General features: G+C 44.1%; 1 protein-coding gene across 4 annotated transcripts; it reads right to left on the reverse strand.

Moving 5' to 3' along the window:
- Nucleotides 1-8,071: 8,071 nt before the first annotated feature.
- Nucleotides 8,072-114,958, reverse strand: LOC129851114 (semaphorin-3F-like). Of its 4 annotated transcripts, none has more exons than XM_055917385.1 (19): nt 114,542-114,958; nt 110,466-110,621; nt 51,956-52,116; nt 51,463-51,525; nt 50,858-50,977; nt 49,199-49,288; nt 47,116-47,209; nt 44,846-44,962; nt 44,540-44,679; nt 39,554-39,668; nt 27,926-27,995; nt 27,632-27,776; nt 27,154-27,376; nt 25,914-26,002; nt 19,044-19,085; nt 18,297-18,454; nt 14,691-14,758; nt 13,374-13,507; nt 8,072-10,701 (listed from the first exon to the last, which is right to left on the reverse strand). In XM_055917385.1, exons 2-19 carry the CDS (start codon nt 110,581-110,583, stop codon nt 10,294-10,296), a joined length of 2,355 nt encoding a protein of 784 aa, XP_055773360.1. In that variant the 5' UTR covers nt 110,584-110,621; nt 114,542-114,958; the 3' UTR covers nt 8,072-10,293. The 4 variants fall into 4 exon arrangements, with proteins under 4 accessions (XP_055773360.1, XP_055773359.1, XP_055773362.1 ...); XM_055917384.1 differs by having other exon boundaries at nt 14,691-14,771; nt 18,295-18,454; XM_055917387.1 differs by lacking the exon at nt 49,199-49,288 and having other exon boundaries at nt 8,073-10,701.
- Between the last annotated feature and the right edge of the window lie 29,221 nt (nt 114,959-144,179).

Raw genomic sequence — 144,179 nt, forward strand, 5'->3', positions numbered from 1 at the left:
TCACTAATTTCCACCTGGAATGTCCCAGTAGCGAGGAATCACAGAGTGTACAGTAGGCTACTTGGACAGATACGGGTATGGCATGATTGCAGCGTGTCTTCCTTTCCAGACTAGGGGCTAAATCCGCGCACAAATCTAACAGAACATTTCCTGGGAGACGATAGCGATCATCAGGCAAAAAAAGTCATTCACGTCTCTGAAAACTCTCTCCCTTCTAAAAGCACGGTTTTCAATATCTTCCAATAACGCAAGAACAGCCATGGTTACTTGGTTACTAAAAAAATGACACTCTTATTATAGAACATGCACCCTTTTTTAAATTCCTCACACCTTTAAAACCTGTTGGGGATGGGGGCGCTGTTTAGACTATTTATGCTAATGTGGCTAATTTTTTAAACGGCTTCCCACAAAATCCTTGATCGTACAATATGCATATTATTATTATTATTGGATAGAAAACAGTCTATAGTTTCTATAGGAGTTGAAATTTTGTCTCTAAGTGGAACAGAGCCCATTCTACAGCAATTTCCCTGACATGGAGTCAGATTTGAGAAATGTTGGCCACTTTTCTGAAGTCAGTTAAAAGGGCACTGTCGTTGCTATGACTATACGGACACTTCTTACGTCTTCCCCTGGATGCCTTTACGTGATGACGATTCCAACGGGGTCGATTGCTCGTTCACAGGCCCTACAAATGAAAAAAACCTTTAGCTAGCAAGTCTTTTCTTGCTGCGTAACGCGCGTGGAAGACACCGACCCTCTCCTGTTCCAAGCGTTAGTTTAGCCTGTTATATTTCTCCGGTCATCTTTTCACTCGTTATAGGAGTTACAAACATCATGAAGTAGTTAATTTAAAGCGTTTTATAGCAATTTATATCCGTTTAGTGCGATTTTGGGACATTTATTTTTGCAACGATGTGAAAAGTTGGGCACGCTTTTCAGTTCATCCCGAACGCAGTTGACATTTCCACATGGCAAGAGGACAGCTTTCCACCAAAAGACGATTTCTCCCAAGAAAGGATCCTTTGCCCAAGATACTGATGGAAGAACAGCTCAAGGTAGGACATTTTTATTATGATAAATCGTGTTTCTGTCGAAACATTTTAGTGGCTTAGGACGCCATGTTTTTTGACGTAGCTTCGCTTGGCGCAAACTGTATTGAAAAGTAAGGATAAATTAAAAAATGTAATAACGCAATTGTATTAAGAATTAAATTGTCTATCAATCCCTGTCCACCCTATATTTTTTAGTCACGTTTATGAGTATTTATGTATAAGAGTAGATCACTGTCTAAGTGGCGCAAGGACAAATTCTGACCAGCTGAGTTACATTTCACATTGTCTAACCATGATTTTGGTGGCTAAATATAAACATTTTCGATCAAACTGTATATGCATGTTGTAATGTGATGTTACAGGAGTGTCATCGGAAGAATTCTGAGAAGGTTAGTGAAAAAATTAATATCTTTTGGCGATGTTGACTTTTATCGCTCACTTTGGCTAGAATCAATGCTGGGCTGCTAATTGCTATGTGCTAAGCTAATATAACGATTTATTGTGTTTTCGCTGTAAGACACTTAGAAAATCTGAAATATTGTCTGTATTCACAGGATCTGTGTCTTTCGATTCGTGTATGCTGTGTATTTTTACGAAATGTTTGATGATTAGTAGTTAGGTAAACACGTTGCTCATTGTAATTATTCTAGTCCATTTGTGATGGTGGGTGCAATTGTAAACTATGAAGTCTACCTGAAATATGCACTTTTTTCTAACAAAACCTATCCCATACCATAAATATGTTATCAGACTGTCATCTAATGAGTTTTTTTGTTGGTTAGGGGCTATAAATATCTTAGTTTAGCCGAATTGGTGATGGCTACTGGTGTTGGTGGACAAATAAAAGATGGTGGATTATGCTAATGTGTTTTTAGGTAATTAGATGTACATCTTTACATATTGTGTCTTCCCTGTAAAACATTTTAAAAATCGGAAATGTTGACTGGATTCACAAGATCTGTGTCTTTCATTAGCTGTATTGGACTTTAATGTGTGAAAGTTAAATATTTTAAAAATATATTTTTTTTGAATTTCGCGGCACTGGTTTTTCAGTGGGGGGGGGGGGGGGGTGCCGCTAGCGCCACGCTGATCCTAGACAGGTTAATTGATAATTTCTAAAAAATTGTTCATTAAGCTAATGCAAAGTTCACAACAGGCTTGGACGCATATGCTTCCCAAACGGCAACACCCCTACATAAGCAGCAGGAAAATCGCTTACGTTAAGTCTAGACTTTGCGTAGAGATAAGATCATGTCTATGTCAAGTAAGGTTTTATAAACAATGCGTGGTTTTCACATACGTGGTTTTCTACGTAAGTTATACTTAAGATCAAAAATTGTAAATCCGTTTTATAAATGAGGCCCCAGCTCTACAGATTGAATAGAGCCCTAAGTCTGAAGTTCATTCAAACCCGCCATAGCAATGTTTATGTAGTATCTGGTATCTACATCTGTTTATATTAATTACTATGCTGTTACTAAGGGGTGATGTATTACGACAGTGTTACGTTACTACACCTAATAGGAAATGCACATGCGCACGAGTGTGCCCAGGAACTGTAGAGCAGGAGAGGTTTTGACTAAACGAAAACTAACTGTACTCCCGTCTCCTGCCTGGTCATTTCTCCACAACACAAATATTACAGTGGCGACGAGGTGATTAAACTTCTTTAACGGACATTGCTTGAAGGGAAGAATGTTGCGTGAGTAATGAAACTCAAAATAATTATGTAATTCGTCAGTTATTTTTTTATTTTCTTTCGCCAGTAAAAAAAAGGCTAAGCACTGCTAGCAGGTACAGTGTTCAGGAGCTGCCAAGTAGCAAGACTATTGAGTCCAGAAAAGCGACACTGCCCTCTGGTGGTTGAATTAAAAAAACTCATTGAACCCATTGAAATTTGGCGATCTCAGTGGAGAAATATTGTCAAGAAGAAAAAAAAAAAAGGAAGAAGGAACGTAACACGGTGTGTACATTATTACAAATGAGTGCAGTGAACGAAGTAATTGCAGAAACTTCTGAAGTGAAGAATTAGATGAAAATTAAGGAATGCAAGGAATAAGGAAACTGAACAATTAAATGTGAAAATGGCCACCATTGGTCGAGTACCAGAGTTTGAGGCTACAAAAGAGGATTTTGATTCCTATTTGGAGCGTTTTGAGTGTTGGCTGGCTGCAAATGAAATCAAAGATGAAAAGAAAGCAGACATATTTCTCAGTGTTTTGGGTCCAACTGAGTATGGATTGCTGAAAGGTCTCATTGAACCAATAAACGCAGTGGAGTTGAACTATGCAGAACTGACTGAAACTCTTTCAAGGCATTTCAAGCCTAAGCCAATTCTCATTGCAGAACGTTTCAGATTTTACCAACGTCACCAGAGTCAAGGGGAAACCGTGGCTGACTACATCCTTGCTTTGAAAAGGCTGGCAAGTACATGTGAGTTTGCACAATTTCTTGATGATGCTCTTCGAGACAAGTTTGTATGTGGTCTCACAGGTGAAGCATATCACAGAAGGCTTCTGTCAGAGAAGGATCTGACTTTTCGGAAAGCCTGTGATATCGCACTTGGACTCGAGCTTGCCCACAGGGATACTATTGAGCTATCGGGATATGCAGAACGTCAGAAAGGTGTTCACAAGGTCAGTGATGCACATGGTGAAAAAGGCTCACAAAAGTCACACTCTTCTCAGTCCCGTCCTCAAGGTTACACAAGAACAAAGCAGCCCACATCTCAAAGGTCTAAGCCAAGTTGCTACAGATGTGGGGGAGATAATCATCAGCACAATGAATGTCGATTCCAAAATGTAAAGTGGCACAATTGTGGAAAGGTTGGACATTTACAGAAAGTGTGTAAAGCCTCAAAACGCACAGCAAGAGCGCACAAAGTGTCAGACGCAGCACAAGAAGAGGAAGGTACTACTGAAACAGTATTGGAACTGTCCACAGTGTACACAGCTCAACAACAAAAAGATGGAATCTATCTCAACATGGAGTTAGCGGGAAAACCGGTAAAAATGCAGCTGGACACCGGAGCGTCTGTATCTCTGGTTCCAGAGAGACTCTACAAAGAAAAACTGAAAGAGTGCCCTCTTCAGCCAGCGTCCATCCGCCTTTCTTCATACACTGGTGACACTATTCCTGTGTTAGAGCAGATCCAGGTACCAGTCCGGTATGAGGGGAAGGAGTGGACGCTACCGCTTGTCATTGTTAAAGGAGAAAAATCAGCCTTGCTAGGCAGAAACTGGCTACAAAAGATCAAGTTGAACTGGGGAGAAATCTTCAGTCTGAGAAAGGACAAACCAGTGAGTCAGGCTACACTCACTAACATGCTGGAGAAGCACAAAGAACTTTTCAAAGATGGCTACGGCGAAATACAAGACTTCACAGCAAAAGTCAGAGTGCAAGAAGGAACCAAGCCTACAGAAGAATAACATAATCACGAAAGTAGCGAGGAGCGACTGGGCCGCTCCGATTCTTGTAGTCCCAAAGAAAGATAAGACTGTCAGAATGTGCGGTGACTACAAGGTCACAGTAAATCGCTGCATACTAGCAGAGGAATATCCACTACCAAACGCTGAAGATCTGTTTGCCACTCTAGCTGGTGGGAAGGTTTTCAGTAAGCTGGACCTGGCATTCGCTTATCAGCAACTGAAGCTGGATCCGGAGTCAGAACAGTATCTGACCATCAATACACACAAGGGGCTATTCAGATTCAATCGCTTGGCCTATGGAATCTCGACAGCTCCAGCGATATTCCAACACACAATGGATCAGATCTTGGACGGTATAGACAACGTTGTGCGCTTCATGGACGACATCCTCGTGTCAGCACCAACCATTGGAGAGCACCTTATATCTCAGAGCTGAGGTCATTTTTGGGGCTCCTGAACTATTACGGAAAGTTTGTGGCAAACTTGTCCACATTGTTGCATCCGCTTCACCAACTGCTGCAGGCCGATACAAAGTGGAATTGGTCCCCACAATGCGAAGAAGCATTCAAGACATGCAAACAGCGTCTGCTAAGGAGCAAGTGGCTTGCCCACTACAACACAGAGATGAAGCTGAGACTCGCGTTTGATGCATCTCCATACGGAGTAAGAGCCGTCATCTCACATGTTCTATCGTCAGGTGAAGAACACCCTATTGCATTTGCATCACGGACTCTGTCACCAAGTAAGAAAAATTATACTCAAATTGAGAAGGAAGCCCTGAGCATAATATTCGGAGTGAAGAAGTTTCACAAATACCTGTACGGAAGGAAGTTCCAACTGCTGACAGATCACAAGCCTCTGTTGGCCATCCTTGGACCAAAATCAGCTATACCAACCCTTGCTGCACTTCGAATGCAACGTTGGGCTCTGATATTGTTAGCCTACGACTACGAGATTGAGTACAGACGATCCAGTGATCACGCAAATGCAGATGCACTATCAAGACTACCATGCAATAGTGACTCCGACAGTGAAGATGATAGAGCAGTCTTCCAGATCTCTCTCATTGACGAACTACCCATATCTGCTTCAGACATAGCAGAGGAAACAAGGAAAGATCCAGTGCCTTCCAAAGTCTTGGACTTAACATTAGGAGGTTGGCCAACCTTCGCAAATGACGATAACCTTCGTCCATTCATCGACAAGAAAGACCAGTTGTCCACTGATCAAGGATGTGTTCTGTGGGGATCAAGGGTGGTGGTACCTCACAAATTCCAGAGGAGACTGCTATCTGACCTGCATGAGGGACATCCAGGGATCACTCGAATGAAAGCACTCGCTCGCAGTTATCTGTGGTGGCCTGGACTGGATCAGGACATTCAACAGCATGTAGGCCACTGCTCACCTTGTGAAGCTGTTCGCAACAAGCCTGCTGCTGCAGCTCTTCATCCATGGTCCTGGGCTGCGACACCTTGGGAACGCATCCATGTGGATTACGCCGAGATTGACAAGCAACATTTCCTTGTTGTCGTCGATGTCCATTCCAAGTGGATGGAAGTGTTCCCTACTCAACTGACCACAGCTGAGAAGACCATCAATCTTCTCAGACACCTGTTCGCATCCTTTGGACTAGTCAAGGAGCTCGTATCGGACAATGGCCCTCCTTTCACGTCAAACAATTTTGAAATGTTTCTCAAGAACAATGGAGTAAGGCACATCCTGTCACCACCTTACCATCCGGCATCAAACGGAGCAGCGGAGAGAGCCGTGCAAACCTTTAAGAAGGCCTGGACTAGACTCGAGGTTCAGTCTGTGCCCACCCACCAAAGGCTTCCCCGGTTCCTGTTTACTTACCGTAACACACCACTCACAGTAACGGAATGTACACCAGCTGAACTGTTTCTGAGACGCCAACCACGTACCCGCCTGACATTGTTGAAACCAGACTTGTCAAGCACTGTGGCAAAGCACCAGCTACAGCAGAAGAAAGCTCATGACAGACACTCAAAGACTGTCAGAGAATTCAAAGAGGGAGAGAGGGTGATGGTATGTGATTTCAGACACCCCAAGAGCCTGTGGAACTCAGGTGTGATCTTGCAACGCAAAGGACCTTTGACTTACCAAGTCCAAATTGGTCATCGCCAGGTCAACGTTCATGTGGATCATCTGCTACGGTCCAACGCCCCAGCAGAGAAACGCCGAGAGAACAAGAACAATAACGACCCCCAGGACTATTCTCCTGACTGTGGACGTACGGGAGAGACAGAGCCTGACCTTCCACCCGAACCTGGCCCACCACCGGAAGCCCAGGAGGAGCGGAGATATCCTATTCGACAGCGAAGGGCACCTCAAAAGCTTGACCTTTGAGTTGAGCTGGTTAAGGTAACAGACAGTTAAACAAACAAACACTTTAATATGTCCTACATTTACATTACATTTAAGTCATTTAGCAGACGCTCTTATCCAGAGCGACTTACAGATAAAAGGAAAGAAAAAGGACATTACCTGGGTTAGTTATTAGGACACAAACTCCATCTTCGGGGCAGAATAATCCCCTGGATTTGTGCTGGGCTCTGAAAAGTCTGCTTCAACCCAGTAGTTGAAAATGTTAAGAATGCATTGTTCAGATATTGCATTAGTAGTTTCCTAACATATTTACCTTGTTCTCTGGGAGTTAAACACTATGGGGGAGGAGTGTAGTATCTGGTATCTACATCTGTTTATATTAGTTACTATGCTGTTACTAAGCGGTGATGTAATACGACAGTGTTACGTTACTACACCTAATAGGAAATGCACATGCACACTAGTGTGCCCGGGAACTGTAGAGCAGGAGAGGTTTTGACTAAACGAAAACTAACTGTACTCCCGTCTCCTGCCTGGTCATTTCTCCACAACACAAATATTACAGTTTACACCGTGTCTTTATTTACAATATTCATCCCGTGCCCACACACTTCTAATTCTGAAAAGGGAAAGCATACCTGTGATGGGGGACACCCTGGTAGTAGTTGCATGTTTTTATACAGTACCCAAGACAACTCTGAGTTAATTTGACCATTGGAAATCAGGCTACTGCGTAAATACTGCAATACGGGTTTGATTGAATAGAGCAGTAAGTGTGCATATTCAGGTAGCCACAGTAGGGGGCTCAGACTACTGTCGGGCTGATCCGAGAGGCACACAGCGAGCTGATGGTGGGAACAGCCTCAGTATTCATCTTACACTGTTAATCTCATCTCCCCCCTCCCCCATCTATTGGGTCCCATGTGGCTCAGTTGATAGAGCATGGCACTTGCAACACCAGGGTTCAATTGACATGGGGGACCAGTACAAAAATGTAAACACTCACTACTGTAAGGTGCCCTGGATAAGACCCTCTGCTAAATTACTACAATGTAAATGTATTTCCTCCGAGGGTTCTGTCTTAGAAAGTAATAGAGCATCACTGTCAGTCAAGCTGCCAGTGATGCCCTTGTCTGCCCCAAATGGCTAGTAGCTCATCATACTCTCTCTGAGGAAGCTTGGAACATTTAATCCCAAAAGGTCTGAGTGATATTTAAAATATAATATGGACACATCAGAATAAAAGTAGACCATTCCATTTTTATAAATATAGAGCTTTAATTTATTAGTCAGCAACAACAATGGAAAGGGAAGAGAAAGTCATTTACACAAGTCATTACAATAACGTCAACTCTGTCTGTGCATTTCATATTTTTTCAGAAAGTCTTAACCGAGCAAAACAAAAGAAAACCACTCCAAAACTAAAGACACATCTTAAAAAGACTTGTTCTTGTTGTTGCTGTAACACCCTGTTTTCAGCTGGAGGAGAGTAACAGTGGCTGTCTGCTTTTATTCTGGGAATGAATAGTATTCTATAGTGAAGAGTGGAAGGGCAAGCATGTCAATATCTGTAGGTACATTACACATAGTAGTTCTCATCCATTTTGTTTTTCTCTGAGGCTGTCCCTCAGACCTTGGCTGACATTGACCATACTGTACACTGGAAGAACAGAAAAACTACAACATAGTTTTTTGTTTGTTTTATAATTACAGTACAAATACATACTCATGCACACAATGAAAAGCCAGCTTCCCAAATATTTTGGTTAGTAAGTGTCACAACATTGTTCAATGCTCTGTTCTGTAAGGACGTTTTTATTTTTGTACATGTAAAGCCAAACTCACCAATAAATGAAAATAGATGGCTCCTAGTCAGAAACAAAATGGTTGCTTAAGTAAAAGGGATCTGGGCATCGCACCATCTCAAGCTGAATTGTGCTTTTGTTTTTGTCAACCAAAATAAAATGTATTTGGCCAAAGTTTGCTAGGTTTGGCCCTGGTCAATGTTTTGAATATCTAATACGTTCCATAAGATTCAAGTCAATCTCTTAAAGATAAGAGAATAATGCCCTTTGTTCCAAAACCTTGACCCTTTCTTTACTCCCTCACACTCAATCCCATTGGATGTTTAGATAAACCAAAGAAAGCCTTAGAATGTTTATTTGATACGTATCTATGGTGTTTGTTTCTTTTGATAAATTTTACTTGACCATTTTCACAACGTAGTTTACCACAATTGAGCGGCTCTAAAGTAAGATTTGAATCCTTTTTTCATCCTTTTGTTAACATATCTATTCGATTGACCTGGCCATTCAATAACAATCTTAGTTTCAACCTTCCCCCTCACACAAATATGAATTGCCTTGGAAACATTTGATATATTGATACCTTCCCTGATCCTGGCCATGTAGAACTGTTTTCATGCATACTGTAGGATACATAGCAACACAGCATTTAGAACAACTGGTTTGCCTGAGACAAAGGCATATACTGTACAGTGAGGAATAACCAATGAAGCCAGAAATAAAAACCATCAACCTATTTGGGGAGCCAATAAAATAGCAAGGGTATTCAACATACTCATTTAGACACCAGGTTCACAGGGATAGCTATCCAATGAGTGGAGGAATTTGTGCATCCTCTGCCATTGAACTTGCCCCCGAATCCCCCCTTCACTAAAACACGTGTAAACATTGGACAATAAATTGTGCCTTCCTGTATTATACTAATGCTAAAATGTTTATTCTATTCTACTGAGACATTTACTTTATGTTCGTATTCTTATCTTTAATATTTTCTTTATGTTGTTGCACTGTCGAGAAGGAACCTGCAAGTAAGCATTTTGTTGGATGGTGTATACCATGTGTATCCCGTACATACGACAAATAAAACTTGAAACTTAAAGTGAGGAGTCTTTGTCCTTATGCAGTGATGGTGATGTTACTCTATGTTCAAACAATTCCTGGCGAGCCCTTAATATGAGTATTGAATTTCTGTCAAAGCAAACAACAAGCAAGATAGATATATCTCCATCTACCCCAACCCTCAGTTCATTTCTCTGTTTACAATGACACCTTTCAGTTCACAATGAACAGCCTTTACATGCCAGTTTACACATTCCAAACAGAGCTGTCAATGTCTAAATATGGAAAGATGAAGAATGTTGTAATGACAGTAACAACAATAATACAATTAATAACAATAACATTTGCCCAAAAGGTACCTATACACAAAGAGCATTTTTCTATAAGTACAAAGAAATCCACAGACTGATTCTATATACAACCTACAATAAATACTGTGTATCATATACTGTATTGTTCAAAGGGATGTAGGGTGTTTGTATGCCTCTTGTTTTTTACCACTGTGTTTTTTGATTTTCTTTCACCTAGTCACTCTCTTAAGTTGAGTCTTTCCCAGTTTCCGTAGAGTGCCGTTGAGGTTTGGAAGAGTTAAGGGACCCCTCATGTCTCCACCTCCTCCTCTCCCTCGCTGTGATGTCGGCGGTTGCGTGGTTTCTTCTGCTCCTTGAGTTCTTCCGTGTCTTTGCCCTTGATGGCTCCCATCATTGCATCTCCCAGCTGCCAGTAGTCCTCACAGTACTGGTTGATCAGGCCCATCTCTGGCTGGCTCAGGATGGTCAGCAGGTCCTTGTACTGACCCGCGCTGGGCGGAGACGGCCCCAGGCCCCCACCCTCCACCAGGAGGTTGTTGACGGCTCGGCTGGACAGGACCACTAGCTGCAGCTTGACCAGCGTGTGTTTGAAGTTCTTCTCTGTGGCCGTGCACTGGTACACCCCGGAGTCTGAGGGCTGGAGAGAACGCAGCAGCAGACCCTGCTCTGTCTTCAGTACCCGCCCGTCAGAGCGCATCTGAGAGAATGATAGAGAGAGAATCTGAAGTCAAATGTCTACTGTTTGCTTCTCTCCCCAACCAAGGAGGGCCTACAGCAGCATCTTCTGCACAGATTCTGTCAGACCTGGGCCGTGACAGTAAATCTCAGAAAGACAAAAATAATAGTGTTCCAAAAAAAGTTACACTTGCCAGGACCACAAATACAAATTCCATCTAGACACCGTTTCCCTAGAGCACACAAAAAAACTATACATACCTCGGCCTAAACATCAGCGCCACAGGTAACTTCCACAAAGCTGTGAACGATCTGAGAGACAAGGCAAGAAGGGCCTTCTATTCCATCAAAAGAAACATAAAATTCCACATACCATTTAGGATCTGGCAAAAAATACTTGAATCGATTATGGAACCCATTGCCCTTTATGGTTGTGAGGTCTGGGGTCTGCTTACCAACCAAGAATTCAGAAAAGGAGACAAACACCAAATTGAGACTGCATGCAGAATTCTTCAAAAATATTCTGCGTACAACGTAAAACACCAAATAATGCATGCAAAGCGGAAATAGGCTGATAACCGCTAATAATCAAAATCCAGAAAAGAGATGTTAAATTCTACAACCACCTAAAAGGAAGCGATTCCCAAACCTTCCATAACAAAGCCATCACCTACAAAGAAATTAACCTGGAGAAGAGCCCCCTAAGCAAGTTGGTCCTGGGGCTCTATTCACAAACACAAACAGACCCCACAGAGCCCCAGGACAGCAACACAATTAGACCAAACCAAATCATGAGAAAACTAAAATATAATTACTTGACACATTGGAAAGTATTTACAAAAAAACTGAGCAAACTAGAATTCTATTTGGCCCTAAACAGAGAGTACACAGTGGCAGAATACCTGACCATCGTGACTGACCCAAAATTAAGGAAATCTTTGACTATGCACAGACAGTGAGCAGAGCCTTGATATTGAGAAAGGCTGCCGAAGGCAGACCTGGCTCTCAAGAGAAGACAGTCTATGTGCACACTACTCACAAAATGAGGTGGAAACCAAGCTGCACTTCCTAACCTCCTGCCCAATGTATGACCATATTAGAGACACATATTTCCCTCAGATTACTCAGACTCCCAAAGAATTTGAAAACAAATCCAACTTTGATAAACTCCCATATTTATTGGGTGAAATACCTCAGTGTGCAATCACAGCAGCAAGATTTGTGACCTGTTGCCACAAGAAAAGGGCAACCAGTGAAGAACAAACACCATTGTAAATATATTTTATATTTATGTAATTTTATTTGTACTTTAACTATTTGCACATCACTACAACACTGTATATATACATAATATGACATTTGAAATGTCTTTATTCTTTTCAAACTTTTGTAAGTGTAATGTTTATTTTGAATTTTTTATTATTTATTTCACTTTTGTTTATTATCTATTTCACTTGCTTTAGCAATGTAAACATGTTTCCCATGCCAATAAAGCCCTTAAATTGAATTGAAATTGAGTGAAAGAGAGAGAGCGATAGAGAGAGAGTTATGACTTCTGAGAGTTATGAAGAAATAAGGTATGATGTAAAGCCAGGGTAGAAACATCAGAGGAGAGGCCAAGCTGACAGCTAATTTCCTGCTCTTGTTGGCAGCACAGCATCATCACCAACCACCAACTATACCATTATATCAGTGTTATGACTACCTAAACATTCTTCGACTAACACAATCCACATTGACCTGCAGTTCAATAAGTGCTCTAGTGATGTTTTCCATTGTCTTTTGATGTTTACCCTGACACATATTCAAGAGTGTTATTAGCAGCTGACAGCTTTTCTACCCAGAATCAGATGTGCTGAGCAACAGCCCTGCCAACTGAGTCATGCCAATGGGGATAGGCAGAATCCAACAGAAAAGCCAATAAAACAGAAGTTACACCATAAAACTTTAACAAAAGCATCAGGGTGAGAAACCATGAGCTGGTCTTATGTTGTTTTATGTATGGGCCCATCCTTTGGGTAATGGGAAAGTTTGGGCTTTACCACGTCAGGTTGAAAACCAACCACCTGGTTGTCATGTCTGGATGGATGTTGTCTCTTTATCACAGTAATACATCAATAGACTGACAACAGTAATACATCAATAGACGGACAACAGTAATACAGCAATAGACTGACAACAGTAATACGTCAATAGACTGACAACAGTAATACATCAATAGACTGACAACAGTAATACATCAATAGACTGACAACAGTAATACATCAATAGACTGACAACAGTAATACGTCAATAGACTGACAACAGTAATACATCAATAGACTGACAACAGTAATACATCAATAGACTGACAACAGTAATACATCAATAGACTGACAACAGTAATACATCAATAGATTTCAGATATCAGATGCAGCAGCCTGACAAAGACTCTTCACCATCATTATGTAACAGAATGAGAAGTGCTGTCGACAGAGAGGAACATCACGTCCTTCTAGAGAGATTTACTCCTAAACCTATAAACTCCCTGTCAGAGAGGTGATGTATGGTTCAAGTTACCTTAGTTCATGGTATCCCTTAATATGTCTGAGTATAAAGTTCAATTGGGCATAGAGTATACCTGTAGATCTCAACAGTGTTTTGGGAAGAATACTAGTTTGAGTGATATTGTGTGCGTCATAGATGGCTGCTTACCTCTTTACGGCGGTCACTGTTGTCCCTTTGCAGGTGCCACTTGATGGCGGCGTGAGGAGAACGGGCCTGGCACTCCAGGAAGGTGCTGCTGCCCTCCACCCCATACTGCACCATCTCCAGGGTGCTCTTATTAGCTGAGATAGAAAGACACCATTTTTTTATTTTTTTATTTATTTTACTGTTATTTTACCAGGTAAGTTGACTGAGAACACGTTCTCATTTGCAGCAACGACCTGGGGAATAGTTACAGGGGAGAGGAGGGGGATGAAAGAGCCAATTGTAAAGTGGGGATTATTAGGTGACCATGATGGTTTGAGGGCCAGATTGGAAATTTAGCCAGGACACCGGGGTTAACACCCCTACTCTTACGATAAGTGCCATGGGATCTTTAATGACCTCAGAGAGTCAGGACACCCGTTTAACGTCCCATCCGAAAGACGGCACCCTACACAGGGCAGTGTCCCCAATCACTGCCCTGGGGCATTGGGATATTTTTTAGACCAGAGGAAAGAGTGCCTCCTACTGGCCCTCCAAAACCACTTCCAGCAGCATCTGGTCTCCCATCCAGAGCCTGACCAGGACCAACCCTGCTTAGCTTCAGAAGCAAGCCAGTAGTGGTATGCAGGGTGGTATGCTGCTGGCTCCATGGCAACCATAGATTCAGTATTAGGTCCCACAAAGACCAAAAATCCAAAAGAGCAATGTTTTATTTATATTTATTTGAAGAAAATGCTGGCATGTGGGACCTCCTGAGATTCGCAGCGGTCTAAGGCACTGCATCACAGTGCTTGAGGCATTCTACAGACCGAGGTTCGATCCCAGGCTGTGTCACAAACGGCCGTGACCGGGAGTCCCATAGGGCGGTGCACAATTGGCCCAGCATCATCCAGGATAGGGGAGGGTTTGGCCGGGGGGGCTTTACTTTGCTCATAGCGCTCTAGCGACACCTTGTGGCTGGCCGGGGACCTGCAGGCTGACTTAGGTCTTCAGTTGAACGGTGTTTCCTCCGACACATTTGTGCAGCTGGCTTCCGGGTTAAGTAGGCAGGTGTTAAGAAGCGAGGTTTGGCGGGTCATGTTTCGGAGGATGCATGACTCGACATTCACCTCTACCGAGCCCGTTGGGGAGTTGCAGCAATGAGACAAGATCGTAATTGGGTCGCAATTGGATATCACAAAATTGGGGAGAATTTTATTCAAATGCTGGCACATGATGGCATAAATTAAGTCAGTCCTCTCAAAATGAATGAGATGAATTCACCGCCACTGAAAATCTCTAACCCATCCATCCACTAGAACTGGCAAATACTGGTCTTACCATTGGAGTTGAAACCCCTGCACTGCCGGATGGGGTTCCCATACTTGACGTCCTGCCTCCGGCTGCGTCTAAAGGGGTCAGACCAGTATTCCCGAATAAGAGAAGAGAATAAATTACCAAGCAAATGCAAAGCCATTCAACATTCCACAGAGCCAGTCAACAATCCATACAGCCATAAAACTTTGCATATATTCATTCAACAACCTATAGAGCCATTCAATAACATATAGAGTCAGTCAACAATCTACAGAGCCATTCAACAATCTATAGAGTCAGTCAACGACCTACTGTAAAGAGTCTATACAGCCAGTCAACAATCTATACAGCCAGTCAATAATCCATGGAGCCATTCAACAATCTACACAGCCAGTCAACAATGCATAGAGCCAGTCAACAATGCATAGAGCTAGTCAACAATGTATAGAGCCTGTCAACAATCAATACAGCCATAAAACTTAGCAAATATCCATTCAAAAACCTATAGAGCCATTCAACAACCAATAGAGTCATTCAACGACATATAGAGTCTGTCAACAATCTATAGGGCCATTCAACAACCTATAGAGCCACTCAACGACCTACTGCATAGAGACATTCAACAACCTATAGAGCCAGTCAACGACCTACTGTATAGAGTCATTCAACAACGTATAGAGCCAGTCAACGACCTACTGTATAGGGTCATTCAACAATCTATACAGCCAGTCAACAATCTATAGAGCCAGTCAACAACCTATAGAGCCAGTCAACAACCTATAGAGCCTGTCAACAACCTATAGAGCCTGTCAACAATTTATAGAGCCAGTCAACAATCTATAGAGAAAGTCAACAATGCATAGAGCCAGCCAACAATGTTTAGAGAAAGTCAACAATGTATAGAGCCAGCCAACAATGTATAGAGAAAGTCAACAATGCATAGAGCCAGTCAACAATGAGCCAGTCAACAAGAGCCAGTCAACAATGTATAGAGCCAGTCAACAACCTATAGAGCCAGTCACCAATGAATAGAGCCAGTCAACAACCTATAGAGCCAGTCAACAATGTATAGAGCCAGTCAACAACCGATAGAGCCAGTCAACAATGTATAGAGCCAGTCACCAATGAATAGAGCCAGTCAACAACCTATAGAGCCAGTCAACAACCTATAGAGCCAGTCAACAATGTATAGAGCGAGTCAACAATGAATAGACCCAGTCAACAATGTATAGAGCCAGTCAACAATGAGCCAGTCAACAACCTAGAGAGCCAGTCAACAACCTATAGAGCCAGTCAACAATGTATAGAGCCAGTCACCAATGTATAGAGCCAGTCAACAATGTATAGAGCCAGTCAACAACTAGCCAGTCATCAACCTATAGAGCCAGTCAACAACCTATAGAGCCATTCAACAATGTATAGAGCCAGTCACCAATGAATAGAGCCAGTCAACAACCTATAGAGCCAGTCAACAATGAATAGAGCCAGTCACCAATGAATAGAGCCAGTCACCAATGAATAGAGCCAGTCAACAATGAATAGAGCCAGTCAACAATATATAGAGCCAGTCAACAATTTATAGAACCAATCAACAATCTATAGATCCAGTCAACAATCCATAGAGCCAGTCCACAAAATATAGAGCCAGTCAACAATGTTTAGAGCCATTCAACATCTATAGAGACAGTCAACAATCTATAGAGCCAGTCAACAAACCTATAGAGCCAGTAGGCAATCTATAGAGCCAGTCAACAATCTATAGAGCCACTCAACAACCTATGGAGCCAGTCAACAATCTATAGAGCCAGTCAGCAATCTATACAGCCAGTCAGTAATGTATAGAGCTATTCAACAATGTAAAGAGCCAGTCAACAATCTATATAGCCAGTCAACAATGTAAAGAGCCAGTCAACAATGTAAAGAGCCAGTCAACAATCTATATAGCCAGTCAACGATCTATACAGCCAGTCAGTAATGTATAGAGCTATTCAACAATGTATAGAGCCAGTCAACAATCTATGGAGACAGTCAACAACCTATGGAGCCAGTCAACAATCTATAGAGCCAGTCAATAATGTATAGAGCCATTCAACATCTATAGAGACAGTCAACAATCTAAAGAGCCAGTCAGCAATCTATACAGCCAGTCAGTAATGTATAGAGCTATTCAACAATGTATAGAGCCAGTCAACAATCTATGGAGACAGTCAACAACCTATGGAGCCAGTCAACAATCTATAGAGCTAGTCAATAATGTATAGAGCCATTCAACATCTATAGAGACAGTCAACAATCTATAGAGCCAGTCAGCAATCTATACAGCCAGTCAGTAATGTATAGAGCTATTCAACATCTATAGAGACAGTCAACAATCTATAGAGCCAGTCAGCAATCTATACAGCCAGTCAGTAATGTATAGAGCTATTCAACAATGCATAGAGCTAGTCAACAATCTATGGAGACAGTCAACAACCTATGGAGCCAGTCAACAATGTTTAGAGCCATTCAACATCTATAGAGACAGTCAACAACCTATAGAGACAGTCAACAATGTAAAGAGCCAGTCAGCAATCTATACAGCCAGTCAGTAATGTATAGAGCTATTCAACAATGTATAGAGCCAGTCAACAATATATAGAGCCAGTCCACAATATATAGAGCCATTTAACAATATATAGAGCCAGTCAACAACCTATGGAGCCAGTCAACAATCTATACAGCCAGTCAGCAATGTATAGAGCTATTCAACAATGTATAGAGCCAGTCAACAATCTATGGAGACAGCCAACAACCTATGGAGCCAGTCAACAATCTATAGAACCAGTCAATAATGTATAGAGCCAGTCAACAATATATAGAGCCATTTAACAATATATAGAGCCAGTCAACAACCTATAGAGCCAGTCAATAATGTATAGAGCCAGTCAACGATCTATACAGCCAGTCAGTAATGTATAGAGCTATTCAACAATGTATAGAGCCAGTCAACAATCTATGGAGACAGTCAGCAACCTATGGAGCCAGTCAACAATCTATAGAGCCAGTCAATAATGTATAGAGCCAGTCAACAATATATAGAGCCATTTAACAATATATAGATCCAGTCAACAACCTATAGAGCCAGTCAATAATGTATAGAGCCAGTCAACGATGTATAGAGCCAGTCAACAATGTATAGAGCCAGTCAACAATCTATGGAGCCAGTCAATAATGTATAGAGCCAGTCAACAATATATAGAGCCAGTTAACAACCTATAGAGCCAGTCAACAACCTATAGAGCCAGTCAATAATGTATAGAGCCAGTCAACAATGTATAGAGCCAGTCAACAATGTATAGAGCCAGTAAACAACCTATAGAGCCAGTCAACAATGTATAGAGCCAGTCAACAATGTATAGAGCCAGTCAACAATCTATGGAGCCAGTCAATAATGTATAGAGCCAGTCAACAATATATAGAGCCAGTTAACAACCTATAGAGCCAGTCAACAACCTATAGAGCCAGTCACCAACCTATAGAGCCAGTCACCAACCTATAGAGCCAGTCAACAACCTATAGAGCCAGTCAACAATGTATAGAGCCAGTCAACAATCCATAGAGCCATTCTGAGCAGCTCATGCTGATGCTCACCTCTTTTGCGAGGAGGAGTAGCGGGAGCAGGACTTTCCGTCCCAGGCGCAGTAGGGGTCCCGGGCCAGGCAGCAGTCAGCACATGCCTCCCCGTACACGTCACAGCGGTGGAGGGCCAGGTGGGTAACACCAAGCTCAGAAGACACGTAGAGCTGTTGCTGTGAGAAGAGGAAGCCATGGAGGATGTTAGATCACAGCTGGATAAAGTATGGGAATATCCAGCTAATACCACTGACACAGAGTATCAGTGATCAGAGGATGCAGAGTGGCTTCTATGAAGTCTCTCCATTTTTTCAGTGCAGAGGTTTACAGGGGATAAGAATCCATCAAAGCCATAACAATGTAATGTGATAATATAATTTGCTTATTGGAAGAGTTGTGAGCACATTGGGAGAGCTCACCCTTTCTGTATAACAAAGATTTTCATTGTTCTAAGACAATCTTCAGTTTTTACGATCAGCTGTTGTAAAATTGCAAGCCTTTCTAAGAATGATGTCATGTCATGTATCCATGGCCAACAATTTTAATCACAGTGAAAGACAAAACTAAAGTTGAATGCATTTTCCATATTTCTCTTTCATGCAGGCCTTCTATGAATTATGAAGGGACACATTAGTTCCACAGCTGTTTACATGTATTTCATGGCATTCCTAAATCATTTCCCTTCATTTAATTCAGCTCCTTGGCTCTTTATCCCAGGAAAGATATATAGGTCTATTAGGTAAGGTTTTATACAGACATGCTTACCCTTTTGGACGAGATCTTCATTGTTATAATCGGAGTAGCAACCTGGAATGGGAAGACAATGCATTGTTCAGTCTTATAAAGTTATTGAAAATATACATGGGTATAAGCAGAGAGAGAGAGAGAGAGAAAGGGAGAGAGAGGGAGAGAGAGAGGGAGAGAGCGAGAGAGGAGAGAGAAAAAGACAGAGAGAGCGAGACATAGAGAGAGTCATAGAGAGAGAGCGAGAGAAAGAGAAAGACAGTGACAGGGAGAGACAGAGAGAGAGACATAGAGAGAGACAGAGAGCGACATGGAGAGACAAAGAGAGAAACACGAGAAAGAAAGAGAAAGACATAGAGACAGAGAGAGAGACACAGAGAGACATAAAGAGAGACAGCGCGACAGGGAGAGACAGAGAGAGAGAGACAGAGAGAAAGACAGAGAGACATAGAGAAAGGCAGAGAGACAGAAAGAGACATAGAGAAAGACAGAGAGACATAGAGAGAGACAGAGAGAGAGCGAGCAGAGAGCAGAGGTCACGATCAGATGAGCTCCTCCATTTTTCAGCATTTTCTTTAAAAAAAGATAGATTTAGAGTTAGATAAACTTGGATTTTTTTGTCAGGAACACATACAGGATGCTACCCTACAAAATAACCCTCACTTCAAATCAAAACTCAAAACCTACAACCTGATTTTGGACGGAATTAAGGAATCACCTGAATGGTTCCCATCTACCAAGGATTACTATTCTATACAGCAAATTCTCTGGAAAACAACAGAAACCTGAAAACACCACCCAACCTGGAACTGAGTGAGTAATGTTTAGTCTGAAACTATATTCTATTTCCAAAAGCCAAGAAGAAAAATACATGACATTACTTTATAAGGACTGAATGCTAACATGATTCTGCCAAGCTTGATACAGCTTCAACTAGCACTGACGTGTCAAGTGAGAGGTGTCAAAGCCCATTAGCCCAACAATGGCAGGAGAGTCGAATAGTCTACCCCAACCAAATGGGGAGGCCTTAGAAGCTGCCTCCCGCTGTTCAGAGGCAATTAAAATACAGTACCCTGTGTATGTAAAGAATGATAAGGCAAGAAAAGATCACAAAATGAAGCTCCTTATGGAAAATCAAAAGACACTTTTTGCTGACTATTACAAAAATGGGAACATCAGCAACCTTATTTTCCACACAAACCATCCCCTGGCATGGCACAGTGCTATATTAGCACACTACCCCTCTGTTAAGAGAGGGGGGGTTAACGAGGGGTGGAAACTCAGGATACTTGACAACGAGGACTCTGAGTCAGCTAACATAAATCTCTATAAGTCTGGAACAGTATTGATACAGGGCAACCCCAAACAGTTTCAGCTGGACTTTCACCTAATCAAAGAATTAGCCCAGCAGGAGAAGCTCTCCCTTGATAAAGTTACCCCCACCCCAAGCGGGTCAGACCAGACCTCATCATCATATAACCCCACAGACGAGCAACCCTCAGCAGAAAGTCAACCTCCCAGCACAGAGTAATTCTCCCTCATTGAAATGAAGGATAAATTCACCCAGCTGGAGGTAAGGCAGGTGGAGCTAGAACAGCAGGTGATTACACTCCAGTCAGCACAGACCCAGACAACAGTCCAGCACAACAACAGCCCCTTAACCAGACCCGGAGTGCCGGAGGTGGAGAGAGACATATCTGCAATCTGGACAGTGGTGAGACAACTTCAACAGGAGAAAGAGCAGAAGCAGGAGCAGGAGCAGAACAGAGCACTAGAGGAGAGGATCAGACTGGTGGAGGAGAGGGAGAGGGGGGTGGAGGAGAGGATCAGACTGCTGGAGGAGAGGTTGAGGGGGACGGCGTGTGACAGAGAACAACCCACTAGAGAGGAGGCCATCCCCACAGAGAAGCCAGCAGAACAGCCCACCTCAGCACCCGACAAAAGTCTCGACACCACAGCAGAACAGTCCACACCAGACCCTGACCATAGAGTCGACATCACAGCAGAACAGACAAAAGAAAAATCCCAAGCCCAGCAGCTCTCACCCCCTCTGAGCACCCCCCCTGTCAGCCACCCTGATAGCCCTCCTGACAACCCCTCCACACCCACTGAGGACAAACACAAGACACAGATTGTTCTCCGTATGGACTCAAATGGGATATATATAGAAGAAAAAAAACTTTTTCCCAAACACAGTGTGTCTAAACTCTGGTGTCCAAACACCCAGATCGTCCTAGACCTTCTGTCTGAGGACAAACTAGGCTCACCTAGCCACATAATAATACACACAGGCACAAACAACCTGAGAGCACAGCAGGAAAGGGTGGCCACAGCACTGAAGGGAGTGATTGAAAAAGCTTCTTCTACTTTCCCCAACGCACAAGTGGTTATCTCCACCTTGCTACCACAAAAATACTTCCACCCTGCTACAATACAGCGGGTAAACGCAAGCATTTCCCGTGACTGTGCCTCAAAACCAAATGTTTTCCTGGCCCACCACTCCACCCTGGACTTGAACAGCCTCTATGACCAGGTCCACCTCTACAAGGCAGCAGTGCCCACCTTTGCCCGGACTCTAAAGGACATCGCTCTCAAACACAGCCCCAACACTTCACACAGGAGCAACAGATCAATAGACACCCCACCCAGACCAGCGAGACACCCTCCAAGACCTGCAGGACCCCCCCCCTGGACCTACACATAGAGGACCCACGCCAAGAGGACTTACATCTAGACCACAGCACCCCCAGACACATCCACACCCCCACCCCAACCAATCAACACCCCTCCACATCAACCATGCCCACACCCCATTTAGGCCCCCTCAGATCAGACCTATGCCACTCCTGCCCACCCCATGCACCCCACCCCCGCAAAGAGGGCATCAACATGGAAGTCACACATACGCCCAGGTAGTGAGCGGGCAAACAGGCCCAACCCCCACTCTTACACTAACCCAAGCCAATGGCATGTACCAGATGCTCAGCAGGCTCTGCTCACACTTACTGGCCTGAGGCCAAACCACGACCAACAACATTGGACACTTTATGGAACAAAAACCCTTCACTATATCATCCTGGAATATCCAAGGCCTGAGGTCATCTGCCTTTGGCCTAAAGAGCAGGAACCCGGACTTCACCAAAGAAATCGGTAATACAGACATTGTCATCCTGTAAGAAACATGGTATAGAGGAGACGGACTCACTGGTTGCCCTCTAGGTTACAGAGAGCTGGTAGTCCCATCCACCAAACTACCAGGTGTGAAAAAGGGAAGAGACTCAGGGGGTATGCTAATTTGGTATAGAGCAGACCTAACTCACTCCATTAAATTAATCAAAACAGGAACATTTTACATTTGGCTAGAAATTCAAAAGGAAATTATCTTAACAGAGAAAAATGTCTTCCTGTGTGCTACCTATATCACCCCACTAGAATCCCCATACTTTAATGAAGACAGCTTCTCCATCCTGGAGGGGGAAATCAATCATTTCCAGGCCCAGGGACATGTATTAGTCTGTGGCCACCTAAATGCCAGAACTGGACAAGAACCTGACACCCTCAGCACACAGGGGGACAAACACCTGCCTGCAGGTGACAGCATTCCCTCCCCCATATGCCCCCCTAGGCATAACTATGACAACATAACCAACAAAAACGGGTCACAACTCCTGCAGCTCTGTCGCACGCTGGGTATGTACATAGTCAATGGTAGGCTTTGAGGGGACTCCTATGGTAGGTACACCTATAGCTCATCTCTTGGCAGTAGCACTGTAGACTACTTTATCACTGACGTCAACCCAGAGTCTCTCAGAGCGTTTCACAGTCAGCCCACTGACACCCCTATCAGACCACAGCAAAATCACAGTCTACTTGAACAGAGCAATACTCAATCATGAGGCATCAAAGCCAAAGGAACTAAGTAACATTAAGAAATGCTATAGATGGAAGGAATGCAGTTTGGAAATCTACCAAAAAACAATTAGGCAACAACAAATTCAATCCCTTTTAGACAATTTCCTGGGTAAAACGTTCCACTGCAATAGTGAAGGTGTAAACTTGGCAGTAGAAAATCTTAACAGTATATTTGACCTCTCAGCTTCCCTATCAAATCTAAAAATCTCAAATAGAAAACCGAAGAAAATGAACAACAATGACAAATGGTTTGATGAAGAATGCAAAAATCTAAGAAAGACATTGAGAAACCTGTCCAACCAAAAACATAGAGACCCGGAAAACCTGAGTCTACGCCTTCACTATGGTGAATCACTAAAACAATACAGAAATACACTACGGAAAAAGAAGGAACAGCACATCAGAAATCAGCTCAATGTAATTGAAGAATCCATAGACTCTAACCAATTCTGGGAAAATTGGAAAACACTAAACAAACAACAACACGAAGAATTATCTATCCAAAATGGAGAGGTATGGGTAAAACACTTCTCCAATCTTTTTGGCTCTATAACAAAGAATAAAGAGCAAAAACATATACATGATGAAATACAAATCCTAGAATCAACTATTAAAGACTACCAGAACCCACTGGATTCTCCAATTACCTTGAATGAATTACATGACAAAATAAAAACCCTCCAACCCAAAAAGACCTGTGGTGTTGATGGTATCCTTAATGAAATGATCAAATATACAGACAACAAATTCCAATTGGCTATACTAAAACTCTTTAACATCGTCCTTAGCTCTGGCATCTTCCTCAATATTTGGAACCAAGGACTGATCACCCCAATCCACAAAAGTGGAGACAAATTTGACCCCAATAACTACCGTGGAATATGCGTCAACAGTAACCTTGGGAAAATACTCTGCATTATCATTAACAGCAGACTCGTACATTTCCTCAATGAAAACAATGTACTGAGCAAATGTCAAATTGGGTTTTTACCAAATTACCGTACAACAGACCATGTATTCACCCTACACACCCTAATTGACAACCAAACAAACCAAAACAAAGGAAAAGTCTTCTCATGCTTTGTTGATTTCAAAAAAGCCTTCGACTCAATTTGGCATGAGGGTCTGCTTTTCAAATTGATGGAAAGTGGTGTTGGGGGTAAAACATACGACATTATAAAATCCATGTACACAAACAACAAGTGTGCGGTTAAAATTGGCAAAAAACACACACATTTCTTCACACAGGGTCGTGGGGTGAGACAGGGATGCAGCTTAAGCCCCACCCTCTTCAACATATATATCAACGAATTGGCGCGGGCACTAGAACAGTCTGCAGCACCCGGCCTCACCCTACTAGAATCCGAAGTCAAATGTCTACTGTTTGCTGATGATCTGGTGCTTCTGTCACCAACCAAGGAGGGCCTACAGCAGCACCTAGATCTTCTGCACAGATTCTGTCAGACCTGGGCCCTGACAGTAAATCTCAGTAAGACCAAAATAATGGTGTTCCAAAAAAGGTCCAGTTGCCAAGACCACAAATTCCATCTAGACACTGTTGCGCTAGAGCACACAAAAAAACTATACATACACATCAGCTGATACACATCAGCCTAAACATCAGCGCCACAGGTAATTTCCACAAAGCTGTGAACAATCTGAGAGACAAGGCAAGAAGGGCATTCTATTCCATCAAAAGGAACATACATTTCAACATACCAATTAGGATCTGGCTAAAAACACTTGAATCAGTCATAGAGCCCATCGCCCTTTATGGTTGTGAGGTCTGGGGTCCGCTCACCAACCAAGACTTCACAAAATGGGACAAACACCAAATTGAGACTGCATGCAGAATTCTGCAAAAATATCCTCCGTGTACAACGTAGAACACCAAATAATGCATGCAGAGCAGAAATAGGCCGATACCCACTAATTATCAAAATCCAGAAAAGAGCCATTCAATTCTACAACCACCTAAAAGGAAGCGATTCCCAAACCTTCCATAACAAAGCCATCACCTACAGAGAGATGAACCTGGAGAAGAGTCCCCTAAGCAAGCTGGTCCTAGGGTTCCGTTCACAAACACAAACACACCCCACAGAGCCCCAGGACAATAGCACAATAACACCCAACCAAATCATGAGAAAACAAAAAGATAATTACTTGACACATTGGAAAGGATTAACAAAAAAACAGAGCAAACTAGAATGCTATTTGGCCCTAAACAGAGAGTACACAGTGGCAGAATACCTGACCACTGTGACTGACCCAAACTTAAGGAAAGCTTTGACTATGTACAGACTCAGTGAGCATAGCCTTGCTATTGAGAAAGGCCGCCGTAGGCAGACATGGCTCTCAAGAGAAGACAGGCTATGTGCACACTGCCCACAAAATGAGGTGGAAACTGAGCTGCACTTCCTAACCTCCTGCCCAATGTATGACCATATAAGAGAGACATATTTCCCTCAGATCACACAGATCCACAAAGAATTCGAAAACAAATCCAATTTTGATAAACTCCCATATCTACTGGGTGAAATTCCACAGTGTGCCATCACAGCAGCAAGATTTGTGACCTGTTGCCACAAGAAAAGGGCAACCAGTGAAGAACAAACACCATTGTAAATACAACCCATATTTATGCCTATTTATTTTCCCTTGTGTACTTTAACCATTTGTACATTGTTACAACACTGTATCTATATAATATGACATTTGTAATGTCTTAATGTTTTGAAACTTCTGTATGTGTAATGTTTACTGTTAATTTTTATTGTTTATTTCACTTTTGTATATTATCTACCTCACTTGCTTTGGCAATGTTAACACATGTTTCCCATGCCAATAAAGCCCCTTGAATTGAATTGAATTGAAAGCCAAAGAGAAACAGAGAAAGATAGATACGGAAAGAGAGAGACAGAGAGAGAAAATGAGAGAGAGAGAGAGAGAGGATAGAAAAATAAGAAAGACAGTGCTCACCTTGAACACCTCTACCTCCTCCAGGACCAGTTCTTCAGTCTGCAGGTCGTCTCTGGGCAACACAATCACCTTCTGAACCGTTCCCCTGTCTGTGGCCCAAGGAAACACCTGAGACTTGAAACTCCTACATACCTGTTGTAACCTAACCTTGTCCCCAGACTATTGCACATAAACGCCTGGTATGATTCAGTTTTGGTCTTAGTGGGAGTGATCATAGAATTATATAGGAGTGACCTTACTGAGTATTTGTCATCATTTAATTTTAGCGAACCACGCGACTACGAGGCGTGACTCAGTGCTTGTGTTGCGCTAGCGTGATTGGTTGGTAGATTAAGCCGATTAAGTCAATGCCTATGCGCTGGGAGTTTCGCCCAGTCTTTCTGTATTGGCTAAAGAAGGCCAAGTTTGACACATTGATCCATCAGACTCTTTGCACATTTGGGCGGAAGTGTCTGGGAAGGAGATTAGTTGTAACCCGACACTACCCTGCCTTGCTGCCAGTTAATCAAACTGCCCTCGCTACATTCCTCTGCTAATGTAAAGGTTAATCCTCACTCCTCATTCCATCAGGCCTTAGCACTACACTACAGTACTCTTCACCACTTTCAGACAGATCTCTCTGTGTTCACCTTTTGTCCTACACATTACAGTGACTCTGGGCATAGTGGAGCACGGTGTGCTCGTATAAAAAGCCATTAGTCTCCCAGAGACGCAGAGCAGAACAAAAACACACACAAGAGGGATAATGTGCTGCATGTATGGGCTGCATGCACTAGGGGAGTGATGTCACTTCAGCTTTTAAAAAGTTCAAAGAAAGGAGACAAACAGGAAAATCTCTACCGCTGCACCATACCGGTGGTGAGATTAGTGTGGTGTATTTCCTTACTTTAAACCCCCCCCCCCAACAACCCCCCCCCCCAACCTCCCCCCCTCCCAACCCCACCCCCCTTGCCGGTAGAGAACCCCAAAGCTTTTACTTAAAGTGAATGATGCGAAGAATGACCCTATTTATTGGTGACACATCCATTTTGACAAAAAGGCATTCAAAAGCTTTGCTCTTGGGATTAAATGATAGAGAGAAAGACAGCAGGTCCATCTGGCGGGACTGCCTTGGGATTATTTACACGTTTCTCCTTTGTTTTACTTTCAGAAGGAAATCTGTTTGGCATCCTTGGACATTGTACAAAGAGTGATGTAGGCCTGCTATATTTCACATGAATATAGACTAGTGAGGACTCACCAGTTCCCAGGAACAGCACTTCATAGTTCCCGTCTGCCGCGGCCACCTGGTCTACGGTGATGGTGGTGAACTCGTACTCCACGTTGGTCCGGACCACCAGGGGGCGCTTATGTATTGGGTACACGGCGTTGTACATATTGGGGTGGTTCCGCATGAAGTTGATCACCTCGTCTGGGTAGTCTTTGGTGGACTTCATGTTGGGGGTGAACGTACCACCGGGGCACTGTTGTTGAAAATGAAACTACCTTTAAAACATTTGCCTCTCACCACAGAAACATCAACAGCCACTTAAATTACTACTAGGGAGATTACAGAATAAAAATTTGAGATTTTAGGAGGAGGAGGACTGTGGGTGGGTATGAAGGCTGATGTTTGTGTTCTGCTTGAAAGACAAATGGTTTCTGTTTGATGTCTAAGTGTCTTTTATGCCAGCTTGGTTTGGTATTAACACTCAGGGTCATGGGAGGGTGAGGCTCACCGTCCCAGGCCGAGGGTAGGGGATCTTCCCAGTGTAGGCCACCCACTGGTAGTTGGGCCCCTCCTTGTGGGCGAAGGGTCCATTGAAGACCTGGCGGATGTCAGCCATGGAATAGACACAAACTGCTGAGCCCTTGAACACTGAACTGTATGGACAGGGGCGAGATAGACAGCTCAGTGGGTTAAGAACTGAAATAAACCAAAAAGGGACATAATATGACAATGAAAGTATATTTCAATAATTATTCTTAATATTTTCAAAAAGAAGTGTCTGAACATAAGTTTTGCCACTCACCCTGAGACAGAGAAGACTCCGTAGATAACAGGATTCTTGGTATCCTGTGTCGGCTGTATGTAAACATCTCCTAAAAGACAGATACACAGAGACAATCAAGTCAGTGCAAAGAGGACAGACTAAAGAAACGTCACATTCCACAGCACACTGTGGAACACAGCAGTGAGGATGGGGTCAAAGCCAAGATGAAAGGAGAAGATGTGGCTAGCCTCCTCCTCCAGGGTTGTACTACTGAATTCCAGTATCCTGCTGTCGGAAACAGGAGGTGTAAGCCCATGGCACATCTCTATAGAGCAACAGGAAATGAACTGAGAGACATCTCCACAGGAAGGACTAGCAGGCCAAGGTGAAGGATGCAGTACTGTATTATACATAATATACTAAAACACACAAAGAAAAGACTAAGAGCTTCAGAGACAACACCTTTGAAAAGTAACCATTCTATCCATGAGCGTATTCTAAGCCCAAGAGGAAGATGGAATCATACCTCACAAGCCTCTGGGGGTCCCAGCGAGAACTCTACCTAAGATTTGGGCAGTTTGTCTCTCCCCGCTGACCTGCTCTCTGACTGGCCCACATTCTCCTCTCAGGAGGCCCATCTACCTCACAGAACAGAATTCAAGAGTAAGTGGCCAGCCTGCCCGTGTGTAGTAGGGGAATGTCCATTGGCCAGAGGATAAAGACACTGCATGTTTACACATACCACGCTGTCAAGAACCTGTGAGAACTCTACAACTTGAATTGAAAGCAGTATATGGCATTTAATGGACAATGATCTGACGTATAATACATTCTGCAAGTCTTATAGTCACAAATTATTCCTTTTGCGTAGACTGGACGCATTTTTATTCACTAGTATTTGCAATGGGACATACTAAAAACAATAGTTGTCCGGTTGACATAGTTCTAACTGTATGTACACAACAGAATGACAGTAGAGGTGAGCAGGCCTGGTGAGTCCAGTTGAATGACAGTAGAGGTGAGCAGGCCTGGTGAGTCAAGTTGAATGACAGTAGAGGTGAGCAGGCCTGGTGAGTGCAGTTGAATGACAGTAGAGGTGAGCAGGCCTGGTGAGTCCAGTTGAATGACAGTAGAGGTGAGCAGGCCTGGTGAGTCCATTTGAATGACAGTAGAGTTGAGCAGGCCTGGTGAGTCCAGTTGTATGTGTACGCTCTGGGTGTCACTCAAGGCTCTCTCAGGGGAGAGTCTGAGGTTACGATTTCATTCCCATAGCAGAGGATAAGGAGAGGGACTGAAACAGAGCATATGGTCCTTATTCCTCCTTAACCTCCTTTTATCTCTAGACACACACATGCATACACATACGTATGCACAGACACACACACACAAGCACACACACACACCTCCTCCAGAGCCCACAGCTGCTCAAGGCAGAACAGCGGAACGGTCATGGGTTACTACAGACACAGAGAGAAGGGCTGTCAAGGTTGTCATACAACAGATGAGCCCCACCAAGGCACACAGCTGTTCCAGTACAGAAAGGGGTGAATCAGATAAACTACACGGCAGTCACAAACAGACAGACAAACAGGAGCTATCATTAGCTCAATACATGTACAGCAGTCGGTTGCCCCCCAAAATATTATAATTATAAAGGGGAAAAGCTACTTGATTGGAAATAGAAATATTCTGACAAGGCAGAGAAGAGTTGGCAACAGGAAGGCTTGTTAAAGGGATTCTCCGGTACATTTGTAAACTTTTGAAAGTAGTCCCTGAAAATTGCATACAACGTCACTACATGGCCAAAAGTATGTGGGCACCTTCTCATCAAACATCTCATTGCAAAATCAGGGCATTAATATGGAGTTGGTCCCCCCTTTGCTGATATAACAGCCTCCAATCTTCTGGGAAGGCTTTCCACTAGATGTTGGAACATTGCTACGGGGACTTGCTTCCATTCAGCAACAAGAGCATTAGTGACGTCGGGCACTGATATTGGGTGATTAGGCCTAGCTTGCAGATGGCGTTCCAATTCATCCCAAAGGTGTTTTCGATGGGGTTGAGGTCAGGGCTCCGTTGCAGGCCGATCTCCACATACCATTTCTGTATGGACCTTACTTTGTTCACAAGGGAATTGTCATGCTGAAACAGGAAAGGGCCTTCCCCAAACTGTTGCCACAAACTTGTAAGCACAGACTCGTCTAGAATGTCATTGTATGCTGTAGCATTAAGATTTCAATTCACTGGAACTAAGGGGCCTAACCCGAACAATGAAAAACAGCCCCAGACCATTATTTGTCTTCCACCAAACTTTACAGTTGGACCTATGCATTCGGGCAGGTAGCGTTCTTCTGCCATGCGCCAAACCCAGATTCGTGATTCATCACTCCAGAGAACGCGTTTCCACTGCTCCAGAGTCCAATGGCGGCACGCTTTACACCACTTTAGCCAACGCTTGGCATTGCACGGGGTGATCTTAGGCTTGTGTGCAGCTGTTGGGCCACAGACAACCATTTCATGAAGCTCCCGACAAAGAGTTATTGTGCTGACGTTGCTTCCAAAGGCAGTTTGGAACTCGGTAGTGAGAGTTGTAACCGAAGACAGATGATTTTTACTCACTACGCGCTTCAGCACACGTTCTGTGAGCTTGTGTGGCCTACCACTTCGCGGCTGAGCCGTTGTTGCCTAGACCTTTCCACTTCACAATAACAGCACTTATAGTGGAACGGGGCAGCTCTAGCAGGGCAGAAATTTGACAAAAACTGACTTGTTGGAAAGGTGACATCCTATGATGGTGCCACGTTGAAAGTCACTGAGCTCTTCAGACAATGTTTGTCTATGGAGATCGCATGGCTGTGTGCTCGATTTTATATACTTGTTAGCAGCGGGTGTGGCTGCAATAGCCAAATACACTAATTTGAAGGGGTGTCGGACTCCATCCTAGCTGGAGGGGTGCTCTCATCTTATCCACCAACATAGATAGGGCTCTAACTCCTCTAGCCCCACAATGAAATAGGGTGCAGGCCAGGCAGCAGGCTGTTAGCCAGCTTGCCAGCTTAGTGGAGTCTGCCAATAGCACAGTCAGTGTAGTCAGCTCTGCCATACCCATTGAGACCGTGTCTGTGCCTCGACCTAGGTTGGGCAAAACTAAACATGGCGGTGTTCGCCTTAGCAATCTTATTGGGATAAAGACCTCCTCCATTCCTGCCATTATTGAAAGAGATCGTGATACCTCACATCTCAAAATAGGGTTACTTAATGTTATATCCCTCACTTCAAAGGCAATCATAGTCAATGAACTAATCACTGATCATAATCTTGATGTGATTGGCCTGACTGAAACATGGCTTAAGCCTGATGAATTTACTGTGTTAAATGAGGCCTCACCTCCTGGTTACACTAGTGACCATATCCCCCGTGCATCCCGCAAAGGCGGAGGTGTTGCTAACATTTACGATAGCAAATTTCAATTTACAAAAAAAAAAATGGCGTTTTCGTCTTTTGAGCTTCTAGTCATGAAATCTATGCAGCCTACTCAATCACTTTTTATAGCTACTGTTTACAGGCCTCCTGGGCCATATACAGCGTTCCTCTCTGAGTTTCCTGAATTCCTATCAGACCTTGTAGTCATAGCAGATCATATTCTAATTTTTGGTGATTTTAATATTCACATGGAGAAGTCCACAGACCCACTCCAAAAGTCTTTTGGAGCCATCATCGACTCAGTGGGTTTTGTCCAACATGTCTCTGGACCTACTCACTGCCACAGTCATACTCTGGACCTAGTTTTGTCCCATGGAATAAATGTTGTAGATCTTAATGTTTTTCCACATAATCCTGGACTATCGGACCACCATTTTATTACGTTTGCAATCGCAACAAATAATCTGCTCAGACCCCAACCAAGGAGCATCAAAAGTCGTGCTATAAATTCTCAGACAACACAAAAATTCCTTGATGCCCTTCCAGACTCCTTCTGCCTACCCAAGGACGTCAGAGGACAAAAATCAGTTAACCACTTAACTGAGGAACTCAATTTAACCTTGCGCAATACCCTAGATGCAGTTGCACCCCTAAAAACGAAAAACATTTGTCATAAGAAACTAGCTCCCTGGTATACAGAAAATACCCGAGCTTTGAAGCAAGCTTCCAGGAAATTGGAACGGAAATGGCGCCACACCAAACTGGAAGTCTTCCGACTAGCTTGGAAAGACAGTACCGTGCAGTACCGAAGAGCCCTCACTGCTGCTCGATCATCCTACTTTTCCAACTTAATCGAGAAAAATAAGAACAATCCAAAATTTATTTTTGATACTGTTGCAAAGCTAACTAAAAAGCAGCATTCCCCAAGAGAGGATGGCTTTCACTTCAGCAGTAATAAATTCATGAACTTCTTTGAGGAAAAGATCATGACCATTAGAAAGCAAATTACGGACTCCTCTTTGAATCTGCGTATTCCTCCAGGGCTTAGCTGTCCTGGATCTGCACAGCTCTGCGAGGGCCTGGGATCGGGAGAGACACTTAAGTGTTTTAGTACTATATCTCTTGACACAATGATGAAAATAATCATGGCCTCTAAACCTTCGAGCTGCATACTGGATCCTATTCCTACTAAACTACTGAAGGAGCTGCTTCCTGTGCTTGGCCCTCCTATGTTGAACATAATAAACAGCTCTCTATCCACCGGATGTGTACCAAACTCACTAAAAGTGGCAGTGATAAAGCCTCTCTTGAAAAAGCCAAACCTTGACCCGGAAAATATAAAAAACTATCGGCCTATATCGAATCTTCCATTCCTCTCAAAAAATTTTGAAAAAGCTGTTGCGCAGCAACTCACTGCCTTTCTGAAGACAAACAATGTATACGAAATGCTTCAGTCTGGTTTTAGACCCCATCATAGCACTGAGACTGCACTTGTGAAGGTGGTAAATGACCTTTTAATGGCGTCAGACCGAGGCTCTGCATCTGTCCTCGTGCTACTAGACCTTAGTGCTGCCTTTGACACCATCGATCACCACATTCTTTTGGAGAGACTGGAAACCCAAATTGGTCTACACGGACAAGTTCTGGCCTGGTTTAGATCTTACCTGTCGGAAAGATATCCGTTTGTCTCTGTGAATGGTCTGTCCTCTGACAAATCAACTGTACATTTCGGTGTTCCTCAAGGTTCCGTTTTAGGACCACTATTGTTTTCACTATATATTTTACCTCTTGGGGATGTTATTCGAAAACATAATGTTAACTTTCACTGCTATGCGGATGACACACAGCTGTACATTTCAATGAAACATGGTGAAGCCCCAAAATTGCCCTCGCTAGAAGCCTGTGTTTCAGACATAAGGAAGTGGATGGCTGAAAACTTTCTACTTTTAAACTCGGACAAAACAGAGATGCTTGTTCTAGGTCCCAAGAAACAAAGAGATCTTCTGTTAAATCTGACAATTCATCTTGATGGTTGTAAAGTCGTCTCAAATAAAACTGTGAAGGACCTCGGCGTTACTCTTGACCCTGATCTCTCTTTTGACGAACATATCAAGACTGTTTCAAGGACAGCTTTTTTCCATCTACGTAACATTGCAAAAATCAGAAATTTTCTGTCCAAAAATGATGCAGAAAAATTAATCCATGCATTTGTTACTTCTAGGTTAGACTACTGCAATGCTCTACTTTCCGGCTACCCGGATAAAGCACTAAATAAACTTCAGTTAGTGCTAAATACGGCTGCTAGAATCCTGACTAGAACCAAGAAATTTGATCATATTACTCCAGTGCTAGCTTCCCTACACTGGCTTCCTGTTAAGGCAAGGGCTGATTTCAAGGTTTTACTGTTAACCTATAAAGCGTTACATGGGCTTGCTCCTACCTATCTGTCCGAGATGGTCCTGCCGTACATACCAATACGTACACTACGGTCACAAGACGCAGGCCTCCTAATTGTCCCTAGAATTTCTAAGCAAACAGCGGGAGGCAGGGCTTTCTCCTATAGATCTCCATTTTTATGGAACAGTCTGCCTACCCATGTGAGAGACGCAGACTCGGTCTCAACCTTTAAGTCTTTACTGAAGACTTATCTCTTCAGTAGGTCATATGATTGAGTGTAGTCTGGCCCAGGAGTGTGAAGGTGAACGGAAAGGCTCTGGAGCAACGAACCGCCCTTGCTGTCTCTGCCAGGCCGGTTCCCCTCTCTCCACTGGGATTCTCTGCCTCTAACCCTGTTACAGGGGCTGAGTCACTGGCTTGCTGGTGCTCTTTCATGCCGTCCCTAGGAGGGGTGCGTCACTTGAGTGGGTTGAGTTACTGACGTGATCTTCCTGTCTGGGTTGGCGCCCCCCCTTGGTTTGTGCTGTGGTGGAGACCTTTGTGGGCTATACTCGGCCTTGTCTCAGGATTGTAAGTTGGTGGTTGAGGATTTCCCTCTAGTGGTGCGGGGGCTGTGCTTTGGCAAAGTGGGTGGGGTTATATCCTTCCTGTTTGGCCCTGTCCGGGGGTTTCTTCGGATGGGGCCACAGTGTCTCCTGACCGCTCCTGTCTCAGCCTCCAGTATTTATGCTGCAGTAGTTTATGTGTCGGGGGGCTAGGGTCAGTTGGTTATACCTGGAGTACTTCTCCTGTCTTATCCAGTGTCCTGTGTGAATTTAAGTATGCTCTCTCTAATTCTCTCGTTCTCTCTTTCTCTCTGAGAACCTGAGCCCTAGGACCATACTTCAGGACTACCGGGCATGCTGACACCTTGCTGTCCCCAGTCCGCCTGGCCTTGCTGCTATTCCAGTTTCAACTGTTCTGCCTGCGGTTACGAAACCCCTACCTGTCCCAGACCTGCTGTTTTCAACTCTTAATGATCGGCTATGAAAAGCCAACTGAGATTTATTCCTGATTATTATTTGACCATGCTTGTCATTTATGAAAATTTTGAAAATCTTGGCTCTCTCTAATTTTCTCCTTCTCTCTTTCTTTCTCTCGGAGGACCTGGGCCCTGGGACCATGCGTCGGGACTGCCGCCCGTGGTGACTTCTTGCTGTCCCCAGTCCGCCTGGCCTTGCTGCTATTCCAGTTTCAGCTGTTCTGCCCGCAGTTATGGAACCGCCACCTGTCCCAGACCTGTTGTTTTTCAACTCTTAATGATCAGCTATGAAAAGCCAACTGAAAATTATTCATGATTATTATTTGACCATGCTTGTCACCTATGAACATTTTTGAACATCTTGGCATAGTTCTGTTATAATCTCCACCCGGCACAGCCAGAAGAGGACTGGCCACCCCTCATAGCCTGGTTCCTCTCTAGGTTTCTTCCTAGGTTTTGGCCTTTCTAGGGAGTTTTTCCTAGCCACCGTGCTTCTACACCTGCATTACTAGCTGTTTGGGGTTTTAGGCTGGGTTTCTGTACAGCACTTCGAGATATTAGCTGATGTACGAAGGGCTATATAAAATAAAATTGATTGATTGATTGATTGTCTACATAGTGTACTTGCAGATATGTGCACCACGTCATTGCTCTCTTTTCGGTCTGGTGTGGGTGCATGATGTGCCTCTTGCTAGTTGTCACTCATATGGCGAGAGGCTAAAGCTCATTGGCTGAACTCAAATTGCTAGGGGGCTAACCAACGTGGGGGAAAGTGTAGGGAAAATGGCGCAGCACAGGTTCTAGAAAAACAGTTGCTTTCAAACTCGGGATTCCGTGGCTAATTGAGGTAAGACAGTAATTCTGCTCATAGGTTATTTATGTATGAACTACACATTGACACATCAAGCCCAAATCAGGAGGTTTAAAAAATACTTAGTAGTAGCCACATTTCTGGAGCATGTCTTTGTCACGCCCTGACCTTAGAGATCCTTTTTATTTCACTATTTGGTTTGGTCAGGGTGTGATTTGGGGTGGGTATTCTATGTTCTTTCGTTCTAATATTTGTATTTCTATGTTTTGACCGGGTAGGGTTCTCAATCAGGGACAGCTGTCTATGGTTGTCTCTGATTGAGAACCATACTTAGGAATCCCTTTTTCCCACCTGTCTTTGTGGGAAGTTGACTTTGTTTGTGACACATAGCCTTAAGCTTCACGGTTTGTTTTGGATTGTTTATTGTCGGCGTCATAATAATAAAGTAATATGTACGCTCACTACGCTGCACCTTGGTCTACTTCATTCAACGGCCGTGACAGAACTTCCCACCACCAAGGGACAGAGCAGCGCTATCTGGAGAAATGGACATGGGAGGAGATACTGGACGGTAAGGGACCCTGGAGGCAGGCTGGGGAGTATCGCCGTCCACGGGAGGAACTGGAGGCAGCAAAAGCAGAGCAGCAGCGTTACGAGGGAACACGGCTAGCAAGGAAGCCCGAGAGGCAGCCCCCCAATTTTTTTTGGGGGGTGGCACACGGGGAGTTTGGCTGAGTCAGGTTGGAGACCTGAGCCAACTCCCCGTGCTTACCTTGATGAGCGTCGTACTGGTCAGGCATCGTGTTATGCGGTGGAGCGCACGGTGTCTCCAGTACGCATTCTTAGCCCGGTGCGCTACATTCCAGCTCCCCGCATCTGCCGGGCTAGGGTGAGCATCCAGCCAGGATGGGTTGTGCCAGCCCTGCTCTCCAGACCTCCAGTGCGCCTCCTCGGCCCAGTATATCCTGCGCCGGCTCTGCTCACTGTGTCTCCGGTACGTCTGCACAGCCCAGTGCGCCCTGTGCCAGCGCCCCGCATTTGCAGGGTGAAGATAACCACCCAGCCAGGACGGGTTGTGCAGGCTCTAAGCTCGAGACCTCCAGTGCGCCTCCACGGCCCAGTGTATCCGGTGCCTCTGCCAAGGACAAGGCCTCCTGTATGTCTCTCCAGCCTGGTAAGTCCTGTGCCTGCGCCCAGAACTAATCCTCCTGTATGTCTCCCCAGCCTGGTGAGCCCTGTGGCAGCTCCACGTACCAGACTGCACATACGTCTCCTCACTCCAGTGATGATCCATGGCACGAAGCCTCCAGCGACGGTGCCCAGTCCGGGGCCCCCAGCGACGGTGCCCAGTCCGGGGCACCCAGCGACGGTGCTCAGTCCGGGGCCCCCAGCGAGGGTGCCCAGTCCGGGGCCCGCAACGAGGGTCCCCGCAACAGAGGTGCCACCAAAGTGGGGTGAGCCAGTGGTGGAGTGTGGTCTGCGTCCCGCAACTGAGCCGCCACCGCGGATAGATGCCCATCCAGAACCTCCCCTATAGGTTCAGGTTTTGCGGCTGGAGTCCGCACCTTTGGGGGAGGGTACTGTCACGCCCTGACCTTAGAGATCCTTTTTATGTCTCGGTTTGATCAGTGTGTGATTTGGGGTGGGTATTCTATGTTCTTTCGTTCTAATATTTGTATTTCTATGTTTTGGCCGGGTAGGGTTCTCAATCAGGGACAGCTGGCTATCGTTGTCTCTGATTGAGAACCATACTTAGGTATCCCTTTTTCCCTCCTGTCTTTGTGGGAAGTTGACTTTGTTTGTGGCACATAGCCTTAAGCTTCATGGTTTGTTTTGGATTGTTTATTGTTTTTGTCGGCGTCATAATAATAATAAAGTAATATGTACGCTCACCACGCTGCATCTTGGTCTACTTCATTCAACAGCCGTGACAGTCTTTAATAAGAGCTATGAATGGAACCAAAACTGCCCTTTCCTCTTTTCTAAGGCAATAAAAACTCAGTCTACACATTTTTTGTTTCCTCAGAAAGAATGTATTTCTGCTGGAGCTTTGCCTGATATCACTCTCTCCCACTCCCCCCTTATCTTTCTCTTTCATTCTTTCTTTTTCTTTACCACTCTTGTTCATCTCTCATAAAGTCTTCTCTCTGAAGTCCATGAACCATATTGTTGATCAAGCTCAAGCTCATGCAATGTACCTCTTTATTTATATCAAACCATACAATCTAAACCTTTATAGCATCTCTATTGTATATCTACAACCTATTTGCTTTGGCTTCTTAATTTTGACATAGCATACAACCACATGTGCCTGGATAAGACCTCTACATTGTGTGTTTCAATTTACTGTGTGTAATTTGGATGCAAGTTCTCAGGAAGAGCCAAATCTTTTTCTCTTTCCAACTGTAAAAACTCTCTGGGTCTTTGGCGTCCCTCGCTAACAGCAGTCACACATAATACTGCTCACAAACAACAAGCTAAAGCTGGGCTGGAAGGCTCATCAACATTTTCAATAATGACCCCAATGTCCTCTTTACTTTACTACAACACATAGAGAGAGGGGAAATGTAAGTTCATCTGTTCTCTTTATCCAGGTACTTTTGCAACCAGTCCCGGCTTGCTGCAAAGTTCTTCTTACATCAAGGTAGGCTAAACCCAAATACTTTGGTGGCATGTACGTTTTAGAGATACTCAGAGCACATATTATCTAGAAGGCACATAGATCTTCTTGTCTTGTATTACTGGAGTAATACTACCATCCTTATTCTCCCCTGTCTACACCACAAACTGAGGACAAATTTAGACCAGCCATTATAACCCAGCAGTAAACTGGAACCTTGGCATGGAGCTCACCTATACCCAGTTAACAAATGCCCTTTCTGGGGGTACAGTACCTGCCAGGGGTGAGCTGTGCCCACTGGCATCAGGTTTGTCTGACGTATGGGATGTGTGGATGTACTGTAATGACAGCTGAGTTAAGTGTCTCCTGTTCATTGGGATGCTGCAGCAGCCTGTGCCTTTACACATACACCTTTATTAAAGCAATATCCTGAGCCATGCAGGTGAACCAGTGCCAGCTCTCCACTCTCCCCTAAACCCAGTGTGCACGGCATGTCTATGTCAACAATGAGCCGACTAATAAAGACACAAAGTAATTTATAACCGCAGAGTGAGTACGGTGCTTGCGGTTTTGATATCCTTTCATTTACTTGGGTGAAATGGTTACCATTAACAAAAAAAGCCTTACCATTGCGCCATAGTGTTCAGCTAAGTCCAAGACTAGTGCACACGCGAGCAGAATTACTCAACCATAACCTAAAAGTAGAGGTCAAATAGAAAGTCACACAAGCTTTTTATTGCTGAGGTTAGGGCTTGAGTAACTGTAGACTCCGTCACAGAACCATCAGAACCCTCATCATTCCAACGCTCTATTTGGAAGCAGTGAGACAGAGAGAAAGAAAGACATGGTAATGGACCTGACATTCCTGCCTGGCTACCTGATCTGTCTGCCACGAGGCAGCAAGCCCCTCATATCCAGTAAATTACAGGAGGGGAGAGCACCTCTTAATGCGCAGCCAGGAAAAAGAAGCATTTTGTTTGAGACATCTTGAAGGAAAATAATAAGTACACTACCAGAGTGTGTGCAATTCCCATTACAGCATGCCGTATGGGCCACAGGAGTATTGAGTGTAATGGAAGAGGCTGACATATGGGTCAGGGACTGGGCTGTGTGCAGTGCAGTCAGGCTCTGGACAGGTGGTGGTATGCAGAGATAAAACTGATCTGAGATCAGGCTGGGTGGATAGTGCAAGCAGGAATATAAAGGACAGGCAACACCAACTAGTTCCTCTAGCTGGTCTGGAGTCAGTTCCATCATAATTTGTGGTCTCTATTTGACACAGTATTAATACCAATGGGAAACCTCAAGACATGCCACAGGCTGTCTGGTTCCTCGCTCCTCACGTTAATGTGGATAACGGGTGACACCATATCAAGGGAAGGGAGGAGAACTCACGAAGCTCGTCGAAGTGTGTCTCGATCCCGTCGGCCCCCGGCACTGAACAGATGAGCCGAGCCTTCAGGAAAGTGCTCCACTTGTTGACCAGACAGCAGTGTCCACCGTCATCATTCTGCATGGAGAAGAAGAGGGAGAGGGAAAGGGAGCGAGAGGGGGAGGGAGACGGATAAGATGAGGGAGAGGGAAAGAGGGAGAGAGAGGGAGAAGCGGAGGGAGAGGGGGAGAGAGAGGGAGAAGCGGAGGGACAGGTATAGAGAGAGGGAGAAGCAGTGGGGGGGAGGGGAGAGAGAGGGAAAAGCGGGGGGAGAGAGAGGGAGAAGCGGAGGGACAGGGATAGAGAGAGGGAGAAGCAGCGGGAGATAGGGGGAGGGGAGAGAGAGGTAGGGAGAAGCGGAGAGAGAGGTAGGGAGAAGCGGAGAGAGAGGAAGAGGGGGAGAGAGAGGGAAGAGCGGAGGGAGAGAAAGAGGGGGAGAGAGGGAGGAGCAGAGGGGGAGAGAGAGGGAGAAGCAGAGGGACAGAGAAGTGGAGGGAGAGAGAGGGAGAGGCAGAGGGAGAGAATGAGGGAGAAGCGGAGGGAGAGGGAGAAGAGGAGAGAGAGGGAGAAGTGGAGGGAGAGAGAGAGGGAGAAGTGGAGGGAGAGAGAGAGGGAGGGAGGGAGAAGGGTAGAGAGTGGGAGAAGCAGAGGGAGAGATAGAGGGGGAGAGAGAGGCACAAAACATGGTCTTCGTCACACACACACTCACATCCTCCCACCAAAAATAAACACAGGTGGAGTCACCCACACACATTGTACATATTTAAAAAAGCAGCCCGGTTTGGAGAGCGAGCTGGCGAATCGTTGACAATTGGTTAGTTGTGAGGAGATGAGATGGTAAACACTGTCTCCTTTTATTTAGAGCCAAATTCTAAGCCAGTGAGGGAGAGCCAAACCCAGTAGATGTGATTTAGAGGGTTCCTCCTCCTTAACCAACACAATCTCCTTAAAGCACATTCCACTTTTATGGGGAAACTACACTGCCAGGTCATACATAAATAAATATTGCTCGAACAAATTGTTTTCACCACATACAGTGGGAAGAACAAGTATTTGATACACTGACGATTTTGCAGGTTTTCCTACTTACAAAGCATGTAGAGGTCTGTAATTTTTTATCATAGGTACACTTCAACTGTGAGAGACGGAATCTAAAACAAAAATCCAGAAAAGCACATTGATTTTTAAGTAATTAATTTGCATTTTATTGCATGACATAAGTATTTGATACATCAGAAAAGCAGAACTTAATATTTAGTACAGAAACCTTTGTTTGCAATTACAGAGATCATACGTTTCCTGTAGTTCTTGACCAGGTTTGCACACACTGCAGCAGGGATTTTGGCCCACTCCTCCATACAGACCTTCTCCAGATCCTTCAGGTTTCGTGGCTGTCGCTGGGCAATTTGGACTTTCAGCTCCCTCCAAAGATTTTCTATTGGGTTCACGTCTGGAGACTGGCTAGGCCACTCCAGGACCTTGAGATGCTTCTTACGGAGCCACTCCTTAGTTGCCCTGGCTGTGTGTTTCGGGTCGTTGTCATGCTGGAAGACCCAGCCACGACCCATCTTCAATGCTCTTACTGAGGGAAGGAGGTTGTTGGTCAAGATCTCGCGATACATGGCTCCATCCAACCTCCCCTCAATACGGTGCAGTCGTCCTGTCCCCTTTGCAGTAAAGCTTCCCCAAAGAATGATGTGTCCACCTCCATGCTTCACAGTTGGGATGGTGTTCTTGGGGTTGTACTCATCCTTCTTCTTCCTCCAAACACGGCGAGTGGAGTTTAGACCAAAAAGTTATATTTTTGTCTCATCAGACCAGGTCCTGCCGTGTAGTTCTGGGCTGATCCCTCAACTTCCTCATGATTATTGATGCCCCACGAGGTGAGATCTTGCATGGAGCCCAACCCGAGGGTGATTGACCGTCATCTTGAACTTCTTCCATTTTCTAATAATTGTGCCAACAGTTGTTGCCTTCTCACCAAGCTGCTTGCCTATTGTCCTGTAGCCCATCCCAGCCTTGTGCAGGTCTACAATTGTATCCCTGATGTCTTTACACAGCTCTCTGGTCTTGGCCATTGTGGAGAGGTTGGAGTCTGTTTGATTGAGTGTGTGGACAGGTGTCTTTTATACAGGTAACGAGTTCAAACAGGTGCAGTTAATACAGGTAATGAGTGGAGAACAGGAGGGCTTCTTGAAGAAAAACAGGTCTGTGAGAGCCGTAATTCTTACTGGTTGGTAGGTGATCAAATACTTATGTCATGCAATAAAATGCAAATTAATTACTTAAAAATCATACAATGTGATTTTCTGGATTTTTGTTTTGGATTCCGTCTCTCACAGTTGAAGTGTACCTATGATAAAAATTACAGACCTCTACATGCTTTGTAAGTAGGAAAACCTGCAAAATCGGCAGTGTATCAAATACTTGTTCTCCCCACTGTATATCATTGTAATGCCCACATGATGGTTGTAGGCCTGTACATACTGCACACGACAGTCTACACATACTTATATGTAATAAGTCCCTAACTGGGATTTGAAATTGTTTTCATATATTTTGTGTTACATTTTTTAAGCAATTGCGCTGTACATTTGTTCATATATTTGGGTAATAGGAGTGTGTAGAGACAATAAACCAAACAGCATTAAGAGCATCCAGATATGTATAGAAGTGAAAAAGAGAGAACAGCATACCTGGGGACCAGTGAATTATAGAACGTATCACTGGGGACCAGTGAATGATAGAACAGTATCACTGGGGACCAGTGAATGATAGAAGGGTATCACTGGGGACCAGTGAACTCTAGAACGTATCACCGGGGACCAGTGAATGATAGAAGAGTGTCACTGGGGACCAGTGAATGATAGAAGAGTGTCACTGGGGACCAGTGAATGATAGAAGAGTGTCACCGGGGACCAGTGAATGATAGAAGAGTGTCACCGGGGACCAGTGAATAGTAGAACAGTATCACTGGGGACCAGTGAATGATAGAAGGGTATCACTGGGGACCAGTGAATGATAGAAGAGTGTCACCGGGGACCAGTGAATAGTAGAACAGTATCACTGGGGACCAGTGAATGATAGAAGAGTATCACTGGGGACCAGTGAATGATAAAAGAGTATCACTGGGGACCAGTGAATGATAGAAGGGTATCACTGGGGACCAGTGAATGATAGAAAGGTATCACTGGGGACCAGTGAACTCTAGAACGTATCACCGGGGACCAGTGAATGATAGAAGAGTATCACTGGGGGCCAGTGAATGATAGAAGAGTATCACTGGGGACCAGTGAATGATAGAAGGGTATCACTGGGGACCAGTGAATGATAGAAGAGTGTCACTGGGGACCAGTGAATGATAGAAGATTGTCACTGGGGACCAGTGAATGATAGAAGAGTATCACTGGGGACCAGTGAATGATAGAAGAGTGTCACTGGGGACCAGTGAATGATAGAACAGTATCACTGGGGACCAGTGAATGATAGAAGGGTATCACTGGGGACCAGTGAATGATAGAAGAGTATCACTGGGGACCAGTGAATGATAGAAGGGTATCACTGGGGACCAGTGAATGATAGAAGAGTATCACTGGGGACCAGTGAATGATAGAAGAGTGTCACTGGGGACCAGTGAATGATAGAACAGTATCACTGGGGACCAGTGAATGATAGAAGAGTATCACTGGGGACCAGTGAATGATAGAAGAGTGTCACTGGGGACCAGTGAATGATAGAACAGTATCACTGGGGACCAGTGAATGATAGAACAGTATCACTGGGGACCAGTGAATGATAGAAGAGTATCACTGGGGACCAGTGAATGATAGAAGAGTATCCCTGGGGACCAGTGAATGATAGAAGAGTATCACTGGGGACCAGTGAATGATAGAAGAGTATCACTGGGGACCAGTGAATGATAGAAGAGTATCACTGGGGACCAGTGAATGATAGAACAGTATCACTGGGGACCAGTGAATGATAGAAGAGTATCACTGGGGACCAGTGAATGATAGAAGAGTATCCCTGGGGACCAGTGAATGATAGAAGAGTATCACTGGGGACCAGTGAATGATAGAACAGTATCACTGGGGACCAGTGATTGATAGAACAGTATAGAGTATAGAACCCACTGAATGTGAAATGGGTGTTTGTGTGCAGGGTCACTACCTGATCCACTCAAATAAACAGTTGTGAGCAGCTAAAGATCTGACACATGCAAGCACACACCCACGGTGACTAACTGAATAAACACTATGCTCTCCATGTTTGTAAGCAAAGCCCAGAAAGATGCATCCTAAGCTCCAAGTTGACCCCACAGGGACAAACACATTCCCTGTTATTTGTTTTTGCTGATCGTCTCAATTTGCAGCTCTGGGGGAGAAGGTCAGGGAAATTACCACACGCTGTCTCAAACTCATCTCTGGATCTCAAAGCTAGATCCACTGCGTTTTTTCATTGTTCCCCTCTAATCAGGGACTGATTTAGACCTGGGACACCAGGTGTGTGCAATTAATGATCAGGTAGAACATTAAACCAGCAGGCTCTGGACCTCATAGGGTAAGAGTTGAATACCCCTGTACTAGAGGATACTGCTGTAGAAGGAAGGGCTGCTGGACTGGTTTAGGGGATCGGGCTTTTACCCTGCTGTTCTGTTACCTGAATAAGTAATATACTACATCCTTTAATACGTTTAAAGACTACCAGTCGGGAGGTCAGACGATCATAGGGTCGTATGTCAGGGTTCCATCTCAAGGATAGAGACATGTATTGTACACAGGGAGGTTAAATACACATGGATTTCAGCGAGTCAGTGTTAGACAAACATTAGTTCTACAGACCGAGACTGGTTTCTTCCTTTCTTTATGAAACTGGGGTATATTTGCTGTGCATGTCACATGCATTGTTATTTGTGAATGTGGTACAATCCATTCTGAGGCTGTGCTCACCAGGCAGATCCGACCGATGCGGGCCTGGGTCACAGGACTCTGGCCCATCTCAGCAGACTTCTCACGGAAGAAGAAGTAAAGCTTGTCGTCATTCCTCTCTGCGCTGTCAGGGATGAGCTGCACATGGATGAAGGAAGGGTCTGGGAGAAGGAGAGAGAGACGGAGAGAAAGATGAATAAGAGGATATGAAGATCACTGAACATCTGGTTGATATCATTTACAAACTGTTTGCATTTCCTGTTTATTAAAGGGGAGAGTTGACGATTTTGTAAACATTAAATATTATGAAAGAAGACATTTATTTACCATTTAACCATCTGGAGTTATACTGGTCTGTACGCATGGCGGTCTGTTTCCCAGTACGGAAGATGGCAGAGTCTGTTCCCATGAAGTCAATGTAGACCCCAGCATAGAGTTCACCATCTGAGAGAGAGGGGAGAGGGAAGGACAGAGGGAGAGGGAAAGAGATTAATCCACTGAGCCAAATACTTTGACTCTTTGATATAAAGCCAGCCACACCCTTGGCATAAAGGACTGAGGCGCTCCTTACACAGAAACCCCCACTACCCAAATTAAACCTTCAGTCCCTGGCAAGACCCCCTGGCGGACCCTAGTGTCCAATACTTTAAAATCAAAATCAACCTTTATTTGTCACATGCGCCAAACAGGTGTAGATCTTACAGTGAAATGCTTACTTACAAGCCCTTAACCAACAGTGCAGTTCAAGAAGAGTTAAGAAAAGATTTACCAGATAAACTAAAGTAAAAAATAATAAAAAGTAACACAATAAAATAACAATAACAAGGCCATTTCCAGGGGGTACCGGTACCGAGTCAATGTGCGGGGGTACAGGTTAGTCGAGGTAATTTGTACATGGGGGTAGGGGTGAAGTGACTATGCATAGATAATAAACAGTGAGTAGCAGCAGTGTACAAAACAAATGGAGGGGGTTAATGTAAATAGTCCGGGTGGCCATTTGATGAATTGTTCAGCAGTCTTATGGCTTGGGGGTAGTTAAGGAGCCTTTCGGTCCTAGACTTGGCGCTCCGGTACCGCTTGCTGTGCAAGAGCAGAGAGAACAGTCGACGACTTGGGTGACTGAAGTCTTTGAAAAATGTTAAGGGCTTTCCCTTACGAAAGTCCAGCAAAATATCTTTAGACTGTCATCACCAGGGTGTCAATGTCAAAGACATCTTTAGCACACAGTGTGGACAAAGACAGATGAACAGCATACATCATAATACACACATAATGAAGATCACGCTATTTGGCCAAAGGGATTATCCACTACCCAGGCTTTTTAAAGTTATGTGAATAAGGCACACACAGGGTAGAAGGACCAGAGTCTTGTTAATCAGTGGGGAGACTGAATGTTGCTCCTCCAGTTGCTGGTTGGGCCTCATATGAGAGCAGGTGTCCCAGCATGCATTTAGTAGCTACGGGGAGTTCTCAGGGGTGGGGTTAATGGGACAACAGGGGCTCAGGGCAAAGGCAGAAACAACTATACTACTAGTATGTAACATAATTAATTCAATTCTTCAGATCTTTACTAAGTAGAGTCAACGTAGGCCTTGATCTACAGTATAGAGTGTGTATGATATCTAGGGGTAGGCGTGAGGAGGTAGACCTACATGTGTGACCTTTTAGGGGTCAAAGTAATATCCAGTTCTTATTCCACACCATTAGTCACCCATAGCTGATGTTAACTGGTAGAGACGGGGGTTCATTCGCCCTGGTTCCCTGCTTCCCTGGTTCCGCCCTGGTCAGCTGGCAGTGTGCTAACGTGGGAAGTGCTGACGATTTACACTGACTTTCCCACCCCACAGTCAGGATCAACTTACACTGACTGTCCCACCCCACAGTCAGGATCAATTTACACTGGTGACAACTGTGAGGTCTGGCCCAGGCAGAATGACCATGAGTGGAGGGTGGAGGACACTCAACTTCCTCATGGTTCCTTTTAGAAGACCCACCAACACCAACACCATACCTTACAACATGAAGTTACCACAAACCAAACATGTTGCAATGTGTCATGTGATTGATCTGCATGTATTGGCCAGAAATGCATATGATTGGATTTCTCATGATAAATGACCATAACAAATCATATGAATATGATTGGTTCTTGGTATTTTTCCAATGAAAGTCACAAAGCTACCATGGAAAGGATTGGCTTATTAAAACTGTGAACCCACTGGTCTGTGCCCACAGCTCCTTAAATCCGATTCTTAACAAGGCGTGATGCCTTCTGATTTTATCATCAGAGATGAGATCAGCATTGCTCTGCTATCCATCTCATGGAAAATAGAAACAGAATGAAAAATTATACTTTGTCTGCCTGGACAGATTTTAGGCAATACAAACATTTTTAACAAAGTTGCCCCCCCAAAAAATTGGGGATAAAGGAGGTGGCCATTTGTAGTAGTGGGAGATAAAAGGAGGCGTACACAGGGGACATAGCCTCAGGGACCGTCAGAGTCACTGAGAGAGCCATGGGGACAAACTGGGTGAACTGGACTGGACTGGGACATCTCCAGCATGTGGCCAAGTGTGGCCTGGATGATGATACTCACTGATCAAAGCCGAGACGCTGTTGAGCTTTGGGTCGTAGGAGCACTTTCCCTTCCCAGACTCCACTTTGCCCGGCTCCAAATACCATATGTATTCCTGAAATGGAAAAATCATAAGAAAGAAGCAATAAATTCATAGTGGTCTTCATCATGTCAGTGTGATTCCCTGGTGGAGGGAAAATTGAGGCAGTTCAATATTCTTCCAGTAGATCCTCTGGGGCCTATAAGGCATTGTGGTTTGTAAAGGATGAAACATAGACTAATGAGAGTGCCTGCATACAGAAAAAAAAATGGATCTCAATCCAACTCTTTTAATTCCTCTCTAGTGCACTAGAATGACTGAGGGCATAATGCGTCAAGGGCTGTTCTCTCTGCACAACAATCTCTCATATGCCAAATGTCTCTCATCCTCTCTTGGTTAAATCTGTTTATGTAGCCCCACTGCTGCTGAGACCTGTACTTCTGCTCAGCAAAACCATGCCTGGGATGGAGTCTGGATGACTGATGTTCATGACTCCTGGTGTCTCTATACACAGCACTGAAAGGTGATTGGCAGGTATTTGGAGTCGTGGAGAGAAACAGCCAATGGCATGCGATGACATGCCCTGTAGCCTTGCCACAAACCAGAACAAGTAAAATCCTCCAATCCCTCACTCTCCAATCGAGGACTTAGGGGAGCAGAGAGACGAAGACACCTTTGTCCTTGTCCGTCAACACCTGAGCAGGAGAAAGTGAGGCGCTTGCCAATGTTATTCCCCACTGGCTCCTACGTGCCCCCTTATTATATTCCCTCTCACCTTTGATTAAAATCAACCACACATGTAAATCTGATGGTGTTGGCAGCTTCCTGCAAGAGATGCCAGATGTTAATGAACATGCGGTCACATGTGCCAAGGGATATTCTCTGAACATGTTTTTAAACCCTTTATGAAAGATGTTACCCGACAAAGGACTAAGTGTTGCATGCAACACATTCAAACATAATGGCCCTGTTCTTCTAAGGGTTAAGAGTTCCTTCCTGTACTGTGAATGGTGTTGCTCAGCTATGTGGATCTATTATTTCCTTTCTGCTTTAGCAGTTTGTGTTTGTCCTGAACCAACAGGGCTGCAGTGAGAGTGGGTCAGACGTTAACCGTGTGAGACCTGTGGGAGAGGTTGGCCCACATTCCTACAGAGGGAGAGGGTGGTGGGGTGGGGTTGGGGGGGGGTGAAGGACTGGAGGGTGGGTTGTTCTGTGTCCTGGAACACAAGTGACAGGACAATGTAAGGAGGAGAGGGTAGAGATGAATTTATCTACCACAAATGGGCTTATTAGTTAGAAACACTGTCATACATCAGTCATCGATGGTGTCAGTGCTATACTGTATTGATCCTCAATGAAAGATCTATATTTGATTGTGTAGTGTATTAACATGTTGTGTGACCTTGTGTAGAAAATCACAAAGTGCTGGACTGTCATCTCTCTCATGCATAAGAAGCAGGTGACACAAATGCTGGAGAATCAGTTCAACAGCACACACACCGACAGAGTGTGAGAGAGTAGGAGACAGAGAGTGTGAGTGAGTGAGTGAGTGAGTGAGTGAGTGAGTGAGTGAGTGATCATGAGAAAGAGAGCGTGCTCAAAAGATGAGGCTTACACAAAAATTGACAAATGAACAACGAGAGCAATGCACAACAGAAATATGACGGAAGAAACAAAAACAGACAAACATTTCAACGACCAATTTATTTTCTCCAAATGGACAGGGTCTAGAGAAGACATGCTTAGCAGTGAGGAGATAAGCGGTCAACTACACTAGAGACCCAACGCAGTGGGACAATTCAACTGATGATGACAGAAGTGCTTCAAGACACAGAATGAGCACAGACAGAACAGAGGGGTCAGGAGACATGCACAGCCCTCCCCCTACAGAGAGAGAGGGAGAGAGGGAGAGAGGGAGAGAGGGAGAGAGAGAGAGAGGGGAAGACATGCAAGCTGAGGCCCAGAGTGGGTCGCCAGTGCACTCCCCAGCACATAGGGGCAAGGCTCAGGGGCAGACAGGCAGAACCGCCCAGGCTAGTGACGGGCACCTGACCCACGTCCCACCTTCAGTCCCAGTGTCTTGAACACAGCGCTGGGTTCGGCCGCGCGGTTAGCCCTCGCTCCAGTCTGGGGCATCTGCAGGTGCATGGCGGCCTAAAACAGGAGACAGCGACACATTCTGGACGTTACGCACCTGCAGTAGGCAGGATCTGACGTGAGCTCAGTAACTCTGTAAACTGGTCTTGGACTGATGTGACTGCATGACTGTTTATTTAATGTCATTCGGACAGCGTGTGCGGAAAATGTATGGATTTCTCATTCTCTACATTCTCTGTGCGATGAATGTTTGTGTAGCTTAACTTCACCAGATGGGACGAACATCAGCAATATCCGTTCTATACCCTGTCGTTGAGTCAATACAGTCTCTCACAGTATGGTATATCCACTCAATTCTGGCCTGAGCCACTGCCAAGAACCAATATTTGGCTTTTACAGATAATACTAGCTATCATAGCCCCATGTAGGCTACTATCCTTTAGGTTTGTAAAAAGGAAATCATGCCTGAAAAATGGCTTAACTGAAAAATAAAGAATTCTGAAATCTGGCAAGCTGTTAACAATTGATCTGCATGTCTTCAGTTACAAAAGCAGGTTTCTGACGTATGAGAAGGAGTGTCCATGCGTGTGTATACATCCACATTAGAAAATGAGCCGATTTCTGGCATTGAGCAGCGTTTCGCCTTCTCATGGTTTCCTGTCTGAAAAAGCTGTGTGTGTGTATGGTTGTACCATTTTACATCTCTGCTCCCATACGTAACTCCAGAGAGAGAGAGAGAGGGCTCACGGGAAGAGTCTGACCTGTCTGTTCGATGTGAAGGGAAAATAAAATCCATCTCATTAATGTACTATAACTAGGACATTCCATTGGCACCCCATAATGGGAGCTGCCATGGCCAATTACCCAACTCCTCACATGGTGAGGACTAGAGGCTGAGGGAGCAAAGAGGGAGCAGACCAACTGAGAGGCACAGGGCTGCTAGAGCTATGAGTGGATGGATGGATGCCCTTTTGTTAGTAAGGGTCATATGGATCCATGTGAAATAGCAGAGGGGTGTGAAGAGGTCTAACTGTGTCCTCTGAATCAGGCAGAGTCCTCAGAGAAGAGGAAACAGGGAAATATTATCTATCCACAACTTTTATTTATTCCCTCTTAAATGCCCCAGGACCATCGTTAAGGAACAAGTGTTGAAATTAAAGCAGCAGGGCTGGGGGTATTGGAGAGGGGCAATAAAACAGGGAAGTACACTGTGGAGGTGATGCCCGGCTCCAGGAAACTCAAGACTTCCAATTAAGGAGTGAGACTAAACAGACAGCACCGTAACAGCAACACTAACAGCAACAGTGCGCTGGGGACGACAGCTGTGTGCAGGCTGAGACTCCAATGGTTGCCTAGGCATGGGGGCAGGAGATGATGCTGTGGATATCAGGAGGGGTAGAGGTTTGTGAAGGTAGGAATGAAAGCAGGATTGAGAGAGAGAGAGAAAGAGAGGTGTGGGGATGGAAAGAGAGAGCGTGAGAAAGATGGAAGGGAGGAAGGCTGGGTTAGAGGTGTGGGATGGAGACTGAATGTCAGAGCCGTAGTCTCCCTCCTTCACCTCTTCACTGTGTACTGTAGCTTAGGGAACACACACTTAGTGTATTCCAAAAGGCATGGAGCTCTAACCTGTGCTTTGTGTCCACGGTTGACGTAGGTACAGACGGGGTTGTAGGCTCCAGTCCCACAGACATACAGGTGGGTCCTGTTCCACGGCTCAATCAGACGGATGAAGTTCCCACACTCGCCCTGCATGGGGATAAACATAGACAAACAAGAATGGATTATCAACGCAGATAGAACAAGGTACAGAATGTCAATATTTCAATATACCAGTATAACAGTCGTCTATTTATCTAGACCCTACACTGGCCGAAGGGAGACAGTGAGGGTGGTTGGTCTGCTATGAGCTGTTCAGTGCCAGTCCTGCCCTGTCTGTCTGGCCAGACAGAGGGGAACCACAGGGCCAAATGAAATCCACACAGGTGTGTGCCACTACGATGGTTTCGCTTGAACCCTTTTTCATTAAGCCAAAAACTCAAATAAATACTTAGGCTATATACACCTAGCAATACAGACACACAAATAGAGGTGAGTAAAAATATATACTTTATAGATGTTCAATATATAAAGAAAATACATGACTTCATGTTACAGGTGGCACACATCACCTGACCTGAAATATAAATGCTGAATTAGTTGTGTGGAAATGGAGAGTCAACAGAAATACTTACATTGGTGTCCTTTCCACTTAGAAGACACTCAGTCTTCCTCTGCTGGGAGACAGGCCAGTGGAGCTGAAGGCAGGGGGGAAAACAGAGGTCATTTTATAGCAATAACCCAACCCATCGCACAAACCTTTCCACATCACTGGACTTTATAGCTGTGGGGCTAAACCTGCCACAGGGATATCCCCCAACGGTACTATTAGCCGACTAGGAATGGTCATTTCTAGATTTTGTTTTTGTAGTTTTACAACCCTCATCTCCAGAAAATGGTGCAGTCAAACACAAACTGGAGGTGAGCTATTCAAAACATCCAACGCAGGGCAGCGGAACGGAACATATGACCCTAGGGGGCCGTTTCTGAGAGTTGAGGTAAATTAGCCTCACCCGGGTTTATAGGGCCCTGGAGAGGAGAGGGGAGGGAAGGGAGGAGATGGTGATGGGGGTGACAGGAGGTAAGGGAAGGTGAAGAGGTGAAGCATTAGTGACTGTAAGGTCTTACAATGAGCGGCTCCTTGTTGATGTCATGCAGGTCCAGGGACAGGATGTGGTCCTTGCTGCCCACGTACATGCGGTCATGGTCCTCGTCCATACGCAGGATACGATAGTCAGACGTGTTCAGCAGGTAGGCAAAGTGCTGGGCAGTGCCAGTGGACCTCAGCTCTGCAGAGAGAGAGGGGGAACAAGAGAGCAATGTATCCATTTGGAACAGAAAATTGCTGTACACAAAAACAGTAACACACACATGCACGCTCAACTGACTCATTTCACAAACCACCCCTGTTAGGCATACCGATGGGGGGTTTAAATGATGGTTTCCAGTAACACTGTTGAAACCCAACACAGCAGATCAGTGACAAGTGCTAGAGAGAGTCTCATTGTGTTGTTGACATATTAATTTCTCTAGGTTAGGGGGCAGCATTCAGAAATTTTGGATGAAAAGCATGTCCAAATTAAACTGCCAGCTACTCATCCCCAGAAGATAAGATATGCATATTATTAGTAGATTTGGATAGAAAACACGCTGAAGTTTCTAAAACTGTTTGAATCATGTCTGTGAGTATAACATAACTTATTTAGCAGGCGAAACCCCGAGGACAAACCATTCAGATTCTTTTTTTTTTTAGGTCACTCTCTTTCCAATGAGTTTTCATTGGGAAACCAGATTTCTAAGGGACCTGCTTGCAGTTCCTACCGCTTCCACTGGATGTTAACAGACTTGAGAAATTGGTTGAGGTTATTCCTTTGTGTAATGAAGAAGTACGGCCATCTTGAACGAGAGTCACTCGAGGTGTCCTGTTAGACAGAAGTGCGTGACCAGAAAGCGAGCTATAGTTGGTTTTAATCCTGTATTGAACACAGATCATCAAGTCTTCAATTTGATCAATTATTAACTTAGAGGGCAGGGGGCAGCATTTTCACTTTCGAAAAAATAGCATGCCAAAATTCAACTGCTTGCTACTCATCCCCAGAATATAAGATATGCATATTATTAGTAGATTTGGATAGAACACACTCTGATGCTTCTAAAACTGTTTGAATCATGTCTGTGAGAATAACAGAACTTATGTAGCAGGCAAAATCCTGAGGACAAACCATTCAGAATTTGTATTTTTTTGATGTCAGTGTCTTTTCAATGAGTTTTCTTAGAGCAGTGGTTCTTAACCTGGGTTCGATCGAAAAGGAAGAAAAGGAACAGACTTTGTTGCGAAAATGACATGAGAGTGGCACTTGCCAAGGTGAAGCCCCGCATTTCTGAACTGGTCTCTGAAAGGCAACAGCAGAAGTCACACTGATTTGCAGTAAATATTCATTATTATGTTTTTGTTTTTGTGTGAAAATCATGTTTTGATGATTTTGTTCTTTGAACACACGGTGTTGATGTTGATGCATGGTTCATTTTGTGCACCAGTAAAATGTATACCTATGTTTTGAATTTGAAAAAAATCATATTTTATTTTTCCAATTAAGAAGGGTTCGGTGAATGCGCATAATGAAACTGGTGGGGTTCAGTACCTCCAACAAGGTTAAGAACCACTGTCTTAGAGACACCAGATTTCTAATGGACTTGCTTGCAGTTCCTACCGCTTCCACTGGATGTCACCAGTCCTTGGAAATCGGTTGAGGTTATTCCTTTGTGTAGTGAAGAAGTAGGGCTATCGTAAATGAGGGTCACATGAAGTAATTTTTTGAGAAGAGGCACGTTACAAAAAGAGTTGTGTCAGTTTGTTTTCTTTTTGTATTGAACACAGATCATCCCGTCTTCAAATTGATTGATTATTAACGTTTAAAAATACCGAACGTTGTATGACAAAAGTAGTTTGAAATGTTTTGGCAAAGTTTACATGTAACTTTTCATATATTTTGTAGAGAAGTGGCGAAAGTTGGAAGCTGTGTTTTTCTGGATGAAACGGTCCAAATAAATTTACATTTTGGATATATATCGACGGAATTAATCGAACAAAAGGACCATTTGTGATGTTTATGGGACATATTGGAGTGCCAACAAAAGAATTTCCTCAAAGGTAAGGCATGATTTATATTTTATTTCTGCGTTTTGTGTCGTGCTTGCAGTGTTGAATTATGCTACTCTCTTTGTTTACTGTTGTGCTATCATCAGATAATAGCATCTTATGCTTTCGCCAGAAAAGCCTTTTTGAAATCTGACATGTTGGCTGGATTCACAACGAGTGTAGCTTTAATTTAGTATCTTTCATGTGTGATTTAATGAAAGTTAGATTTTTATAGTAATTTTTATAGAAATTAATTTGAATTTGGCGCTCTGCATTTTCTCAGGCTTTTTGCCAAGTGAGACAGTAGCGTCCCGCCTAAACTCAGATTTTTGAATATAAATATGAACTTTACCGAACAAAAATACATGTATTGTGTAACATGAAGTCCTATGAGTGTCATCTGATGACGATCATCAAAGGTTAGTGATTCATTTTATCTCTATTTCTGCTTTTTGTTACTGCTCTCTTTGGCTGGAGAAATGGCTGTCTTTTTCTGTGACTTGGCTCATACGTAACATAATCGTTTGGTGTGCTTTCGGCGTAAAACCTTTTTAAAATCGGACACTTTGGCTGGATTTACAACAAGTGTATCTTTAAAATGGTGTAAAATACTTGTATGTTTGAGGAATTTAAATTATGGGATTTCTGTTGTTTTGAATTTGGCGCCCTGCAGTTTCACTGGCTGTTGACGAGGTGGGACACTATCGTCCCACATACCCTAGAGAAGTTAATACTGTCTAAGAGATGCTCCTTCTAAGAAAAGTATAATTATCATTGTCTTTCCTCCACATCTCTGTCAAATACTGCCATGGACATCCGCCAAGGATGCTTTTCTCTGGTCATCTGAAGGTCTGAGCTCTGACGAAATTAAGAATGCATTTGACAGACATTCCCAAGGAAACAGTAACAGGACGCTTCCTACAGAACCTTCCATGTGAGACTGGAGTGTTTGTTTGATTTGTTCTCCTCGGTTCAGCAGCCATGTACGGACAGGGCAGTGATGTTTGAGAGGCCCGCCGTCTCTCTACTGCTTGGGCCCTCCACCAAACACAAACACTCTGTGGGACCCTACAGGGTAGGGATTAGCAGGATGGTACTCATATACTGCTGCTTGACAAACATTGAGGTTTCACTAAATAAGCTGGAAGATCCTGTTAAATGTTGACCTTTATTCTACTTAAACATTTCAGGAGACCACCAACAAACAACAGCTCTACGATACCACATGTTCATGTACTGTATGTTACTTTTAGTGGTTCAATTGTGGAGATAAAAAAAAATAAAGCAGCCACCTAAAAATGATAATAATAATAAGTATTATTAATATTGTTATGTCAACAAACAAAATGGTCCTGGTGTATCACAGCTTCAAAGTGAAAACAACACAGCATAGTAAAAATAAATCAAATGTATCTGCTATTTCAAAAGTGTAAAAAGCAGTTTATTAATATCCATGTTTATGCAGGACCGGTTTCTAAACCAGTAACTCTACTCTGGTATGCCTGTCTAAAGCCAAAGCAGGCAAGTGCTAGTTTACATTCAAGTCCCTCTGTTGAACATAGTGAAAACTACATTCCTATGTAACTGTCTGACTGTCTCTCAGGAAGTTGTCTGAATACCAAGACAAGGCGGGAGTCATGCCCATGTCCCCCATCAAACCACAGGACCTTAAAATAAACTCTATCCACAGATATTTCTCAACATACTCACCACTGAATCTGATATTACCAGTCTTTCATGCCGGATCTAAATATATAACTCTGGGTTACGTCAAAAATCAACGATTAATAGCATTAGATTTGCTATATTTATACAGTTTCATTTAATACATGTGTCAGCCAAGCGTCTGTTTATAGGTCATATGTGTGATTGACAGCTGTCGGGGACCTACAGTGCCTTTGGAAAGTATTCAGACCCTTTGACTTTTTCCACATTACAGCCTTATTCTAAAATTGTTTAACTATTCTTTTTTTCTCAGCAATCTACACATAATACCCCATAATGACAAAGTGAAAAAACAGTAAAAAAAAAAACTGAAATACCTTATTTATATAAGTATTCAGACCCTTTGCTATGAGACTCAAAATTGAGCTCAGGTGCATCCTGTTTCCATTGATCATCCTTGAAATGTTTCTGCAACTTGATTGGAGTCCACCTGTAGTAAATTCAATTGATTGGACATGATTTGGAAAGGCACACACCTGTCTATATAAAGGTCCCACAGTTGACAGTGAAGGTCAGAGTAAAAACCAAGCCATGAGGTCGAAGGAATTGTAAGTAGAGCTCCGAGACAGGATTGTGAAGAGACACAGATCTGGGGAAGGGTACCAAAAAATGTCTGCAGCATTGAAGGTCCCCAGGAACACAGTGGACTCCATCATTCTTAAATGGAAGATGTTTGGAACCCTCAAGACTCTTTCTAGAGCTGGCCGCCCGGACAAACTGAGCAATCGGGGGAGAAGGGCCTTTGTCACTCTGACAGAGCTCCAGAGTTCCTCTGCGGAGATGGGAAAACCTGCCAGAAGGACAACCATTTCTGAAGCATTCCACCAATCAGGACTTTATGGAACTGGGTGTTACATAACTTTGTTAATTAAATAAATAAAATAAGTCAAAACATTTTCTTGTCATTTGTACACTCAGGTTCCCTTTATCTAATATTAGGTTTTGGTTTAAGATCTGATAACATTCAGTACCAATAATATGCAAAAAAATAATTTGAAAGTCAGAAAGGGGGCAAATACTTTTTCACAGCACTTTATATCACTGGCGATGTGCTACTGAACAGGAAGTTTAACACAGACATATTCCAGGGCAGTTCAAGCCCTTTCTGAACCAGCATGTCGGCAACTCCTCAGCGTATGTTTGTTTTCAGAGGCTAGCTGGATGTGACCATCTGTTAGGTGAGGAGGGATTCAGAGAGCTACAGAGCAACAATATACCCTATAGAACACTCCATATCCAGCTCCAAAACATATGTAATCGAAAAGCATAATCACCTGATAATGTACGGATAATGGAGTGATAATGTACACCAAAGGGTGGCAACAAACACTGCCACACCAAACATATGACCCATTTAATACATCTATAGCTAGTTGCCATATGTTTTTTTTCTTCACCAAAGCTATAACATAACACATTAAATATCTATAACACTTTAGTATACTGTTATGCATTAGATATGAATATTTAGATAATAACACTGCTCCTTTGTCAGTGAAAAACAGTTCTCTAAACAAATACAGAACATTTACCCGTCTGTGTAGAAAATCCTATTCCATCAGTTCTCATCTGTTCTGGTTAAAGAATGGATCAGAGAGCACCAACTCTCTCTTTAGTCTCCCCTAATGCTCCACCTGTAGCACTGAATTGAAGCATTACTAAGAGGAGGAATCTACTGTTTCTATACCAGCATTAGAGGCCTTTCTCCTGGGGGTTTGGCATTGAGCTCATTGTAAACCCAACGTGCCACTAGGGCTTCTTGTTGTATCATTCCGAGAAATGGAACTTCCTGGTGTCTCGTCGGGGGTAAAAAAAGAGAAAAAAAGAGGAGGAAATCTGGAAGGAAAAGCACGCCAGCCACTGTACATTATCCCCCTCTCCCCTCCCCTTCTGCCCTTTCATCCTCTCCCCCCTCTCCCTTCCTCACCTCTCCTCTCATCCTCTCCTCTCCCATCCCATCCTCTCCTCCCTTCAACCCCCTCTCCTCCTCTCCTCTCCTCTCCTCTCCCCTTCCTCTCCTCTCCTCCTCTCCTCCCCTCCTCTCCCATCCCATCCTCTCCCCCCTTCTCCCCTCCTCTCCCCTCCACTCCCCTCCTCTCTCCTCCTCTGCTCGGCCCTCTGCTCAGACAGACAGAGGCACCGGGGAGTGTGCTCATATTAAATGTTGATCCAGGGCTCATAATGGCGGCAGGCTCCGCCACACTGACTCAGAGGTCCAGCCACCTGTGGAAACAAACCCAGACGGCCTGCAAAAGGAATGGGCAAACACCGAGCCACCATCAGCAAGCTAAGGCACACTAAGACAGGGGAAAATGTGCTGTGTGCATGATCAAGACGGATGGTGGTTTTTGACCGGGCTACTTCATTAGATGTCATACCATTTGGCAAGAAGGAGAATGAGTTTTGGTCAGGCTTGTAGTGAACAGGGTGCTTCATGCCACATTTTCTTAAAGATCTGCTTCTATCTATAACCAATGTCAGGCCTATTACAAGATATGCTTGTGCAGGTTCTCTCTATAATACAGGACAGGTGCATGATCTCCGACAGCAGAGGGAGTGAAGCAGCTGGAACCAGGGAGCTTTACTACATAATGGGCCTCCCAGGTTGAACTCTGAGCGCTGTTTGCCAGCCGCATTAGGGCATGACAGCATTCTCACCACATAGACTTAGCCTGGAGATTTGGAGACCTGGTTCAGTCTATTAGAGCCAGATCAACTCTTAAAGTAGTCCATTACTAGGTGTAGCTGACTCTGGGGGGTCTGTAGGACATAAAGGGAGCGGAACAATTCCCCCCCGTGGAATGGCAATGCCTCTATTAGTGGGAAAAGTGAGACTGCCTATTGCCAATGAGGGAACCTGATCCATTTACTCCAGATCACTCAAACACATACACACACATGCACGCAACGAGCGTAAACAGACGTTACTGCCATGAGTAATGGTGCGTGGAGAAGTAGGTGAAACCACTGTCGCTTGAGCTCAGAACTCTCAGTAAAGTCGTTGGTGGCGGTCCTGTCCATTCTCTCCAGTTTACTGAGCATGGACAATCCTCTCCATACTCCGTCCGGATATCTGTAGCTAGTGCTGGCTTACAGAGCCCGTGCCACTTCCTATTACTGAATCACTTCCTATTACATTCCATTCTATTAGCATAAAATGTTAGTGGATGTGGTTTGGAGTCATGTAAGAAGACGCCCAAACCCACTGTTTCTTAATGGCATATTTTCTGGCAGATGCTCCAAATCCCACCTTAACCACACTGCTAAACGTATGCCTAACCCTGACGTTAAATTAAGACCAACAAGCTATTTTCTTTAGCCAATTTTGACTTTGTGGCTGTGGTATTTAGTGAAAACCGTCAGAGAGTCCGCTGAGCCATGGTTCTGCTGGCTGGGGGAGGAAGGCACAAATCAAAGGCAGATCTCAGAAGCCTGACAGTCAAACAGGGCCATCCATTCCACCTCCCATGGCTGCAGGCACGCATGTTACAACATATCTCCTCCTCTTCAATGAATTGCCTATGGGTCCAGTTTACTTTAAAAATGTATGTTTGAGCATGATAATGTTGAGTTCAAGGGTGTATATTCTTGATATCCCCTGGGTATACTGCACATCTATATTTCAATGAAAAAATTATTAACATAGGTTAATGCTGTCTTATATAAAATAATGCACAATCCACTGTAGTATGAAATAACTAAAGGAAGCAGGATTTTGTAGATTGTATTAATGAATCATGTTTTGTGGCGGGCTCAGAAACATGAGCACTTCCTCTCATTAAGGAAAGATTACTGCATGATTTAAGCGTACCCGGCTCAACCCATATTAACTTTCCTGGCGAATCTACAAGTCGAATAAGGCGAATGACTGAATAATGGAACACTTTTGTATGTTTAAACATAACACAGGGGGAAAAAATACTCCAGGCACCTGACTGTGCAGCTCACATTAGCTACATCAGCCTGATGTGGGTGACCCACCCGGCTACATATTTCTCTGGTTTTAAATTGGGTACATTAAAAGTGTGGGCTCTGCCAAAGAAAGATGGAGCATAGCATGTTACTGCATGAATCCTGCCTGTGTCCCTGCGGGGCCTGGAGGAAGAGGAGGGAGGAGGGGTCATGGGTTGAGGGGCTGAATTACATTTGTCTATTTGAGACTGGGGCAGAAATTGCAAAGAGGTTTGGCTCTAAACCACCTGAGCCAACTAGATTCTGTCTGTGGTATCTCCTTTATAATTTGTTCATCATTAGAGTTATAGTGAAGACAAGAATACAAGCAGTGCCATCAGTTTATCCTGTTACTTTGACTGGGGTGTATTTATTGCAAAGCAAACAATGCGGTTTGGATAAACTGACACATGCCAATGCTTTATGGCTAAGCAATAAAGTATAGAGACAAATATTCGGTGAGCTTGTTATGGGTGATCACAAAGAGCCTGTAGCCTACGATTACTACCAGAGCTCCTCAGAGCGAGGCAAAGCTAGGTGTGTGAGTTCACACACACTGGAGTGGCAGGAGTGATAATGGCGGTGTTTAAGAGGGCCTGGGAGAAATGGCATGCTCACCCACATGAAAGGAACTGCATGTCAGAAACCCGGGCCTAATATTTTGAAAGCTGTCAACGTAGTGAAGAAAAATGTCAGAGTGGTCAGCATTACTTCCCTACGCCCACTCCGTTTCAACACCAGTGATGGGACCCCAAACCCTATGGATTTAGGACCTAAGGAAAAACCTATCACCAATAGGAGGACAGAATGATGTTGGCAGATCCATCCCCTTTTTACGAGGTGCAGTAATGTGTCAACCAGGCAACGGTGCCACAGGTTTAAAAGCTTTGCCCGTCATCCAATACCTCATGGAAGTCTAAAATCAGACATTCTCATTAACGCCTGTGTTACTCTTTTCTACCTCCATATTTAGGAAGTGTCTGCTGCCTGTACCCTGTACACAGTAAGAAAGGCGAATTTGTTCTTAGGCAGACTGAATATCATTGGTTGGTTAGACCTGCCAGCGGTATGATTGACCTGGGAATGGGCTCAGAGCTCAGGCTCTGCTATCTGGAGATCAGAGCTACAATCTTTCACTGTCATTCTGTCCTCGTCTTGTTCTTCTCCATGGTACTACTGTAAACATGCATCAACTAGTTTGTGGACACATATGAGAAAATGCAGTGTTTTGGTTGATTTATCATCTAGTGATAGATGTATCTAATCACTATAGCCAAAAAAATATGTGAGAGAAGCTTTGTATATAATCAGAGTTTTTCCAGAAGAGCTAATCAGCTGTTAGTGGCTCAGCTTGTGTTTAACTTAGAAATTCAGTGTGATATTTAGCGGTTGGGCGTGAATGAATTTGCACCTCGCAATTAGTGTCAGGACAAAGCAGTAAAAGCACATGTGCACACTGCACAGTACACACTCTGAAAGACACCACAAAGTTACTCTGAGAGGGCTCTCTGAGTACTGTATGCTACCTTGTTCTAGAAGAGTGTGTTGCCACCATAACCAGAACGGTGGGGAATCCAGTATAGTTCCACAGAAATGGCCCATCTCCAGATACCTGCATGTCTTAGACAGGTTGTTATTTCTCGGCTCTGAAAATCTGACACAGCTTTCACAATGGTGACTTCCTGTAGTGGGAAGATAAGGGCCAGATGGTGTGACTGTAACTGATCAGTATGACAGGTGACATGAACTGGATGTGTCCCCACTGCCCCTTCACAGCAGTAGGGTCCTCGTTATATACAGTCCCCTGTATTAGAGCTAGCTGCTCCACTGACGTGGATCTCCAGCACACTGGTACAAGGTTATGTCTGACACCACCACTGACATCCCTTCAGTCCCAGCTTGCACACAGGGGAGAGCCTCTTCTAATCAGCAGCCCGGAGCGACCAGCGTCCTACAGCTAGCGTCCTCTTTGATTTACCTTCAACAGCACCTTTCAACACGATTTGTCTTCATGTCAAAGATTAACAGGAGTTGTTTGGATTTGCGTTGGCTGCATGCATCAAAGCCCGAGGAGAGGTGACACAATGTTAAAAGAATGCCTGTGTGATTGCTGGAGGTTGGTCCTGTAGAGTACAGTATGTACGAGTAGCTGTGCAGCTGCATTTAATGAAAATGAATGATGAGGGCATGGAGCATGGAAAAACAGCACCTGCTGCTTACTTACCTAGTGCTTCTAGAACAACACTGAGAGGTAAAGAAAAATGGACATGGTCAGAGGACTGGCGGTGTCAGATCAGATAGCAAATATGAATCACCAGATAAGAGAAATACAAGAGCACGGCTTCACGATTATAATGAAGAGATATGATCAGACTTCCTTAGACATGCCTACGCGCCCCATGGAGGGGGGGGTGGTAACCTGGCATACTTGTCTCTCAGTGGAGTGGTTACGCTTCCCTGCATGTCTTAGTGCAGAGATAGCCCAACGCCTTGATGCTGAGAGGGGGGGGGGGGGGGGGCTAACAAATAGAGACTTGACAGCATGCCTGTACCCTGTTCTGTGTGTGTTACCTAACTGCTACCTCTTACACGTACAGCCACTATCATAAACTTTGTGATTTCATCTTCCAAGCTTAAAATATTATTACTGTAGTAGCCTACATGGATAGCAATGCTCATCTTCCTTTATAGCGTATCCTGTAGGAAACATACCTGTATATGCAGCAAGAAAGACATGCTAGAAAAAGAGACCCCTATAAGCAAATCCTCAGGTGTCTTGGATTTTGCAACTTCACAGGTTACCTACTATCAGCCCACCCCATCCAGTCCACCCCATCTGCTGGCTCACAATAGAGCATACCTGCCCAGGTATTCACGACATGCTGTTGATAGTCCCTTGCGGTAAGCTCCCTTATTATGAAATAGGTGTGTCCCAGCACTGCTCAATAATGTCTCAAACCATGGTGTGTGTGTGTGTGTGTGTGTGTGTGTGTGTGTGTGTGTGTGTGTGTGTGTGTGTGTGTGTGTGTGTGTGTGTGTGTGTGTGTGTGTGTGTGTGTGTGTGTGTGTGTGTGTGTGTGTGTGTTTGTCAGATGCATGCACATGTGTTACTAGATGAAGATCATTAGTGTACAGGTCTGACCCCACAGAATGTAGAGGATCATGTGCTGTGATGCCCATGTCACCCACTGCCTCTGATTTACCACCATCGACAGCTTGTTATCACTCCTCTACCCCCCACCCCCGACCCCGGGGTCCACCCACTCTATAATTAGAACCAATTAATGGCTTCCCCCCCCCCCCCCCCTCTCGCCCACTCTTTGCTAATGGCATCAATTTGTTTACACTGTCAGCTCTGATGGCCTCTCATGCGGAGAGATGGCCCTTATCACTGGGGGCCTCTGGCTCCTGTCACCTAAGCCCTCTCCTCTTCGACAGGCTAGGGGAGAGAGGAGACAGGCTGGCTGGTGGAGACATGTCTGGGCCTGGGAGGGTGTGTATGGGGGAGGCATGTCTGGGTCTGGGAGGGTGTGAATGGGGGAGGCAAGACTGGGTCTGGGAGGGTGTGTATGGGGTAGGCATGACTGGGTCTGAGAGGGTGTGTATGGGGAAGGAATGTCTGGGTCTGGGAGGGTGTGTATAGGGAGGCATGTATGGGTCTGGGAGGGTGTGTATGGGGGAGGCATGTCTGGGTCTGGGAGGGTGTGTATGGGGAAGGAATGTCTGGGTCTGGGAGGGTGTGTATGGGGGAGGCATGTCTGGGTCTGGGAGGGTGTGTATGGGGGAGACATGTCTGGGTCTGGGAGGGTGTGTATAGGGAGGCATGTCTGGGTCTGGGAGGGTGTGTATAGGGAGGCATGTCTGGGTCTGGGAGGGTGTGTATAGGGAGGCATGTCTGGGTCTGGGAGGGTGTGTATGGAATCATCATCCTAAATGTTGCAGAAAGATGTGCCATACTTCAGTATCAGGCTAACAACATGGAGGAGAGGAGATGAGGGATCTCTGAGGGAGTTGTTCCTCATACCGTGAAGAAGAGACTCTGTCCTCTTTCATTGTTTCATCTTGTTCAGAAGGTAGGAGAGGCTAAATTAAATGACAACGTTTTGTTTTGAACAAACAGAAATGGGGAGAAATTACTTTGTTTTGTCCAAGTACTTGAGTACTTGAGTCCCAGACTCTCTCAAAAAGAGAAAGATCTGAAGAAAGGGATGAAATAAGAAGAGTGAGAAGAATGAGAAGGAGAAAGAGAGGGAAGGAGAATGAGAAGGAGAGGGAAGGAGAAAGAGAAGGTGAGGGAAGGAGAAAGAGAAGGAGAGGGAAGGAGAAAGAGTAGGTGAGGGAAGGAGAAAGAGTAAGATATGGAAGGAGAAAGAGTAGGTGAGGGAAGGAGAAAGAGTAGGAGAGGGAAGGAGAAAGAGTAAGAGATGGAAGGAGAAAGAGTAAGATATGGAAGGAGAAAGAGTAGGTGAGGGAAGGAGAAAGAGTAGGAGAGGGAAGGAGAAAGAGTAAGAGATGGAAGGAGAAAGAGTAGGTGAGGGAAGGAGAAAGAGAAAGGGAAGAAGAAGGAGTAGGAGAGGGAAGGAGAAAGAGTAGGAGAGGGAAGGAGAAAGAGTAGGTGAGGGAAGGAGAAAGAGTAGGTGAGGGAAGGAGAAAGAGAAGGAGAAAGAGTAGGTGAGGGAAGGAGAAAGGGAAGGAGAGAGAAGGAGAAAGAGAAGGAGAGGGAAGGAGAAAGAGAAGGAGAGGGAAGGAGAAAGAGAAGGAGAGGGAAGGAGAATGAGAAGGAGAGGGAAGGAGAAAGAGTAGGAGAGGGAAGGAGAAAGAGTAGGAGAGGGAAGGAGAAAGAGTAGGAGAAAGGGAAGGAGAAAGAGGAAGAGAAGGAGAGGAAAGGAGAGGAAAGGAGAAAGAGAAGGAGAATGAAAGGGAAGAAAGAGAAGGAGAGGGAAGGAAAAGAGAAGGAGAATGAGAAGGAAATGGAAGGAGAAAGAAAAGGAGAGGGATGGAGAAAGAGAAAGAGAGGGAAGGAGAAAGAGTAGGAGAGGGAAGGAGAAAGAGTAGGAGAGGGAAGGAGAAAGAGTAGGAGAAAGGGAAGGAGAAAGAGAAAGAGAAGGAGATGAAAGGAGAGGAAAGGAGAAAGAGAAGGAGAATGAAAGGGAAGAAGAAAGAGAAGGAGAGGGAAGGAAAAGAGAAGGAGAATGAGAAGGAAAGGGAAGGAGAAAGAAAAGGAGAGGGATGGGGAAAGAGAAAGAGAGGGAAGGAGAAAGAGTAGGAGAGGGAAGTAGAAAGAGTAGGAGAGGGAAGGAAAAGAGAAGGAGAATGAGAAGGAGAAAGAGGAGAGGGAAGAAGATCATCTCTAGGGAGGCTTCATCTAATCACACACATCTGCAAAAACACGTCTATTTCTGTGGCCATGTGTTTTATGAACAATCTCCGTCTCAAAAGTGACGAATCTAAACCCTGCTCATATCCCATACGTCCCCTCCCCACATCTCCCTCCTCCCACTGCGACTCCAGACACTGTGTCTAAACCAGAGCCTGCTGTAAATCAGTTGCATTCCTCCCCTGTATCTCTCTCAGTAGATTTCAAACCAAATTTAACCTGATTATTGCACCCACACTCCTGTGTCTGTGTCTTAGGCACTCATAGCTTGAGAGACACTTTAGTGCATTTTTACTTCTCTGAGAGATGACATGGCTTGTGTCTCTGGCCAACCTGCTTTGATAGCACTTTCCATCTCCCGGTGTTATGAGTGCTGGTCAGCAGTGCTGAGCACGGTCCAGTATCGGCTCTGAGACCGAGAGGTGGAAGGTCAGCATTGGTCAGCAACGTCTGGCCATGCTCCAGTATAATCTGGGATTAGCCCAGGGTAAGGGTTATCTCGCCCCAGCCTGACAGGAATCAGAAAACAGGGATTGTCCTGGGGTAAAGTGACATTACTGGCGGCCTGAAAATAATCCCAATGAGCCTGTGTTCTCTGTTCATCAGAGAGCGACGCAGAGTCCAGACACAGAGACAAACGGGCAGAAAGAGGGACCTCCATGTTTCACTGAGCCTAGGGTCGTGACCCCCTGCCATCACTCTAAAACACTCCCTGCTGTAAGATCCCTCTTACTGGAAGACAATGCGCACTATGTATGTCTATGAATTACTATGCCCTGTGAACCCATTAATAATATGCATAATGTGTCTAGACATATTGAGCATACCTTCTGGTGTCCTGAATACATCGTAGTCTGGTACCATGAAAGTCGAGAGACGTTGTATGAAAACTAAATTAAATAGGCTACAGTAGCCAACAATTTGAAATATCCTAACCATACTTCTCCAATTGTGCAAAATTAATTTCTGTAATCAACATATATTGAGAAGTAAGACCAATGATTAATGGTAGGAATTTAAAGAAGCAGCAAAGCCTTCGGAACAAAACATGTAAAAGAGTAAAATGTTCATTGGTATCTATGTCAAACTGGCTTGTCTCAACAACATGTACAGAACTAAGTTCAAATAGCCTGGAGTTCAATCTCTCCTGTCATTAATGGGGTCTCCACAAACACTTCATCACCATAGGAATAAGGTTTGCATATCAAAGGCACCATCAAACTCTGGCACTTAAATGTATTTAATTGAAGTGAATACGGCTGAAAAACGGTCAGATCCTAAAGGGACAATATCCTGTTTTCACAAGTCAAAAATTATCAGTCGTCATGTTTCATCTACAGAGCAACTGTCTGTGTTTCAATAACCCTATCTCTGCTGAATCAGTCAGCTCTGTGTGAATTGGACAGGAGTTTCAATAACCCTATCTCTGCTGAATCAGTCAGCTCTGTGTGAATTGGACAGGAGTTTCAATAACCCCATCTCTGCTGAATCAGTCAGCTCTGTGTGAATTGGACAGGAGTTTCAATAACCCCATCTCTGCTGAATCAGTCAGCTCTGTGTGAATTGGACAGGAGTTTCAATAACCCTATCTCTGCTGAATCAGTCAGCTCTGTGTGAATTGGACAGGAGTTTCAATAACCCTATCTCTGCTGAATCAGTCAGCTCTGTGTGAATTGGACAGGAGTTTCAATAACCCTATATCTGCTGAATCAGTCAGCTCTGTGTGAATTGGACAGGAGTTTCAATAACCCTATATCTGCTGAATCAGTCAGCTCTGTGTGAATTGGACAGGAGTTTCAATAACCCTATCTCTGCTGAATCAGTCAGCTCTGTGTGAATTGGACAGGTGCTTCAATGAAGAGGGGCTTTTTATTTCCAAGCTGGACCACATTTAACCTAATGAATATCATTAAAAAGTGACTATTATGATGTTACTGAAATTATAGATAACATCTTAAATTAAACTGCCAAACCAAAGCCGAAACGGACACAAAACTAAACTTCAATGGACATGTTTTTTTTTCAACTTTACTCAAAGTAATTTGTGGTTTATCTAAATTATATTATTGTATCAGGAGGTCCCTCATTGGTCTTGTGCTATGCTGTAGGTTGGAAACTCTCAGAAAGTCCCAGAACGCAGGAAGAGTAAACCAGGAGATACTTAGCACTCTACTGAGTGGAGAATCCTCTGCTTTTGACAAAGAAAATTCAAAAGAGAACAATTGACCGTTTTATTTGTGCAAAATACAGCAACTGCCTCCCCTCTATACACCATCAAACAATACTTTGAAAAACACTGTGAATCAAAAGGAAAGTAAGAAGAGGCAGGGGGATTCAACTGAGTAAGAGAATGAGGGCCATTCGGGAGACAATGTGCAGAGTTTAGGAAGACCATTGGAAGATAACGGTACATATCTCTCTCCTTTAAACTTTTCAGGTGTATCCTTAAGTCTGCAGTTGATTTAGAACCCAGAAGATACAGGATGGTAAACTAATGTGACCCCATATGATGACCCCTAAATGTAAAGGTCCTATTTGTTTAGCAGTGTGGGGTCACAGTGTAGGAGAGCATTATTATTCCTCATCATCCTGTATAGGACAGGAAAAGCAGACAGAATGTGACAGAGGCCATTGTGACAAGGCTCTTCCTCCCACCAGCCACCTCCTGCTGCTGCTTCACTTTTGGCCTCTACAGCACAGCGCTTATCTTCCTGACCCGCAGGAGGGAGGTGGTGAGAGTGTTTGGCCCTTTGTGTGATTATTTCTGTTTTTAGGGATAGAGGACTGAGGAAGGATACACTGGTTGCTATATAACCATTCCCTACCCATTTGTCCCATTCCTTGTCAGGGAGAAGTATCCAAGAGCTGCAGCCTGAAACCCTGACATGGGGTTTGGTTAGGGGAGTTGAGGGTTGGTTATGGGGGATGGGGCCCTACCAATAGCAGCGGGCGCGGATCAGTCTACAGGCAAGTGCCCCGTTACCCAGGCCGGAAGGACAGGAAATGGGATTAGGAGTCAAAGCGGGTGTTTTCCCACGCTTATGTCAGCAGGGTCATGCATTTTGCCTCATCATTTTCATTCTCTTTTGAGAGGGCGCTCATCTGAAATAAAAGCGATTAGTCCTTCACAAACAGCATGGTGTTTTTGTCCGTTGCCTCCACTCCGGGCCCCTCACCAAGCAGAGTGCTGAAGTGCCCTACATCCCCAACACATGCGCCCATGAGAAAGAGAGGCCACAGGGTTAACCCTTCCAGCACAACCCAGTGACAGACCAAGGGACAGAGAGCACTGAGCTAGTACCATGGTGGTTTGTGACTGTAAGCCTAATGACCGTCCTTTAAACTTGCATGGCCGTTTTAAAGGACCTTCCCAGGCTTGAGATGTCTGATCCGCTTCAGAAGCCAGAAGGAGACAATACACTCCCTAAAGACACTAGCATTCCATCTGGTCAGAGAGCCTCTATCCATTCAACATTTTTGTGTCAAAGCTCTTGTCCCTACACATATTGGACAGTGATGTACATACTCATTGTCCATAAAACATTACAATAATTCATAACAAAACTGACTGAATTTCTAAGGCATTGACAATGACTCTACTTCACTGTTTGAATTTTACAGAATAATTTTCACAAGTCTGTACATAAAAATGTACTCTTTGTCTTATCAAATTTGGTGTCACAAATTGTTCAGATGGATTCCTGCAGTCCTGTTCTACTCCCAGTCCGTGTGATGTGGTGGTGTTGAGAAGATACAGGAGAAGAGGAATGGGCGCCCGGGTCAGTGAGTTGGAGTTTGCCAAGACGATTTAGTCCTCCCAGTTTGTCACTGGTAATCTCTCTGCAGCTAACAGGACGATTAAGAGACAGTGGGTGAAAAGTTCTCCAAGCTGATGATGACATGCCATCTCTGATTTCAACTCTCCCTCTCTGGCACACACACACACACACACACACACACACACACACACACACACACACACACACACACACACACACACACACACACACACACACACACACACACACACACACACACACACACACACACACACACACACACACACACACACACACACACACACACACACACACACACACACACTCATTCACAACAAAATATCCCAACCATTCCTCATGTTTCTTAACAGCTTAAAGGGCAAAGAGAGCAAGGATTGAACATTGAAAAACTGAGGTAATCAAAGACCTGAATGAGGTCAGAAAGAGAGTAAAGCAAGAAGTGTGTGAATGAGGCAACGTGCGTATCAGGCCGGTTCCCCCGAGGTGGAATAGTGTTTAGTTTGGTTGTGCCGGCCCGAGTCCTACGATTTCACAGCTAGCTACCATGCAAAAGTATCCCTCATTCCCTTCCCTTAATCGCCCCAACATGACCTCTCAACACCCCCCATCGCCACGCCGTACATCCCTCATCTTACTGTGACCCCCGACAATTTGCTATCTTTTTTAAAAGCCTCAATCTCCATTCCAGAGTGAGAGAGAGATGGGGGTCTATGTGAACACGTCTCCATTCTGACTCCCAGTGAGCCGAGCCAACCACAGTCAAGTCTCCTCTGGCCCAGGGTAAACAAGGGATATTATTCTCAATAAAGAGGTCATGTGTGAGCGTCTAGCGTGCTTTTACATTTCATCACAGCCATGACATGCCAACAGGTCCTCATCTGGAGCACCCAGATTAATTTCCTCACTTTCACTAAAATAAAAGTTTATTATGTCAAAATGCATTCACCGACTACAGTTTTAGCTGTGATGTGCAGTAGCTTTTAAGAGAAAAAGTGCACTTCTGCGTGTTTTCATGCGAATCCATAAATTATTATAAGAAATGTTTTATTTCACCTTTATTTAACCAGGTAGGCTAGTTGAGAACAAGTTCTCATTTACAACTGCAACCTGGCCAAGATAAAGCAAAGCAGTGCGACACAAACAACAACACAGAGTTACACATGGAATAAACAAGCGTACAGTCAATAAAACAATAGAAAAAAAAGAAAGTATATACAGTGTGTTCAAATGGCGTGAAGAGGTAAGGCAATAAATAGGCCATAGTAGCGAAGAAATTACAGTTTAGCAAATTAACACTGGTGTGATAGATGAGCAGATGATGATGTGTAAGTAGAAATACTGGTGTGCAAAAGAGCAGAAAAGTAAATAAAAACAATATGGGGATGAGGTAGGTAGATTGGGTGGGCTATTTACAGATGGGCTATGTACAGCTGCAGCCATCGGTTAGCTGCTCAGATAGCTGATGTTTAAAGTTAGTGAGGGAAATATAAGTGTCACAACTTCCACCAAAGGTAGTTCCTCTCCCTGTTCGGGCGGCGCTTGGCGGTCGGCGTCGCCGGTCTACTAGACATCACCGATCCCTTTTTCCTTTTCTGTTTGTTTTGTCTTTTGTTCTTTCACACCTGGTTTCATTTGCCTTAATTTCCGTGTGTATATATTTACTCTGTTGCCTGCCTAGGTTAGTGCGGGATTATTCTTTCATTGTGATGTGCTCGGTGAGGTTATGCCCTATTTCTTGTTTTCACGGATTTAATAAGAGTGTGTTATTGTCGGAGCTTTGTTTGTTCCTCCGTGCGTTTGTACGGGTTCTCTGTTGTCGAGGGCGTTTTACTTTTTGATTGTGCCATACCTGTGTTGGTGGACTTGCCAATTAAAGTACGCTTCTCAGACATCTCTGCTCTCCTGCGCCTGACTCCTTCACCTACCTCCTAACGCAATATTATCACAATAAGTCTCCAGCTTCAGCGATTTTTGCAATTCGTTCCAGTCATTGGCAGCAGAGAACTGTAAGAATAGGCGGCCAAAGGAGGTGTTGGCTTTGGGGATGACCAGTGAGATATACCTGCTGGAGCACATGCTACGGGTGGGTGTTGTTATCGTGACCAGTGAGCTGAGATAAGGCAGAGCTTTACCTAGCATAGACTTATAGATGACCTGGAGCCAGTGGGTCTGGCGACGAATATGTAGCGGGGGCCAGCCGACTAGAGCATACAGGTCGCAGTGGTGGGTGGTATAAGGGGCTTTGGTGACAAAACGGATGGCACTGTGATAGACTACATCCAGTTTGCTGAGTAGAGTATTGGAAGCCATTTTGTAAATGACATCGCCGAAGTCGAGGATTGGTAGGATAGTCAGTTTTACGAGGGTATGTTTGGCGGCGTGAGTAAAGGAGGCTTTGTTGTGAAATAGGAAGCCGATTCTAGATTTAATTTTGGATTGGAGATGTTTAATATGAGTCTGGAAGGAGAGTTTACAGTCTAGCCAGACACCTAGGTATATGTAGTTGTTCACATATTCTAAGTCAGAACCGTCCAGAGTAGTGATGTTAATCGGGCGGGCGGGTGCGGGCAGCGAACGGGTGAAGAGCATGCATTTGGTTTTACTAGCTTTTAAGAGCAGTTGGAAGCCACGGAAGGAGTGTTGTATGGCATTGAAGCTCGTTTGGAGGTTAGTTAACACAGTGTCCAAAGAAGGGCCAGATGTGTACAGAATGGTGTCGTCTGCGCATTGTCCAATAATGTGCATACGTTTCACTAAACATAACATACTGTGGCACTAGGATTTACTCATACTGACTGGATATAATCCTATTTGACCACATGTAGCTGTATATTAACCAGCGAATCTATCAGACCTATGGCAGATTAAACAAAAACCCTGCAGCTAAATTGCATTTGCAGGGAGTAGAGATGGCAGAAACACAGAAACTCATTCTCCAGTTCTTCTCTCTCAGTTCTGTTCTGTCCTGCTCATAGCTCTAAATCCTTGTCTGATTTACTGCAGCCCCCACCTCTCTCCTTGCCTCTGGTACTAGAGAATCTGAAGTGACAAAACAAAGCTTCATTTCCACTCACCACTTGATTGGCCTACGGCTCTGACAGGCTAAAATTGGCAATGTGACCTTGATAGAGGAAAACCAAACTGTCAATCATTGATTGCAGATAGTTTTTACACTTTCACTTAAGGGGTCCCCTTTCAAAATTGATCAATCAGCCAAAACACAGACAGAAACCCACTGAGGCAAGTATATTAAGAGGACGTTGGGCCAGGGGGGGACTATGGGCAATTAGTTGAGAGAATGAGAGAATGAGAGAATGAGAGAATGAGAGAGAGAGAGAGAGAGAGAGAGAGAGAGAGAGAGAGAGAGAGAGAGAGAGAGTTAATGCAACTGTTGCACGTATGGAGTTGTTTGTTGATCAGAATGGCAGGCATGTGATCAAAACCTACTAAACCCCACTTATACATTCTTCAACAGTCCCTACATCCAACCCACCTACACTTGACCCCAGGGTATGAAAGAGGGGATAACCTCTCAATCAAGCTAGTGCCAATACAGGGACATAGCAGGCCAGGCCAGCTTTTGACATTAATGTCATTGGACACGCATGATGAATACAAACAAAAGGCCACTGTCCTTTCACACAATGACATCACCAGGAAGACTGGATCCTCCATTTCACTGGATGTGGGCACAAACATGCATTATTCTCAACACTCTTAATCAAGCATAATGTTATGAAACATCCCCTTTTATGGTAATATAATGCATATAATTGCTCCTTTAGAGGGATAAAACAACAGATCCAGCCGTCTCTACACATCCTTCTCTATGAAAATAGAGCCACTGCCACAGTACAGTTTATGCACTGGTTCTGAAAATGTAATCACTGCCACAGAGCAAGGGGAGAAAAGCCTATTAATGTCAGAGAAAACAAGTCCTCCGTACTAAACAAACACATTCCTACATTAGCTATGGGATCACAGACATTTTTATTTTTATTTTTATTTAACCTTTATTTAACCAGGTAGGCAAATTGAGAACACGTTCTCATTTACAATTGCGACCTGGCCAAGATAAAGCAAAGCAGTTCGACACATACAACAACACATAGTTACACATGGAGTAAAAACAAACATATAGTCAATAATACAGTGAAAAAAAATAAGTCTATATACAATGTGAGCAAGTGAGGTGAGATAAGGGAGGTGAAGGCAAACAGATATATGTATAAATAAATAAAATATAAAAAGGCCATGGAGGCGAAGTGAGTACAACACAGCAAGTAAAATAAAAACTAAAAAACACTGGAATGGTTGGTTTGCATTGGAAGAAAGTGCAAAGTAGAGACAGAAATAATGGGGTGCAAAGGAGCAAAATAAATTAATAAATAAATACAGTAGGTAAAGAGGTAGTTGTTTGGGCTAAATTGTAGATGGGTTATGTACAGGTGCAGTAATCTATGAGCTGCTCTGACAGCTGGTGCTTAAAGCTAGTGAGGGAGATAGGTGTTTCCAGTTTCAGAGATTTTTGTAGTTCGTTCCAGTCATTGGCAGCAGAGAACTGGAAGGAGAGGCGTCCAAAGGAAGAATTGGTTTTGGGGGTGACTAGAGAGATATACCTGCTGGAGCGCGTGCTACAGGTAGGTGCTGCTATGGTGACCAGCGAGCTGAGATAAGGGGGGACTTTACCTAGCAGGGTCTTGTAGATGACCTGGAACCAGTGGGTTTGGCGACGAGTATGAAGCGAGGGCCAGCCAACGAGAGTGTACAGGTCGCAGTGGTGGGTAGTATATGGGACTTTGGTGACAAAACGGATGGCACTGTGATAGACTGCATCCAATTTATTGAGTAGGGTTTTGGAGGCTATTTTGTAAATGACATCACCGAAGTCGAGGATTGGTAGGATGGTCAGTTTTACAAGGGTATGTTTGGCAGCATGAGTAAAGGATGCTTTGTTGCGGAATAGGAAGCCAATTCTAGATTTGACTTTGGATTGGAGATGTTTGATGTGGGTCTGGAAGGAGAGTTTACAGTCTAACCAGACACCTAGGTATTTGTAGTTGTCCACATATTCTAAGTCAGAGCCGTCCAAAGTAGTGATGTTGGACAGGCGGGCAGGAGCAGGCAGCGATCGGTTGAAGAGCATGCATTTGGTTTTACTTGTATTTAAGAGCAGTTGTAGGCCACGGAAGGAGAGTTGTATGGCATTGAAGCTCGCCTGGAGGGTTGTTAACACAGTGTCAAAAGAAGGGCCAGAAGTATACAGAATAGTGTCGTCTGCGTAGAGGTGGATCAGAGAATCACCAGCAGCAAGAGCGACATCATTGATGTAAACAGAGAAGAGAGTCGGTCCAAGAATTGAACCCTGTGGCACCCCCATAGAGACTGCCAGAGGCCCGGACAACAGACCCTCCGATTTGACACACTGAACTCTATCAGAGAAGTAGTTGGTGAACCAGGCGAGGCAATCATTAGAGAAACCAAGGCTGTCGAGTCTGCCAATGAGGATGTGGTGATTGACAGAGTCAAAAGCCTTGGCCAGGTCAATGAATACGGCTGCACAGTATTGTTTCCTATCGATGGCGGTTACGATATCGTTTATGACCTTGAGCGTGGCTGAGGTGCACCCATGACCAGCTCTGAAACCAGATTGCATAGCGGAGAAGGTGTGGTGTGATTCGAAATGGTCGGTAATCTGTTTGTTGACTTGGCTTTCGAAGACCTTAGAAAGGCAGGGTAGGATAGATATAGGTCTGTAGCAGTTAGGGTCAAGGGTGTCCCCCCCTTTGAAGAGGGGGATAACCGCAGCTGCTTTCCAATCTTTGGGGATCTCAGACGACACGAAAGAGAGGTTGAAGAGGCTAGTAATAGGGGTGGCAACAATTTCAGCAGATAGTTTTAGAAAGAAAGGGTCCAGATTATCTAGCCCGGCTGATTTGTAAGGGTCCAGATTTTGCAGCTCATTAAGAACATCAGCTGACTGTATTTGGGAGAAAGAGAAATGGGGAAGGCTTGGGCGAGTAGCAGAGGGGAGGGCAGTGCTGTTGTCCGGGGTAGGGGTAGCCAGGTGGAAAGCATGGCCAGCCGTAGAAAAATGCTTATTGAAATTCTCAATTATAGTGGATTTGTCGGTGGTGACAGTGTTTCCTATCTTCAGAGCGGTTGGAAGCTGGGAGGAGGTGTTCTTATTCTCCATGGACTTTACGGTGTCCCAGAACTTTTTTGAATTTGTGTTGCAGGAAGCAAATTTCTGCTTGAAAAAGCTAGCCTTGGCTGTTCTAACTGCCTGTGTATATTGGTTTCTGGCTTCCCTGAAAAGTTGCATATCACGGGGGCTGTTCGATGCTAATGCAGAACGCCATAGGATGTTTTTCTGATGGTTAAGGGCAGTCAGGTCAGGAGAGAACCAAGGGCTATATCTGTTCCTGGTTCTAAATTTCTTGAATGGGGCATGCTTATTCAAGATGGTGAGGAAGGCATTTTTTAAAAATGACCAGGCATCCTCTACTGACGGGATGAGATCAATATCCTTCCAGGATATCCCGGCCAGGTCGATTAGGAAGGCCTGCTCGCTGAAGTGTTTCAGGGAGCGTTTGACAGTGATGAGTGGAGGTCGTTTGACCGCTGACCCATTACGGATGCAGGCAATGAGGCAGTGATCGCTGAGATCTTGGTTGAAAACAGCAGAGGTGTATTTGGAGGGCAAGTTTGTTAGGATGATATCTATGAGGGTACCCGTGTTTACGGAATTGGGGTGGTACCTGGTAGGTTCATTGATAATTTGTGTGAGATTGAGGGCATCAAGCTTAGATTGTAGGGTGGCTGGGGTGTTGAGCATGTTCAAATTTAGGTCGCCTAGCAGCACGAGCTCTGAAGATAGATGGGGGGCAATCAGTTCACATATAGTGTCCAGAGCACAGCTGGGGGCAGAGGGTGGTCTATAGCAGGCGGCAACGGTGAGAGACTTGTTTTTAGAGAGGTGGATTTTTAAAAGTAGAAGTTCAAATTGTTTGGGAACAGACCTGGATAGTATAACAGAACTCATGACTCCACTGAATCAGTAACAGTTTATGCATCAGGCCTGACAAGACAAGCACCGAAAGAACAGCGCTCTTCATCTGAGCAGGTTTCAATGTTCCTATATGAGCAGGAACTTTAATCCTACTATGAGGGCTATATCCCAGTGCAGAGCTACCTGAGCCCTGGGTCTGTTTGTGTTCAGTAAATGGTCTGAGGTAGATGCAGAAAGTCCTATACCAGAGCATTCCATAGTAAACTTGGGACCATAAATGGAAATATACACAATGCACCTTGGGTTATCAAACTAATTCAGTGTTGTATCCTGTGGGGTGTCAGGTTAAAATGCTGAAACCGTTGCTCATTATTCCTGGAGAGTATATTTGACATAGAATATGTGGTGTTGTTGAACCAAGATGCCCTGACTGCAGGCTGGAAGGGGTTTGGAGGGGGTTGGAGAGGATTGCTGGGCTGACCAATAGCATCCCGCTCTGTACATTGGCACAGAACTTCAGCCATAGACTACCCAAAATGACTCATTGATCTTAGCTTCTCAATCCCTGCTGGGTTTATCTGAGCTAATGGGCCAAGCTCGGAATCTCTCATGCCGCTAATGGCATTTAGAGTTCAGCAGCGGCGCTGAGGCTGCTTTCTGAGCAGAGCACTCAGTCTGGGGGTAGAAGAAAAGAGCCATCCATCTCTCTGGATGGAATGTACATCCCCACTGATTAGAGGGGTTCCCCTCTCCCTCTATCTCATCCATTCTTTTCGACTTCCAGTGGAAGAGTGGTAACATACAGGTAACTGCCTAAATAAAGGCAACTCTTGAGTAAATGTATATTTATGTTGGTGTTTCCTTTATTGGTGGCTTTATGTTGGTGTTTCCTTTATTTTGCCAGTTATCTGTACATTCCTTTATCATCTCAAACACTAAACTGGCATCTCACACAATGTGACATCCATTGCTCTTCCCTCATAATGACCCCAAACATTTGAAATTCACAATGGGACTCCCTCTGCACACCCATGGCAGGCTCACACATTTCCATTCAATTATAACTTTTGGGACTGGCATGACAACAGAAAGCAGCAGGTAGAGAGTGGGATGGGATGGGGAGACTGTGAGTAAAGAAAACCTGGTAGAAAAAGAAAGAGCAGTGCACTCTACTACAAATACAATACTTCCCTCTGAAAGGTTCTGATTCCCTGAGCCTACTCTCCCTCTCACTTGGCCAACCACTGACAATGAGACGTAATGGGTAAAGTTCAAAGTCTGATACTGTACAGCATGATTCCAAAAACAATCCTTTATTAACTCATGTGTGGAATATATATACTAACATGAAGAGTACTCTTTCCTGGCAGTTCAACTGGAATGGAATAAAAAAAACACAACCCTTGACAGATTTTCTATTGGTCTGGACCAAGTCCATTAGTCAAGGTCTTAGTGTTGTGTTCTAACACACATTAGGCCTGTCAAATACCAGCTAGCCTATTGGTCAACCACTCCTGCCACTCTAAATCCTATTGGTCATCCACTCCAGAAACTCTAAATCCCCGGGTGCACTCTTAGAGAAGGGAAGAAAGCATTCTTAAGCACTTTGCAGCCGGCTAGCGTCCATAGGCCTTAACATTAATCCCATATGAGCCCTGAGGGGTGAGGCCAGAGGCCTGAGAATGTCTAAGGAGAGTCAACTCCCTCCCCGCAGAGCAGAGAAAACTCCCATCTCCCAACACTGAACCAGTCACCTCCTTTCAGCTATAACCCCCATTCAAAAAGCTGAGGTCTCTCGCTGTTTTCATACCCATGTGTGGGATGTGATCTTCACTCGTAACAGACAGGTAGACAAGAGTGAAATCAAGACTATTCCTCTCCCCCAGCTCTGACCTACCAGCCAGACTCTCCCCCAGCTCTGACTGACCAGCCAGACTCTCCCCCAGCTCTGACTGACCAGCCAGACTCTCCCCCAGCTCTGACTGACCAGCCAGACTCTCCCCCAGCTCTGACTGACCAGCCAGACTCTCCCCCAGCTCTGACTGACCAGCCAGTCTCTCCCCCAGCTCTGACTGACCAGCCAGACTCTCCCCCAGCTCTGACTGACCAGCCAGACTCTCCCCCAGCTCTGACTGACCAGCCAGACTCTCCCCCAGCTCTGACTGACCAGCCAGACTCTCCCCCAGCTCTGACTGACCAGCCAGACTCTCCCCCAGCTCTGACTGACCAGCCAGACTCTCCCCCAGCTCTGACTGACCAGCCAGACTCTCCCCCAGCTCTGACTGACCAGCCAGACTCTTCCCCAGCTCTGACTGACCAGCCAGACTCTCCCCCAGCTCTGACTGACCAGCCAGTCTCTCCCCCAGCTCTGACTGACCAGCCAGACTCTCCCCCAGCTCTGACTGACCAGCCAGACTCTCCCCCAGCTCTGACTGACCAGCCAGACTCTCCCCCAGCTCTGACTGACCAGCCAGACTCTCCCCCAGCTCTGACTGACCAGCCAGACTCTCCCCCAGCTCTGACTGACCAGCCAGTCTCTCCCCCAGCTCTGACTGACCAGCCAGACTCTCCCCCAGCTCTGACTGACCAGCCAGACTCTCCCCCAGCTCTGACTGACCAGCCAGTCTCTCCCCCAGCTCTGACTGACCAGCCAGACTCTCCCCCAGCTCTGACTGACCAGCCAGACTCTCCCCCAGCTCTGACTGACCAGCCAGTCTCTCCCCCAGCTCTGACTGACCAGCCAGACTCTCCCCCAGCTCTGACTGACCAGCCAGACTCTCCCCCAGCTCTGACTGACCAGCCAGTCTCTCCCCCAGCTCTGACTGACCAGCCAGACTCTCCCCCAGCTCTGACTGACCAGCCAGTCTCTCCCCCAGCTCTGACTGACCAGCCAGACTCTCCCCCAGCTCTGACTGACCAGCCAGTCTCTCCCCCAGCTCTGACTGACCAGCCAGTCTCTCCCCCAGCTCTGACTGACCAGCCAGTCTCTCCGCCAGCTCTGACTGACCAGCCAGTCTCTCCCCCAGCTCTGACTGACCAGCCAGTCTCTCCCCCAGCTCTGACTGACCAGCCAGTCTCTCCGCCAGCTCTGACTGACCAGCCAGTCTCTCCCCCAGCTCTTACTGATCAGCCAGACTCTCCCCCAGCTCTGACTGACCAGCCAGTCTCTCCCCCAGCTCTGACTGACCAGCCAGTCTCTCCCCCAGCTCTGACTGACCAGCCAGACTCTCCCCAAGGAACTAAATCTTTAACTGCAGTCAAAACTGACAGTCATAATGTTTGATTGACATCTTATCCCATGACCTTGTAGCCCACCAGGAATTTTGGCAGAAGGCGGGGTCGAAAGCGTAGATTTCAACTTGTTTGAAAGACAGCTAATCTCAGTGAATTTCTATATAGCAAGAAAGGCATGGGTTTGGTTGGGAGGAGGCAACATGACCTAAGACAAGCTCAATGAGAAGGTGCTCTCTCTTACTGTCACTGCAAATCCCATTTGAGAGACCTCACACCTGGTCGCAGAGAATGTTGGTGTATCCAGGGAGAAACGAAACAGATGGATAAAGACAGAGGGAGAAACTGAAAATATAAAGTAAAAAGGGATGAGGGAGGAAGAGTGGAAGAGAGAAGTAAATGAACAAGCACCACGGAAACCAGCGACTAAGTTATTTTGGTCTGTCTATAATTGGGGTTATTGCAGCATTTCCTCAGCAGTGTTATGCTTTGATGCACCCAAACTGCTCTTTGGAGCTGAGAACTCTGTCATTCCTGGCCCTGTGTAAAAGGCCCAGCATGCTCCAGTACAGATAGAACTCCGTCTTTCTCGCACTCCTTTGTGGCCCTCCAGGTCTCCAGCAATTTACCATCAACTGGGAATGAAATCGTGGATAGAGACTACCCCTGGTTTGAGGGAAGAGATTAATGGATTCTCTGCACTGCACCAAATGGAACAAAACCCAATCTCAGTGTGTAAGCAATTAATATGGCACGTTATTGTTGGCCCCATTCACGCAAGGAAACATGAATACACTGAAAGGCGCGTCTCTAATAGTCACATCATTCACAGTGAGGGGCCCCAGAGTCATTTTATGAGTTACAATTCACTTAGTATGAGTTATCAAAAAAGAAATAGTAAAGGGGCTTTGTGAAAAGGATTTTTAACATGAACAGATTTGATCTGATCCAGTAAAACATGTGGTATGTAAAGGGTGCTTTATTTGTATTTATTTTTTGTTGCCTTTACCTCCCTTATCTCACCTCATTTGCTCACATTGTGTAAATACTTATTTTTCTACTGTATTATTGACTGTATGTTTGTTTTACTCCATGTGTAACTCTGTGTTGTTGTATGTGTCGAACTGCTTCGCTTCATCTTGACCAGTTCGCAATTGTAAATGACAACTTTTTCTCAACTTGCCTACCTGGTTAAATAAAGGTGAAATAAAAATAAATAAAAGTGTTCCACAAATGTAACGTCTGTGGTGTGTGGAACCATGACTTTCAAACCAGATAGCAAAAATGAAGAGCTAACAATAGACAAAGGAGGAGGAGGCTGGAATGAATGCTGAGAGGGTACTGCCGGGAGTTCTGTCCAGGGTCAGTGGCTCTGTCTCTGGCTGCACTGCTGTGCCATAGAAGCAGATGAAAACAAAACGTTTAAAGTGTGCGTGATTACAACAGCAACAAAGTTGTTCTCTAGTTATGGTCTTTCTCATTTGGTTTAACTCTCTCTTGTTTATAATTTGCCAAGTCTACCTAATTGCTCTTTATTCACATACATTTTCAGTTGGTCTGAGTCTCAGCATTTCCGTGTGTAAAGGTCAAATAAAGAGAGTCAGGGGGTGATTCCACCTGCAATTAATATTTGCTCAGCATAATAAATCTTATTTTTTTTATCTCTAACCACGACTGCCAACCAAGGTCGACTCCACTCCCATCTGCAGAGGGCCAGGCAGATGATATCAGGTCCAGGCAGATGATATCCCAGGAGCTCCAGGGAGAACCACCCCTCATATGTATATCATGATAAAGGAGGTGCCACTCCCTTACTGCAATCTCAGTTATATGATCATCTGATTTGGACTGGAACTACAGACATGATTCTTGGCCCATTGTTTGTTTTTGTTTTTCTTCTCTACAGTAGCTACACTAGAGACATTGCACAGCTGTGAACGAGATCGACATGTACCTTTCAGCGATTTCCCTGGCCCCTATCGCACACCCATGATGACTTCAGAAAAACTGTTTGCCACGGCAATTAAGCAAGACAAGTCAAAACGGAGCTCTTGTGGAAGCTCTTTGTGAGATAGAAGTTAATCTGATTCCCCAGGCAAGTTTCTCTTCCACAGAATGCTCTGAGAGGATGCAGAATATCAGTCGGAGATCTATGGCTTACATCAATGCCAGAGAAAGTGCTCTTAAGGGAAAATATTTGGGTTGTGGGATGATGTGAATTGAACTGCAGTACAGACAACAGCCAGTGAAAGTGCAGGGCGCCAAATTCAAACAACAGAAATCTCACAATTAAAATTCCTCAAACATGCATGTATCTTATACCATTTTAAAGGTAATCTTGTTGTTAATCCCACCACAGTGTCCGATTTCAAATAGGCTTTACAGCGAAAGCACCACAAACGATTATGTTAGGTCACCGCAAAATCACAGAAAAACACAGTCCTTTTTCCAGCCAAAGACAGGAGTCACAAAAAGCAGAAATAGAGATAAAATTAATCACTGACCTTTGATGATCTTCATCAGATGACACTCATAGGACTTCATGTTACACAATACATATATGTTTTGTTCGATAAAGTTCATATTTATATCCAAAAACCTCAGTTTACATTGGCGCCATGTTCAGAAATGCCTCCAAAATATCCGGAGAAATTGCAGAGAGCCACGTCAAATAACATAAATACTCATCATAAACTTTGATGAAAGATACATGTTTTACATAGAATTAAAGATACACTTGTTCTTAATGCAACTGCTGTGTCAGATTTCAAAAAGCTTTATGGCAAAAGCACAATATTCAATAATCTGAGAACAGCGTTCAGCCACAAAAGGAAGCCATATAGTTACCCGCCAAATTGTGCAGTCAACAAAACTCATAAAAAGCATTATAAATCTTCACTTACCTTTGCTGATCTTCGTCGCAATGCACTCCCAGGACTCCCACTTCCACAAGAAATGTTTGTTTTGTTCGGTAATGTCCATCATTTATGTCCAAATAGCTATTTTTGTTAGCGTGTTTGGTAAACAAATCCAAAGTCAGGAAGCGCGTTCACTAAAAGCAGACGAAATGTCAAAAAGTTCCGTAACAGTCAATAGAAACATGTCAAACGATGTATTGAATCAATCTTTAGAATGTTTTTAACATAAATCTTCAGTAACGTTCCAACCGGAGAATTACATTGACTTCAGATGTGCGATGGAACAGAGCTCCCTCTCATGTGAACGCGCATGGTCAGAGCATGGTCATGTAATGATAGACCTGACTAATTCCTGTCTCCTTTGGCCCCACTTCACAGTAGAGGCATCAGACAAGGTTCTACAGACTGTTGACATCTAGTAGAAGCCGTAGGAAGTGCAAACTCATCCATATCCCACTGTGTATTCAATAGGGGCTTGGTTGAAAATCGACCAACCTCAGATTTCCCACTTCCTGTTTGGATTTTTTCTCAGGTTTTTGCCTGCCATATGAGTTCTGTTATACTCACAAACATCATTCAAACAGTTTTAGAAACTTCAGAGTGTGTTCTATCCAATACTAATAATAATATGCATATATTAGCAACTGGGACTGAGGAGCAGGCAGTTTACTATGGGCACCTCTGGGCACTTTTCATCCAAGCTACTCAATACTGCCCCTGCAGCCATAAGAAGTTAAGGGAAAATATTTGGGTTGTGGGATGATGTGAATTGAACTGCAGTACAGCTAACATGTACTTAATTGATTTTGTCCGATGCTTTATGCACTAATCCCACATGGTCTCAGCTATGATTTGATGTGGGACAACTGCTGTGTGGAGAAAAAAAATAGATGCATTGGAATGTTCTTTTATGTCATTCAGAAATTGAGTTAATATACACTTCCATATGTGGGGAATTTCATTATTAAGTTTCAAGTTGTGATAGTACACGACTTTGACAGCATTCAAACATTTGAGACATACAGCATGCAAATCTATCTGTTTTTATCCAGTGGGCAGATAGGGTTGGTTTACTGTAAAGCTGAGAATGGAGGGAGAACAACCTGGATTATCCATCCAGTCTAAACCAGACTGTGTTGACATACATAACCTGTGAAAACTCCTTATACAGACAAAGTGAGAACTTCAGTTTAAGTTACTCTGAAACTGAGTACCTTACACCAGGGTTTCTCAAACACTTTGAGGTCAGGGACCCCTTTTGTGATTGGGATAGCAAATTCATCAGGGACTCCCTTATTTTGTTTATTTAACCTTTATTTAACTAGGCAAATCAGTTAAGAACAAATTCTTATAGGAACAGTGAGTTAACTGCCTTGTTCAAGGGCAGAATGACAGATTCGATCTAGCAACCTTTTGGTTACTGGCCCAACACTCTAACCCCTAGGCTACCTGCCACCTCATAATCTGAACACAACTCAAGTGAGAAAAAAATAGCATACAAAGAGATTAACTATGACTTTGGCAGTGCATGGCCGGATGAACCGTCTCGGGCCCTGGGAAGGGAAACATTTAGCAAAATGTTTGAGTTTTCCAGCTCATTTCCTGCAATTCTAAACATTTTGTCATGGGCCAGAAATACTTTTTGTTGTTGCAGCTTTAAATCAAAAATCTTGAAATTCTACACATTTTGCCATGAGGCAGAGAGAAAAACAAAACACAGTTTTAAAGCTTGAATTACAGTGCATTTATGTCAATTTGACAACAAGAGATTGTCTATCTTTTGTTGACCAATAAGAAGGCTGCACCATTAGAATAGAATTTTGTGTGTGTCCAATAACATTTTTTGGGAAGAAATATTCTGAAACACTATCATTCCACTATTACTGTTGATATATTAAGGACATTACAATGTAAAAATATTACATATCGCTTCTTTAATATTACGACATTGCATTGTATTACACCCTATAAACGTATTCCACGGATCCCTTATGAATATGTTTATAAAAAAAATATGTTTCATCTGTTGTTGTTAGAAATATTCATAAAATAAAAATAAAATGTTTTCTTTATATATATATATATATATATATATATATATATATATATATATATATATATATATATTTCAATATATATATATTGAGATCTGAAGTACCTCCGAGGACCCACTGCCTTACACCTCCATTCATAAGAATCAGATATGCTAAACACTGTGTGGTCGCACACAGAGAGAGGCATTTTGATAACACAAGGAAATAGTTTCTCTACTTAAAATCTTGTTGAATGGATTAAATGTTGTTTTGCTAATCAAATGGTATTGTGGTGCAAATTTGTGCCAGCCTCCTAGGGCACAGAGGAAAACAATCCAACAGTGCCCATGGGTCTTCTGGTTGTCACATCAACCAAGGTCAGACTGATGCAGATCAATATGTTCTTAATCCAATGTGAAAATATCTGTCACAAACAGTTGGTAACCATTATTGTGTGTGATACAGGAAAGTATAAAACTCAATGACAGGAAATATACCAGGTGTTGTGGCTGGTTGTCCAGAGGTCATGACAGCTCTTTTAAAAAGTGCATTTCAGCTGTTCCTCTGAATAATCTGATGGAGGTGAATCTCCTCTCCATCTCAAATGGCAGCCATTGGCAGGTAACTTAAGCATGTTACTGAGAGTGAGAATTGGGGTTCTGTAGAACAGTGGAAAATAACTGAGCTCCACTGAGACAGAAGCCCGATGGTGAAACGACTCAACATGAGATCCAAAACCAACTCTCAGTTTCACTATGGACCTAAAAATTCTAAGCTAAGGGGTTGACAGAATACACCTTTGGAGACAATGAGAAAATAGAGAGAAAAAGTAGGCCATCATATTTTAACACAAAGCCTTCAGTTGACCATTAACAATACAATTGTACTACAACTCTAAAGTAAATGGCAAAACATCTTACGAAGTTACATTTAAAAGGAGGTCATGAAAGCCACCAGAGAGCACTAATAAGATCCTCTATTGATTTACTGTATATGTCTCTCATAGCTGTTTGAATGTAATTACTGTATGTTAAAACATTTCCCATTGCTATTGCCTTCATGACACTAAAACCACTGGGCTGAAGCTTCAGCTGCATTTGGCTTCCAAAACAAGATACTCTTTCTCTTTTCTAATAACACCACATAAATCATAACAAGTTGAACCATAATAAAGTCATTTATAAGTTGTTTGGGAGATTTCGCAAACCTGCCAGACTCTCTTTTCATAATGGCCCGTTATTTTTGTCATTGCCAGGGCGTTCCTGGCAATGGCAACGGACGTGTGACATGGAGAGGGCTGGCTGGTATAGGGACTGGCATGGAGAGACCTAGCTGGTATAGGGACTGGTATGGAGAGAGCTGGCTTATTAAAATAATAGTGAAGACATCAAAACTATGAAATAACACACATGGAATCATGTAGTAACCAAAAAAGCGTTAAACAAATCAAAATATATAATTCATATTTGAGATTCTTCAAAGAATCTACCATTTGTACCTACCATTTGCCTTGATGACAGCTTTGCACACTCTTGGCATTCTCTCAACCTGCGGTAGTCACCTGGAATGCATTTATATTTGAGATTCTATAGGGAATGGCATGGAGAGAGCTGGCTTCTATAGGGACTGGCATGGAGAGAGCTGGCTGGTATATGGGCTGGCATGGAGAGAGCTGGCTGGTATAGGGACTGGCATGGAGAGAGCTGGCTGGTATAGGGACTGGCAAGGAGTGAGCTGGCTGGTATAGGGACTGTCATGGGGAAAGCTGGCTGGTATAGGGACTGGCAAGGAGAGAGCTGGCTGGTATAAGGACTGGCATGGAGAGAGCTGGCTGGTATAGGGACTGGCATGGAGAAAGCCGGCTGGTATAGGGACTGGCATGAAGAGAGCTGGCTGTTGCAGGAACTGGCATGGAGAAAGCTGGCTGGTATAGGGACTGGCATGGAGAGAGCTGGCTGGTATAGGGACCGGCATGGAGAGACCTGGCTGGTATAGGGGCTGGCATGGAGAGAGCTGGCTGCTATAGGGACTGGCATGGGGTTGGAGAAGCAGATCAGGTGAGCTTCTGTCTGTTAATGTTGCTGTCATGCCACTACAGATCCACAACCTCTCTCGCTCTCACCATGGCAACACCATCCATGTGTAGTGCTGATTAGTAAAGACAACAGGAGCCAAGTGGAGTAGAGAGAGAGAGAAATAGAGAGAGAGAGAGAGAGAGAGAGAGAGAGAGATGGAGTCACACCAAATTAACCCAACAGGACTCCTCAAGGCCACTACTGCTCCCTAGAGCTGATACAAATCCTAATTATGGTAAACCCTCTTCTGGAGACAGCATTAAATAACAATTTTATTTCCAACAAAAACGTTTTGGGAAAAGCTTTTGGGTATAAATGTTAGATAGACTGGGGGGGGGGGTGAATACTCTTCACTATTATTCACTATTATTAGTAGAATAATAGTGAAGACATCAACACTATGAAATAACACACATGGAATCATGTAGTAACCAAAAAAAGTGTATTTTATATTTGAGATTCTTCAAAGTAGCCACCCTTTGCCTTGATGACAGCTTTGCACACTCTTGGAATTCTCTCAACCTGCTTCATGAGGTAGTCACCTGGAATGCTTTTCAATTAACAGGTGTGCCATGTTAAAAGTTAATTTGTGGAAATTATTTCGTTCTTAATGCATTTGAGCCAATCAGTTGTGTTGTGACAAGGCAAAGGGGTGGCTACTTTGAAGAATCTCAAATATAAAATATATTTTGTATTTTGATTTGTTTAACAATTTTTTGGTTACTATGTGATTCCATGTGTGTTATTTCATAGTTTTGATCTAGTATTATACAATGTAGAAAATAGTAAAAATAAAGAAAAACCCTTGAATGAGTAGGTGTGTCCAAACTTTTCACTGGTGATTTTTTTTTTTCAGTGGCAGTCACAATTTCTATATAGGGGAAAACAGTGGGCTTCACTAGCTCAACTCGGCCTTATTTCTGCTGAGAGGATGGGTTGCATTCAAAAGACATGTACAGAGTCCATCCGGGCACCTTCCTCTGCATGGTCACACACCCTCCTCCCCGTAAAGGAAAATGACGAGGTGCATTTAGTTCAAATATTAAAATTAAAATAGATATAAATAGTCAATGGTCATTCTTACAGCCATGAAATGTCATTTAACTTAAGCTGACAGAGTTGTGTATCACATTTTTCTCAATGGGGCAGAGAAAAAGCAACATTACAAAGTGGGTGATGATATCTGTAAACCGACAGTGAAAAATAATGAGGTTGAGTTGAGTAGTTTGTTAATACTGGCACTAAAGACAGCAGAAATAAAACCTCAATGGTGAGAAACACATGGACTCCTGCCTGATTACACACCAGTAGAGCTTAACTCCAGGGAAGTGACTGCATGCAGCCACAGCCCCACTACGTACAGTTACAGACAAGCCTACAGTTGAATCACAATGCAATCAGTACTCCCAATTCTCTGCCCCCAAACAGCTTATTCACTCCATCCCTATCCTCCTCCAATCAATTACACTCTCTCTCTCACCCTGTTCTCTCACTATTTCTCTCTAGTCTCTAGTTCTCTCTAGTCATATTCTGTAAGATGCAGCATAAACATGTCTAGACTGGGCAAGTGGAAAAGGACAACTGTGGACTGTGAACTGTGAACCAACACTGACTGGGAGGGAGAGGGAGAGTGTTATCCGTATACTCTCTCCAGTGGTGGAAAAAGTACTCAATTGTCATACTTGAGTAAAAGTAAAGAAACCTTAATAGTAAATTACTCAAGTAAAAGTGAAAGTCACCCAATAAAATGTTACTTGAGTAAAAGTCTAAAAGTACGTGGTTTTAAATATACTTAAGTATCAAAAGTAAATGTAATTGCTAATATATACTTAAGCATTAAAAGTATAAATCATTTCAAATACCTTATATTAAGCAAACTAGATGGCACAATTTTCTTAATTTACGGATAGCCAGGGTAACGCTCCAACACTTAGAATTTGTAAAAGAAAAAAAGAAAAAGAAGCATCCGTGTTGAGTGAATCCACCAGATCAGAGGAGTTATTAATGACCAGGGATGTCCTCTCTCTATCTCTCAGCGTATGGGTGAGTGTTTTTTCTCGGACTCTGGATCCGTTTGTATTCACACAGAAAGGAAATGCAAAAGAGGTTGTTGTGATACTCTGGGAAACTCTACGGGACATCTCTGGGGGGGTAAATACGCTCACTGAGATACACACAGTAAAGTGGCAATAAAGTATTCATTAACCCCCATTCAGAGGGGAAGTGGGGGAAACAAGCAGCCAAGCTAAGTTTTCGAACAGTGACTTAACATTGTAAACTCCCCCAAGTTTCTATCTGTAAAACAATGGGAAGCCTTTGATGAGCTCAGGTTTGGGATGCACCTGAGAGGGTAAGAGAATAGAGAAAACTCCAGAGCTGGATCTAATTAAAAGGAAAACAGATGAGTGAAATCTCCTGGGGTTAAGTGGAGCACTATGCCAAAGCATTTCAAAAACATTATCTTTTCCCTTCACACCCATAATATCCACATATATTCCCAATTACAATACAGTTGTTGACATGGCGATAGGCCAGCCAGGGGAGAGTGTAAACTATCCCCCCGGCTCCTGTGACTCCCAGCACCCCCACTCCCCACCACCTGGTTAAATACAGGTGAAATAAATAAATATATAAAAAATCATCACCAAGCACCCCCATGTCCATCAAATCATCACCGAGCACCCCCATGCCATCAAATCATCACCGAGCACCCCCATGTCCATCAAATCATCACCAAGCACCCCCATGTCCATCAAATCATCACCGAGCACCCCCATGTCCATCAAATCATCACCAAGCACCCCCATGTCCATCAAATCATCACCAAACACCCCCATGTCCATCAAATCATCACCGAGGACCCCCATGTCCATCAAATCATCACCAAGCACCCCCATGTCCATCAAATCATCACCAATGACCCCCATGTCCATCAAATCATCACCAAGCACCCCCATGTCCATCAAATCATCACCGAGCACCCCCATGTCCATCAAATCATCACCGAGGACCCCCATGTCCATCAAATCATCACCAAGCACCCACATGTCCATCAAATCATCACCAAGCACCCCCATGTCCATCAAATCATCACCGAGGACCCCCATATCCATCAAATCATCACCGAGGACCCCCATGTCCATCAAATCATCACCGAGGACCCCCATGTCCATCAAATCATCACCGAGCACCCCCATGCCATCAAATCATCACCGAGCACCCCCATGTCCATCAAATCATCACCAAACACCCCCATGTCCATCAAATCATCACCGAGGACCCCCATGTCCATCAAATCATCACCGAGGACCCCCATGTCCATCAAATCATCACCGAGCACCCCCATGTCCATCAAATCATCACCGAGCACCCCCATGCCATCAAATCATCACCAAGCACCCCCATGTCCGTCCATTTTTCAAAAATCACTCCTGGGCCTGGCCTATAGAATGTATAGGCAGCACAGAGAGAGGCCTGTGGGATGGTGGGCAGGGCATTCATTGACAAAAAGGCCTGCTGACAGTTTGACACCTACCCCCAGGTCTCCCAGAATGTGAATGTAGTTCTGTGAATGGGAGGCCGACCTTCACAAATGCCGCTGTGGCTCGAGAGGCCTGCAGGACCTTCACAGGGGGAAGAGTGTGTGGGCGACACAGAACAACAACAAGGGGATTGCAAGCCGGGGTCCCCCCTTTCTCTCCCCCACCAATGGAGAGGAGGCACCATCACGGGGGGTGCTTGAAAAGATAGGCCACAAACAAAAACAAAACCGAATGGGGTAAGAGCTGCCCTGGCCTGGCCTCAAACTCCTCACGTAACAATTAACACCTACCTACCTACTCCCTACCTACTACCTACCTACTCCCTACTTACTACATACCTACTCTTTACCTACTCCCTACCTACTACTTACCTACCTACTCCCTATGTACGCCCTACCTACCTACTCCCAACCTACTCCCTACCTACTCCCTACGTACTCCCTACCTACTCCCAACCTACTACTCCCTACATTTCCACTGCATACCTACTCCCTAATTACTCCCTATCTACCTACTCCCTAACTACTCCTTATGTACTCTCTACCTACCTACTCCCTACCTACTCCTTATGTACTCCTTATGTACTCTCTACCTACCTACTCCTTAACTACTCCTTATGTACTCTCTACCTACCTACTCCCTAACTACTCCTTATGTACTCTCTACCTACCTAATCCCTACCTACTCCTTATGTACTCTCTACCTACCTACTCCCTAACTACTCCTTATGTACTCTCTACCTACCTACTCCCTAACTACTCCTTATGTACTCTCTACCTACCTACTCCCTAACTACTCCTTATGTACTCTCTACCTACCTAATCCCTACCTACTCCTTATGTACTCTCTACCTACCTACTCCCTAACTACTCCTTATGTACTCTCTACCTACCTACTCCCTAACTACTCCTTATGTACTCTCTACCTACCTAATCCCTACCTGCTCACTATGTACTCTCTACCTACCTAATCCCTACCTACTCCTTATGTACTCTCTACCTACCTACTCCCTAACTACTCCTTATGTACTCTCTACCTACCTAATCCCTACCTACTCCTTATGTACTCCTTATGTACTCTCTACCTACCTACTCCCTAACTACTCCTTATGTACTCTCTACCTACCTACTCCCTAACTACTCCTTATGTACTCTCTACCTACCTACTCCCTACCTACTCCCTAACTACTCCTTATGTACTCTCTACCTACCTACTCCCTAACTACTCCTTATGTACTCTATACCTACCTAATCCCTAACTACTCCTTATGTACTCTCTACATACCTAATCCCTAACTACTCCTTATGTACTCTCTACCTACCTACTCCCTACCTACCCCCTAACTACTCCTTATGTACTCTCTACCTACCTAATCCCTAACTACTCCTTATGTACTCTCTACCTACCTAATCCCTAACTACTCCTTATGTACTCTCTACCTACCTACTCCCTACCTACTCCTTATGTACTCTCTACCTACCTAATCCCTACCTACTCCTTATGTACTCTCTACCTACCTACTCCCTACCTACCCCCTAACTACTCCTTATGTACTCTCTACCTACCTACTCCCTAATTACTCCTTATGTACTCTCTACCTACCTAATCCCTACCTACTCCCTAACTACTCCTTATGTACTCTCTACCTACCTAATCCCTACCTACTCCCTACCTACTCCTTATGTACTCTCTATCTACCTACTCCCTAACTACTCCCTACCTACTCCATATGTACTCTCTACCTACCTAATCCCAACCTACTCCTTATGTACTCTCTACCTACCTACTCCCTACCTGCTCCCTATGTACTCTCTACCTACCTAATCCCTACCTACTCCTTATGTACTCTCTACCTACCTACTCCCTACCTACTCCTTATGTACTCTCTACCTACCTACTCCCTACCTGCTCACTATGTACTCTCTACCTACCTAATCCCAACCTACTCCTTATGTACTCTCTACCTACCTACTCCCTAACTACTCCTTATGTACTCTCTACCTACCTACTCCCTAACTACTCCTTATGTACTCTCTACCTACCTAATCCCTACCTACTCCCTAACTACTCCTTATGTACTCTCTACCTACCTACTCCCTAACTACTCCTTATGTACTCTCTACCTACCTAATCCCAACCTACTCCCTACCTACTCCTTATGTAGTCTCTATCTACCTACTCCCTAACTACTCCCTACCTACTCCTTATGTACTCTCTACCTACCTGCTCCCTATGTACTCTCTACCTACCTAATCCCTACCTACTCCTTATGTACTCTCTACCTACCTACTCCCTACCTACTCCTTATGTACTCTCTACCTACCTACTCCCTACCTGCTCACTATGTACTCTCTACCTACCTAATCCCAACCTACTCCTTATGTACTCTCTACCTACCTAATCCCAACCTACTCCTTATGTACTCTCTATCTACCTACTCCCTACCTACTCCCTACCTACTCCTTATGTACTCTCTACCTACCTACTCCCTACCTACTCCTTATGTACTCTCTACCTACCTAATCCCTAACTACTCCTTATGTACTCCTTATGTACTCTCTACCTACCTACTCCCTACCTACTCCTTATGTACTCTCTACCTACCTACTCCCTAACTACTCCTTATGTACTCTCTACCTACCTAATCCCTAACTACTCCCTACCTACTCCTTATGTACTCTCTACCTACCTACTCCCTAACTACTCCCTACCTACTCCCGATCTACCTACTCCCTAACTACTCCCTACCTACTCCTTATGTACTCTCTACCTACCTACTCCCTACCTACTCCTTATGTACTCTCTACCTACCTACTCCACTGACATACAAGAGGTCGCAATGGGAAAAGTAGAAATCAGCATTTCAAAACGCCGCACAACAAAAGTGTCAAAGCAACACGCTTTGCATTATGCCCACTCCCCTTATAATGTGCCTTTCTAAGGGCTTCAATTCCCCTGTTCCAAAGGGGGATATGACCACAGATGACCAGTTTAAGAGGTGGACTGGGGGGGATCTGTCATAAAGGGAACAATGAGAGAGAGTGGGAGAAATGCTGATGACAATTTAATCTACTTGAGAAAAAGTGAAAACATTCTTGGCCGCATTAGAGGTCTACTTCTTAAAATGATATATTACGTATTGTTCCAGCTAGTTGCCGTTATCCTTTGCATGCATTGGAAAACACTTAGTTGGTATACTTTAAATCAATATCTGACCTCAGTCCTGGGCATTTGTCACATTAACGATGTAGCTTGCATTTTGATAAAAAAATGTAATGCACAGAAATGTACATTTAGACATGGAGTCTTCTCTTTTAGCAGTCGGTTTGCAACACTGTACTATGGCCAACTAATCTAAACTTTAGTTCCTGAGGTAAACTCAGTTGAGTCCATTTGGTTCAAATCTAAACTATAGTCTCCCACTCTCATAACTCAGCTTGGTGACTACATTGTATGGTGTTCCCAGTCTCAGCCCAAAGAGAGAGGGTGAGAGAGAAAGAGAGAGATAGATAGAGAGAACAAGAGAGAGAACTCAGTAACAGAATCTCTAACTGACAGAAGAGGAGAGGAAGAGCGACCCTTGACCTCCTCAGTCAGGTTCAGGCCCTCTGGTATGACATTTCTGAGGAACTCCCACATAGCTGACCTCTTGTGAGAAAGGAGTTGTGTACATGTATGTAAGAGGGCTGTACCATCCTATTTGTTTACGACAGATAGGGTATGGGGTAAGTCCATACCCCATGTTACGTGGCATAACTCCTGAAATATAATGACAAACATCAACTAATAAATGGATAATCCAGCTGGACACATTTTCAGAGGATAATGTTTTTGGCCCTTAACATGCTCACCATACTGCTGAGAGAGAGAGAGAGAGACAAGTTTGAGATTTAGCCAATTACTAACTGGTAAAAACAACAGAAGTAGCTACCATGAAAGCAAGGAGCGATATGCATCAATCTTCTTCTCATCCTCAAATGAACCAGAGAGAGAGATTCCCGTGAGCAGTTGGAGGATAAAAATGATAAAAATGTATCACCATCACCACATCATGAATATTGTCCCCAACACTACACTCATTGCCACCTCACAATTTTCCCAGTGCATTGCCATCTCCCCCCCCAATTCCAGTGCTCTGTGCAGTACAGTACAGTACAGTGCGGCCTCTTGATCTATGGAAGCACTAGACTGCTGTCATGAGCCATTGTGGTAATTTGAGTTGGAGTAGAGCTGGAGCTGCGTTCTCCCAGTATCTAAATGACGAGACAAAGAAGCCTGTGAAGGTCATGGCTCAGTCAAGCTGTCTGGGTCACTGCATACAGGCTCTCTCACTCTTTCTCTCTCACTCTTTCTCTCTCACTCTCCCTGTCTGTCCCTCCCTCATTCTCGCTTTTCCCCACCATTCCAGTAAATCTGAGCCCTTTAAGATGATCCTGTTATAATAGCCTCACTTGCACTGGGGTTCTGTTTTCAGGTAGCCTTCCAGCCTCAGCTCAGGTTTAGGGGGAATTATTAGACAACTAATCCCTCTGTACTATTATTCTCGCTGACATCTAAATCTTACCTTCCACAGGGGCAGCGCCACGTCCAAGAATACACCGTGGTTTGGATCTCGATCTGAGAACAGAGCGTTGTGTACAACGGGACAAAGCCATACTACATTTCTAGACCTGTTTATCCAGTGAGCACTAATGCTCTGTTTTCACTGGTGAGAAAAGCCACCAAATCCCACAGGAAGTGCCAATTATGCCACCTAGAAAAGAGTGACCTTCAAGGGTGAAACCCTGTGGGTCTGTAAGACAGTTTCGTCTCACTGCTTCAGTTTAACCCAACAAGCTGGTGCTGAAAGAAAGGTTGTTTCTGGAAACTATCAATTATCTATCAATTTCTGTATTGTATTTTTTGTGAGAATAAAATCACTTGCTCTCTACACAAGTCTGTCTACATACAAGCCATCACTGAGTACTGTAGACTGACTTAGCTTGCAGACTGCTTGGAATTCAGCTCTGAGAAAACTGTATCCACTGAAGAAAACCATAGCAACCATTTTGATTAAAGGAAACAATGAGGTACAGTCTTAATAGCATTCATTTGGAACATGTGCCATCATTTACCCTTCAAATGTCTGTGCATGTTCTCTGTAAGAGGCTCAGTGTAATCTTCACAATATCAAAGGCTAACATTGTTTCTGCTCTGCTTTAATTGATGGTCTGGTTCTGCTTTTCTGTTATTCTAGTTGAATAAAGAGTGAAACTGTGTGAGTGAGTATTTTAAAATAAAAACAAAGGTGTACAGGCCCCACTAGTCTGGTACCATAGGGAAAAAGTCATTCATATTATCTGGATAGATGGTATTTTCCAACACTGCGAGGGAGCAACAGATGCAACAACATGGCCATGAAAGAGGAGCCAGACAGATAGACAGACAACATTGGGCCTCGGTTTCAATCAAGACAGGGCTCTGACAGAATCAGGAACCCGAGCCCAGCGGATGTCCACAGGTGAAAGTCTCACCAGGGAAGGAACACCACACACACTGCAGCTTGGTTCCCTTGTGTGCTAAAAGAGAGCACCATCGCCACTCCAGGAATTCCAAACACTCCACTCCCTTTGCATTTACTGCTGTTCCCTTGTCAATGGAAGAGAGAGGGAGTGGCAGAAGGAGATAGGGAGTGGGAGAATGAGAGAGGGAGTGGGAGAAGGAGAGAGGGAGTGGGAGAAGGAGAGAGGGAGTGGGAGAAGGAGAGAGGGAGTGGGAGAAGGAGAGAGGGAGTGGGAGAAGGAGAGAAGGAGAGAGGGAGAGGGAGAGGGAGAGAGGGAGTGGGAGAAGGAGAGAAGGAGAGAGGGAGAGAAGGAGAGAGGGAGTGGGAGAAGGAGAGTGGGAGAAGGAGAGAGGGAGTGGGAGAAAGAGAGAGGGAGTGGGAGAAGGAGAGAGGGAGTGGGAGAAGGAGAGAGGGAGAGGGAGAAGGAGAGAGGGAGAGAGGGAGAGGGAGAGAGGGAGTGGGAGAAGGAGAGAGGGAGTGGGAGAAGGAGAGAGGGAGTGGGAGAAGGAGAGGGGGGGTGGGAGATAGGGAGTGGGAGAAGGAGATAGGGAGTGGGAGAAGGAGAGAGGGAGTGGGAGAAGGAGAGAGGAAGTGGGAGAAGGAGAGAGGGAGTGGGAGAAGGAGAGAAGGAGAGAGGGAGTGGGAGAAGGAGAGAGGGAGAGAGGGAGTGGGAGAAGGAGAGAGGGAGTGGGAGAAGGAGAGAAGGAGTGGGAGAAGGAGAGAGGGAGTGGGAGAAGGAGAGAGGGAGTGGGAGAAGGAGAGAGGAAGTGGGAGAAGGAGAGAGGGAGTGGGAGAAGGAGAGAAGGAGAGAGGGAGTGGGAGAAGGAGAGAAAGAGAGAGGGAGAGAGGGAGTGGGAGAAGGAAAGAGGGAGTGGGAGAAGGAGAGAAGGAGTGGGAGAAGGAGAGAGGGAGTGGGAGAAGGAGAGAGGGAGTGGGAGAAGGAGAGAGGGAGAGGGAGAGTGGGAGAAGGAGAGAGGGAGTGGGAGAAGGAGAGAAGGGGAGAAGGAGAGATGGAGAGGGAGAGAGGGAGTGGGAGAAGGAGAGAGGGAGTGGGAGAAGGAGAGAAGGAGAGAGGGAGAGGGAGAGAGGGAGTGGGAGAAGGAGAGAAGGAGAGAGGGAGTGGGAGAAGGAGGGAGAGGGAGAGAGGGAGTGGGAGAAGGAGAGAAGGAGAGAGGGAGAGGGAGAGAGGGAGTGGGAGAAGGAGAGAGGGAGTGGGAGAAGGAGAGAGGGAGAGGGAGAGAGGGCAGGGCACCAGGAAACTGAACCCCCGAGACAGGCTGGACTATATTTAGACGATACACTGTCACCTTCAGTTTCCCTCCCCAGAATAATCCTTCCGCTACAAGTTAAGTTCCATGCCGAGCACAGTGGGGATTGACCCTGCCTGTGTCTCCGGTTCCTCCATAGAATCTGTTTACACACTTAATGAAAAACACACACACCACACTCACACACACTCACTCACTCACACACATGTGCATGTGCACAGACACCCAAGAGATTACACAATGCGACAGAAAGTGTCAACAAGAGACTTTATCAGCATCTATCATTCCGAAGTTCGGCCCAGATGTTCACGCATTGATCAACGCTGCTAACTCTTATTTAACCCAAATAGATTCCAGAGGGAAGCTCCAACACTTTATCAGCATAAAAAAGGTGGACCACCTAAGTAAGTAAATTCTGATACATATTCTCTTAAAAACTACATGGCCACGTGGCCTTAGGTAAGCTACTTGCAGACTCAAGTGCCAGCTGACAAGATTCTATAACAGCAATTCTATAACCCTGCACTACAATGACCGCAATTCATGGACAGTCATAAAAACTACAATGTGCTTTTAATGACCAACACATGAAGATGAGTGAACAGAACAGATTTGCCAAATCCAGAGGAGTCAGAAGCTGATAGTAAAGGTGCAGTACTAATGGCTGGCTGGCACAGATATGAAATGACATCGTGACCTCTGTGATGTTTATTTTGAGAGAGAAAGTGGCATCATCATTCCCTGACACAATATTACAACTGGATTAAGGACAGTGTGTGCAGAACCACTCCCCCACGTGTGACCCTGCTGGGATCACAAACCCCTCTACCACCTGACGTGGGCGGGGGTGAGGGCTGAGGAGGTAAGGGGGCGAGGGGGTAGGGGGTAAGGGGGTGCGGTCAGGGAGCAGGTGTAATGGGGGGAATCATGCCACCCTCCCCTCCCTTCTGTGGGTAATGTGGACCACACTGGAGGATTAACACTGATTTTGGAACACAAGAGCTCAATCTACTGACCTCACAACATAGAGCTTCAACACTCTCTCTCTCCGCCTCTCATACACACATGCACACACACATTTTTGTATACACACAATATGCATCTGACACAGTGAGACTTGCTTTCCTGACAGAAGTGAGACTCTTGATGAGTGTATTATGAATCCGAACCTACAGTCCAGAGAGAAGGGAAAGACCAGGCAGTGTTTCCATATAACCACTGGCCTCCAGCGGCCGATGTTCAATAGTTAACAATTGTATTACAGATGGGCGCTATGTGCCTTAACATTTAGTGGAGCACAGTATTTCTCAATACGTATAGCTGCTGTGGGGGGAAACTGAGGTCTGGGTCAGGGCCAGAGTAATAGCGTTTTTAATGCTTTGTCAGTCATTACCTCTCCACCACTGCAACAGAGACCAGGAAGGCCTGCTAAATGTAATTAGACAATATAGCCAAACGTTGTCATCTGTGCCAGATACAAGGGAATGTGATCTGATTTCATAGGATCAACAACACGTCTTGTGGTCCATTGGAGTGATAAGACCCAGTCAGACAGTGTGAAGGTGTGGCTGTAAGTGAACACTTGAGGTGCCATGACAATCAGGGCAACAGGGAGAGACAGGTATGTACTGGAAGCTGTCCATGGAGCTGCAAGCAATGATTGCCTGGTAGAGTAGATCATGTTGCATTAGCCTCATACACACAGCCAATAGGCCCTGCTATTACAGATGTTTAAAAGGAAATCACATTGCGACACATTTTATTCAAACAGTTGGCACCAGTGATAATAAAGGCAACCTCCCACAGCAGTAACATGCTGTTATTTATAATCAGGTCAGCAGTGATAATAGGAGTTCAGGATGAGCCAACTCTGTCCTCTAATGTATTCCTAAATGAACAATGGAGCTGCTGTCTGTGTTCTGTATGAATGTTGTAATGGTGTAAACATTGACTAGTGGAGGCGGTGAGAGGGAACAACTGGGGGATCAGCTGGAAGATGAACTGACACCCAGGGGGAAAAAAAGGAAAACAACTACTGGTAAACAGCACGGACGGTATTAATGGGCTAGCGTCCCACCTCGTCAACAGCCAGTGAAACTGCAGGGCGCCGAATTCAAAACAACAGAAATCCCATAATTAATATTCCTCAAACATACAAGTATTTTACACCATTTATAAGATACACTTGTTGTAAATCCAGCCACAGAGTCCGATTTCAAAAAGGCTTTACGACGAAAGCACACCAAACGATTATGTTAGGTCAGAGCCAAGTCACAGGAAACACAGCCATTTTTCCAGCCAAAGAGAGGAGTCACAAAAAGCAGAAATAGAGATAGAATTAATCACTAACCTTTGATGATCTTCATCAGATGACACTCATAGGACTTCATGTTACATAATACATGTATGTTTTGTTCGGTAAAGTTCATATTTATATCCAAAAATCTGAGTTTACATTGGTGCGTTATGTTCAGTAGTTCCAAAACATCCGGTGATTTTGCAGAGAGCCACATCAATTTACAGAAATACTCATTATAAACATTGCTAAAAGATACAACTGTTATTCATGGAATTTTAGATCCACTTCTCTATAATGCAACTGCTGTGTCAGATTTTTTTTAAACTTTACGGAAATAGCACACCATGCAATAACTGAGTACAGCGCTCAGACACAAAACCAAGCCATACAGATATCCGCCATGTTGTGGAGTCAACAGAAGCCAGAACTAGCATTATAAATATTCACTTACCTTTGATGGTCTTCATCAGAATGCACTCCCAGGAATCCCAGTTCCACAATAAATGTTTGATTTGTTCGATAAAGTCCATAATTTATGTCCAAATACCTCCTTTTTGTTTGCGCGTTCAGCTCACAATCCAAACTCATGAAGCGCAGGCAAGTCCAGGCGAAAGTTCAGACGAAAAGTCATATTACAGTTCGTAGAAACATGTCAAACGAAGTATAGAATCAATCTTTAGGATGTTTTTATCATAATTCTTCAATAATGTTCCAACCGGAGAATTCCTTTGTCTGTAGAAATGCAATGGAAAGCAAGCTAACTCTCACGTGAACGCGCATGGTCAGCTCATGCCACTCTGGCAGACCTCTGACTCATTCAGCTCCCATTCCCCCCTCCTTCACAGTAGAAGCATCAAACAAGGTTCTAAAGACTGTTGACATCTAGTGGAAGCCTTAGGAAGTGCAATATGACCCCATAGACACTGTATATTCGATTGGCAATGACTTGAAAAACTACAAACCTCAAATTTCCCACTTCCTGGTTGGATTTTTTCTCAGGTTTTTGCCTGCCATATGAGTTCTGGTATACTCACAGATATCATTCAAACAGTTTTAGAAACTTCAGAGTGTTTTCTAACCAAATCTAGCAATTATATGCATAATCTAGCATATAATCTAGCTGAGTAGCAGGCAGTTTAATTTGGGCACGCTTTTCATCCAAAATTCCGAATGCTGCCCCCTACCCTAGTGAAGTTAAGCTGCTTCTAATTCTCCTCTGTTGTTGTTCAGGTTCTGCGGCGTTAACACACTGAAAAATAACACTTTACATTACAGATACAACACTACTGTACTTCGAGGGCATTGAAAGTCCTGAGTGCAGGGCTTTAAACCCTGAAGGGAAGTTTATAACCCCGGCAGCATCCGAAATAGACAGAAAGACGGAGCCAGAGAGTAAAAATAGAAGCCTGCTGTTACCTCCGGGCTGGACGGGGAGGGTGCAGAGGAGAAGTGTGAATGAAAGACGGGGGAGTCAGTCAGTGTAGCTTCCTCCTGCTCTGAGACACCCACCAATGGTATTCCCGATCCCAACCACGGTGGTCAGTCAGTGAAGCTTCCTCCTGCTCTAAGACAACTACCAATGGTATTCCTGATCCCAACCACAGTGGTCACAGTGACCAACAATCCTGCTCCTCTTTGTGGATTTGGTCCTGGATGCCAAAAAGGGAGTAATCCCATGTGATGTCACAGCATTCCCAAGCATTCCCACCATACCCCATAATTCCTACTACAATTGAGAACAACTGTTTCAAATTCCATTAACCCCGCCAGGGAAAAGGTGAGAGGGAGAACATGTGTACAGGTAGATAACTTCAAAAATATTGAAAAAATAGCCTAAAATATAGAAACAGCAAACACAACGGGGGAGGTCCATGTCACCACCACCTAGCCCTGGTCCTGTCATGTTATTTACAACTGTGGTACCTCTTGACCCTGTGCCTTTGTTTATTCTCACCTTAAGTTTACCTTGCCTCCTTATCTTAGCAGACAAATGTAAAGAGCCTGTGTCCTAGAGGCCTTGCTGGGATAATATAGACACTAATGGCTTTTATTCACAACTCACACTTTCTGTAAACATATGCATACAGCATATGCAATGGTTTTACAATAACAATAAACAAAAGCTGACGTTCTATTTGACTACAATGAGTATTTAGTGAGTCATAGTAAGCTACGTATTAAACAGCACAGCTGTAGCCAGGGTTCATATGTGGTTTAAAACCTCAAAAGGCTGAGCCATAAGCAAGGATCACCCATAATGGCTGAACAATAACATGTCTCTGTAGCTCAGTTGGTATAGCATGGCGGATGCAACGCCAGGATAGTGGGTTCAATTCCAGGGCCCACCCATACCTAAAGAAATGTATGCACGCATGACTCTTTGTATAAAAGTGTCTGCTAAACAGCATATATTACTACTAGCTATTACTACTAGTTAATAATAGTATTATATTATGTCAGCGGGGGGATATGAGCCAACAAAGTAGGATTATGCTCATCTGTCATGCAGGGGAATTCTATACCAAAACATAATGGAGAAGCGTCCCTGGAGCAATGCCTATCAGTGCATTTATTCCAAAAAATGATTTGTCATTCTCCATGGGTATTGTCAAACTGCAATACAACACGGGTAATCTGTGAAACAGATTTATACGAAATAAAATATCACATTTACATAAGTTTTCAGACCATTTACTCATTACTTTATTGAAGCACCTTTGGCAGCGATTACAGCCTCGAGTCTTCTTGGGTATGACACTACAAGCTTGGCACACATGTATTTGGGGAGTTTTTCCCATTCACTCTGCAGATCCTCTCAAGCTCTGTCAAGTTGGATGGGGAGCTGCACAGCTATTTTCAGGTCTCTCCAGTAATGTTTGATCAGGTTCAAGTCCGGGGTCTGGCTAGACCACTCAAAGACATTCAGAGATTTGTCCTGAAACCACTCCTGTGTTGTCTTGGCTGTGTGCTTTGGGTCATTGTCCTGTTGGAAGGTGAACCTTTGTCCCAGACTGAGGTCCTGAGCGCTCTGGAGCATGTTTTGATTAAGGATCTCTGTAATTTGCTCCGTTCATCTTTGCCTTGATCCTGCCTAATCTCCTAGTCCCTGCCACTGAAAAACATACCGACAGCATGATGATACCACCACCATGCATCATCGTAGGGATGGTGCCAGGTTTCCTCCAGACATGACGCTTGGAATTCAGGTCAAAGTGTTTAATCTAGGTTTCATCAGACCAGGGAATCTTGTTTCTCATGGTCTGAGAGTCCTTTAGGTGCCTTTTGGCAAACTCCAAGCGGGCTGTCATGTGACTTTTAATGAGGAGTGGCTTCCGTCTGGCCACTCTAGCCTCTAGCCTGATAAAGGCCTGATTGGTGGAGTGCTGAAGAGATGGTTGTCCTTCTGGAAGGTTCTCCCATCACCACAGAGGAACTCTGGAGCTCTGTCAGAGTGACCATCGGGTTCGTGGTCACCTCCCTGTCCAAGACCCTTCTTCCCCGATTGCTCAATTTGGCCGAGGGGCCAGCTCTAGATAGATTCTTGGTGGTTCCAAACTTCTTCCATTTAAGAATGATGGAGGCCTCTGTGTTCCTGGGGACCTTCAATGCTGCAGACATTTTTTGGTACCCTTCCCCAGATCTGTGCCTCGACACAATCCTGTCTCAGAGCTCTACGGACAATTCCTTCGACCTCATGGCTTGGTTTTTGCTCTGAAATGCACTGTCAACTGTATATAGACAGGTGTGTGCAATTCCAAATCATGTCCAGTCAATAGAATTTACCACAGGTGGACTCCAATCCAGATTGTAGAAACATCTCAAGGATGATCAATGGAAACAGGATGCACCTGAGATCAATTTTGAGTCTCATAGCAAAGCGTCTGAATACTTATGTAAATAAGATGTTTTTTTCAGTTTATTGGGGCAAAAAATTCTAAAAAACTGTTTTCGCTTTGTCATTATGGGGTACTGTGTGTAGATTAAAGCGATTTGTATTTGTATTTATCCATTTTAGAATAAGGCTGTAACATAACAAAATGTGAAAAAAGTCAAGAGGTCATGCAACAATTTCTAAGATTTTATTTAGTGCCAGTTCATATAAGGAAATCAGTCAATTTAAATAAATAAATTAGGCCCTAATCTATGGATATCACAGGACTGGGAATACAAATATGCATCTGTTGGTCACAGATACCTTAAAAAAAAGTAGGGTCTTGGATAAGAAAACCAGTCTGTCTCTGGTGTGACAACCATTTGCCTCATGCAGCGCAACACATCTCCTTCGCATGGAGTTGATCAGGCTGTTGTTTGTGGCCTGTTGTCCCACTCCTCTTCAATGACTGTGATAAGTTGCTGGATATTGGTAGGAACTGGAACACACTCTCGTACATATCGATCCAGAGCATCCCAAACTGCTCAATGGGTGACATGTCTGGTGAGTATGCATGCCATGAAAGAACTGGGAAATGTTCAGCTTCCAGGAATTGTGTACAGATCTTTGCGACATGGGGCTGTACATTATCATGCTGAAACATGAGGTGATGGCGGCGGATGAATGGCACGACAATGGGCCTCAGAATCTCATGACGGTATCTCTGCGCATTCAAATTGGCATCAATAAAATGCAATTGTGTTTGTTGTCTGTAGCTTATGCCTGCCCATACCATAACCCCACCACCACCATGGGCACTCAATTCACAAGTTGACATCAGCAAACCGCTCGCCCTCACACGATGCCATACACGTGGTCTGCGGTTGTGAGGCCGGTTGGACGTACTGTCAAATTATCAAAAACAACGTTGGTACAGAAATTAATATTAAATTCTCTGGCAACAGCTCTGGTGGACATTCCTGCAGTCAGCCTGCCAATTGCATGCTCCCTCAACATTTTAGATATCTGTGGCATTGGGTTGTGTGACAAAACTGAACATTTTAGCATGGCCTTTTACTGTCCCCAGCACAAGGTGCACCTGTTTAGAGACAAAACAAAGGAGATGATCGTGGACTTCAGGGAACAGCAGAGGGAGCAGCCCCCTATCCACATCGACGAGACAGTAGTGGAGAAGGTGGAAAGTTTTAAGTTCCTCGGCGTACACATCACGGACAAACTGAAATGGTCCACCCACACAGACAGCGTGGTGAAGAAGGCGCAGCAGCGCCTCTTCAACCTCAGGAGGCTGAAGAAATCTGGCTTGTCACCAAAGACACTCACAAACTTTTACAGATGCACAATCGAGAGTATCCTGTCTGGCTGTATCACCGCCTGGTACGGCAACTGCTCCGCCCACAACCGTAAGGCTCTCCAGAGAGTAGTGAGGTCTGCACAACGCTTCACCGGGGGAAAACGACCTGTCCTCCAGGACACCTACACCACCCGATGTCACAGGAAGGCCAAAAAGATCATCAAGGACAACAACCACCTGAGCCACTGCCTGTTCACCCCGCTATCATCCAGAAGGCGAGGTCAGTACAGGTGCATCAAAGTGGGGACCGAGAGACTAAAAAACAGCTTCTATCTCAAGGCCATCAGACTGTTAAACAGCCATCCCTAACTTTGAGTTGCTGCTGCCAACATACTGACTCATCTCTAGCCACTTTAATAAGGAAAAATGTATGTAATAAATGTATCACTAGCCACTTTAAACAATGCCACTTTATATAATGTTTACATACCCTACATTACTCATCTCATAAGTATATACTGTACTCTATACCATCTACTGCATCTTGCCTATGCCGTTCGGCCATCGTTCATTCATATATCTTTATGTACATATTCTTATTCATTCCTTTACACTTGTGTGTATAAAGTAGTTGTTGTGAAATTGTTAGATTACTTGTTAGATATTACTGCATGGTCGGAACTAGAAGCACAAGCATTTCACTACACTCGCATTAACATCTGCAAACCATGTGTTGCACCCTCGACAACCACTTTGATTATTATTATTATTTGACCCTGTTGGTAATCTATGAACATTTGAACATCTTGGCCATGTTCTGTTATAATCTCCACCTGGCACAGCCAGAAGAGGACTGGCCACCCCTCATAGCCTGGTTCCTCTCTAGGTTTCTTCCTAGATTCTGGCATTTCTAGGGAGTTTTTCCTAGCCACCGTGCTTCTACACCTGCATTGCTTGCTGTTTGGGGTTTTAGGCTGGGTTTCTGTACAGCACTTTGATATATCAGCTGATTTAAGAAGGGCTTTATAAATAAATTTGATTTGATTTGATGTGTATGTGACAAATAAAATTTGATTTGAATTGATGATCACGCTGTTTAATCAGCTTATTGATATGCCACACCTGTCAGGTGGATGGATTATCTTGGCAAAGAAGAAATGCTCCCTAACAGGGATGTAAACAAATTTGTGCACAACATTTGAGAGAAATAATAGTTTCGTGCGTATGGAACATTTCTGAGATATTTTATTTCAGCTCATGAACACTTTACATGTTGCATTTATATTTTTGTTCAGTATAATTCACTTTATTCTCCAGTTTTCCAGGTAGAGTCTGACTTATGGGGGTAGACGGGTGGAGACATTCCCCTCTTGGGGATTGTTGGCGACAGCAGTCTTGTCTGAGCTACCCCCATAGAGTGCAATTGATTATCTATGGCGACTCACTTCTCTTTATGCCTAAGTTAGGTTGGCCATTTAAATGAGCTGTGAGGTATTGATTACACAGATTCCTATTAGCTTTCCTTACTGAAGCGGACTTCACAGCTCTGGCTATCAAAGTCCTTCACCCTGGCTGTGATCGTGCAGGGCAGGAGACAGTGATAAGCCTGACTGAAGTCTACCCTTTCAAGGCTCTTACCTCATGCTTTCACCGGCTACAGATGATGGCTAGACTTGAAATATCCTCACTATTGTGGTTCAAAAGATTTAGCTCCAAAACATACCATTTGTGCAATACGTAAACCTTTCTAACATTCAAGCTTTAGAGTGAAAATCTTGAGACATACTAATGCTGAACGTTTTCTTAATTACAAAAGCAGAGCTTCATGCTCCACATTTGGCTGCATATAATTGACACTCAGTCAGTAGGCCAGACCAGACTGCATCATAGATATGTAGGATGTTAATTCCACCAGTATTGTCGTAGCGAAATAATCCTGCAGCAACAGAATTTAAACATGTAGTCCATAATGTTGCTTGATAGGTGGTTAAGCAATTAGCTGGATAAAAGTAGGCTACATGAAAAGTGCAATCATGTTAATATAACCATGTGTTAGTGCTGGTTTTCTGTGAATTTATGTAAATCACGAAGCTCATCTGCATTTCCTTAAGTGAAGGACAATTCTCAGCAACAAAAGAGTGATCATATGAAAAGCCTGCATCTGTAGGTGAAGTTCTCTGGGGAAGCATTTCACTAAAGTAGAAAGAAAAAAACAATTAAGAGGTTCTTGATTTACTCTCCACGTAGGTACGACCTGTTTAATGGGGAAGTGAGGGCCTCTTGTGTAAGAGGTCACGGTCCTTAGCGCTTCTCGGGAGCAGCAGAGTAAGCAGGTTTTGGCAAGCAACCAACCTCACAATAGTTAGAGACCAGACCATTAAATAACCAAGAAGGGATGTCAGCTTAAAGTTTTTAATTTGGGATACGTTTAATATGATACAGCACCATTATACGGCACTTTCATAATGAGCATATTATACATAAAAATATATCAATATAACAGTGGCAGTCGATGCCGTTTAAGATGAGGGAGGACGGCATTTTGGATGACTGTAATTCATATTCCATTCACACAGTTCAATGTAACAGCGATAGGTTTAGGCTACTACAAGATATTACAATTTTCCTATAACCATGATGAGGTTGCTACAACCTAGGCTTTGAATTAAAGTTTAAAACGTAGGTGCACACATTCAATACCGTCTTGCACACTCTTGCCTGTATCTAACTGATCTAGGGTATAATCATTAGTCCAACAGTTGCAAACAAGAGTTTCTATTGGACAAATTCAGGTATGCTTATTCCCGTTTTGTTCTGCTTGCTTCCGTTTAAGAAAGTTTTTAACATAACAGGCACAATAAATACACCCCTGATAAAGCGTAAACACAGTTCACTTTCATAGCAGCCGCGTTTTATTTTTTCTTGCATCAATGCATTCGACTCCTCTCACCTTATCCCTTTGCTTGTGAACTTCAATGCACAACACATCAGCTGTATGTGACCAGGCGAAAAAACCTTTCCAAGCCAAACCATATCATAACCGCTACACACAGCCTACATCATTATCACCATATTAGCTAATGTCATACTCAACATAGCTAATATAACTAATGCATTAGTAAACCACCTAGAATCAAGCAGTAACGTTACAGTGTACAGTCAGTAAGCAGTTTAGCACATACACCGGCGGGGCCCAGTGGCAATAAATTAGTCAAACCAAAATCTTACCTTGACCTGGAAGACTTTCAGTGGTGTGTTGGATAGTCATAGCCAGCTAGCTAACATAGCATCCCTCTGTTTAAGCAGGGTGTTTGAGTAGGCTAAACTCATTCTCATCGACGGGGCTGAATTGAAGCAGGTTGAGAGCTTCGAGTTCGTTGGTGTCCACATCAACAACAAACTAGAATGGTCCAAACACACCAAGAAGCCTATTCCCCATCAGGAAACTAAAAAGATTTGGCATGGGTCCTGAGATCCTCAAAAGGTTCTACAGCTGCAACATCGGGAGCATCCTGACTGGTTGCATAACTGCCTGGTATGGCAATTGCTCGGCCTCTGAACGCAATGCACTACAGAGGGTAGTGCGTATGGCCCAGTACATCACTGGGGCCAAGCTTCCTGCCATCCAGGACCTCTACACCATGCGGTGTCAGAGGAAGGCCCTAAAAATTGTCAAAGACCCCAGCCACCCCAGTCATAGACTGTACTCTCTACTACCGCATGGCAAGCGGTACCGGAGTGCCAAGTCTAGGACTAAAAGGCTTCTCCACAGTTTTTACCCCCAAGCCACAAGACTCCTGAACAGGTAATCAAATGGCTACCCGGACTATTTGCATTGTGTGCCCCCCCCAACCCCTCTTTTATGCTGCTGCTACTCTCTGTTTATCATATATGCATAGTCACTTTAACTATACATTCATGTACATACTACCTCAATTGGGCTGATCAACGAGTGCTCCAGCACCTTGGCTAACCAGGCTATCTGCATTGTTTCCCGCCACCCACCACCCGCCAACCCCTCTTTCACGCTACTGCTACTCTCTGTTCATCACATATGCATAGTCACTAACCATATCTACATGTACATACTATCTCAATCAGCCTGACTAACCGGTGTCTGTATGTATGTATGTATCTACTTTTATAGCCTCGCTACCGTATATAGCCTGTCGTTTTACTGTTGTTTTATTTCTTTACTTACCTATTGTTCACCTAATACCTTTTTTTGCACTATTGGTTAGAGCCTGTAAGTAAGCACTTCACTGTAAGGTCTACACCTGTTGTACTCAGCGCACGTGACAAATAAACTTTGATTTGATTTGAAACTGATAGTGAAACAAAATTATGAAATCTCTCTCTCTCTTGCTTCTCCTTCATTTAGGAAGAAATTAATTTGTTCAAAACTGTTCAACTATTGTCTTTCTCTTTGAGTCAACTACTCACCACATTTGATGCACTTTAGTGCTAGCTAGCTGTAGCTTATGCTTTCAGTACTAGATAAATTCTCTGATCCTTTGATTGGGTGCACAACATGTCAGTTCATGCTGCAAGAGCTCTGATAGATTGGAGGACGTCCTCCGGAAGTTGTCATACTTACTGTGTAAGTCTATGAAAGGGGTGAGAACCATGGGCCTCCTAGGCTTTGTATTGAACTCAATGTACCCAGAGGAGGACGAAAGCTATCTGTTCTCCGGCTAGACCGTTGTGCTACGATACAGACTGCTGCTGAGGCTACTGTAGACCTCCATTGCAAAAAAGTATGTTTTAATCAATTATTTGGTGATGTGAATATATTTTGTATAGTTTTATCTAAAAAGGGTAACGTTTTTTATGTTTTACAATTTTTTTATGAAATTCACTGAGGAGGTTGGTCCTCCCCTTCCTCCTCTGAGGAGCCTACACTGCAATATAAATGTTATGGTGTCAAAGCCCATAGCCAAAACATCAAAGGGTGCCATAAAGAGAAATCTCAAACTTGTTGCTAAAAATCTAGTTAGTAAGTACGATCTATAAAAATAACCTACATCGCCAGTCAATAGTAAATGCATCACTGAAACTGTAGTGAATAATTAAAACACTATAATGCAAGGTGGAAAGTGCAGGTGCTTTGTCAATGTGGGGTTTACAAGGTACTAGAAAAGCAATTAAGTGGGTGAATCACAATATTGAAGGGGGAAAAGGCTCTCTCCAGAGCTTAGGAGAAAAGCAGACTCAGTAGACTGTGAACTGCATCATGACTGGGTAGCAAAACAAACAGGTAAGCAAGAGAGCCAGGTTCTCCTCTGTGTCTGCTCATCAGCAAACAATACTGCTGGATTTGCCAAAAAAGTATTGCAGGTGAATAAAGAGCAGGCCACAATTTCAAACGACACACTTCTGAGAATATTGTAAATAATTAAAAAAAAATCCATTCTGAGAAAAACAATCAACCGAAAAACGAAAAGACCAACTTTGTTGATGCAGTCGAGTAAAAGCAATATATTTGAAGATATTCAACTAGAGAACTGGGTATATTGATATTTGGGGGAAAAAGAATGAAAGAAATGCTGAGCTCTGGATACGTGTTCAGTGATGTGTTAAATCTGACTTGATTAAAGAGGGAAAGAACCTTTAATATTGAACTGTGCCAGCCCAGGAGTCCTGGGCTAGTGAAGCCAAAGCAAACAGGGGCACTGCTCAGTCCCTTAGCGCTGCTACGGCTGCTAATCGTAGGCTAGATTGGAGAAAGGGACAGACCTTAGGGACAAACAGCGCTCTGCTTGGTTGAACTAGGCAATTTGATCTCAGTAATACCTGCTCCCTCCAAACACCACAACCCCCAAGCCCTACCCCACCTCATCTACATGGCCACTGAAGTGTATGAACAAAGCCCTGAGATGTGTCATTCTGTAGAGGGACCCCTGATCTGATAATGATCATGATAGTGTTATCATTACATGCTAATATTCTACAGGCAAAGTCTTTTTAATGCATCACTTTCACCTTTAGACTGTTCCTTCTCCATTACAAAAACATCAGAGAATGTAATCATGTTGATTCAAGGACACTTTATAACTAGCATTCTGTATCAGAGGGAAAATTGTTCTAAAAAATATACTGTTGTCTTTGTTAACCTCAATTGTAAGCTTTTTTTCCTCCTTTGTTTATGTTTTTAATTATTCGTTCAATATAGTAAAGTGGAAGCAGTTGCTGAGAATGATCCTGCCAGAATGTTTAAGAGAGGAAGCAAATTAGAATCGCATGATTTGTTAGTGGTCACTATGACGGATCTGCGGTGCAACATGACTCATGACTATGCTGTAAGTTCTTCCTATGGAATCTAGAGCACTTATCAAGGCCAGAATCATCCCATTTATCTGATTATGATATCATCAGTCAAACAAAGGGTGCACACTCAGTGCAGAGCAGTAGAAAACAGAAAATGCGGTGATTCTTTTAATGATGCCACACAACGGGAGGAAGCTATTAGAGGAGAGAACTACATGAATTCAAGACTCCAGATAGAAACCACTAGGGGGTAGACCAGAGATGTTTGCTTCTCACCTTTGAAGGAGATGAAGACGCGGGGTGAAGCATGAGGGTCGTTGATGTTGTGATTGCACAGAGCCCCGACAACCAGGGCCAGGAGCAGGTGTACCGTCCACAGACCTGCCAACAGCATGGTGAACCAACCTCCAGGTAAAGAACAATCACAGAACACTGGAGGAAAGAAGAGGTCAACAATTAAACATCTGAAAAACGGTAGCTGCTAAAAGTATTACACAGTGGTATTTACGATGATAGCTTCTTTGTGAGAGCTGTGAGCATCTGATGTTCCATCACTGATGTTTAGGGATTACACCATTGGACCTTTCCAAAGTAGAGAATCCAATTCCATTTGGCCAGAGTCATATTTTACCTTTATGTATGCGTGACAAAATGATGGGAAAATCAAGCTGGTCTCCTCCATTGTTCCCTGCCTCTTGTGCAAGAATATGCTGTTATCTTCTAGTCCGTCCCACCAAACACATTCCTCTTTCAAGATCACAAACCCTGTGCACTACTCTGTAATTATGTAGTCACCTAATGTAAGGTTATACCTTGTCTTCACACAATCCAGAGTAAAAAAAAATCGTGTCACTGGTGTAATCTCACCTCTACAAAATAGAATACAGTATTGAAGATAAAATCAACCAGTCTTACCAGAACCACTGGGATTGTTGATTGAAACTGTAATAACATTGTGATCAAATGTAGCAATGGAGCCATACCTAAAAGGAATGAGCAATACACTCAAGTTATAAAGGGTAAGCAGAATACTGCATGATTTATTAATGGTCCAATGCAGCCATTTTTATCTCAATATCAAATCATTTCTGGGTAACAATTATGTACCTTACTGTGATTGTTTTCAATTAAATGGTAAAAAATAATCAAAAATAGTGTCACGTTCTGACCTTAGTTCCTTTGTTATGTCTTTATTTTAGTTTGGTCAGGGCGTGAGTTGGGGTGGGCATTCTATGTTGTTTTTTCTATGTTTTGTTCTATTGTTCTATTTCTATGTGTTTGGCCTAGTATGGTTCTCAATCAGAGGCAGGTGTCAGTCGTTGTCTCTGATTGGGAGCCAGATTTAGGTAGCCTGTTTTTCATTGTGTGTTGTGGGTGATTATTTTCTGTTCTGTGTTTTTGTTTCACCATACAGGAGTGTTCGTTTGTCGTGTTCTTGTTTATGTTCAGTGTTCATTATTTCATATTAAAACAATATTGACACTTACCACGCTGCGCATTGGTCCTCCTCTTCTTCCAACCACGACAAGCGTTACAAATACCTTCTTAGCAAAAAGCTATTTTTCAAGCAAGAATTTTGCTAGAAATGTCTGGGCGTGGCCTGAGTGAGGGGTCTAATTGGATGAGCCTAATGGGAGGGATATGTAACCTGAAACCTGGCTGTTATTGGCAGAGAGGAGGGCAAACTCTCTTTGTTATTGGCCTATTAACTCCAAAAACAAAAAAAACACCCATGCAAACAAGCTGTATTATTCCAAACCTCATAGTGTGGAAATATATATAAAACGCAGGAAATCAAGTTTCGACTGCACTGCCTCTTTAAGGGTAGTACGTGTTGCCTAGACTTGATACAACAACAAAAAAACTGCCAAACTAAAATCTAGGGTAAGTCTTATTATTAGTCTTATTTCATGGCTTTAACATTGTAGGGCAGATGCCACTGTGGTTATGTGCACCATAATAAAGCACGGATCCATGGATGTTCAGGCTTGGCCAACAGGCTCATGCCATCTAATAGATACAGTGCCCTGCTCTTATGGACACTGTCAACCTTCACATTATCCTGATTCCCACAGCCAAGGAGCTATAGCGCTATTACTTCAGCTGTAACAGGCAGTTTCTGTGTCCCATAGCCCAGGGGGCTATGACATCACATGCACCTTGGATTCAGTGAATACACATCATCAATGTACAATGTTTACATTTTGATGGCTATACAAGCACTCTGCATGCGATTGCAAGTGAGCACAGTGTAAAGGGTACTTCAACCACAAACACAACATGCGGACTGCTGGAGAGCTGGGGCCAGAGCCTACAGCTCAAAAGAGATCCTTTAACCAAACGGGTTGGTTAGGGTGGATTTATGAGTATAACCAGCTGTTCAAACCTCAGCTATTTGTGGACAATTTGTTAACTGGGCAGCTGTTTATTCTGAGTCAGGGGGTGATTCCTTCACACAAGCAAATTCAATTAAACAATGAACTATTTCAACAGACATTTCAACAGACACAGACACACACCAACACACGCACGCACGCACACACACACACACACACACACACACACACACACACACACACACACACACACACACACACACACACACACACACACACACACACACACACACACACTGTTACACACAGACGTGCATGATTTTCCATTTGTACAATATCCTAGGAATTCTAATTTGATTAAATGATCTAACAGGTCCAGATCCAATGTCTTCCTCTTTATGTTCTTGAAGTGCAACAAGTGTAATAGCAGTGTAATAGCGTGGGCCTACACTTGAAAACATAAACATAAATTCGTTAGAGCTAAATATAGGAATGAAGCTCAGTAGCCTTGGCATGGTTCTCATCAAAGGATCGAAAATGTATAATAAACATGACACCTACATTAAGGCATCTCATCCCCCAACCACCCCATCGGTTCATTGGCATGTCATCACTTTTACATTAGATAGGCACTTTTGTTCAAATGTCGACAGACTAGCCTTTAATAATAAATAATTGTGGACGGTTCCTCGTTAATGCATTTTGTCAGAGGTGTTGCCTAATTGTCTGTTCTCAGTACTTGCATGTGTTTTTGACAGCAAACATTACTTATTGCTGTATCGTGAATCAAGACAATTGCCACGTTGAGCATGATTTACTGTCTGAAAGACGTTAAAGACCACTATTAAAACTCGCTTTTAGCCACTCACCCTCTGTCTGCTTGGTCCAGCGGCAACCGCGCTTGAAAATTCAGCGGGCTATTGGGATCGTTATCTAAGACTAGGACTTCATACTTTCTGCATTCTTTCGGGCGTGGGTATGCTAAATTGCTTTCTTAGAGAGACGTGTGCGCTTCTAATGATTTGTGCATTTTTACCAGAGACAAAATAACCTTTGTGGATGACTAAACACCTAGGCTGTTGCAGAATCAATGTGAACAATCTTTGAAATATTATGCTATTTTGAAAACTGGAGACACTCATTATCAATACTACCTGTGTTGAGTTGTGCGACATAAAGCTACTAATTTGTCAGATAGATCTGCAGCTGGTAACGTTAGTTGTTCCAGCACAGAAAAAAAAGAAAACTCCTTTAAAGCATGGCACGGCTCCCGAGTGGCGCAGTGGTCTAAGGCACTGCATCTCAGTGCAAAAGGGGTCACTACAGTCCCTGGTTCGATTCCAGGATGTATCACATCCGGCCGTGATTGGGAGTCCCATAGGGCTGAGCACAATTGGCCCACCGTCATCCGGGTTTGGCCGGGGTAGGCCTTCATTGTAAATAAGACCGATATGCCTAGTTAAATAAAGGTTAAATAAAAAAAGATTTAAAAAATGGTAAAACTCACTGACACATACACGTTTATAACAAAGTCGACGTGTCCAGCATTGGCTGTCACACTTAAATTCAAATGTTCATTATTAAAGCCTAATTTAACTACCCACATTAAGCTGTTGTTCATACAGGCTAAGCCTAATCAACAACATGTAACAGTTGTATGCCAGTACAGAACTTATTACACCCATTTTGCCACAGCTCTTTTGGAGCAACATGTCAGATGTAACCCACCAGTAAATAATGTCAGTGCTGTGTGCACATTGTAGGCTGTTTGAATGCAAAGGTGCAGTAACTGGAGTCGACTGTGGTATTTTGGACGCAGTTGAACTGCAGTTATATTGCACTAACTACAGTTACACTGCAGTTATAACTGTAGTACAGTAGAGTAAACATGTTTTATTTTGGACGCAGTATTTGCAGCACACTGCAGTAATGATTCACTCTAACTGCAGTGTACTACAGTTATAATGCACCCAGACTGCAATCTTTTTTCGTAAGGGTAACGTTATGAATAATTACCTGATTGTCACTTTACTCTCCACAAATAATTTTGAGTCCAAGTCCAACTTTATAAGTCATCGAAAAAACCAACAGAATTCCACGAAATCTTTCGCCTCTCGTCTCCAAGTTTAAAATGTATAAGATCCGAGTGCCGTTGCAGGACAGTCTTTAGAGATACACCTGAGCCCGGTGTGTTTATTGCTGCCCAGTACAATGCTCACGAGGAGCAGCTGAAAACGTCTCTCCAAATCAATTTTGTGAAAGTTTAATGACGAGTTGTGACAAGTCCAATGTGACAGATCCCGGAAAACAGACAATTTTAAGTATTCCTCTTTGTCTGAAAGTCGTCTATACACGCATAAAGTGTTCCTGGTAAAAGTGTATTCGCTCCTGACTGCTGGGGAAACGCGTTGGCAGGTGGATGCAATGCCTACACTTGCGTTAAACACACCCACGGGGCGGGAAGTACCTTAGCTGCCGCCGCCCATTCCTCCCGCCTCTAGATAATCAGTCTAATAGAACAGACCGGACTATTGTGGTGATTCATTGGTCAACCGTGTCAGTATCCCTCAAACCAGATTGACTTCACATTTATGAAAAACATACACACATTTAACGCTTTGGGCTTTGATAATTTGTTCCCACATTCGGAAAGTATTCAGACCCCTTGACTTTTTTACACAGTTTGTTATTTAACAGCCTTATTCTATAATGGATTGAATCGTTTTTTCCCTCTCATCAATCTACACACAATGCCATTAAAGAAAACAGGTTTTCAGAATTTTTAAAAAACTTTTAGAAAATTATAAACAAAAATATCACATTTACATAAGTATTCAGACCCTTTACTCAGTACTTTGTTTAAGCACCTATTGCAGCGATTACAGCTGTCATTGTAAAAAATAATTTGTTCTTAATTGACTTGCCTAGTTAAATAAGGTGAAATATATATATATATATTTTAAATAGTCTTCTTGGGAATGACACTACAAGCTTTGCACACCTGTATTTGGGGAGTTTCTCCCATTCTTCTCTGCAGATCCTCTCAAGCTCTGTCAGATGGATGGGGAGTGTCGCTGCACAACTATTTTCAGGTCTACACAGAGATGTTCGATCCGGTTCAAGTCCGGGCTCTGGCTGGAGCACTCAAGGACAAACAGAGACTTGTCTCAAAGCCACTCCGGCGTTGTCTTGGCTGTGTGCTTAGGGTCATTGTCCAGTTGGAAGGTGAACCTTCTCCCCAGTCTGAGATCCTGAGTGCTTTGGAGCAGGTTTTCATCTAGGATCTCTCTGTACTTTGCTCCGTTCATCTTTCCCTCGATCCTGACTAGTCTCCCAGTCCCTGCCGCTGAAAAACATCCCAACAGCATGATGCTGCCACCACCATGCTTCACCGTAGGGATGTTGCCAGGTTTCCTCCAGACGTGGCATTTCGCATTCGGGCCAAAGAGTTAAATTTAGGTTTCATCAGACCAGAGAATCTTGTTTCTCATGGTCTGAGGTGCCTTTTGGCGAACTCCAAGAGGGCTGTCATGTGCCTTTTACTGAGGAGTGGCTACCGTCTGGCCACTCTAACATAAATATCTGATTGGTGGAGTGCTGCAGAGATGGTTGTCCTTCTGGAAGGTTCTCCCATTGCCACAGAGGAACTCTGAAGCTCTGTCCATTGGGTTCTTGGTCACCTCCCTGACCAAGGCCCTTCTCCCCCGATTGCTCAGTTTGGCCGGGCGGCCAGCTCTAGGAAGAGTCTTGGTGGTACCAAACATCTACCATTTAAGAATGATGGAGTCCACTGTGTTCTTGAGGACCTTCAATGCTGCAGATGTTTTTTGGTACACTTCCCCAGATCTGTGCCTCAACACAATCCTGTCTCAGAGCTCTATGGACAATTCCTTCAATCTCATGGCTTGGTTTTTGCTCTGACATGCACTGTCACTGTGGGACCTTAAATGGACAGGTTTGTCCCTTTCCAAATCATGTCCAACCAATTGAATTTACCATAGGTGGACTCCAATCAAGTTGTTGAAACATCTCAAGGAGGATCAATGGAAAATGGATGCACCTGAGCTCGATTGCAAGTCTCATAGCAAAGGGTCTGAATACTTATGTATGTAAAGTATTTCAGTTTTGTATTTTTAATAAGTAAGCAACATTTTCTAAGAACCTGTTTTTTTTGTCATTATGAGGTATTGTGTGTAGATTAATGAATAATATTTTATCCATTTTAGAATAAGGCTGTAACGTAACAAAATGTGGAAAAAGGGAAGAGGTCTGAATACTTTCCGAATGCACTGTATATCATATGACCTTATGTTATCCTACATAAGCAGCTAGTCAGCTACTGTAATTACAGAGTTGTAGCCTACACATTGTATGGGCCTAGGTGTAGACCTTACCTGGTAGACCTTACCTGCCCACAGGGCTGACTGCCTAGTCCTTAGGATAACGATATGATAAGAAAATATCAGTGATTTTTAATAACCTCTTAAGATACCCAAATCTAACTACCTGTAGCTCAGGACCTGAAGCAAGGATATGCATATTCTTGATACCATTTGAAAGGAAACACTTTGATGTTTGTGTAAATGTGAAATCAATGTAGGAGAATATAACACATTAGATCTGGTAAAAGACAATACAAAGAAAGAAACATTAATTATTTGTTGTGTTTTTTGTTCCATCATCTTTGAAATGCAAGAGAAAGGCCACAATGTGTTATTCCAGTTTAGGAGGTGCAATTTAGCAGTGTATGTGCAATGTCTTAGACTGATCCAATGAACCATTGCATTTCTGTTCAAAATGTTGTATCAAGTCTGCCCAAATATGCCTAATTGGTTTATTGATACATTTTCAAGTTCACAACTGTGCACTCTCCTCAAACAATAGCATGGCATTCTTTCACTGTAATAGCTGCTGTAAATTGGACAGCGCAGTTAGATTAACAAGAATTTAAGCTTTCTGCCCATATCAGATATGTCTATGTTCTGGGAAATGTTATTGTTACTTACAACCTCATGCTAATCACATTAGAGCACGTTAGCTCAACCGTCCCGTGGGGGGGTCACCAATCCCGAACTTTCTTACTGTATGTTGGAACATACTGTACCTGACTGACTGCAAAACAGTCTTGGTCTTTGTTTTCCTGAACACTTTCTTTGATGTTGGAATGTGATATATGGACACAAATGAAGACAGACAACCACCAACTTTATAGTAGGAAGGCAAACACCATTCCATACTGTACATCAACAACAATAAAGTTAAAATACAGGTAACAGGATATTGTTGCAAACACCAGACTTTTGGTAGATTTGCATTAGGTCTGTAGGCCTAGAGTAGTCTGTAGGCAGTATTTCATAAAGAACAACAGGAGTATCCAGTTAACAGCTGAGACAAACTGAAAAGATGACCTTATATTCTACATTGTCCTTTGAATGGCTCCTTTCAATTGCTAGCAAATGAAGCAGTTCTGCACATCAGAGACTTGCTTATGGAACAGAAATGATCTACACTGAGTATTCCTAATATTGAGTTGAACCCCCCTCCTCCCGTTGACTCCAATCCTTCCCACAGTTGTGTCAAGTTGGCTGGATGTCCTTTGTGTGGTGGACCATTTTTGATACAAACAGGAAACAGTTGAGTGTGAAAAACCTAGCAGTGTTGCAGTTCCTGACACTCGAATCGGTGCGCCAGGCACCTACTTCCACACCCCGTTGAAAGGCACTTACATCTTGTCTTGCCCATTCACCCTCTGAATACCACACATACACAATCCATGTCTCAATTGTCTCAAGACTTAAAATCCTTATTTAACCTGTCTCCTCCCCTTCATCTACACTGATTGAAGTGGATTTAACAAGTGACAAATAAGGGTTCATAGCTTTCACCTGGATTCACCTGGTCAGTCTATGCCATGGAAAGATAGGCATTCTTGATATTTTATACACTCAGTGTATGTTGCCCCATTCATGTTGCTATAGCACAGAAATCTGTATTATTCCAATGTTAAAAAATAGTTCTCGAAACTGTAATGATATGAAAAAGATGTTACAGAAAGTCATTCGAACATCTTTGTTTTCTGCACTTTGGAATGGGAATGACTCAAAACCATCCAGTTGTCTTTCTATTACTGTATTTCTTCTCTTGGAATTTGAAATTATACAATGACTATGAAGTTAAAGTGAATACTTTCAGCTTTAATTTGAGGGTATTTTCATCCATATTGGGAAAGTTACAGAAGCACAAATATCTTACCATAACAATAACATGGGAGGTTAGCATTTTTTGGGGGGGTATGATATTTTTGCGTCTGCAACTTTCTCACTCATCATTATTCACGATTTATTCAAGATTATCCAAATTATGGTAGCATCCACATTCATGTAGAAGTGTTTAGAGATAAAAGTGATTTACAAAAGTGACTTACAATAAAAGTGATTTACAATAAAAGTGACTCAAATGACACAATACATTACCATTAATTTCTATTGGGCAGAAAATAATCTGAAACACAACCAAAACAAACAACAAATGCATCCAATAAGTTTGTAGAGTCACAAGATTGATGTAATCATTGTGTGCTAGGAATATGTGTCACGGCCGTCGTAGGGAGGAGACCAAGGCGCAGCATGATAAGCATACATTCCTCTTTATTTAAAGAATGAACACTGAACAAAACGAACAAAATAACAAAATGAACCGTGAAGCTAATATGGCTAGTGCAGACAGGCAACTAAACATAGAATAAGAACCCACAAAAACAAAAGGGAAAATGGCAACCTAAATATGATCCCCAATCAGAGACAACGATAAACAGCTGCCTCTGATTGGGAACCAATTCAGGCCACCATAGACCTCCATATACCTAGACTTACCCAAAACCCCTAGACATACAAAAAACCCTGGACAATACAAAACACGCATACCCACCCTCGTCACACCCTGACCTAACCAAAATAATAAAGAAAACAGATATAACTAAGGTCAGGGCGTGACATTACCCCCCCCCCCCCCCCCCCAAAAGGTGCGGACTCCCGACTGCAAACCTGAACTTATAGGGGAGGGTCCAGGTGGGCATCTAACCTCGGTGGCGGCTCTGGTTCTGGACGCCGCCCCCCCTCTTTACACTGATCCCTCCGCCTTTGTAAATCCGGATCGTGGATCATGTACTGCGGATCATTGCCGGAGGCCCCGGACCGGAGACCGTTGCTGGAGACCCCGGGCTGGGGACCGTCACTGGAGACCCCGGGCTGGGGACCGTCGCTGGAGACCCTGGGCTGGGTACTGTCGCCGGAAGCTCTGGCCTGGGTACTGTCGCCGGAAGCTCTGGACTGGGTACTGTCGCCGGAAGCTCTGGACTATGGAAGCGCACTGGAAGCCTGATGCATGGTGCCGGAACTGGTGGTACCGGGCTGAGGACATGCACCTCAGGGCGAGTGCGGGGAAGAGGCACAGGTCGTACTGTACTGTGGAAGCGCACTGAAGGTCTGATGCGTGGTGCCGGAACTGGTGGTACCGGGCTGAGGACACGCACCTCAGGGCGAGTGCGAGGAGCAGGAACAGGACGTACTGGACTCTGGAAGCGCACTGGAGTCCTGATGCGTGGTGCCGGGACTGGTGGTACCGGGCTGAGGACACGCACCTCAGGGCGAGTGCGGAGAGGAGGCACAGGACGTACTGGACTGTGGAGGCGCACTGGAGATCTGCAGCGTAGAGCTGGCACAATGCGTCCTGGCTGGATGCTCACTTGACCCTGGCAAGTGCGGGATGCTAGCACAGGACGCACTGGGCTGTGCAGACGCACCGTAGACACAGTACGCAGAGCCGGCGCAGGATATCCTGGTCCAAGGAGGTATACTGGAGACCAGGAGCGCTGAGCCGGCACCATCCGTCCTGGCTGGATGCCCATTCTAGCCCGGCAACTGCGAGGAGCTGGAATAGAGCGCACCGGGCTAAAAATGCGAACTGGAGACACTGTGCGCATCTCTGCATAACACGGTGCCTGACCAGTTACACGCTCCCCACGGTAAGCACGAGGAGTTGGCTCATGTCTACAACCTGACTCAGCCAATCTCCTTGTGTGCGCCCCCCAAAAAAATGTCTTGGGGCTTGCCTTGTTTGTATTTCTCCTCATAATATCGCCGTTCCGCTTTTGCTGCCTCAATTTCCTCCTTCGGAAGGCGATACTCCCCAGCCTGCGTCCAGGGTCCTGCTCCATCCAGTATCTCCTCCCAGGTCCATTTTTCCATTAAACGCTGCTCCTCCTTTTCACGCTGCTTGGTCCTTTTTTGGTGGGGTCTTCTGTCACGGCCATCGTAGGGAGGAGACCAAGGCGCAGCGTGATAAGCATACATTCCTCTTTATTTAAAGAATGAACACTGAACAAAACAAACAAAATAACAAAACGAACTGTGAAGCTAATATGGCTAGTGCAGACAGGCAACTAAACATAGAATAAGAACCCACAAAAACAAAATGGAAAATGGTAACCTAAATATGATCCCCAATCAGAGACAACGATAAACAGCTGCCTCTTATTGTGAACCAATTCAGGCCACCATAGACCTACATATACCTAGACTTACCCAAAACCCCTAGACATACAAAAAACTCTGGACAATACAAAACACGCATACCCACCCTCGTCACACCCTGACCTAACCAAAATAATAAAGAAAACAGATATAACTAAGGTCAGGGCGTGAAAATATGGGACCAAATGCTAAACCTTTGACTACTTTAATACACATACTGTATAAGTGAATTTGTCCCAATACTTCTGGTCCCCTAAAATGGGGGGACTATGTACAGAAAGTGCTGTAATTTCTAAACTGTTTCAAATTATATGGATGAAAATACCCTCAAATTAATGCTGACAGTCTGCAATTTAATCTCATAGTCATTCTATCGTTTCATCTTCAAAGTCTTGGAGAACAGAGCCAAAACAAAACAAAAAATTAATTGTCACAACACTTTTGGAGCTCACTGTATATCACCATATTTGACTCTCACTATTTAGAGGGTGTTTGTTTGCTTTTAATCAACTGCTTGTATTATTTCCATTTCCCAACGACAGCCAGAGACTTACCATCTGCCACCCTCACATGACGTGTGGAAGGATAATATTCAACAGGATTTGGCTGAGGAATACATTACACACTTGCTAATAATATGTGTTCTATATTCCTACGTATTTAAATGCTTGATCAATCCACAAGCGGGAAACAGTATACGTTTTTTTATTTTTTATTATTGGAACTTCATGCAAGAAGAAACAGACAAATGAATACCTGCAAATCACTGGTAATGCACATGTTGTATATGTTCAGTTGGCCAACTCTATGGCCATGAAGACTGTGGGACCACATACTAAGTTGACCTTAAAGCCATTAAACATCATTCACATTGCCTTCCAATTAATGTTTGACTTTCACTTCCACTAATATGACCGAGCACAAAGAACACTTTAACAGGTGCTGATTAATACCCCATTGCAAATGTCCAAAAAAACTGTTATCTTCGTCATGTACTTATGATGATAATTTGAGTAATAATTGTCAGAGGGCAACTGATGTAATTTATTTTACAGAGCTTGGGAAATGACCATTAAAATGGTTAATTTACCCCTCCATTCAAACTGATAGAATCCAATGCATTCATGAAGTTATTGCTGTTAATTTTCAAAAAGGAGACTCATTATTTTCACTGTCATTTCCTACCTGCTCTATAATTTTCTTCTTCAATCTCATCCCTTTAAATGTCATGCATTAATTTCCCAATTAAGCATGCCAATGAGTTAGGGAAGTCAGCTAGATGTGCTGGAGTTGAATCAATGGAGTCAAAATAAACTGTATAAAGTATCTCAAGTTTTCACTCATGAAAAGCCATGAAATTCAATCTATACTCCTCAATCTCCAATGTATTCTGGCCTTCCATAAAGGTCCTTTTACAAAGTGACTTGGCAGAGGTCAAATGGAAAAGATCTCCCTGATGACTTCAAACTGACTTCTACCTCTTCAGCTCTTCAGGCATGGTCTGAGGCTGAGGGCAGAACGGATTTGCTGTCCGATGTGAGAAATGTGCCTGAGAGTCCTGCAAAGCCATCTCCACATTCCTCACCCCATCCATTCGGCTGAAAGAAGAACATTTGGGGTGTCAGAACTAGTCCCACACTGCCCATGTGTGAGTTGTGCTTTTCTGCTTGATCAAAATGCAAGATGAGTTGTGGACATTTTGCAGCCAAAAGGACTTTCTGTTTTTAAGTGGGCCTGAACTATAATGTTTGGGATAAAATCTTGCCAAGAGGTGATTTAATGATGCTGTTGACATCGAAGTGGTGTATGCCGTTGTTTTTAGTGTTCTGCAGAATACACTGCATTCCAAAGGGAGAGTGAAGAACCTGCTCAGGGGCATTGCCTGCTTGTGGGGCTGGGATAGATGGCAAGCATTGGATGTCACCCTGCATGATTCAATAAAGGAAAGTTCCACCTCAAAAATCAAGTTTTCAAGATATGTAACTTTCAAAATACAGAAATCCTCCCAGTATGATACATTTCACGTCATATGATGTAATAGGCATATTTCTATTTCGCCCTGTTTATCAAAAGTGTTGGAAAAACTTGATGTCTGTAGTTTTCTCTCTGGTATGCAATCTAGTTTCCGCTCAGGTTATGGATGTGTCACTGCAACCTTAAACGTCCTCAATGATGTCACCATTGTCCTTAATTCTGAGCAATGTTGTGCTGCTATTTTTATTGACTTGGACAAAGCTTTTGATACTGTAGACCATTCCATTCTTGTGGAATTAAGGAGTATTGGCAGTAGTTGTCATGACTTCTGCCAAAGTCAAAGCCTCTCCTTGTTCGGGTGGTGCTCGGCGGTCAACGTCACCGGTCTTCTGATTCATTTTTCATTTTCCATTGATTTTGTCTTGTCGTCCTACACACCTGGTTTCAATCCCACTCATTACCTGTTGTGTATTTAACCCTCTGTTTCCCCTCATGTCTTTATCAGAGATTGTTTGATGTTCAGTTTCATGTTGTTTGTATTGGTGCGCGACGGGTCCTCGTACCCACTTTGTTTTATTGTTATTATAGTTTTGGAGTTATGTTTTATTTTATTGTTATTAAACAACTCCATTACCTTAAGTTTGATTCTCTTGCGCCTGACTTCCCTGCCACCTATACACACGACTCTGACAGTAGTATAAAGTACTTAAGTAAAAATACTTTAAAGTACTACTTAAGTAGTTTTTTTGGGGCATGTGTACTTTACTATTTATATTTGACAACTTTTACTTTTACTTCACTACATTCCTGAAGTAAATATTGTACTTTTTACACCATACACTTTCCCTGACACCCAAAAGTATTAGTTACATTTTGAATGCTAAGCAGAACAGGAAAATTGTGAAATTCACAGACCTATCAAGAGAACACGTGGTCATCCCTACTGTCTTATGTTATGGTGGACTCACTTACACAAATGCATCTTTTGTAAAAAATGTCTGAGTGCTGGAGTGTTTGCTATCCATACATTTTAAAAACAAGAAAATGGTGCCGTCTGGTTTGCGTAATTTAAGGACTTTGAAATTATTTATACTTTTACTTTTGATACTTAAGTATATTTTAGCAATTAAATGTACTTTTGACACTTAAGTATATTTAAAACCAAATACTTTTGGACTTTTCGTGATTAGTATTTTACTGGGTGACTTTCACTTTTACTTGAGTAACTTTCTATTAAGGTATCTATACTTTTCCTCAAGTATGACAATTGGGTACTTTTCCCACAACTGAGTATTGGTGTCTCGAGGTCTTTGGCCTGGTTTGCTAACTACCTCTCTCAAAGAGTACAGTGTATAAAGTCAGAACATCTGCTGTCTCAGCCACAGCCTGCCACCAATGGTGTACCCCAAGGCTCGATCCTAGGCCCCACACTCTTCTGAATTTACATCAACAACATAGATCAGGCAGTAGGAAGCTCTCTCATCCATTTATATGCAGATGATACAGTTTTATACTCAGCTGGCCCTCCCCGGATTTTGTGTTAAACGCTCTACAACAAAGCTTCTTAGTGTCCAACAAGTTTTTTGTGCCCTTAATTAACCTTGTTCTGAACACCTCCAAAACAAAGGTCATTTGGTTTGGTAAGAAGAATGCCCCTTTCCCCACAGGTGTGATTACTACCGCTGAGGGTTTAGAGCTTGAGGTAGTCACCTCATAAAAGTACTTGGGAGTATGACTAGACGGTACACTGTCCTTTTCTCAGCACATATCAACGCTGCAGGCTAAAGTTAAATCTAGACTTGGTTTCCTGTATCGTAATCGCTCGTCTTTCACCCCAGCTGCCAAACTAACCCTGATTCAGATGACCATCCTACCTATGCTAGATTACGGAGATGTAATTTATAGATTGGCAGGAAAGGGTGTTCTTGAGCGGCTAGATGTACTTTACCATTCGGTCATCAGATTTGCCATTAATACTCCTTATAGGACACATCACTGCACTCTGTACTCCTCTGTAAACTGGTCATCTCTGTGTACCCATCGCAAGACCCACTGGTTGATGCTTGTATATAAAACCCTCGTAGGCCTCACTCCCCCCATCTGAGATATCTATTCTGCTAGTCACATTTTGGTAAAGGTCCCCAAAGCACACACATCCCTGGGTCGCTCGTGTGTTCAGTTCGCTGCAGCTAGCGACTGGAACGAGATGCAACAAATACTCAAACTGGACAGTTCTATCTCAATCTCCTCATTCAAAGACTCAATCATGGACACTCTTGCTGACAGTTGTGTCTGCTTTGCGTGATGTATTGTTGTCTCTACTTTCTTGCCCTTTGTGCTGTTGTCTGTGCCCAATAATGTTTGTACCCTGTTTTGTGCTGCTACCATGTTGTGCTGCTGCCATGTTGTGTTACTACCATGTTGTTGTCATGTTGTGTTGCTACCATGCTGTGCTGTCATGTGTTGCTGCCATACAATGTTGTTGTCTTAGGGCTCTCTTATGTAGTGTTGTGTTGTCTCTCTTGTTGTGATGTGTGTTTTGTCATATATTATTCATTTAATTTATTTTTAATCCCAGCCCCGTCCCCACAGGAGGCCTTTTGCCTTTTGGTAGGCCATCACTGTAAATAAGAACTTGTTCTCAACTGACTTGCCTAATTAAATAAAGGTTAAATAAATAAAAAAAATATATTAAAGTGGATTGTAATGATGGGCAGTCTGGCGCCCTCGAGTGCCAGAGAGTGGGACGAATCCGCTGAGGTGTGGGAGCCTGACGAGCCGGCTGAGGCATGACGTGGGATGGGAGCCCGAAGAGCCGGCTCAGGCGTGGGATGGGAGCCTGCCGAGCCAACCGAGACAAGAAAACCTCTCGAGCCAGCTAAGGCTAGCTTTTTCAAACAGAAATGTGCATCCTGTAGCACAAACTCAAGAAAGTTCTGGGACACTGTAAAGTCCATGGAGAATAAGAGCAGCTCCTCCCAGCTGCCCACTGCACTAAGGCTAGGAAACACTGTCACCACCGATAAATCCACTTTAATTGAGAATTTCAATAAGCCTTTTTCTACGGCTGGCCATGCTTTCCACCTGAATACCCCTATCCCGATCAACAGCCTTCTACCCCCCACAGCAACTCGCCCAAGCCTCTCCCATTTCTCCTTCACCCATATCCAGATAGCTGATGTTCTGAAAAAGCTGCAAAATCTGGACCTATATAAATCAGCCGGGCTAGACAATCTGGACCCTCTCTTTCTAAAATGATTTGCCGAAATTGTTGCAACCCCTATTACTAGCCTGTTCAACCTCTCTTCCGTATCATCTGATATTCCCAAAGATTGGAAAGCTGCCATGGTCCTCCCCCTCTTGAAAGGGGGGGACACTCTAGACGCAAACTGCTACAGACCTAGATTTATCCTACCCTACCTTTCTAAGGTTAACCAAGTTAACCTGTTGGGGATGGGGGCGCTGTTTAGACTATTTATGCTAATTGGGTAATTTTTGAAACGGCTTCCCACAAAATCCTTGATCGTACAATATGCATATTATTATTATTATTGGATAGAAAACAGTCTATAGTTTCTATAGGAGTTGAAATTTTGTCTCTAAGTGGAACAGAGCCCATTCTACAGCAATTTCCCTGACATGGAGTCAGATTTGAGAAATGTTGGCCACTGTTCTGAAGTCAGTTAAAAGGGCACTGTTATTGCTATGACTATACGGACACTTCTTACGTCTTCCCCTGGATGCCTTTACGTGATGACGATTCCAATGGGGTCGATTGCGCGTTCACAGGCACTACAAATGAAAAAACCCTGAGGCTAGTCATTCTTTTGGAGCTGCGTCATGCGCCTAGAGGACACCGGCCCGCACCTGTTCCAAGCGTTAGTTTAGCCTGTTATATTTCTCCGGTCATCTTTTCACTCGTTATAGGAGTTAAAAACATCATAAGGTAGTTAATTTAAAGCGTTTTTGTAACAGTCCTGACCTATTTATGTTAGTTTTTATGTGTTTTTGGTCAGGGCATGTGTTTTGGGTGGGCAGTCTATGTTATCTGTTTCTATGTTGGTTTCGGTTTGCCTGGTATGGCTCTTGATTAGAGGCAGGTGGTTTGCATTTTCCTCTAATCAAGAGTCATATTTAGGTAGGGCATTCTCACTGTTTGTTTGGGGGTGATTGTCTCCTGTGATGTTTCGTGTTGTTCGATATATATTCACAAACGGGACTGTTTGGCTGTTCGTATGTTTCGATGTCCGTTCCTGTTCGTGAGTTTACGTTTGTCTATGTAAGTTTATGTTCAGGTTGCGTCGACGTCGTTTTGTTATTTTGTAAGTGTTGAAAGTGTTTTGTTTTGTTTAGTCTACGTCGTGTTATATAATAAAAATGGCTTATTTCCCTGACTCCGCATTTTGGTCCGAAGATCCTTCTCTCCTCACCTCATCCGAGGATGAGGAAAGCGACAGCTATTACAGAATCACCCACCAAAATACAGAGACCAAGCGGTATGGGAAAAATAAACGGAGTAAGGGACAGAAGAAGGAGCAATGGACATGGGACGATGTTCTGGATGGAAAGGGTGTCTACACATGGGAGGAGATTCTAGCGGGTAGAGATCGCCTCCCATGGGAACAGCTGGAGGCACTGAGGAGAGCGGAGGCTACCGGAGAAAGGAACCGGAGCTATGAGGGAACGCGTCTGGCACGGAAGCCGAAAAAGCCCGTGAGTAACTCCCAAAAATTTCTTGGGGGGGGGGCTAAAGGGTAGTGGGCCAAGGGCAGGTAGGAGACCTGCGCCCACTTCCCAGGCTTACCGTGGAGAGCGGGAGTACGGGCAGGCGCCGTGTTACGCAGTAGAGCGCACGGTGTCTCCTGTACGAGTGCATAGCCCGGTGCGGGTTATTCCACCTCCCCGCACTGGGAGGGCTAGATTGGGTATTGAGCCAGGTGTCATGAGGCCGGCTCAACGCGTCTGGTCTCCAGTGCGTCTCCTCGGGCCGGCATACATGGCACCTGCCTTACGCATGGTTTCCCCGGTTCGCCTACATAGCCCGGTGCGGGTTATTCCACCTCCCCGCACTGGTCGGGCAACCGGGAGCATTCAACCAGGTAAGGTCGGGCAGGCTCAATGCTCAAGAGAGCCAGTACGCCTGCACGGTCCGGTATTTCCGGCGCCACCTCCCCACCCCAGCCTAGTACCTACAGTGCCTATATTACGCACTAGGTTACCAGTGCATTTCCAGAGCCCTGTTCCTCCTCCACGCACTCTCCCTATAGTGCGTGTATCCAGTTCAGTGCCTCCAGTTCCGGCCCCACGCACTAAGCCACCTGTGCGTCTCCTAAATCCTGTACACACTGTCACTTCTCCCCGTACTAGTCCTGAGGTGCGTGCCCTCAGCCAGGTGCCACCAGTGCCGGTACCACGCACCAGGTATAGAGTACGCTTTGAGAGTTCAGTGTGCCCTGTCCCTGCTCCACGCACTAGTAGGAAGGTGCTTATCATTAGCATGGTGCCTCCAGTTCAGGCACCACGCACCAGGTCTACAGTGCGCCGTATCCGGCCAGAGCCATCCGTCTCCCCAGCGCCATCTGAGCCATCCGTCTCCCCAGCGCCATCTGAGCCATCCGTCTCCCCAGCGCCATCTGAGCCATCCGTCTGCCAGGAGCCTGCAAAGCCGCCCGTCTGCCATGAGCCTGCAAAGCCGCCCGTCTGCCATGAGCCTACAGAGCCATCCGCCAGACAGGAGCCGCTAGAGCCGTCAGCCAGACAGGAGCCGCTAGAGCCGCCCGCCAGACAGGATCTGCCAGAGCCGCCAACCAGACAGGATCTGCCAGAGCCGCCAACCAGACAGGATCTGCCAGAGCCGCCAACCAGACAGGATCTGCCAGAGCCGCCAACCAGACAGGATCTGCCAGAGCCGCCAGCGAGCCATGAGCAGCCAGAGCCGTCAGAGAGCCATGAGCAGCCAGAGCCGTCAAAGAGCCATGAGCAGCCAGAGCCGTCAGTGAGCCATGAGCAGCCAGAGCCGTCAGAGAGCCATGAGCAGCCAGAGCCGACAGAGCGCCATGAGCGTCGAGAGCCGTCAGCCTGCCATGAGCGTCGAGAGCCGTCAGCCTGCCATGAGCGTCGAGAGCCGTCAGCCTGCCATGAGCGTAGAGAGCCGTCAGTCTGCATGGACCTGCCAGAGTCCTTCAGCCGGGATCTGACCCTTGTCCCGGTGTTGCCCCTTGTCCCGGTGCTGCCCCTTGTCCCGGTGCTGCCCCTTGTCCCGGTGCTGCCCCTTGTCCCGGTGCTGCCCCTTGTCCCGGTGCTGCCCCTTGTCCCGGTGCTGCCCCTTATTCCAGTGATGGTCCTTATCCTGGTGCTGCCCCTTGTCCCGGTGTTGCCCCTTGTCCCGGTGCTGCCCCTTGTCCCGGTGCTACCCCTTGTCCCGGTGCTGCCCCTTGTCCCGGTGCTAGCTGTTTATTTAGGGGAAGGTAGTGTTAGGGTGGTCAGTAGAAGGGGTAGAAAGAAGAGGGGAGTGACTATGGTGGTGCGGGGACAGCGTCCTGAACCGGAACCACCACCGTGGTCAACTGCCCACCCGGACCCTCCCCTGGACTTTGTGCTGGTGCGCCCGGCGTTCGCACCTTGGGGGGGGGGGTACTGTAACAGTCCTGACCTATTTATGTTAGTTTTTATGTGTTTTTGGTCAGGGCATGTGTTTTGGGTGGGCAGTCTATGTTATCTGTTTCTATGTTGGTTTCGGTTTGCCTGGTATGGCTCTTGATTAGAGGCAGGTGGTTTGCATTTTCCTCTAATCAAGAGTCATATTTAGGTAGGGCATTCTCACTGTTTGTTTGGGGGTGATTGTCTCCTGTGATGTTTCGTGTTGTTCGATATATATTCACAAACGGGACTGTTTGGCTGTTCGTATGTTTCGATGTCCGTTCCTGTTCGTGAGTTTACGTTTGTCTATGTAAGTTTATGTTCAGGTTGCGTCGACGTCGTTTTGTTATTTTGTAAGTGTTGAAAGTGTTTTGTTTTGTTTAGTCTACGTCGTGTTATATAATAAAAATGGCTTATTTCCCTGACTCCGCATTTTGGTCCGAAGATCCTTCTCTCCTCACCTCATCCGAGGATGAGGAAAGCGACAGCTATTACAGTTTTATAGCAATTTATATCCGTTTAGTGCGATTTTGGGACATTTATTTTTGAAACGATGTGAATAGTTGGGCACGCTTTTCAGTTCATCCCGAACGCAGTTGGCATTTCCACATGGCAAGAGGACAGCTTTCCACCAAAAGACGATTACTCCCAAGAAAGGATCCTTTGCCCAAGATACTGATGGAAGAACAGCTCAAGGTAGGACATTTTTATTATGATAAATCGTGTTTCTGTCGAAAAATGTTAGTGGCTTAGGACGCCATGTTTTTTGACGTAGCTTCGCTTGGCGCAAACTGTATTGAAAAGTAAGGATAAATTAAAAAATGTAATTCCGCAATTGTATTAAGAATTAAATTGTCTATCAATCCCTGTCCACCCTATATTTTTTAGTCACGTTTATGAGTATTTATGTATAAGAGTAGATCACTGTCTAAGTGGCGCAAGGACATATTCTGACCAGCTGAGTTACATTTCACATTGTCTAACCATGATTTTGGTGGCTAAATATAAACGTTTTCGATCAAACTCTATATGCATTGTGTAATATGATGTTACAGGAGTGTCATCTGAAGAATTCTGAGAAGGTTAGTGAAAAAATTAATATATTTTTGGCAATGTTGACGTTATCGCTCACTTTGGCTAGAATCAATGCTGGGCTGCTATGTGCTATGTGCTATGCTAATATAACGATTTATTGTGTTTTCGCTGTAAGACACTTAGAAAATCTGAAATATTGTCTGTATTCACAGGATCTGTGTCTTTCGATTCGTGTATGCTGTGTATTTTTACGAAATGTTTGATGATTAGTAAGTAGGTAAACACGTTGCTCAATGTAGTTTTTCTATTCCATTTGTGACGGTGGGTGCAATTGTAACCTATGCCATCTACCTGAAATATGCACTTTTTTCTAACAAAACCTATCCCATACCATAAATATGTTATCAGACTGTCATCTGATGAGTTTTTTTTGTTGGTTAGGGGCTATAAATATCTTAGTTTAGCCGAATTGGTGATGGCTACTGGTGTTGGTGGACAAATAAAAGATGGTGGATTATGCTAATGTGTTTTTAGGTAATAGATGTACATCTTTACATATTGTGTCTTCCCTGTAAAACATTTTAAAAATCGGACATGTTGACTGGATTCACAAGATCTGTGTCTTTCAATAGCTGTATTGGACTTTAATGTGTGAAAGTTAAATATTTTAAAAATATATTTTTTTTGAATTTCGCGGCACTGGTTTTTCAGTGGGGGGGGGGGGGGGGGTGTGTGCCGCTAGCGCCACGCTGATCCTAGACAGGTTAACAAACAGATTACCAACCATTTCGAATCCCACCGTACTTTCTCCGGAATGCTATCTGGTTTCAGAGCTGGTCGTGGCTGAACCTCAGGTACGCTCAAGGTCCTACATGATATCATAACCGCCATCAATAAGAGACATTACTGTGGAGCCGTATTCATCGACCTGGCCAAAGCCTTTGACTCTGTCAATCACCGCGTTCTTATCGGCAGACTCAACAGCCTTGGTTTCTCAAATGATTGCCTCGCCTAGTTCACCAACTACTTCTCTGATAAAGTTCAGTGTGTCAAATCGGAGGGCCTGTTGTCCGGACCTCTGGCAGTCTCTATGGGGGTGCCACAGGGTTCAATTCTTGTGCCGGCTCTCTTCTCTGTATACATCAATGATGTTGTTCTTGCTGCTGGTGATACTCTGATCCACCTCTACGCAGACGACACCATTCTGTATACCTCTGGCCCTTCTTTGGACACTGTGTTAACTAACCTCCAGACGAGCTTCAATACCATACAACTCTCCTTCCGTGGCCTCCAACTGCTCTTAAATGCAAGTAAAACTAAATTAATATTCTTCAACCGATCGCTGCCCGCACCTGCCCGCCCGTACAGCATCACTACTCTAGACGGTTCTGACCTAGAATATGTGGACAACTACAAATACCTAGGTGTCTGGTTAGACTTTAAACTCTCCTTCCAGACTCACATTAAGCATCTCCAATCCAAAATCAAATCTAGAATCAGCTTCCTATTTCGCAACAAAGCATCCTTCACTCATGCTGCAAAACATACCCTCGTAAAACTGACCATCCTACCGATTCTTGACTTCGGCGATGTCATTTACAAAATAGCCTCCAACACTCTACTAAACAAATTGGATGCAGTCTATCACAGTGCCGTCCGTTTTGTCACCAAAGTCAACCATATACTAGCCACCACTGCGACCTGTACGCTGTCGTTGGCTGGCCCTCGCTTCATGCTCGTTGTCAAACCCACTGGCTCCAGGTCATCTACAAGTCTCTGTTAGGTAAAGCCCGCCTTATCTCAGCTCACTGGTCACCATAGCAGCACCCACCCGTAGCACGCGCTCCAGCAGGTTTATCTCACTGGTCACCCCCAAAGCCAATTCTTCCTTTGTCCGCCTTTCCTTCCAGTTCTCTGCTGCCAATGACTGGAACAAACTGCAAAAACCCTGAAGCTGGAGACTCATATCTCCTTCACTAGCTTTAAGCACCAGCTGTCAGAGCAGCTCACATATCACTGCACCTGTACATAGCCCATCTGTAAATAGCCCATCCAACTACCTCATCCCCATACTGTGTTTATTTATGTATCTTGCTCCCTTGCACCCCAGTATCTCTACTTGCACATTCATCTTCTGCACATCTACCATTCCAGTGTTTAATTGCTATATTGTAATTACTTCGCCACCATGGCCTATTTATTGCCTTACCTCCCTTATCATACCTCATTTGCACATACTGTATATAGACTTTTTTCTACTGTATTATTGACTGTATGTTTGTTTATTCCATGTGTAACTCTGTGTTGTTGTGTGTCGAACTGCTTTGCTTTATCTTGTCCAGGTCACAGTTGCCTACCTGGTTAAATAAAGGTAAAAAAAAATAATTAAAGGCTTGGAAGCCCAACGAGCCAGCTGAGGCACCTCTTGTTTCATCGGCAGCGGCACCCGGACCCCACGTCACCACCAAAACAAAAAAACACGAACTCCCTGATGCTTCAAATAGTGGCGTCAGCATTCTGTAAGGACAGATGATGGAGATGAGAAGCAAGTACAGGGAGTGAACATTTAATGAAACAACGGACATATAACAAAATAAGAGCAGTGTCTGGACAGGGGGAACAAAACGACATTACGAAAATAATGCTGACACAGGGAACCAACTGAGGAACAGACAGATATAGATGGGCAATCAACAAAGTGAAGGAGTCCAAGTGAGTCCAATGAGCACTGATCCGTGTAATGATGGTGACAGGTATGCGTAATGATGGGCAGCCTGGCACCCTCGAGTGCCAGAGAGGGGAGCCGGAGTAGGCGTGACACCCAGGGGTCATCCACATTGTGTTCATCTTCACAGTCCCATTGTGTAGGGAGATGTAACAACCCTGGTGCGTGTCTGGCTCTCCACTCTTTGTGACTGCATGCTTTACAGTGCTGCTGGCATTCAGATGAACAATGCAGGTTTCAGAATCCACCTGGTGTCGGTGCTGCTGAGCTGAAAGGTGTAGTTATCAGCACTGAACTGTCTCTGTCTGGATGTTTCAGGCAAGTTGTGGGAATTGTTTTAGTAATTTTGTGGGAAACACATGAAGTGTCTTGTTCATCCTGGAAATAGTTATTACCGTCTTCACATGCTGTGTTGCCATTTCAAAACACTCTGTTTCAGGACGTCTACCTCGTTGCTTGGCAACTAGTTCCAAGTGTAAAAAATATGACATCATGTAACCTCTTGAGAGATTGAAGTCCCTGTCAATAAGCTTAAAGGTAAAGCATAATCACAAACACATCTCCAAGAGAGGAATAATGACGAGGCAAAAAGGTTGGCTCTACATATGGGTGTTAGGTCATTGGTCTTTGACCATGTTTAATGTGTTTAACATTGCACCTTCCAACCCGAAACCCATAACCACACACACACACACACACACACACACACACACACACACACACACACACACACACACACACACACACACACACACACACACACACACACACACACACACACACACACACACACACACACACACACACACACACACACACACACACACACACACACCTCTGTTGAGTTTAAGGGCTGCACATGTAGTAATCTTTCAACTTCAGTAGAAAAGCTGTATCCTTATGTTGTGACAAGATATGACAAAAAAGATGCTGGTGTGAAGTCGATGTTCTCAGTGTTATTAGCATTTTAATGGAAAAATAGGTTATAGCAGTAGATAGCATCTCACCTTTATTATGGAATAATCTCTCTCCTATACTGCTTACAGAAAAGACTAGAATAGGGTCTAGTGTGGTTTTTAGGGATTTGTATTTTTTCATTGGTTAAGTAGTTATTCATTGGTTAAGTTGGTTAAGTAGTCCACCTGCAGTACAGATGTAATAACTTTTGCTGAAAACACTTTTCAAATTAAACACACATACAGTATTCTACAGAACCAAGTGAATGAGTTAGAGAGGGAGTTAGAGAGTGAGTGAATTAGAGAGTGACGGAGTGAGTTAGAGAGTGAGTGAGTGAGTTAGTGAGTTAGTGAGTGAGTGAGTGAGTTAAAGAGTGAGTGAGTTAGAGAGCGAGTGGGTGAGTTATTGAGTTAGAGAGTGTGTGAGTTAGAGGGGGAGTGAGTGAGTTAGTGAGTTAGAGAGTGAGTGAGATGAGTTTGAGAGTGAGTGAGTTAGTTAGAGATTGAGAGTGAGTGAGTGAGTGAGTGCATTAGAAAGTGAGTTAAAGAGTGAGTTATATAATGAGTGCGTGAAATAGAAAGTGAGTGAGTGAGTTAGATAGTGAGTGAGTTAAAGAATGAATGAGTGAGTTAGTTAAAGAGTGAGTGAGTGCTGTAGAAAGAGTGAATGAGTGAGTTAGAGAGTGAGTGAATTAGAGTATGAGTGAATTACAGAGTGAGTGAGTTAGATAGTGAGTGATTTAAAAAAGGAAAGAGTGAGTTAATTAGAGAGTGAGTGAGTGAGTTAGAGAGTGAGTGAGTGAGTGAGTTCGAGAGTGAGTGAGTTAGAGAGCAAGTGAGTGAGTGAGTGACTTAGAGAGTGTGTGAGTTGAGGGGGAGTGAGTGAGTTAGAGAGTGAGTGAGTGAGTGAGTTAGAGAATGAGTGAGTGGGTTAGAGAGTAAATGAGTGCATTTGAAAGTGAGTTAAAGAGTGAGTGAGTGAGTTAGTTAGTTAGAGAGTGAGTGAGTGCTGTAGAGAGAGTGAGTGAGTTAGAGAGCGAGTTAAAGAGTGAGTGAGTTAGTTAGTTAGTTAGAGAGTGAGTGAGTGCTGTAGAGAGAGTGAGTGAGTTAGAGAGTGTGTTAGAGAGTGAGTGAGTGGGTGAGTTAGAGAGTGAGTTAGTTAGAGAGTGAGTGAATGAGTGAGTGAGTGAGTGAATGAGTGAGTGATATAGAGAATGAGTTAGAGAGTGAATTAGTAAGTGAGTGGGTGAGTTAAAGCGTAGGTGAGTGAATTAGATAGTGAGTGAGTTAGAGAGTGAGTAAGTTAGTTAGAGAGTGAGTGAGTTAGAGGGTGAGTGACTGAGTTAGAGAGTGTGTGACTTAGTTAGAGAGTGAGTGGGTGAGTGAGTGTGTTAGAGTGTGTGAGTAAGTTAGCGAGTGAGTGAGTGATTTAGAACGTGAGTGAGTGAGTTAGAGAGTGAGTGAGTTAGAGAGTGTGTGAGTCAGTGAGTGAATGAGTTAGAGAGTGAGTGAAATAGAGAGTTGGAGAGTGAGTGAGTAAGCGAGCTAGCAAGCGAGTGAATGGCTAAGCGAGGGAGTGAGTGGGGACTGGCAGCAGTGATGAACAAGGCAACTGGCTGTGTGATGGCCCATTTAGCAACAGACCACAACCCTCTGCAGCTCTCACCACATAACCATGCTTTTTTGGACAACTGCCCCCTTAGCTCGAACAGTGCCAAAAATCTAATTTCAAAGATTATATGGATTGATAATGTTTTCTGAATGCTCTTAATAGCATGGTCCTCACAAGAACACTAATGTTACAGGACCACCTTTCCCCGTACCTGTGGTTGGAGTGATTGAGCCATAGTTTCCCCAGTTGTTTTTGGCAGCATGTTGAGCTTTTCACGAAGCACACCTCCCTCCTTCCCTCCCTCGCTCCCTCCCAGACTCTAACTGCAGCCCCTTATGTTTCCTTACTGCCAGTATCTCAGAGGAGCCACAACCCACTGTGGACAGAATCTGAGGCCATTTTAAGGAAATGGCTTTGATTTCCTTCCACCTTTCACACATCAAATAGGGAAGGGAAGGAGTACTGTAAACTTCTCTCTTCCAAGCTACACAAATAAACCAGTATCCTAGTGAGGCCACTGGACCACTGCCCATGATATATGTGTGTGTGTGTGTGTGTGTGTGTGTGTGTGTGTGTGTGTGTGTGTGTGTGTGTGTGTGTGTGTGTGTGTGTGTGTGTGTGTGTGTGTGTGTGTGTGTGTGCATACGCGTACGTGTGTGCTTGTGTGTGCATGGAGGAAAAGGTGAGCTCATTTTTACCTAACCGCCCTACAACAATGCTGAAATATGTCTAAGGTAAATAGTCTGTAATTAAACAAAATCACAACTCTACAGTGCTAGGGTAGAGAATATCTCAGTGTCCACTAACTCAATGTTGCTCAATAAACCTATTTCCATGGGGGCAGGACCTCAAATTCTGTGGTCCTTCTTGGCTGCTAAAGTCAAGTCAAGGGGCAGAACTTTGTAAAAATACTCCATCTTCCAAACTTTGAGTAGTGATTTCATTCTGCGGAAAAGGAAATAAGCACAATTAGAAGGTGGGTTGTTTATGATTCATGTACAGTATGCGTCATGCTTTGATGCAATTTAAAGGGACGTTTCAGGGAAGTAACAGCAAGTAGGGACTGTGCATTGTGCTGGCTGGTAGTACCTTGTCAAAAACTCCTCTATTATGTCACTACTGCATTGTTATTGGATGGACGGCATCGTTGGGCGTGCCTATTTTCAACAACTGAATTTAAATAAGAGTATATCACCGTACATTAATATCTTATTGTGATATCACCAGCTGTTTTTTATTTGCTAATGCCCCAATGAAGAAAACCACCAATCAATATGTTACATTGGACAATACAGGTTTATTGTATTGTATCGTATTGCTGCACTACACATTTTGGTGCCCATGTCTATCAGACAGCCATAGAATGTACAAGGGCACTGAGAGGTATGGGCACATTTAAAAACAGATTAGCAGCTGTCTCTCAATGCTGCCGGCCCCACCACTTTGACAATGCCACGCTGTCTCACTGCCAGCTACTGTGGTTATTGTGTGGAAACCACTGCATCTCCCCCAGAGGAATGCTGGGCTATTCTCTACACCAAGCTCTCTATTCAATGAGGACAGACATTATTAATGTTGTCATATGACCCTGTATGATTGCATACCATTACAAAAAGATAAACATCAGTATTATTGAATGTTGGAAACTCTGCATGCCCAGCCCACCTCACCCCTCTGCTGACCCCTTTCCCCTCCTCTCCCTGGGAGTGGGTGTCTGTCATCACTGAGGCTGACAGGCCCATGGAGCAGGTGGCTGTGGCGGTCAGAGAGATCACTGAGACCATGCAGGTACTCTGTCGGGTAGAGTGCATGTTAACTCCTAACCACCATCTGCTTAAATGTTAGATGAGGCTTTACTGGAGTCTTTTCCCTCCACTTTGTCCTCAACACAATCACTTACTGCTGTATATCCCTACCTGTATGATGTCTTTCTTCTACCCTCTGTCTTTTACCAGTTATCTGTTTAATTCATTTGAATTGACAGAAAATATGAAATAAATAAAGTTCAGTATCGTCTTTTACTTAATCCATCTCTTGAGCAAAGGACGTCAGCGGCCTCTCTCCCCAAGTGGTCTATTGTGCTGTAGGCTTGGCATTGCCCAGCCCATTGATACTTCCTGAGGATATTGTGGGAAGGCAGCAGGCTTCTACTGGGTAAGAGCGCACCAGTTCCTTTATGTGTTCATCTACTTCCTGCCTTGCTGCTGGGCAGTTGGGTTATGACCTCAGTCTCCATGAAACTCACATACTACAAGGGCACTAACTAGGGTTGGGAATTGCCAGGAACCTCACAATATGATATTATCACGATACTTAGGTGCCAATACAATATATATTGCGATTCTCAAGATCTATATGTCTTGCAATTCGATACTGTGATTTTTTAGCGTTTCAATGTTCCACACATATTGCTCAGCATATGTCTGTTGCCCAGGGACAAGAGAGAGCCATGAGAAATTGAGTTTTGATCAGTAATATAAATAAATGTGCTGAAAACAAATTGGCTCCCTATTTGAAAAGAATATGGAGTTTTTGGTGCAGGTACAGCCAACAAGAACAAAAATAATATTGCAATATTGTCAAAACGATACTATATATTATCAAAAATAATGTCCTGATATGTAACTGTATCTATTATTTCCTCCATCACTAGACACTACCAGGAGGTTGCTGTGCCAGAGGTCAGAGATGACACCAGCCTACATCAGAACCTCTACTGGGATGGATAGGCTTAGTTCAAGAATACTGCATCCCAATGCTCTATTGTAAATACCACATGACAGGGATTAATGACAGACATGACGAGGAAAGACACAGAAAAGGAATTAAAAAATGATTTAGAGAGAGTAGAAAAGCAACTTCTAATTGTTCATCGAAGAACATTAGAAAAAATATATAAAATTTAATAGCTGTGAGGCACAGATTGGTGGTTAAGTTGCATGATTAAGCACGCATAATTAAGCTGTTTGAAAGGAGAATGAACAAAGAGCTCAGTGTTTGATACTTGAAGCATTCCTATTTTGTCTGCATGAGAAGAGAAAGCTTTGAATTCACAGAACACATTCATGAAGTTTCTTACAGCATAGTATCTACATTTCAAAGACTGACAGGAGTCTATGAAATATGTTCAAACTAATGTATTCACAAGTTTACAATTCTCTCAATGCAAACCTCTCCTGCATACTGCACAATCATGATAGTAATGGAATGGGTCACTGTTTGGCTGAATATGTCTTCATATCCAGTCTTGTCACTATGAGTTGGGCTTGTAAGGGTTGCCAGAGGTGAAGGGTTATCTAGAAGGGTCCATGGGAACCAAGCCTGAGAGGATCTCACTGGCTGTCCTATCAGCTATTGCAGCAGCAGAGACAGAGCACTCCCTTCCTCTCATTGATGAGGTGAAACCCCCAACGAGTGAGCAGCGAGTAGACATGGGAGACATTAGATACGACTGCTGTGAATGCTGTTGTCCCACACCAGAATAAAACAACAACTGACATTATTCACACTGCAAATGAGGTGTGCTGTGCTAAAATTTTGGCTGCTCTGTCTGCTGTCTTTGGATGCTGGTTGGAGAATGCATTAGACCTATGAGAGGAATGTATTAACAGTCCCTTATCTGATTCATATACTACACCACTGGTGGGGGACTATTCCTGATGTTCACAACCTCATTAAACACATTGCCATGGTGATTTGTATGGGTAATGTGTAAGGAACATACAGTACTAGTGTCTGTGTTTTACCGTAAGGATTCTGTGGAAAGGGTGTGTGTTTGACAGTCATTCATGACAGTGGCACACTTCTCATCACGTCATTCCATAGTAAAGGAAACCTGCTCCCATGTAGTTGCTCTTTCCTTTTCCTGCTGGAGCTTGCCTGTTTCCCCTGTGCCAGCCCACAGGAAGCTAGGCAAAGCCCAGGGCGTGCTCTCCAAATGTCACTCTATGACATAACTCTCACATGCACACCACCCAAAAGTTCTGGAAACTCACTCTAATATCTTTCACAGGAAATATCAGCAGTCATGATTTTGCATCGTGAAACCACCTGCTTCCTTCCAACCAACTGGAGCCAGCACTGAATCATGCTGTTTCTGCAGAGTCATGATGTATGACGAAGGTGTTTAAGAGGAAGATTGACAAAAGCTGTCAGAAAATGGGCTGTCAGAACAAGCTTTTGCGTACTTCAGCTATTCTCAGGATAAATGTATCCGCTGTCCAGCACCTACCAGTGCAAATGACCCACAGAGGCAGTGAAATGAGTAGCTTGTCAACTCATCCCTCAGAACAACTCCACAGCACTTGTTTGCTTGGTGAATCAGTTCTTTGATTTTGGGAGGGGAGGAAGAAGACTGAGTGGTGAAAGGTGCTTCAGGATAATTACCCCTCAGCGCTAGAGGCTAGTTGGATAGACAACATACATGGCTACACACACACACACACACACACACACACACACACACACACACACACACACACACACACACACACACACACACACACACACACACACACACACACACACACACACACACACACACACACACACACACACACACACACACACATACCTGCATGATAGTTCTCTAGGTGACAGACAGCTAGACACTTAGTGAAATTGTGTTTAGGTGTGTGTATGAAGGGGAGAAGCCTTTGATGCTATTAGAGGCACTTGTCTTGTCTGCCATAGAGCTGGAGGGGCTGAGGGACCTGTACATCTGGGCTTCTCTGCATCTCTGTGTAGACTACTACGCAACCCCCATAGAACGGCTCTAACGCTTTATCCCTTTTTCTGCCGGTCACTGAAAATAAAACACAGTGCGGCATTGGTTGCTATATGTAACTTAAATGCCTTGCCAAGCTATCTCTTTGTTTCTAAATCCTCACTGACAGAAATCAGATGTTAAAATTGTTTTATTATTTTGTCGTCTTTTGCCAGGATCACGTTTGGCGAGTGAATTATGTCAAGGGAGGGGTTCCTAACATAAACTTCATTTCTAGGGTGAGTGCTGGATGTTTTCTGGATGTTTTCAACTCCCTCACCCCCTGCTATAAACACACACTGATACAGCGCCGAATTGACATGATGTGGCGATAGGAGACCAGAGCTGACCAGACCACTCTGCCACCCTCTCCATGCCACTAGAACCCGGCACTGCATTTCCTGTTGGGTGGAAACAAACAGACAAATCCCCAGCAGAGCATGTTCTTTGGATGAGACTCTCCTTAGTAAATCACAGGTGTGGCACACCTCTTAACTTGTCAGGCTGTTGATCAGTCTACCAAACAGAGGTTGAAAGGTCATCCTGTGATCTTGTGTCGATGACATAACCGATTCAGGATTGTTTGGAACCCTGGTGCCTCTAAACCTCACAGGTGGAAAACACATCCAGCTCAAATGTCATCCCAGACAGGCAGAGTTCCCAGGAGGGTCAGCCCAGCACAGCTCACCCAGTAGAGGTGGTTAAACAACAGGCTTTACCCAGGAAAGTTCACCCAGTAAAGGTGGTTAAACCACAGGTTCTACCCAGCCAAGCTCACCCAGTAGAGATTGTTAAACCACAGGTTCTACTCAGCCCAGCTCACCCAGTAGAAGTGTTAAACCACAGGTTCTACCCAGCCCAGCTCACCCAGTAGAGGTGTTAAACCACAGGTTCTACCCAGCCCAACCCAGCCCAGCTCACCCAGTAGAGGTGTTAAACCACAGGTTCTACCCAGCCCAGCTCACCCAGTAGAGGTGTTAAACCACAGGTTCTACCCAGCCTAGCTCATCCAGTAGAGGTGTTAAACCACAAGTTCTACCCAGCACAGCTCAACCAGTAGAGGTGTTAAACCACAGGTTCTACCCAGCCCAGCTCACCCAGTAGAGATGGTTAAACCACATGTTCTACCCATCCCAGCTCACCCAGTAGAGATGGTTAAACCACATGTTCTACCCATCCCAGCTCACCCAGTAGAGGTGTTAAACCACAGGTTCTACCCAGCCCAGCTCACCCAGTAGAGATGGTTAAACCACATGTTCTACCCAGCCCAACCCAGCCCAGCTCACCCAGTAGAGGTGTTAAACCACAGGTTCTACCCATCCCAGCTCACCCAGTAGAGGTGTTAAACCACAGGTTGTCTCTAGAGCTCCAGGGCTCTATACTCCAGGTGACAAACTCATTAGGTCTCATGTACAGCTAATGACTAGGAGTGCTGAGTGCCATAGCCGACACCCTTTAAACTCAGACGATTTATGACCTGTTTAAGTATAGATGTTTGCCAACTGGACCCTGTACAATTCCCCTGAGACTGTCGCTAAAGTCCAATGATATGTTTGAACTGAGTATCAATTCAGCCACCATCAAGCTATTAAAACATAGATTTCACAGCTTGATTTTAGCTCCAGCTGGACTTATGGCCTACCATGAACCCTCATGTTTTCTCCATTATGCTCTATTGCAGGGGTACTCAAGTAATATTTGAAAAGGTCTGGTCACACTAATTTCCTAGATGGCAAAGGTCCAGATGGATATTGTCATTTATCGACGTAGTAACAAACCCCCACCTCACAATCCATGCAACACCAAACAGTTCACACCCCTTTTCTTGACCGATATTTTTAGTTTTAATGCTAATTTCTCGCAAATCTACAATTTTGCATGGGGGAGATATTTTTTTTGTTGCTATTTTAAAGCGCATTTCCAGCTATTTCATCTGTTTGTTCATATGATATGTTATCTGTTTGTTTATATGATACTAGGGGTCGAAGCCCGAGACCCCCCCCCCCAAAAAAAACTACAAACAATATATATTGTATACGACCACACCGGGTTCTACTCCTATCAGGAACATACAAGAAGAAGCGGCTCCAGATCACCAACACAGCACAATTGAGGAGTGGAAAAACATTACCTGGAACATGATAGTGAGTTGCCAATAGAGGATCTTTGGTATGAAATGGATCGGGCTGTTTGCAGCATGAATGTACCGCCATCCAATCTGTAGCAACTGCGTGACACCATCAAGTCATCATGGACCAACATCCCGGTGGAACATTTTCGAAATCTTGTAGAATGCCCTGAATAATTCAGGCTGTTCTGGAGCCAAAGGGGGGTTCGACCCGGTACTACATGGGTGTACCTAATAAACTGGCAGATAAGGGTGTATATACAGTATATACACTGAACAAAAATATAAACGCAATATAAACGTAAAGTGTTGGTCCCATGTTTCATGAACTGAAATAAAAATATCCCAGAAGTGTTCCATACGCACAAAAAGCTTATTTCTCTAAAATGTTGTGCTGAAATTTGTTTAAATGCCTGTTAGTGAGAATTTCTCCTTTGCCAAGATAATCCATCAACCTGACAGGTGTGGCATATCAGAAAGCCGATTAAACAGCATGATCATTACACAGGGGCACCTTGTGCTAGGGACAATAAAAGGCCACTTTAAAATGTGCAGTTTTGTCCCACAACACAATGCCACGGATGAGGGACCACGTGTGACCACGCCAGCCCCAGCACCTCCACATCCGGCTTCTGTGTGTGGGAAGGCCTTTGTGAGGAAAAACTGATTTGCTGAGCCTGGCTGCCAAATGGTTGTGGCTATAACCTCCAAGGCCCACCTATGGCCTAATTTTATTTAATTTGACTGATTTTATTTCATTTGACTGACACTAGATACTGACTGGTGGATGGATTATCTTAGCAAAGCAGAAATTCTCACTAGCAGGGATGTAAACAAATGCGTGACTCGTTTCAGGAAGCTAGGCGTATGTCGCGCTTCACTTGTTCACAGGAGAGACATTTGAATGTAAACTTTTTTTGTGGATCAAAATGTGTATTTTGGCAGAAATGCCATCTGGAACCTGTGCGCTTTCATGTGCCTTAATAACACATTTGTATGCCATCTGTAATTACTAATTAAATTGTTGAATTACGACCTAGTTGGTTTAGCCATGGAAAATGCCAGGAACCTTCCCGCTATCATGATTGGCTGAGATAATGGTTGGGCTGGACATGACGAGAGATGAGTTTGGATTGGTCTATAACAGGAGCTGGTCAGTACGTGTAGGCAATCCTTTCCAACGCTGCTTTAAAAAAAAATATCACACAGTAGAACTGCAAAAGTGTTGCGCTTCACTTTCTGGAGGACTGAGTTTTGAAATCAGTGGAATGCCGGGTGGAATTAGAGTA

Source organism: Salvelinus fontinalis, chromosome 3, assembly GCF_029448725.1.
Source record: "Salvelinus fontinalis isolate EN_2023a chromosome 3, ASM2944872v1, whole genome shotgun sequence".
Classification (NCBI taxonomy): domain Eukaryota; kingdom Metazoa; phylum Chordata; class Actinopteri; order Salmoniformes; family Salmonidae; genus Salvelinus; species Salvelinus fontinalis.

Bases quoted from the DNA above. Each gene is read 5' to 3' on its own strand.
- LOC129851114 (XM_055917384.1), bottom strand. From the start codon at position 110,583: ATGCTGTTGGCAGGTCTGTGGACGGTACACCTGCTCCTGGCCCTGGTT. The intron at 49,289-50,857 runs GTTAGAGCTCCA...CTCCTGTTTTAG, and splicing joins ACCGTGGACACAAAGCACAG to GCCGCCATGCACCTGCAGAT. The intron at 14,772-18,294 runs GAGCATCAGCAT...GGGAATACTGGT, and splicing joins CTCCTCCTCGCAAAAGAGGT to CTGACCCCTTTAGACGCAGC.